Source organism: Aulonocara stuartgranti, assembly GCF_965226115.1.
Source record: "Aulonocara stuartgranti genome assembly, chromosome: 13".
NCBI classification, from domain to species: Eukaryota; Metazoa; Chordata; class Actinopteri; order Cichliformes; family Cichlidae; genus Aulonocara; species Aulonocara stuartgranti.
The window spans coordinates 34684187-34811809 of NC_138949.1; the positions used below are offsets into that span (position 1 = coordinate 34684187).

Sequence of the window (127623 nt, forward strand, 5' to 3'; positions counted from 1 at the left end):
AAAACTGCCTGCAGCGCACAGCTGAAAACATCTGGAGCTGCTTAATTCAAACATGTTGCTGCCTCCATCCACCGACCCATCATCCACCCATCACTCATCATCCTTTATCCTCCGCTGATGTTGGTGGCAGCAGGTTGAGCAGGGACTCCAGATGTTCTCCTCCTCAGCGACACCTCCGGGCCCTCCTGTGGAATCTGAGGCGCTCCCAGACCAGATGAAGGGGTTTGAGGTCTCCCCTGAGGTCTTCCCCCGGTTAGGCACGTTGCTGCAACAAATTCATGTTGAAGAATCAGAAGTATGATTTCAGGTGCTGAGATGGGTTCTGATTCTGTGAGTGGGTGCAGCTGGAACTTTGAGCTTCGGGCTCCTGTCTGTGTGATTATAACATGTTGCTGCCGCTGCTCCGGGGACAGACGGGGGACTCGGGTGGTTTTGGCGATTCTCTGGCTCTCTCCGGTCCTCGGAGCTCAGTATCATCAGGTTGAAGGTGTTTTGTTGCTGGGGAAGAATCCAGTTCTTCCTCACCTCCCTGCAGCCTCACCCCCACCGTTATACTCAAACTCAGCCAATCAAAAAAAATCACTCCATATATCACTAGGCAGACGTCCACGCTGGCAGCCAATCGGATTGGGCGGCTCGGGAAAGGGCGCAGGGAGCTGAGACAGACCGAGTGACAGCGTCTGAGTCCCGGGGAGGAACATCAGGGAATCTCCGTGGAAAAGCCCCGCAACGCGGTCAAGATGCCTAACAAAACCAAGAAGGAAAAGGTAATATCCGCGTCACTGGCGTGCCCGGGGCATTTTTCCACTGAGATCCGGTGTGGCGGGTGTTTTTTTTTCTGCTGCTGGAGACTTCAGCCGTTTTATTTCACCGAGCTAATGGCTAGCTCACCTGCTAGCTGTTAGCTGGGGCCCAGCTAGGAGAGGACCGCTAAGCTAACGGCTAGCCGCGAGTCTGTGCTCGGCGCCCGCCGCGGACACGCTTCGTTTAACCGCACACCTGCTGAGTGTTTGAGCGGACACTTAGCAGGGATATTAGCGTGGAGCTGGCCGCCGTGATTAGCCGTGTTCTGTTGCCGGAGCTCCGGGAAGAGTCGCTGGCTGTGCCTGAATTATTGATGCAGGGCTCGGCTGAAGAAGAGCGTCTGAGGCGCTAACAGCGGTTAGCCGTTAACTGAGACCACACGATGACCGGTAGATGTCCCGCTGGATGCTGCGATTCCTTGGCTCACAGCGCAGTCTGAGTCCACCTCACACACCCATATAAATACCGGATTAAAGCGATTTGTTTAATGATGCAGCGCTCAGGGCTGATCAGTCATTGATCGTAATGTTTTTTTGTTGCATATACTATTATATATTGTACATATATTTATTAGTTTCAGATTTAGCCATTTGTATATTTTTCCTGTTTATGTTATTGTATTTTGCACAACTCTGTTGCTTGTGAAGCTCGCACACAAGAATTTCACTCGCATGTGCTGTACCAATGTACCTGCACATGTGATGTGACAATAAAAGTGATTTGATTTGATTTGATGTTTATAAGCCAGCACTTGTGTTCGGTTCAGCGGATTGTTATCGATTATTTGTTTAGTCTGTAAACTTGAATGGAGCAGCAAGAAAACCAAAAACTGCTGATAAGTAACGGCCACAGTTATTGATTATTGATGATCTTCTCTCTGTGACTCACTGATTAATCGGCTGCTTCTGATGTCCGAATTTTTATTCTTTATTTAAACTGAAAATAATTTTTAAAAAAGGAGGTTCGAAGTCACATCTATGTAATGTAAACGACTCGCTCTATAAATCATACAAAAAACTTAAAACGTAAATTATCATTTAAATTAAAAAGAAAGAAAGATGAAAACAGAAAAGTGTACATATATACGTATAAAAATATAAATATATTTAGAGGGAAAAAAACATCATAAAACAATTGGAAACATAGAAAATCAGAATTTGACATCCAAAACATAAATATACAGCTTTAAAATCAGAATCATGTAAATATATAAAACCAAATAAAAACTCTAAGATGCACAAAACCTAATGAAAAATAATGACTTTCTAAAAAGTAAATATTAGAAGACTAAAAAATGGAAAATCATTTAAAAAGATGATGATGATAATAAATCAAACTTAGGCAGAGATCAGCTACTTTTAAGCTGAAAGGGTTTGGCTCGGTGCTGATTTCCTGTCTTCGGGTGACATGCCTGCAGACGTCCTCACGCTGTGGTGACGCGCACATGGCTGTTGTGACAAACACGGCTGAGATCGCGTGTTAAATATGTGCAATGAGAATGAAGGATCGCTCTGCAGGTGAGAGGGTTCACCTGTGGGAGCACACCTGCAGCAGGTAAGCACATGGTCCCTCCTGCTAGCCCTCAATGTCTACGTGTATTTAAAATTGAGAGGTGGGCAACGACGCTAGGGGTGGGGTGTACACCCTGATGGTAATTTGGATGCCGTGTAGCGTGCCCACCCCCAAGATCCTATATGTATGTGTAATGAGAGTGTGAGTAATGTGAATGTCTAAGTTGTGGGATAACATTGAGGCAGAGGCAGCCAGAAGGGGACAGAGGGAGGGGGGATGCCTCCCCTGCACCCTGGTGACACACCCCTACTCCAAGGCCCTGCATTTGTGGGTGATTGTGGTGGAGCGGGAAGAGGGAGGCAGCTGGAGATGGGGAGGGAAGGAAGGAAGCTCCCCCACTGACCCCAGTAGGCACCCCCATACTCCGCGACCCGCCAGGGAAAGGGGGCCCAGGCCCATCCGGACCGGGGCCCAGTTCAGCAGCACCACCCGGCCCCACAGAGCCCGGGGCAGTCCACCCAACCCGTCTCCTTTCTTCAGGAACTCACTCTGCAGGAGGGGGAGATACAGGAGAGGTGGAGGGAGAACTCAGCCTGGGCATCTGTTGTCTTGTGTAGTCTGGGAGATGAGTGGATGACAGGGTGGGTGCAGTTTTCTCTGTGGTGAGAAAAGGAGGAGACCCCAGACCCCAGTCGGAAGGCGCATGTGGGAGGGACTTCTGCTCGAGTCCCAACCAATCACAGCCACGTCCTCTTTATTGGACGCTCTGTGTGTGTCACGCTCAGCCGGGATGTTAAAAATAATAAATGCTTTCTTCCAGGCAGCAGTCACGTGACCCATCCTAAAGAAATGCTGGCCAATCAGAGTTTCCGACGTGTACGCTAAGACTCGATAAACGCCAACCAGCGCTTCTCCTCCGAGTGAACCAGAGCAGCAGCACAGGCTTCACGCTTTCGGAGTGCTTATTTTGACCTTTTGATCCTACTTCAGGTTCCAGGGCGAGTTACTCGGCTCACTGTGCCGTGTTTGATTTGTTTTTATGACTTTCAGTCTTTTTACGTATTACTGTACGAAGCGCATGTGTCACAGGCAAGGTTTATCATCAGGGAGGTGGGAACTTTAGCGCACTGACAGTGAAATCACAACAGCTCCTCCATATTTTTACTTTAGTTTTCCAACTTCACAAAATCATTCCAGATAGACTTTCACAATAAGGTCTGTGTGAGCCGCTCAAAGCTCCCTCTGCTCTCTCGGCCAACTCCTCCTCCTAGCCCCCCCCCGCTCCAGCAGGTCGCAGAGAATGGGGGTGAGAGAAGACTCCAAACCTCCCTCCGCCTGCTCATTGTAGTGTTGATGCATATGTGTTCTAAGGTGCATTTAAAACCCAGGAGGGCATGGAGCTACCTGCCAGAGAGCGGGTTACATCATCACGCCATAACCCCCGCCGGGCTGACACTGATGCAGAATAGAAACAAAAATGTTGGGCTGTGACGCTTCCTCCTCTTCCTCGGTGCTCAGTAAACGTTTCATGTTTCAGCTCAGCTGATTTTCCTCGGCTCTGGTGTGAGTTTGTTCTCACAAAAATCAAAACAAGATCAGCTGATTTATGTTTTTCTCTGTGTGGGAACAGGAAACGACCAAATCTGCCAAAAGCAGCACGAAGAACAGCAGCAGCAACGGTGGCGGCGGGAAGGATGTGACCCTGGAGAACTCGGATGAGGTGAGTGCCGATTTGGTCACATGGCAGCGAGGAGCTGATATGAAAGGTTCCACTTTAAAAAGTCGAGCTGAAGCTCTGCCTGTAGTGATTATATGCAGAGTAATAAAGGTGAAAGTAAATATACTCAAGTACTCCCCCTGCAGGCTGCAGGTATCCCTGCTAGAAATGGTAAATGGCCTGCATTTGTATAGCGCTTTTCTAGTCCCTAAGGACCCCAAAGCGCTTCACACTACATTCAGTCATTCACCCATTCACACACACATTCACACACTGGCGATGGCAAGCTACATTGTAGCCACAGCTGCCCTGGGGCGCACTGACAGAGGCGAGGCTGCCGGACACTGGGCGCTCTGACCACCACCAGTAGGCAAACATGGGGTTGGTATCTTGCCCAAGGATATTTGGCATGCAGCCAGGAGGCAGCCTGGGATCGAACCAGCGACCTTCTGATTAGTGGCTGACCTGCTCTGCCACCTGAGCTACAGCCACCCCAGAAACAGACAGAGGGTTAAAATACAGCAGCTTCATCAGGTTGTGTGAAGTCAAAGCCTGCCTTCAGTTTTCAGGCCCCTATTCTGTGGAAGCAGCTGCCAGTTTGGATTCAGGAGACAGACACTGCAGCTGTGTCCAAATTCAGGGGCCGCATCCTCCTGAGGACCTGGCCTTCTCGGTCTACGTGGGCCGCAGGGCCGTGCAGAGGTTTAAAGGGGCGGGTGCTCAAGCCCCTCTAGCCCCCCCTCTGCACGTGCCTGGTGGGCCGGGTCCTCCGAAGGCCGGAAGTGCGAGGCTGTGAAATGTGACTTCAGATTAACGTCCCGGCTGTCTCGGTGGAGTTTAATAAACTCGTCCGTCTGCTCCTTGCTGGCGTAAACTCTCGGCTGTCTCACACTTCTGTTTAATCAGTTTTCTGTTTGACGTTTTTTCAGCTGTGTGAAAACTATAACTTTAATCTCAGCCAAACCGATTTACTCAGGAACAAATCAAACACTGAAAAAAGCCAAACAACAACATTTTTAAGTTATCCGAGTGACTCATAAATCATGGTTAACCTGAGTAGTGAAGACCACGGAGGGTTTGAAAATGATGTGCACTGAATCATTAGTCATTATTAATCTCTGTCTCTCTTCCACATCATGTCTTTATCTTGTCTTCCTCCCCTCACCCTAACCGGTTTCTCAGATGGCCCCGCCCCTCCCTGAGCCTGGAGGTTTCTTCCTGTTAAAAGTTTTTTCTTTCCACTGGCACCAAAGCGCTCGCTTACAGAGGGTCACATAATCGTTGGGTTTTCTCTGTTATTAACACAACAGCATCAACTTCCGGCAATTTCCATGCCGTAAAGAACCAACTTTCCGTCTCCGTGTACATCCCTAACTGTGATGGGTGGAAACACTGTCTCAATAAGCCATTGGTTATGCAAAACCCAGGCTGTGGCTTTGGGCGTGGCTACTACAACATCTTCCTGCTATCAGGGTCTTCACTGTACCATCACAAAGAGGTTTTGTTGCCTCGTGAAGGAAACAGTTTTTAATGTGAGTCCTTGTTGACACAAAACGTCATCAGAGGCTGAGCAGTTTTGGGTTCTTTTTCTAACTTGAATGCTCTTTTCGTTGTTGTTTTTTGCTGTCTACTTGGTATATTTGTATCCTTTTCCTAATTTTTGTTTCCAACACTTCGACATGACCCCAAGGCCCGCTTCCACGGACTACTTCCCCGAGGAAATACTCCGTGGACACGGAAATCGAAAAACTCACAATAACAAGGTAACCAGGAGGGGATAAAAGAAGAGTGGGGTGAGAGCCAGACTAAAGAGGGAGACACACAAACAACGAGCGCTCCCGTCCATTATCCTCGCTAATGTGCGGTCTCGCCGCTCCAAGCTGGACGAGCTGCAAGCCTGCGTCAATCACCTGCATGGGTACAGAACTGCCTCCGTTCCGGCATTCACAGAATCGTGGTTAAACAACAGCGACGACAACAGCGCGCTGCACATTGATGGCTTTTCACCACCTCTTCGTCTGGACAGAGACCGCGAAGCAACATTGTGGCGGCGTGCGTCTGTATGTAAACAACAGCTGGTGCTCTACAGTCACTGAGGGAGAAGCTGTGCACGACAGACATCGAGCTCTGGCTGTTTCCCTGCGCCCCTACCACCTCCCCAGAGAATTCCCACAGCTTTTCATCATCCTGGTTTACATCCACCCCTAAGCTGATGCAGCCAAAGCCACAGAGTACTTCACCAACACTCTGTACAAACTGGAGCAGTTATCAACGGACTCTCCCAAGTTCATCCTGGGTGATTTCAACCACTGCTCCCCTGACAAGTCGCTTAAAGGATACCAACAGTATGTTTCATGCAGCACACGTCAGGGGAAGACTCTGGATAAATGCTACGGCTCTGTACCAGATTCATTTAAAGCTCCACTCCTCCGCCCTCTCGGCTCAGCAGACCACCACACCATCCTGCTGGCCCCTGCTCACACCCCAGTCATCAAGAGGATTAGAAAGGTCACCAAAACATCAAGCAGCGGACAGAGGAAAGTATCCTCACCCTACAAGGATGTTTCGAAGCCACTGACTGGGGCAGCCTTCTGTCTCCCTCTGATGACATCGACAATCAAGTCAACACGGTGACATCATACATCTCCTTCTGTGTCCTCAAAAACAGTCTCCATCTACCCCAACAACAAACCCTGCATCACCAACGAGCTCAAGGAAATCCTTTCATTAAAAAAAAGAGGATTTTCTTCACCGGCTCTGCTCTGGATTAAAAATGGTAAATGGCCTGTATTTATATAGCGCTTTTACTAGTCCCTAAGGACCCCAAAGCGCTTTACATATCCAGTCACACTGGTGATGGCAGCTACATTGTAGCCACAGCCACCCTGGGGCGCACTGATAGAGGCGAGGCGGCCGGACACTGGCACCACCGAGCCCTCTGATCACCACCAGTAGGCTACGGGTGAAGTGTCTTGCCCAAGGACACAACGACAACGACTGTCCGAGCCGGGGCTCAGACCGGCAACCTTCCGATTACAAGGCGAACTCCTAACTCTTGAGCCACGATCGCCCCGGAGGTCGACGGGGAGGTCAAGAGGCCATAAAAACTGTAACTGGAGTATAAAAACACAGTTGAAACCAAATTCACCACAGGGGACCTCCGCTCAGCCTGGCAGGGCCTCAAAACCATGGCCTCTGTGAACGCTGCGGTCACCACCCCCAGAACCATCCAGGTGGAGGGCAGCAACCCCTCCTCCCTCCCTGACGACCTCAACGCTTTCTACACCAGGTTTGAGACGGACAACATCACCCAGCTTGAGGAGTCCAGATCCTCAGTCAAACCTGGCAGCTCTGCACTCACCTTCAGGACTGAGGACGTGGTGAGAGCCCTCAGGAGGACGAGGGAGAGGAGCTCAAGCGGCCCTGACAACATCAGCAGTCGAGTTGTGAGGCACTGTGCAGGGCAACTAGGAACTGTGTTCTGGACTCTATTTCAACCCTCAGTCGACAGTCACACCGTCCCCCAGCTGTGGAAACACTCCAGTCATCCTCATCCCCAAAAGAAACAACACAAAGTCTCTGAATGATCTTCATCCTGTGGCCCTCACCTCCCTGGTGATGAAGGCCATGGAGAAGATCATAAAACAGCACATCGTAAGAGCAACTGGTTAAATATGCTGACGACACAGTTCTCCTGTCACTGCTGTCAGGCCCTCACAGCACCACGGGCCTGCTCTGCAGGAGTTTGTAGAGTGGTGTGACAGCTCCAAACTTGAACTGAAGGTGAGCAAAACCAAAGAGATGGTGGTGACCTTCTCCAGTAGGCAGAGGGATCTGGCTGCTTCAGTCACCACCACCATCCACAGGAAACCAGTGGCGGTAGTTGAGGAGTACAAATACCTGGGAACCATCTTTGACAACCTCCTGAAATTCTCTGCCAACACAGAGGAGATGCCACCAACAGCTATACCTCCTTAGGAAACTCAACTCCTTTGGAGTCAGCACCCCCATCATGTTGACTTTTTACGATGCCTTCCTGGAAAGCATCATGACCTCCATCAGCTGCTGGTTCCCCTCCCTCAGCCTTCATACAGGAACAGACTGCAGCACACTGCATCAGTGTGCTCTACAGTCATTGGCCTGTCATTGGAACTCTGGCAGGTTTTCAGCCAACAGGTCCTTAGACAGGCAGCCAAAATCATCAACGACCCCTCTCACATTCTTCACCCCGCATTTCAATGGCTCCCCTCTGGGCGACGCCTCCGCTGCATTTCCTGCAGGACTGAGAGGAGGAGGAGCGCCACCTTTGTCCCCACAGCCACTCTGCTTTTTAACTCCAGCAGATAAGAACATTTCCCACAACAGAAACTACACTCTTCTTATTCTACCGACACTTCATTCACTTTTAGTCACTTTAATTTTAAAACTGTGTAATTGTAAAACTGTATATACTGTATATTCTATGTATTTATTATTTCACTCTTATTGCCTGTTCTTATTGTCCTTATCTTCAACGTTATGCTGCACTGTTGTTGGTTAATTGCCCCTTGGGGATAAGTAAAGTCTTCTGATTCTGAGACATTCCTCGCCACCACACGCCACCCATCAGTACCATGATGTAGACACGTGGTATCAAACGGCCCTCAGAGGCTCATTCAGGGGAGCAGGTACAGCAGGTCATCTGATAATCAGAAGGTTGGTGGTTTGATCCCTGGCTGCACCAGTCTGTGCCACAGTGGCCTTGAGCAGGATGCTGAACTCGGAGCTGCATTGTGAGTGTTATATAGAAACCGCACACTCAGGGAGTGTTTAAGAACCAGTCTGTTCAGAGCAACACAACTCTTCTGATTCTGTCTCCATGAAGCCTCTGTGACTCTCACCTGTGTGCACCTTTTCATCACTCTGATTTAGTGAGCGGCTGCTGCAGGTTCTTACTCCACTGCAGCTAACCTGAAAATAACTGGTATTGATAGTTGATCAATACAGCACAGAGGTCCAGAACGGGAAGTGCCATAGATTCAAGTCAGATATTGAATGGCTGGTGTTTGTTCATTAACATCAGCGACACAAACGGATAATTAAATATCGGCTCGCTGTTTCCTCTGAAACCTGTTTTATAACCTGTGCGTGTGTTATCAGTCCCAGCAGCAGAGCGGCAGTAAGCGTCCCAGTAACAGCACGCCGCCTCCCACCCAACTCAACAAGATCAAATACTCCGGAGGTCCTCAGCTGGTGAAGAAAGAGCGCCGCCAGAGCTCGTCCCGCTTCAGCCTGACCAAAAATAGAGAGTTACAGAAGCTGCCCGCCCTCAAAGGTAACACAGTTCCAGCTTAAACATAATGCAAACCCAAGTTAAACTCATCTTGAACCAGAACTAAACCTGGTAGTGTCACTCAAACCTGCTGCAGGAGGGGTCTCAGCTGACTGCAGCAGTGGAATCTGCTGACTGCAGCAGTGGAATCAGCTGACAGCGGCAGTGGAACCATTTACAGTAGAATCAGCCGACAGTAGAATCAGCCGACAGTAGAATCAGCTGACTGCAGCAGTAGAATCGGCTGACAGTAGAATCAACTGACAGTAGAATCAGCTGACTGCAGCAGTAGAATTCTCTGGCTGTAAATAGAACCAGGTGATTGGCTGTAAAGCATGTCAATGGTAGCGCATGTGCTTCATCAGTCGGTGGTTCTGGTTGGCTGGACCTTCATCACATTTGGTGAGATCACTGATGATGTCACCACCACTGTGTGTTGTGTGGTTGTTTTTGACTCCTCCCCTCTCAGACGCACCACCGATAGAGCGAGAGGATCTATTCGTGCAGAAGCTGCGTCAGTGCTGCGTGCTCTTCGACTTCATCAGCGACCCCCTCAGCGACCTCAAGTATAAGGAGGTGAAAAGGGCGGGGCTTAATGAGATGGTGGAGTACATCACGCACAACAGTGAAGTGGTGACTGAGTGCATCTACCCCGAGGCCGTCATCATGGTGAGAGAATGGTCTCCACCACAGAAGAACTACTTCTGGTTTGTTACTCTGTAATTAAAAAAAATAATTTTCTTTTCTTTTTTTGTTCAGTTTTCAGTCAACGTGTTCCGGACTCTTCCTCCGTCCTCCAACCCGACCGGAGCAGAGTTTGACCCTGAGGAGGACGAGCCCACGTTGGAGGCGGCGTGGCCTCACCTGCAGGTACTTCCTGTCTGTTAAAAGATGCAGTGTTTGTGGCATTTGTGAGCTAATGCTAAAAACTAGAACCATCAGCAGACACTTAGAAACCTCAGAAAACGAGAGCCAGGCATCACATGGAACCACAGAAGAAGAGAAGGAGAGGGAACCATAGACACATGAGCTTGGTAAACATTACTTCCTCTCTGGACGCTGCTCTGATTTCTTAAGCTAATCCACGCAGGAAGCAGTGAGCAGACCATAAACACAGTCAGTGACACTGCACAGTGTTCCAGCTCAGACCCAGACACACACTCAACAACATAGCTGTGCAGAGAGGACCTCTACACTGGAGACACCAGACAGTTCATAAACACGGTCACTCTGAGGACACCAATGTCCACATGTAGGACAGAGAAGACAGATGGTTTGAAAGAGGAGTGAAAGAAGCATCTATGTTCACTGTGAATGTCCATCTTTGAAAAGAGGGCGGGGCTTACGACACCAACTTTCTGCCATCTATAATCCAGTTTTGAGATCCTTCCCAGATAACTTAATGCCCACTCACATCCTGGGCCATCTGACCTCAGGAAATCACATGATAGGGTGGGGCCAGGTTTCACAGTGGGTTCACCTAGAGCAGGGTGATATGACCAAAAATATTTATCACAATATACATTTGAAAATTTGCGTAACGATATAACTGACGCTCCTCCTTGAATCGCTACCTTAACGTGGTGGAGGGGTTTGTGTGTCCCAGGGATTCAGGGGCTATGTTTTCTGGGGGCTTTTGCGCCCTGGTAGGGTCTCCCATGGCAAATTGGTCCTGGGTGAGGGACCAGACAAAGAGCGATTCAGAAGACCCTTATGAAAAGAATATCGAGGGAACAGTTTACCCTGCCCGGGATAGGGTTACCGGGGCCCTGCCCTGGAGCCAGGCCCGGGGAGGGTGCCCGAGGGCGAGCGTCTGGTGGCCGGGCCTTAGTCCATGGGGCCCGGCCGGGCACAGCCCGAAGAGGAGACATGGGCCAATCCTCCCGCAGGCCCACCACCCGCAGGAGGCGCCATAGGGGTCGGGTGCATTGTGTGACCCCCGACTGGCAATAGGGACATGGAATGTCACCTCTCTGGTGGGGAAGGAGCCTGAGTTAGTGCGTGAGGTTGAGAGGTACCGGCTAGATATAGTCGGGCTCACCTCTACGCATGGCTTGGGCTCTGGAACCAGTCTCCTGGAGAGGGGCTGGACTCTGTCTCAGTCTGGAGTTGCCCCTGGTGAGAGGCGGCGGGCTGGAGTGGGTATTCTAATATCCCCTCGGCTTGCTGCCGGTACGTTGGGGTTTTTCCCGGTGGACGAGAGGGTTTGTTCCCTGCACCTTAGGGTCGGGGAACGGGTCCTGACTTTCATCTGTGCTTATGAGCCGAGTGGCAGTTCGGAGTACCCAGCCTTCTTAGAGTCCCTGGGGAGGTGCTGGAAGGTGCTCCACCTGGAGACTCTGTTGTCCTGCTGGGAGACTTCAATGCTCACATGGGTAACGACAACGAGACCTGGAGGGGCGTGATTGAGAGGAACGGCCTCCCTGATCTGAACCCAAGCGGTGCTTTGTTATTGGACTTCTGTGCTAATCACAGTTTGGCCATAACGAACACCCTGTTCGAACATAAGAGTGTCCATAAGTGCACGTGGCACCAGGACGCTCTAGGCCGTAGGTCGATGATCGATTTTTGTAATCGTATCACCAGACCTACGACCATATGTTCTGGACACTCGGGTAAAGAGAGGGGCTGAGCTGTCAACTGATCACCACCTGGTGGTGAGTTGGATCAGGTGGCGGGGGAGGATGCTGGACAGACCTGGTGCACCTAAACGCGTAGTGAGGGTGTGCTGGGAACGTCTAGCAGAGGCCCCGGTCCGCGAGATCTTCAACGCACACCTCCGGCAGAGCTTCAACAGCATTCCGAGGGAGACTGGGGACATTGAGTCCGAATGGACCATGTTCAGCGTCTCCATTGCCGAAGCTGCTGCATTGAGCTGCGGCCGCAAGGTGGTTGGTGCCTGCTGTGGTGGTAATCCCCGAACCAAATGGTGGACACCAGAGGTGTAGGGAGCCACCAGGCTGAAGAAGGAGTCCTATCGGGCTTGGTTAGCCTGTGGGACTCCGGAGGCAGCCGACAGGTATCGACAGGCCAAGCGGAATGCGGCTCAGGCAGTGGCTGAAGCAAAAACTCGGGTGTGGCCTCTCGGTTCGGAGAGGCCATGGAAAAAGACTTTCGGACTGCCTCAAAGAGATTCTGGCAAACCGTCAGGCGTCTCAGGAGGGGAAAGCGGTGCTCTCTACCTGCACTGTGTATAGTGCTGGCGGAGCGCTGCCGACGTCAACTGAGAAAATTGTCAGGCGGTGGAAGGAATACTTCGAGGACCTCCTTAATCCCACTGACACGTCTTCCGAGGAGGAAGCAGAGTCTGGGGATGAGGGGAATGACCCGCCAATTTCCGGGGGCGAGGTCACTGAGGCAGTTAAACAACTCCTTGGTGGCAGAGCCCCTGGTGTTGATGAGGTCCGCCCCGAGTTCCTGAAGGCTCTGGACGTTGTAGGGCTTTCCTGGTTGACACGCCTCTGCAATGTTGCGTGGAGATCAGGGGCAGTACATGTGGACTGGCAGACCGGGGTGGTGGTCCCCATCTTTAAGAAGGGGGACCGGAGGGTGTGTTCCAACTACAGGAGGATCACACTCCTCAGCCTCCGTGGGAAAGTCTATGCCAGGGTGCTGGAAAGGAGAGTTCGTCCGCTAGTCGAACCTCGGATACAGGAGGAACAATGCGGTTTTCGTCCTGGTCGCGGAACACTGGACCAGCTCTTTATCCTCTCCAGGATACTTGAGGGTGCATGGGAGTTTGCCCAACCAGTCTACATGTGTTTTGTGGATTTGGAGAAGGCATTCGACCGTGTCCCTCGGGGTTTCCTGTGGGAGGTGTTGCGGGAGTATGGGGTGTCTGGCCCATTGCTACGGGCCATTCGATCCCTATACAACCGTTGCAAGAGCTTTGTTCGCATTGCCGGCAATAAGTCGGACTCGTTCCCGGTGGGTGATGGGCTCCGCCAGGGCTGCCCTTTGTCTCAGGTTCTGTTCATAATTTTTATGGACAGGATTTCTAGGCGCAGCCAAGTGGCGGAGGGCTTTCGCTTTGGTGGCCTCAGAATCTCATCTCTGATTTTTGCGGATGATGTGGTTCTGTTGGCTTCATCGGGTGAGGGCCTCCAGCTCGCACTGGAACGGTTCGCAGCCGAGTGTGAAGCAGCGGGAATGAGGATCAGCACCTCCAAATCTGAGGCCATGGTTCTCAGCCGGAAAAGGGTGGAGTGCCCACTCCGGGTTGGGGATGAGTTCCTGCCCCAAGTGGAGGAGTTCAAGTATCTCGGGGTCTTGTTCGCGAGTGATGGGAGAAGGGAGCCGGAGATCGACAGACGGATTGGGGCTGCAGCTGCAGTAATGCGGACGCTGCACCGGTCCGTCGTGGTGAAGAGGGAGCTGAGTGTAAAAGTGAAGCTCTCAATTTACCGGTCGATCTACTTCCCTACCCTCACCTATGGCCATCACTGTGGGTAGTGACCGAAAGAACGAGATCGCGGATACAAGCGGCAGAAATGAGCTTCCTCCGAAGGGTGGCTGGCCTCTCCCTTAGAGATAGGGTGAGAAGTTCGGCCATCCGGGAGGGGCTCAGAGTAGAGCAGCTGCTGCTCCACATCAAAAGGAGTCAGCTGAGGTGGTTCGGGCATCTGACAAGGATGCCCCCTGGGCGCCTCCTGGGTGAGGTGTTCCAGGCATGTCCCACCGGGAGGAGGCCCCGGGGCAGACCCAGGACACGCTGGAGAGATTATATCTCTCGGCTGGCCTGGGAACGCCTTGGTGTTCCCCCGGATAAGCTGGAGGAGGTGGCTGGGGAGAGGGAGGTCTGGGCCTCTTTGCTTAGGCTGCTGCCCCCGCGACCCAGTCTCAGATAAAGCGGATGAAGATGGATGGATGGATATAACTGACGATATAATTGACACTAGACAAAATACTTTACAATTCCACAACTTTATTAGTGCAAAAAACCCATCAGTGTATTTTCACTTAACCCTTTAAGACCTACCATAGAACCAAGTCCACCAGGATTGATTTTAAGTGCGCCATATTTTCCAAACAACACGGTAATAACGACGGCCCGCTAGCATGCTCTACCAAAAATAGTGCTTTGTTGTATATATGTGACGGATGAAAGCTAAACCAGTTCCACACCACTGAAGTTGCAGCATTTTTACAAACCAGTTCTGGTTCATCCGTTTCATTCAACGATCCGCTCTCGCTCTTCTCATTCTGCGTCACTGCCATGTGCGTATGTAAACAAAGGCACTGCGCATGTGCGTTTTACCCATATTCTATCGCCATATTTGATTTTCCTATCGTTGCCCAAAATTACACCGGTATTACCATGAACGGTATGATATAGCCCAGCCCAAGGTTCACCTGAAAATGTGGCTGATTGTGACCCACACCTGTTCACACCTTGGCTCGTGTGATTAGGCACAGGATTCATAGGGGGTCAGCGACCCTCTTGGGGGGGACACTCCCACAGGGCTTTAACCTGTGACCCTCCACCATTTGACCAAAGAACTGAAGAAGTTTCTCAGATGAAACTTAAAGAAGTCAAGATGCTTTTCCCCCCAAGCTCCTTGGACTACGATGACCTGGATGACTGAGAACCTTCACAGATGGCTAAGGAGCTACAGCCTCCTGTGTCCCCATCCACCCAAAAGCCCCCCCCCCCCCAAAAAAAAGAGTGGTGAAATGATCAGTTTTTACATTAGCTGTGATCATGTTTATTCCTGCTGTAAGGCTGAACATCCTGGTCTTTGCCAAAGCTGCACCTGTCAGAACATGACCTGTTTTTGTCCAAAGACCAACACGTGTGTGTGTGTGTGTGTGTGTGTGTGTGTGTGTGTGTGTGTGTGTGTGTGTGTGTGTTCACAGCTTGTGTATGAGTTCTTCCTTCGCTTCCTGGAGTCTCCGGACTTCCAGCCGAACATCGCCAAAAAATACATCGACCAAAAGTTTGTACTGTTGGTAAGACGTCAGCTGTTAGTGTTGGTGTCAGAGTTCAGGTGTGGCAGGTGTGACCTGTGGACCTCTGACTCGTTGAATTGTGTTGAAGCTGCTGGAGCTGTTTGACAGCGAGGATCCCCGAGAGAGAGACTTCCTGAAGACCATCCTGCACCGGATCTACGGCAAGTTCCTTGGCCTCCGCGCCTACATCCGTCGCCAGATCAACAACATCTTCTACAGGTTAGAGTCCACACACTCGGACAGAGCCACGGGCTGTTTGTCAATACTGAAGTACGCAGGTCCGTACTTTGTAATTTCACACCGGAGTCCAGACTTCCTGTGAACACGGTGCAATTGTTCGACAATATTTGCAATACAGAATGACACGAGACATAAAACAATTCCACATGATGTAGTAGATTTCTTTAAGAAACAAAAAATATACTTTTTTAAAGTACTTAGGCAAAATTCACTTTTACGTGTTATCTGTTTCATAATGTCTAATAAGCTTCATACAGTTAAACACAATCACTACATGACAGAAACACAAGCTTCATCTCTCTTAATAAACATAGTACACATGTATGCCTGAATAAAAACAAACAGGAGGGATGTTAGAACACTTTTATTTTTATTTTAGTAAACACTCAAAACCTACAACAGAGAGCTGCTAGTGTTTGGAAGAGAACTGAACAAATGTTTAAACTATAATCTGATCATTGTTGGAGCAGCCTTCAAGATCTCCACGTATTAACATCTGTTTTTGTTCCCGGGCAAAATGTTCCCAGATATCCGAAGGTTACAGCTACATTCTCGCTTAAAATATCTTAAAGGTTTACTTTGTGTCACAGAAACAGTCATGTTTCGAACCTTTTAGCCACTCTCCTCCGCCTTTGCCGCTTTTTTCTTTTGGACAAAATGCATTCTGGGATATTTGGCTGCACCAAGTCCACACTTTCATACATTACTGGGTTTTTCCTGTGAGCCAGAGCCAAAGGAGCATGGCTGTCACTGAGATTAAAACTTTATCCCAGGTTCATGTGTTTGTGATATACAGACACAGCTGGAGGACCGAGCTTTGGGCTGTTTGATTGAATGTGATCCTCGGAGAAGAGATTAGAGCAAAGTGAGCTGCAGCTGCTCTGTGTGCTGTGCAGTTGTCCTGTTTTTGGTTGTCTTCGGTCCAGATGCTGTAACCACCTATGATCACAAAACATGTCTAAATCCCAGTTTGACAGTGACCAAGATGATCCAACAACTTACCAATCAACGCAGCCGTATGTACGTGGGAATCTACCCTGGTTACTCAGCGTTCCTCTCCCCAGAAGATGCCAGACGAGGAGCAGGGAGGTGTGCCCGTGCGGGTCAGAACTCACCTGAAACGTCTGATCATCGCTCTCGGGGTGATGGGTTTTCGACACTTGGAAACTGTTGGACTGTCTGTGGAATTAAGGCCAATTGCTTCACCAGCCGTCACGGAGCATCCCACACATGGCGGGGGATGTGCGATTGTGGAGGTGGCCTGCTGGAACGGGACGCGGCCTCAGCGTGCAAAGATCCGAATGGCTCTGTTGAATGCTAGATCGCTGGCTAACAAAACTTTCCTTCTCAGGGACTTTTTTGCCATCCCGGACTTGGATTTTCTGCGTTTAACTGCAACGCGGCTTCATGCTGGTGAGTCTGCTCATTTTTCCGAGCTTCTTCCACCCAGCTGTTCTGTTTGTAGGTCCCTGCAGACGTCTGTGCTGGAATAGCTTCCATATTTAAATCCAGTTCTCAGTGTTGTCAGGTCTCGGCAGATCTTTCGAGCTGCAGCAGGTTGGAGTTAAACTCTTCCTCCCCTGTGCTTTGTACGGTTGTTTACTGACTACTAAAGAGGGTAGCTTATCAGTGACTTTGGTGACTGGTCTCATACTAAAATACAACTGTTTTTTAAGATTCGTGTTTGTTGTGAGAGTGGACTGCTGGTTAAAGACTTTGTGTTCCTACACAAGAAAACCCTGGATGTGACACGGCTATATCAGGCTGTTTCCTGTTTTCAGCCCCGGCTCTGCAATAAAGCTAGCATCCTCTGTGAGACGTGTGCACATAGTTAGTCCTTCAAGTGTTGCAGATTTTATCACTGCTTTTAAAAACTATGACTTTTGGACTTCCACGCAAGCTTGACTACCGAGGACCGTATTTCCGTGCACTGCTGTATTGGCTGTATTTTTTTGCCCCTTTTCTAACCAAATGGACTAAACCGTCCTGTCAGGGACCGGCCGGCGCTCTAAGACCTACAATCCCTGGAGAGCAAGCTCGATAACCTAAGAGCAATAGTCACCTTCCAACGTGACATGAGGGACTGCAGCATTCTGTGCTTCACGGAGACATGGCTGACCCTCACCGTGCCGGACCATGCCGTAACTCCGTCGGATTCATTCTTTGTGCTCCGCGCGGACAGAACGGCAGAGTCGAACAAAACCAAAGGTGGAGGAGTGTGAAAGTGGTGTGATGCCAGGAGCATTTCTACTCTTTCCAGCGGCTGCTCCCCACATCTGGAATTCCTGAGCATTAAGTGCCGCCCTTTCTATCTGCCCCGTGAGTTCACCTCGATCATCGCCACGGTGGTCTACATCCCACCGCAAGCGGACAAAGGTATGGCTTTGTCCGAATTACATGACATGCTGAGTTCGCTTCAAAACAAGGACCCCTCATTGTAGCAGGAGACTTTAATAAAGCAAACCTCAGACAAGTCATGCCGAACGTTTACCAGCATGTCTCGTGTCCGACGAGGGGGGATCGAATTTTGGACCACTGCTACGCGCCATACAAGCAGGGCTACAAAGCTGTCTCACACCCGGCTTTTGGGAAGTCTGACCACAATGCCATCTTTCTCATTCCGCAGTATAAACAAAACATACGGAGGGAAGAAGTAACCACAAGGGAGGTGAAATATTGGTCTGCCCAATCAGAAGCTACGCTACAGGACGCACTCAACGACGTAGACTGGGACGTGTTTAGAGCACGTGCAGTCGACATCAATGAGTTTCAGGAAGTAGCAGTTAGCGCAGGGCTATATGGCCAAATATATTTATCACAATATATATTTGAAAATTTGCGATAATGATATAATTGATGCGAGACAAAATACAACTCCACAACTTTACTAGCGCAAAGAAAACCCATCCATTTATTTTCACTTAAACAAGCAGCTGTTTTTATGTGCATTAAATAGGGCTGAACGATTATGGAAAATAATCTAATTGCGATTTTTTTTTTGCCCCAATATTGCGATTGCGATGCGATATGCGATTATTTTTTAAGGTCTTTGTCTTCTGTATTATTAAACAAAGACAAGCAATACATCATATAGTATGGCCAATACTATATTACATTAATTTTAAACTGTTCTTTCCTGGAAGACAGACCTCTGTTATGATGACATGAGGTGATGCATGAATTGATGACTGACATTTTTATTTAACTTCTTCAATCACAACAGTATATTTGAACATACACAATAGTTTATTTTTAGCTTACAAACATCTGAGCATAAAGTGCTGACAAGGAACCCTGGTGTAAACATTAAAATGAAAGTCAGTACAATGTGCAGATTGCAGAAATATACATAAACAAAATCAGTGGCTTTACCACACTCAGTTTTTCGACATCTGTGAACTACTAGACAGTCATTCAATTAAAAAATAATATTAAATAAATAAAACTAATAAATAAAAAATACACACAGCTTACTGATCTTTGCAGTCAGTAACATTACACATAAAGTGCAAACATAATAGCAATTGTATAAACACACACACACACACACAAACACGCCTTTAAAAATTAAAGGCGTGAAATTGGACGGTCTAGTTCTGATTAGCGTCACCGCTGTCTCGGTGGAGTTTAATAAACTCGGCCGTCTGCTTCTTGCTATCTAAAATATAACCAGACACTGGTGTAAATTCTCGACTGTCTCATACTTCTGTTTAATAAGTTTTCTGTTTGACGTTTAGTCAGCTGTGTGAAAACCAAGGAGGAACCCACCCGGGGGATTAATAAAGTTTTATTTTATCTAATCTAATAACTTTAATCTCAGCCAAACCGATTTACTCACGAACAAACAAAACACTGAAAAAAGCCCAACAATAACATTTTTAGGTTGTCTAAGTGACTTATATATTACGTTTAACCCGAGCAGCGAAACTCCGCGGTGATCTGAAAATGATGTGCCGGGAGTTGTGCCGTTCTCGGCCGCATCAGTAACCCTCGAGCTCCCGGCTAGCTGTCGAGCTGGTGGGTAGCAGACGCCTCTGAAAACGTCGAAGCACTTTTGCAAATATGGGATATCTTGATAAACCGAGCAGATATTTGATGTTTACACAACTACTTTCTCGCCTGAAAATATTTTAAAAGTTTATTTTGTGACCCAGAAAGATTAGTATGAGTAATTTTAAAACTTAGTAGCGGCCGCCATTGTTGGAAACTGGAGTTTGGCTGGGCCGCGCTATGAATTCTGGGATATGGTAGTAATTTGGACAGCCTTCGGCGCGTCGCTGTGACGTAATCGGTCTACAAATGCGGCCTCAGGAGGATGCAGCCCATGAATTTGGACATGTCCAGAGTATAATCGCAGCCTTTGCGGTTAGAAAATTGCACTTGATCATGTCGCGATATTATCGCAAATGCGATATATCGTTCAGCCCTAGCATTAAAGCTATATAAACATTTAACAGTGCAAATGCAAATTCCTTGCTGAAAGTTTAACCAAAAGGCATTTCCAGTAGAAATGGGCTGACATATCCTGAGCATAACCATGTATAATATCCACCGAAGTTAAAAAGAGGTGCTTTGCAACATTAAACTGCAGTGTGCCAAATAAAAAAAGTCAAATACGTATTTTTTGGACCATAAGGTGCACGGGATTATAAGGCACATTAAGCGAAACAAAGCAGTCAGATAAATCAAACTCACACTTCTTGCTTCCTCCACTTCTGTACCATTGATTCATTAATGCTGTATTCTATCACCGCTGCTCTATTCCCATGTTGTTGCAGTATATGAATGACTAACCTCGTATTGTGGATGGATTATCTCAGTTGTTCTCCTGACTGAAGTTTGGTCCGTTTACAGCATCCTGCCATGCGATTGCATTTGTCTCTAACCATGAGGAACCTTCACGTTAACTTTTATAAGTGAAAAAGTGTTAGTGTTCGTCCTCCAGCTTCACTGTTTATATTATGCTAACATAGCTGTGTCGCTAGCGATCACGTAGCACATCATTACATACCAGCTAGCCCAACATTATATACCAGCTAGCCCAACTTCAGTAACCCTACAGACGTCACTGCTGTTTAGTTTCCTTTCTTCATTTATGTTGGAAGTGATAGCAGAGCTGTACGTTTAAATTTTTTCAGAAAGCTCTCAGTCAGAACATGCAATATCATGCTTAGGTAACTAGCGAAAATAGCGAGCTAACTTCCGCTAGCTGTAATAAATTCTGTTTTCAAGGATGCCTGGATGTTAAACTTCATAGATAGCCTGGTTAATAAAATGATCAGCATTGCTGATCATTTTATTAACCCTTTAAGACCTACCATAGAACCAAGTCCACCAGAGCTTATATTATATTTTTACATGTCGTAGTGCCATTTTTGGGAGCATTTCAAGTTGATATACATCAATACAACCATCATAGCCCAAATTTTAATAATATGTCTGCATTAAGTGCATAGTAATTACATAAATTGCAAAAAACTGCAATAAACTACAAAAAATTAAAAATCGTTTTTGTTTTTTTTTTAAACATATATTTCTAGTTAGAGAAATTTAAGAGGCTTATCCCTCAAAACTGTAAATACAAAAAAGTTGCACAAAATAGTTTCCCACCACAGGAAATTTATTTTAAGTGTCTTCGTAGTTTGTTTTTTTTTTTTTTTAAATACACCAAATTTTTATATACTGCAGGAAAAACGAAAATTAATATTATAATGCAAATTTGCAAAAAAACAGCATGTGCATCAAAATAAACTATTTCCAGCAGTGCAATATGAGTCCTAAGCATCCCAGAAACGACACAGAAAGTCATAAAGTCAAACATAACTTTTAAAAACACCAGTATAGGCTCATAAGGCCCTGATGAGTAAAAAAACTACATTTCCGCAAAATGACGTCACTTCCGGTTTTAGGCAGGTCATGGCGGACATGCGATAGTTCGCGCTGATGGACATAGGAAGTGTTACAAACAGCTGATCGGATCGGCAAAGCGTGTTTCTGGAATATTATGTTTTTGTTGCTGCAAGCGCTTTTTATGCAGTTTTTGCAAAGCTATATGTGGAAGGAAACTGTGACCTAGGACAAGCTGATGGCATAAGATGTAAGTACAACTCCTCCGGTTTCATATGCAGAAGAAATTATTGTGTTAGCTTACGTGGTTGCAGTGCTACCGGGATTTAAAAATAGTTAAGCAAAACGGAGCGTGTCCGCTCCGACCGGCTTTAAAGGGTTAAAGATGAAATAATTTAGACAGTTTTTAACTCTCAGTGATGCTGCAGTGTTCGTTTGACTTTGGGACCTGAAGCGGACGGAGTTTAGGACCCAGATTACTCCCAGATTTACGAGCACCTTAGTCCGACAAATAAGGCAATAACGACGGCCCGCTTGCATGTTCTACAAAAAGAAATGTGCTTTAGCGGGTATCTGACGGACAAACCCCAAACCAGTTTCACATCACTGAAGTGGCACCATTTTTACAAACCAGTTCTGGTTTATCCGTTTCACTCAATGATCCGCTTTCTCCCTTCTCGTTCTCCGTTGCCGCCATGCTTTTTTGGCCATGTGCGTATGAAAACAAAGGCATCGTTGCCTAACACTGTACCGGTATTACCGTGAACTGTATAATATGGCCCAGCCCTAGTAGCAGTATGCTTCATCAACATGCTAGCGGAGGAGATTATCCCCACTGCGAGAGTCACCACATTCCCGAACCAGAAACCATGGGTGGACAGATCGATCCGCCCTCCAGTGAACGCCAAGACTGCTACCTACAATGCAGGTCTCGCCACTGGCGATATGAGTGCCTACAAAGCGGCCTCATACGGCGTGTGGAGTCTCACTTCCACCAGGGCGACACACGGAGTATGTGGCACGGACTACAAAACCAGGGTCACTGCGCCGATCAATGCCGACTCTGCATTCACCAACAAGCTGAACCAGTTCTACAACCAGTTCTGACTACTGAGGACAGTGACGTCATCAGCGAGAGACCGGTGATCAGCATCATGGAACATGACGTCCGAGCGGCAATGAGGAGAGTGAACACACAAGGAAAGCGGCGGGGCCAGACAGCATCACTGACTGTCTGCTGTGCTGACCAGCTAGCAGGTGTGTTCACTTCCATCTTCAACGAGTCCCTGGCAAAGTCTGTGGTCCCCACATGCTTCAAAAAATCCACCATCATCCCTGTGCCCAAGAACAGCAAACCCTCATCCCTGAACGATTACCGGCCAGTTGCACTGACCTCAGTAGTAATGAAGGTGTTCGAGAGGCCGCTGAAGAACATCATCTCCTCCTCAATCCCAGACACCACAGATCCGCTGCAGTTCGCCTACCGACCCAACAGATCCACAGAGGACGCCATCGTGGGCAAGAAACAGGGTAACTACTGTATGTGAGACTGCTGTTTGTTGATTACAGTTCAGTGCTTAACACAATAGTGCCCCAGGACGTCGGGATAGCGATTTTGCGAGCCCTGGACTTCAGAAGGAGTCAGCACAGAGACTACAAGCCCATTATCATCAATGGAGCTCCAGTGGAGAGGGTGCAGTCCTTCAAGTATCTTGGTGTCCACATCTCCTCAGACCTGACATGGGCTGCCCACATTCAGGTCCAGACCAAAAAGGCTAGGCAGCGCCTGTATCACCTACGACAACTGAGGAAGTTCAGGGTCTCTCCAGAGATCCTCAGGATTTTCTATACAGGCGCTGTGGAGAGCATCCTCACACAGAACATGACATCGTGGTTTGGGAACAGCTGTGTGAAGGACCAAAAAGCTCTCCAGAGAGTGATCCGTACAGCAGAACGCTGCTGCAGGATTGCTCCCCCCCCGCTTCAGGACACCTACACCAGGAGATGCCGGACTAGAGCAGATACTGAAGGACCCGTCCCATCCTGGCAACAACCTGTTCCAACTTCTGCAATCTGGTAGAAGGTTCCGCATCTTCCGGGCAAGGATAGAAAGACTCAGGAGGAGCTTCTATCCCCAAGCCATCCGGGTCCTAAACCGACAACCAACTATTCTTGCTCTGATAAACAGTTCTTTTGAACATGGTTGTGTTCCAGCTGCCTATAAACACGCTGGTGTGCAGCGTCTTATGAAAAGGAGTCAAAGGAGCTTGCAAAGAAAAGCGTCTGGACTTCTTTAAGTTACTTGAAGACGTTTCACCTCTCATCCGAGAAGCTTCTTCAGTTCTAAGGTCGAATGGTGGAGAGTCCCAGATATAAACCTAGTGGGAGTTTCCCCCCACAGAGGGACAAAAGGACCCCCTGATGATCCTCTAATCGCCTGAGCCAAGGTGTGAAACTGGGTGTGGGTCCCAATCAGCCAGAGTTTCGGGTGAGCTCATTGTGAAACCTGGCCCCACCTTATCACCTTATCATTCACCATTTGACCTTAGAACTGAAGAAGCTTCTCGGATGAGAGGTGAAACGTCTTCAAGTAACTTAAAGAAGTCCAGACGCTTTTCTTTGCAAGCTCCTTTGACTACGATGACCTGGATGACTGAGAACCTTCACAGACTTATGAAAAGGAGCTGTTCTTTCTAATTACCAGTGATGGGAATAACGGCGTTACTTTTTTTTCAGTAACGAGTAATCTAACTAATGACTGCTGTTTGACTGAGGAACACTAAAGTAGTCGTGATAAGCCAATCACATGACCACTTCAAGATGATAAAGCAACAAGGTTATATATACCAGTCTCGGTCGTTGTGTCCTTGGGCAAGACACTTCACCCTTTGCCTACTGGTGGTGGTCAGAGGGCCCGGTGGCGCCAGTGTCTGGCAGCCTCGCCTCTGTCAGTGCGCCCCAGGGTGGCTGTGGCTACAATGTAGCTGCCATCACCAGTGTGTGAAAGTGTGCGTGAATGGGTGAATGACTGAATGTGTAAAGCGCTTCGGGGTCCTTAGTGACTAGTGAAGCGCTATACAAATACAGACCATTTATCATTTTACACGGTGTTTTTCCTCAATAGTTTCGTCACGTTTAACGTCTAAGGACAGCGCTAGCAAGCACACTCTGCTTATGACCAAAACATAAAAAAACAAAACCAAAAACAACTCGTTCATGTTGGTGAAAAATGCACCATGTCCACCAATCCAAAAAATGATATGGCAACATGACATTTGGTTGTTTGGGAAGAGGGAAAAGTTTTAGGAGTGACAGTGAGAGAGAGAGAGAGACAGCAGAAAAAGAGAGAGCGAGTTTTGAGAGATTTGTGGTGTTTGGAGTGTGTAGTTAGTGTGTTGTCTTGTGTAGTTAGTGTGTAGTGTTGTGGATAGTTTTGTGTTGTGTGTCAGAACAATGAGGCAACTGCTGCCTCCAGGTAGAAACAGGAGTGATACAGCTGCTGCTGTCAGACCTGCAGGTATCAGGCTGTGATGTTCTCCTTTATGGTGGACAGAAATTATTTTTTTTGGAGTGGCACAAATAATTTGTGTGGCATCTTATTGAAGAACAGCTGATTGTTCTGTAAATAGTTTGAAATGGTTATTTTAAAAAAAGGGGGTCAAAGGTAAATGGCTGCAAATAACTTTGTTGTTTGCAAAACTTGTGCATATGATTTTTAAATTGACCATTTGTTTGCATTTAAAGTTATGAAATATGATTCATTAAATATGTTTGGTTGTCACAGTAAAAATATAACTTTTTCTACTCGAATTTTGTTTTTTGTCTGATTTTTAGATCAATTGTGTTAATACAGTTTGTCAAAATGAAAACACAACTGTAAATTCAGACATGTGAGGTTGTGCTGAAAACAAGGCAAAGTAAACAGTTTTTAAAGGTGGAATGTAGAGGAAACATCAAAAGTAGTTAAAAATGGCCAATTATAACCTGGACCCCAGAAGGTTAAACTTTTTTTTCTTTTTAAGTAACGCAATGATTGCAGGGCTCTAGAGTGCGACCAAATTTTTCAATGGTGTGACTAAAAAAAAATCTTAGGTTGCACCGGTGTGACCACCTGTTCGAATAACAAAAAAAAAAAAGTCTTTGCAACTCTGAAAGTCTCCGTGTGGTCAACAACAGACACATATTATGCCCCTATCGTGGTCTAAACCAATCAGAGATAGTCAGGGGCGGGACCGCTCTGATTGGTCGTGGTCCAGATATTCATGTAGTCCTTCGTGTGTACGTTTGAAAGTGCAGGCGGATAGACAGAGGTGAGTAGCTTGAATAAAGCGATATCAATTCATTAAATCCTGAATCGACTTTTAAATATAAATGTTTTTTGCCAGAAACGCGAGAATCTCAGGTTAAAGCTCACAAAACTATTTCAACAACCACCAAACAGTAAATGAGAGCAGGTACACGGATTCTGCACAGAGACGTAAACGCAGAGTGGACCCGACGCATCAGTCAGCTTTCTCTTTCTCGGCTTTCAGCCCGCACACGGACACGGCGTCGGGGCTGAAAGCCCACAGCTCGCTGACTCTGATGCATCGGGTCCGCGCTGTGTTTACATCTTTTTTTGCACTCGATTCTGAGCTGCAGGTTTTGTCTCTCTCCAACCAAAATTCACTGAACCAGCAGCAAAAGAAGATGCAAACTACGCTTCACATTTGATAAACATCGTCATGAATTCCCACTAACTTTTGCTGTTTTGCTTCCCCCACGATAAAATCACACTTCATGCACAGCTCTCGCTCTCTCAAGGACAGTTTCCCGTCTCAAATCTCTGTTTTTGGCATTATTCATTCTCTTATTACCCGTCAGTCTACCGTTGTTTACAGCGCTGTCGGCCGCTGTTTTTTGTTTTGTTTTGTTTTTTACTTAAATGACCTCGGACGAGAAAGCCTAATTTCTTACCTTGTCTAACCGAGAGAGAGTTTTTTATAAGATTTGGCAACCAGTCATTAGCCTGATGGATAAACTTAAGTGAAATGTACTCTGTTGTAACATTTATGTATGCTGTATTACCACCTTGTTGACTTGCTGTCCACCTTCTATTGTGTTCTCTTGAAGGTGATTGTTGTATACTGTTCAATTATAAAATCAATAAAAATATGTTGAAAGAAAAAGAGCCTCATTTCTGCTGTTCAATTTGAAGAAATTTAAACTTTTTAAAACTATGCAAAATTGCAGAATATTGCAGAATATTTTTAAGGTTCTCTGCTATAAAAATCCAGGCCAGGAAAATCTCCTTCATGTTTTTCTGAGTTTTATTCTCAGTTACTTTGACACTAAGGCCTCTGCTGTGATGCTCACACCTCTGATGAAGGCTCACATGTATCAGTACTGATAAATGATCAGAATTATATTTCTGACTGTCTGAGGCAAAACTGAATTGAATTGGGATCTCTTGAATCAGAATCAAATGGATTATAGAAATCAGTGATGATACGCAGCCCTAGTGAGCAGCCTAGGCCCCACAGAGTGGATGTAGCTGTGGGTAATGAGAAAAGATGAAAAGAATTATTGATAACTTTTTGTTAAGTTAAGGCCTGATCCGTCTGAAATTCATAGCCAGCTCTGACACAGAGCCATCAATCTCTGAACGCTGAAAAAGCAGCAGTGTATCCAGAAAACACAATATATGCTGCGATAAATGCCCAAGTGTCCCCTCTGCCCATGGCCTTTCAGCAGCAAACAGCTCGTCAGAGGAGCCGAGATGATTATTAAGTTTAACATTGTCTACAATATCACCAAAGAGTGCCAAAGCACTTTAAGCACAAGCACAAGATTGTTAGTTAATCATTTACAAATCAATATTGTCTGTGTGGACAGCAATCCCCCCCCAAAAAAAGTGCACATGTAAAACTGCGGTGTTCAGCGATGAAAAATTTAGGTGTGCCTAACGTTTGTGCAACCGTGGCAAAAAGTTAGTCTAGAGCCCTGAATTACTTTTCAAGTAATTAATTACTTTTAGAATCTTGTAACTCAATTACTAACTCAGTTACTTTTTTGAAGAAGTAACTAGTAACTATAATTAATTACTTTTTCAAAGTAGCTTGGCCAACACTGCTAATTCCAGACCTGTATCTAAATGACTGCGTCACAGACACAGTCGTTTATATTGTGTGTGGAAGAGTTTGAGTCAGGTTCTAGATCAGAGACCGCTCGTTGCTTCTAGACTCGTCTGCTGCCTTTGGCGTCCTTCTGTCTCGTCTAGAACACCAAGCTCCAATCAAAACCACTTCTGACGAGGTTCATGCCTCACCAGCAGAGGTTTCTCTGTACTTGTGGGAGACTGTTCTTCTACAACATCACCTCTCGCTTTAAGAGTACCTCAAGGTATATTCTGAGCCCACTTCTTTTTTCACTGTGTATATTACCTTTTTGCTAATGTGTGTGTGCTCATTCGGCTGAACAGCAGAGATCCATGGGAGCCTGAGCTAAACTGTCTTAGCGATTAAGCCCTGGATGAGGATACATTTGTTAAATCTTAATGACAGAAAGACAGATGTCACAGGCTTTAAGTTTGACCCCTTAAGGGAGTCTTCTGACACTCGAGTCATTTGGCTCCTTATGGTTGTGTTGCTGTAAAAAGTCTGGACTGGTTTCATCAGAGCCAAACTGAAGCCTTATCGTGCTGGGCTTCACAGGTATCGAACATGCATGCATGACCACACCCCTTTATCTTCACCTTAGAATTGATTTTACGGTTTTATTGCTACTTTTTCACAGACTGGCACCTGTGCACCTGTCTGAGCTGCTCCACATTCACACACCTGTGAGAGCTCTGAGCTCACCTGAGGTGACGGAGCTTTTGCAGCAGTAACAGCAGATCTATGGAAGAAGCTACCTTTCCATACCTGCACACATTTAAGTCTTTATTAAAAACACATTGGTACATATTTGACATCCTCACAGACGATTGGATTTTCTGATTTTATTTTAATGTTGATCGTTGTGTTAGGCTACGTCCACACGTACACGGGTATTTTTGAAAACTGAGATTTTCCGTTTTCGTTTTAAAAAACAATCCCATCCACACGTAAACGCTGCTAGGAACATGCCAAATAAACAGCTGGCGATATATTCCTAACAGTGTAGAAATGTCGGCCAATCAGAAGTGTAGAAGCCTCGGTGGGAAATAGTAAACAAAGCTGGGGCATAGAAGCAGAACCGAGTCGTATGTGTGGAGGGACAGTAACTGTGTGTATGTAAGCATTTAAACACTGCAGAGAGTAGAATTAACAGTAACAGTATTGTAGAAATTCATTTCACCGAAACAATAACGCGGCGCACATCTTTGACGCTGCGTTTTCTGCGTTTTCCTTGTCCACATGTAAATGCAAAAACTGAGTTTTCGAAAATCTCCACCCTGACCGGCGTTTTTAGAAATCTCCATTTTCAGTGACCGAAAACGCCGTTTACATGTGGACGAAAGGTGCAAACGCATAGACAAATCTGTGTTTTCAAAAACAGCCGTGTACGTGTGGACGTAGCCTTAATCAGCTCTGTTGTTTTAAATGTGTGACGTGAATAAAGTCGAGGTTCTGACATTATCCACCTGCAGGTTCATCTATGAGACGGAACATCACAACGGGATCGCTGAGCTGCTGGAGATCCTGGGCAGGTAACACGCACACACACGCACACGCACACACCCTGTGACCTCTGACCTCAGTGACCCCCCCCCCCCCCCCCCGTGTGTCTCAGCATCATTAACGGCTTCGCGCTGCCTCTCAAAGAAGAACACAAGATGTTCCTGATCCGGGTTCTGCTGCCTCTGCACAAAGTGAAGTCTCTGAGCGTGTACCACCCACAGGTCAGAGGTCGCCCTGTCCGTCAGTTCGTCTGTAGCGTCCGTGTGTCTCTGCTGACTGCGTCTGTCTGTTCGTCTTCAGCTGGCCTACTGCGTGGTCCAGTTCCTGGAGAAGGACAGCAGCCTGACCGAACCTGTGAGTACCTCCCTGCTGAGCCTGTTTCCATGACAACCCTGGGTTTCTGCAGCGCCGCACACAAAAAATACGCGGTCATGCGCTGAAGTGCGTACCAAAACACGTCAGAGCGCCTTCACCCTGCAGGGCATTCAACTCTGCACTGGCCTCACTGGTCGCTATTGCGCCTGAGCCTGCCGAAACAGGAAGTTCACACTGTCAGCATAAACTCACGCTGACGCAGAAATTTCACAAACATTTAAAAAACTGTGCATGTGGACGCCATGTGCACGTTTGATCGGCCAATCAGACATCAGAGTTTAAGGCGGAGCAGATTTAACCCAGAAACCAAGCAAACAAGCTTGATCCATGTGGCACGATTCGGCCCTGCTGACCTGATGATGTCATAATTATGGGCAGAGCAGGTCAGCTACTAATCGAAAGGTTGGCGGTTCGATTCCTGGCTGCACGCCGGGCTCCATTTACACTTAGTTTAGTCAGAGCTGCTCTTCATCACATCGAAGCTCAGCGACTGAATCGTCATGCTTGTTTGGAGAGCTGCAGTTATGATCGCTGTAACTAAACTTTTGTAACACGCTGACCTTTGACCCTTGCAGGTGATCATGGGTCTGCTGAAGTTCTGGCCAAAAACTCACAGTCCGAAGGAGGTGATGTTCCTGAACGAGCTGGAGGAGATTCTGGACGTCATCGAGCCGTCAGAGTTCGTCAAAGTCCAGGAGCCGCTCTTTAGACAGCTCGCCAAGTGTGTCTCCAGCCCACACTTCCAGGTACCAGGACCAGGGCTTCTGTTAGCTGTTTGCCACGGTGCCGGTTGTGTGTCTGGGCTCTTCCAGCTCACTGAGGGTGGAAGCATGTCGGCCAGGGCCGTGCAGAGAGGTTTAAAGGGGCGGGTGCCCAAAGTTAAAAAGGGGCACATTGAACCAGGCTGAATAACAACAACACACATTCATCAAGAGTCTAATATGGGAAGGGCAGGGCTGTGTTGATCTGAGACTGTAGACATTAAAAAGTCCACAGGAGAGATGGTAGCAGATTAAACAAGTGTCATGAGATAATAACAAAATGCAAAGATTGGTGACAGCGCTTGGAACCATAAGGACACAAAAAACTGTGAGAAATAAATTAGGCTCTGCCTGTGAATCACTCTTTGCTTCTCTTCTTCCTTCCATCCCATCATCTCATATATCACTCTCCACTTGCTGTCTATCTGAGAACAAGGCACAACTTGCTATTGCAATAAACTATAATCTAATTATCCACACCTAACAACTCTTGCACTTAATCTATAATAAAATGATGACAGAAAAATGTTATAGCCCTGCCTTTAGTAGCCTCACACAGCTCCTGCTGTTTCCTCCTCATGTCCTTACCAGCCATGTCTGCACAATGTTATATCATGAGTAATACTTTTAAAAAAAAATCCATCTAAATAAAACACACACATGCACACACACACAGTGACATTTTAGACCTTCTTCAGAATACTGTATATACTATGGGCATCACAGTGCTGATCCAGAATCCTTACATATTTATTACTAGAGCTACAATAATAAAGCAATGAGGAGGGGGAAGTAATAAATATGAAATAATGTCATTATGATGATTCCATTTGTTTCACTATCCACTCTGTGCAGGGCAAAGCTTATTACATGTTTAAACTGTAGAGATACAATCAATTTACTGCTGTAAAATCCAAATTTTGTCTTATTTAAAATATAAATCTAATATAATCTGCTTCTTAATGTATGTTCTTTAAAATACAGTGTGTGTTTTTTAAAATATTATAATAATGCATAATTATGTGGACATGCATATTAGATCATTTTTTAGTGAAATATAATCCCTCCAGAAAGGCAGGAAAAGCCCGGAAACTTACTTTAAAACTAAATATGTTCCCTAAATATGTGACAGAGCTACAGACCCATGACAGCCTTACACAGGTAGCCAGCAGCTGTGACCAGCACTACCTGTGCAGTTAATAAAAGGACAGGTAATGTTTGTCGCGCTGTTGCACACACAGCACGCTCGTTTGTTTCAGTTCGTCAGTCCAACGTGTACGTAATAAGCTGATACTCCTGTGTGCTACACACTACAGTGTGCGCTGTACACCTACTTACTGGTTGTGTCGCATCAGTCTGTGTCTCTGAGTTAACTTGTGTTTCTCCTGCAGCTCCAGACCGGAAAAAATGCGCGTGCTCTTTGTGAGCTCGTTCCCGGCTCGTAACCAGCGCGTTCTGCCGTCAAGGGCGATCATTGGTTAAATGTGGTCATGTGACTGATGCAAGCCAGATCCTTTTATTTAGCAAAACTGTGATTAATAGTTAAATATTATTGTTGAGGAGCACAGACAGGACTCCGCACGCACACATTAAAAATTATTATTTTTTTAAAAGTTGCCTCAACAAAAGGGCACTTTGGGCACCCATCAGGAAAGGGGCGGGTGCTCAAGCCCCTCTAGCCCCCCCCTGCACGTGCCTGATGTCGGCGTGGCGGCGCAGTGGTTAGCCTCGCAGCAGCAAGGCTGCTTGTGGTTGTGGCTGTGAGTCTTCCTCCGCAGTCCAAACACATGCATGTTGGCTTTACCCGTGACTCTGAGATGTGGGCCGGATAAAGTGCTCAGTGACGCTGGGTCTGAACCGGGCACGGAGAGCACAGCCTTCAGTGGGAAGTCGGATCCAGTGAACGATGTTGTGTCTGAGCGCGCTCAGTTGCGGCTGTTTGTTTCTGTGAAACACGACCGCTTCCTGTCCCCGCCGCCTGGTGACGGACTCATGGGATCAGGGAATGAATGTGATTGGTTGAAAAGGTGTTCAGTTGTGTCTAGAGCAGGGCGATATGGCCAAAAATATTTATCACGATATATATTTGAAAATTTGCGATAACGATATAACTGACGATATAATTGATGCGAGACAAAATACAACTCCACAACATTACTAGCGCAAAAAGACAACCTTCCATTTATTTTCACTTAAACAAGAAGCTGGTTTTTATGTACATTAAAGCTTAATAAAAATGTAACAGTGCAAATGCAAATTCCTTGCTGAAAGTTTAACCAAAAGGCATTTCCAGTAGAAATGGGCTGACATATCCTGAGCATAACCATGTATAATATCCACTGAAGTTAAAAGTGTGTGAATGGGTGGATGACTGGTTGTGTAAAGCACTTTGGGGTCCTTAGGGACTAGTAAAGCGCTATACAAATACAGGCCATTTACCATTTACCAAAAAGAGGAGCTTTGCAACATTAAACTGCAGTGTGCAGTACGTATTTTTCGGACCATAAGGTGCACGGGATTATAAGGCACATTAAGCGAAACAAAGCAGTCAGATAAATCAAACTTTATTAAACTCATTCTTCTTGCTTCCTCCACTTCTGTACCATTGATTCATTAATGTTGAATTCTCTGGCAGCTGCTCTATTCCCATGTTGTTGCAGTATATTAATGACTAACCTCGTATTGTGGATGGATTATCTCAGTTGTTCTCCTGACTGAAGTTTGGTCCGTTTACAGCATCCTGCCATGCGATTGCATTTGTCTCTAACCATGAGGAACCTTCACGTTAACTTTTATAAGTGGAAAAGTGTTAGTGTTCGTCCTCCAGCTTCACTGTTTATATTATGCTAACATAGCTGTGTCGCTAGCGATCACGTAGCACATCATTATAGACCAGCTAGCCCAACTTCAGTAACCCTACAAACGTCACTGCTGTTTAGTTTCCTGTCTTCATTTATGTTGGAAGTGAGAGCAGAGCTGTACGTTTGATTTTTTTCAGAAATCTCTCAGTCAGAACATGCTATATCATGCTTAGGTAACTAGCGAAACTAGCGAGCTAACTTCCGCTAGCTTCCTGCTAACTTCTAACTCCGTTAAATGTAATCAGCAACGCTGATCGTTTTATTAAAGATGAAAGAATTTAGACAGTTTTTAACTCTCAGTGATGCTGCAGTGTTCGTTTGACCCGAAGAATACGGAGTTTAGGACCCAGATTACTCCCAGATTTAAGAGCATCTTAGTCCGACAAATATGACAATAACGACGGCCGCTTGCATGTTCTGCAAAAAAATGTGCTTTGTTGTGTATCTGATGGACAAACATCAAACCAGTTCCACATCACGGAAGTTGCACCATTTTTACAAACCAATTCTGGTTCATCTGTTTCACTCAACAATCGGCCATGTGCGTATGAAAACAAAGGCACTGCGCATGCGCGTTTTACTCATATTCTATCGCGATAATTCATTTTCCTATCGTTGCCTAACATCATACCGGTATTACCGTGAACGGTATAATATGGCCCAGCCCTAGTTGTGTCCATGCAAACCTGAACGTGTCATTTCCTCTGAATGTCAGCTTTTGTAAAAATGTGTGACATCACAGTGGGCTTCTAACCCGAGTCCTCCAGATCAGACCAGAGCTCCCAGTTACTGCAGCTCAGCTTTTACCTACACAGGTGTGTGTGTGTGTGTGTGTGTGTGTGTGTGTGTGTGTGTGTGTGTGTGTATGTGTGCGCGCGCGCAGGTGGCAGAGAGAGCGCTGTATTACTGGAACAACGAGTACATCATGAGTCTGATCAGCGACAACGCCGCCAAGATCCTCCCCATCATGTTCCCTGCACTCTACAAGAACTCCAAGAGCCACTGGAACAAGTAACGCGCACACACAAACCACTGATCAGCTCCGCCCACATCTTTGTTAGCCAGTCAGCGGTGTCCTGACAAAGACAGCAGGAGCGCTGATGTAACGAGTGTTCAGATCAATACTGAGCCAATGAGAGCTGAGCTTTGGAGGGTTAGGGTGAGGATGTGAGCGCAGGAAGCTGCTTGAGGCGCCCACGCTCGTTTTCTGTCCTGTGAGATCAATGATCCCCGCCCACAGAGTTCAGTGTGACGATGAGGCCATCACAGTCCCGCCTCCGTCACAGACGTTACAAATGAATAAAACATAAATGAAACAAAGAGTCTTGGCTCCTGTTTGTTCTCGCTGCAGCTCACACTGTTTCCACACTGATCTTCCTCCTCCTCCTCCTCAGGACGATCCACGGCCTGATCTACAACGCCCTGAAGCTCTTCATGGAGATGAACCAGAAGCTGTTTGACGACTGCACGCAGCAGTACAAGGCCGAGAAACAAAAGTACGACTGGGATTCACACAGCTTTCTGCCCCTCTTCCTCTGCTCCTCTTTCTCACTGTGTGCGTCTCCTGCAGAGAGAAGTACAAGCTGAAGGAGCGGGAGGAGGTTTGGCACAGGATCGAGGAGCTGGCTCGGCAGAACCCTCAGGTACAGCAAGTACGGGGACGTGAAACGCTGCACACTGAGCCCTGCAGATGTGACTGACGCTGGCTTTAAGAAACAACTGCTAACGTTTCTGTCAGCGTGACGTCATGTGATTGGTTAGCTAACTATTTACAGGACGATACCGGGGAGAAAACTACCCGTCAGTGTGAGGGGAGCACTTTGTGCTGCAGCAGTGAGTTCATGTTAAACCAGGACACACTGTGTGTCTGTAGCAGGAGGTGGCTGTTCACTGATTTCACTCTGTGGGCGATTTCTGTTTGATCGATCTGCAGATTAATCAGCTCTGTCCCCCGAGTCTCTAGAAGAAATGTGGGTCAGAGGTCATCGGGATTCCTCCCCTATTAACGTTTTGTGTCTCTCTTTACTTTCAGAGCAGTAAGCTCCACCCCCTACGCCCAGGACTCCACCCACAAGAAGAGGTCAGCTCCCAGTGTCTAATTAATGTGTGTATGTGACGATCCATGAGGATCAGGGCAACCTGTAACGTGTGTGTGTGTGTGTGTGTGTGTGTGTGTGTGTGTGTGTGTGTGTGTGTGTGTGTGCGCAGTACATGGTGTACAGTAACAGCAGCGTTGCTGTGTACTCAATGGAGACAGAGACGCCAACAGCTGAAGACATCCAGCTGCTGAAGAAGACTGTGGAGAGCGAGGCATCACAGGTAGCACGCACACACACAAAGACAGAGTGATCTCACTCACGTCCTCGCAGACAAAATGCTTTAATATTCTGGTGTGACAATTTCTCTGTGACTTCCTGTTTGATGTGACGACAGTTTGATTCCGAACTCTTAGTTATAATTGCATCAATAAGTATTGTTAATTAAAAAATTAGATGAATATGAATATTATGAAACTTATTGTTAAAGATTTCCTGTAATTTTACATTTTAATGTTTGAATCAGTGCAAAAAAATCATCTTTAGAATTCGTTTCTCAGCGATTGTCTGACATTTTACTTTAAATATGAGAAGAAAAACATTTAAATCCCAGAGAATATTTTTATTGGTACATTTGTTTTTATTTAGAAACACATTTAAATTTACTTGAATTTTATTTTGAAAAATTCAAAAAATTAGTAATTTCTAAATTTAACGCCGACCAAGATTAATATTGGTTCAGTTTCAGAGAGTGAGTGAAATATTTTTAATCACTGAATCTTTGTGTGTGTGTGTGCGCGTGTGTGTGTGTGTGTGTGTGTGCATGTGCGTGCATGCAGGGTCTGAAGGATCTAAAGAAGGATAAGGTCCTGATGAGGAGGAAGTCGGAGCTGCCGCAGGACGTCTACACCATCAAAGCTCTGGAGGCTCACAAGCGAGCTGAAGAGTACCTGACGGCCAATCAGGAGGCTCTCTGACCAGAGGAGGCGGCCCCTCCTAATCCAGACTTCGCCCCCTTGCGTCCGTCTCCGTGGGGAGGAAGTTGATGCCGTCGTGGAGAGCCTGGTCCCGGGTCAGACTAGGGCGGAGCTGACACCGCCGCGTTCACCCAAAAAATAAAATAAAAATAAATAAAAAAATAAGAACGGCTCAGCTCTGCCCCCCGGTGGCCGACCACACGTAGGACACTGTAGAAGCTCCGTCCGTCCACCTGCTGTTTAAACTGTGTCAGCGGTCCACCGTGATTGGACATCAGCTTCATGTTGCACTAACACTCCCACGCCTCCACCCACGCTTTAACTCCTGCTGCTGTTTGTTCTGAACCCACATCAGGCACACCAACACATTGCCGGCAGCCCGTCCTGCCCCAGGACGCCACGCTGCGTGATCTGCAGCTGCTGTCTCTGCATTTGCTTTCTGCCCACACGCCTCACCGTTACTTTTACAATCGTCTTTGAATGCTTCATCCAGTGAGCCAGCAGCAGGTCAGCTGGTTCCTGTTTTTAGTGATCAGAACCATAGCAGGTTCAGGACAGCAGGACAGCGATGATCACAAACGCGCTAACAGATAAAAGTCGGCCGAAACGATCAACTAAAGTTTTTCAGAATAAGAGCATTAGCTGTAGCATCTGTACGCTTCAAACTAAATGCTTTTCATTTTCTATTTTTCAGAATAAAAGCATCAGCTGTATCATCTTCACAGTTCAACAAAAAGGCATCAGCTACAGCATTCTGACATTTCAGAATAAAAGCATGAACCGTGACAAGGCGGAGTTTTTTGTGTAGAGCCCCTTCCTCAAAAGGGGGGATTTTTGACCTAGTGTTTCCGTGGAAACGAGAAGTAGACGCAGAGTGGTCTGGGCTTCGCAGTGCTGCTGCAGCTCCTCACTTCTGTCCCGTTGCACCTGAACGCAGCGCTGATGCGTTCACTGACCCGCTTGGTTCTCCAACAGCGGATTCACAGCTCCGCCCCTGAACCCTAGCTCTGCCAATTGACTGCTAGTCTGTACGTCCGGCAGACTGAAGCGGGCCGATGATGATGATGTGGAAGACGCAGTGAATGTAAACATCCTATCAGGACCCCCCCAACACACACACACTGTGTATCTTTTATTTAGTCCAGCTGAGGGCGCCTCGCCTCAAGTGTTAGCCAGCAGCTCTTCGGGTTAAAGGTCAAACGCTTCTGATTATTGATCAGTTATTGATTGACTGCACTGGTGCCAGATGGGAGGGCCCTTAAAGAGGACACAGGAGGAAAGGTTAACGATGCCGTCATCATGTAAAAGAACAGCAACTTCATTTTGATTTTTTTTTTTTCACATTTTAGTTTTAAATTTGTAACTTTTTAAAATCTAATTTTCACCTTTTTTTTTTTTTAAACTTTTTTTTTTTATTACGTTTTGCTTCTTTATAGAATTTTTTTTTGTGTGTGTTTTTTCTGTCAGCGGAGTCGGAACCTTATTGGCTGCTGAGGTCACACGATCCATCCTTTATTCTTCACAGCGTAAACTTAATTCGTTTCAGTTTTGATGCTCGTAATAAAAGCAGATTTGGAACAATGCGATTGGCTCGTTTTCAGCTTCCTGTTTGGCGTCGCTGACATGAAGTCAGTTGTATGAATTTAGCACCTCATTGGCCAAACATTTTGCACGCTGTGACATGTCCACCTCGCCGTTCGTGTGTTTTTGTTTAACAGTTTGAAACATGAGGAACAAAAGAAAAAAGGCCTCCGTGGAGATGGGCGGTTCTGTCTTTTCTGTAACTATCCCACGTACGGACTTGTGGCCACGCCGACATACTTTCTAGTCTTTGTTCTTGTGGGCCTGTTTCATTTGTTGTCGCTCGTGCACTTCTTCCTGCTGCCGTGTTGGCATGTCCTCTACAGATCCAGCTGTCAGTCAGAATCGGAGACCCCTCCGCCTATCAGTCATTCACTGCTGGAGTTAACGTTTCTGTTTCCAGGCTGAACCAAACTTTCCCGCACTCAGTCTAAGTTATATTTTTGTTTTTTGTGAGAGCTGAAAAAATGTTTTTGAATCCGCTGCTGAACCAAACCTTTAGCACAAACAGCTGTTTGTTTTTCCCTCCAGCAGTGACTGACAGGTGGAGCGGGGTTGTGTGACGGCGTGCTGTCCACTCGGGCCGTGACAGTGAGACATTGCTTCCTGTCATCGTGTACAGATGTTTAATGAGGTCGAGCATCACATGGTATGAAAGTCTGATTTTGTACAGATGTTCATGTATGTACAGCAGAAATAAACTGAAGTACAGTCAACCTGCCCACTGCGTGTTTCTTTCAAACGCGCACACACACAAGTGAACTACAAAAAACTACAAAGATGGCGGTCTCACCTGTCTCACAGCAACACTCAAACATCTCAGTGAAGACACAACTGATTTTCTCTCAGCAGCGTCCCTGAACTAAACTCAAGCTGTGTCCCAATTCAGGGTCTGCACGCTTGAAGTACGCATTTCAAGTGCAGTTACGTCACCGCCACGCGACGACGGCTGTCCCAATTCAAAGTGTGCTTCAAATGCGTACTCCAAATGCGCCGTCGATTTCCCCACGCTTCGTGGTCCCATATATCCCACAATTCATAGCGCGGCGGTGGGTGTGGATAATTTTGCCGCAAAATACGGCAGAAGGGAGCGGCCGAAGAGGTTTTTTTTTTTTTCCAAACTTTATTGAAATTATAAAGTGAACAGTCAGTCATTCCAGTTCAGTTTGTACAGTAGACATACAAGGTAGGGGTGCAACGATACACAAAATTCACGGTTCGGTTCGATACTTTGGTGTCACGGTTCGATATTTTTTCGATACAAAAAAATGTTCATGCATTTTTAATTTGTCATTTATTAAAATTATAAATATATATTTTAACTCAAAAGTACAGTTTTTAAATTTAACCCTAACCCTTGTGCGTGTTTTTTATTTTGACAGCGAATGCGCACCTGCGGACCACTTATGTGCAGCCCTGGTTATTTAGCTCGTCATATTGCAGCCACAGAAATTCTTTTGTCCATGAAACCATAAAGCTGCACTTTCTTTTTGCCTTATAGTCTGATTTGTCATAACTTCTCCGTTTTGTGGTAAGCTTTTCTTTGGCTGTCACTTCTTCACCCTGACCTGTCTTATTTGGCTCAGCAGAACTAAAATATAAATCCTGCTGCTTTTACACACACTCACATAAGCTCAGCGATTCTCTGCGCGATCAACCTCTCACATGTTTAAGCTGCGGGAGATTTCACTTGTCATGTTTGCATAGTAAGCTAACGATTAATAAGACGATGTCAGAGGAATTGGTGCACAAATTATCATCACTCACAGATCAGTGCTGTCGCTCTCTATACACAGTTCGCACGATTGCAAAGTGAAAGCAAAAAACAAGCGCAAATTCAAACGCGACTTCAATATGTCACATATTGACAGTGGCTCACCGATGCCAATGACATAATTACCCAGCTACATTTCCGAAAGAATGCAAAAGCATTGACATATATTTTTCCTTCCTACAATAGCCCGACGGGCAGGGTAGCCCGACTGAAAAAATCGCTAGCTCCGGGACGTCGGGCTAGCGATTTTGCGAGCCCTGTATCTGATTGAGGAATCACTCATCTTTGGAAAAGAGAGTTTATTACAGAGAAATGGCTCTTTCCAAAATAAAAGCTATACTATCCGCTTCTTCTGGGCTATATTCTCAGCAGCATAAGGAGAATCATGTGCTAACAGCTGTCTAAATGACTCGGCTAAAGTTAGTAGCATGCTTGTTGTTTTTGTCTTTGCACTAGGATGATGTCGGCGTAAATGTGCAGTCATATTCGTTGTGTTCCCACTAGTGCTTTCAGGTTAATCTCGTTGAAATGACCTTAACGCCACAACACGGCAAATCTCCGTTAACGAGCTACCGCCGATCGCTCCGTGCATGGGGCTAGACGGCCAACACATTAACGAGCTAACTGCGCTAACACACTAGTTCACACCAATGTAATTGAGCATTGCATGGCACATTCAACATACTGTTTTACTTTAGTCCATGACTGCTTACCTTCAGGGTCATACGTCACATGAAAACCAAAATAATTCCAAACGCCAGATCTGAATGAGGTTCAATTTGCAAGTAGAGCTTAACTTCTGTCTCGCTAGCTTGCCCTGCGCTCTTCCTTCTGACTATGCTGTCTGTGTTGAGCGCTCAGTGGATCTGCGCTCGACAGTGCAGCCTAGGCGGAGTAGTCGAACACAGATTCACTGAGCGCTCAACACAGACAGCATCGTCAGAAGGAAAATTGATAAAATAAATTACAAATGTTGTATTGTTCGATACATATGCGTACCGAACCGAAAGCACTGTATCGAACGGTTCAATATCGATACGAATATCGTTGCACCCCTAATACAAGGCAAATAAGAGTAACAATATACAGTACAATGAAATAAGAAGGATAAATAAAGGATAAAAAAAGAAAAAAAAAAGGGGAATGTGACAGACTTCATAACAACTTTGTACTTGAAAGTTGTGACAGCTCATTCGTTAGACATTTCTGAATGAATTTCAATCAATGATAAACCTTTTTCATTGGAAGTTAATTTAAGAGAGTTTAAGTAATATTCAATTTCAATCAGAAACAAATTAAATTAAAGCTGCAAGCAGCGTTATGAGGGCCCTCGCACCCCCGGCACGTCGAGCCACTGCCAACACCTCAAACCGGCACGTCCGATGTGATGTCACATTGATGGATTTCATGCTTTTAATCACCAGCTAACATTTCATCTTATTCAACCAGGATTATAGTCATGCCACTAGGTGGCGCTCTAACCATTATTGACAAATAGCATAACAAACATTTCCAAGCTCGAGTCTCATCACACCTGCGACCTTTGGGAGAGATTGGACATTGTGTTTTTTAGTGACAGCAGATTACTGCTTTTTGCGAGTGATTGAAACTCTACGTGCCGCCATGACAACCCCGTTTCCCTGAACGGAAAAAGCTTCGCAATTTAACATCACAAAGGTCTTTAGATTCTACACACTGAAGAATGCTTCAATATGATGAAATCCCTTGGAGGAGTTCGTCAAAGTATGAAGCCTGAAAAGAGGGGAAAATGTCATCAAAATTACACATTAATTTTAAAATGGCTGACTTCCTGTTGGATTTGGGATATTGCTCCAAGAGACTTTTTTGTACATCTTGATATCTTACACAAGCTTACCAAGTGTCAGACTCATAGATGAAACACAGAGCAGGGGCTGATGTTTTGAAATATTGTAGGGGGCGCTGTGGAGCCATTTTGCGCTATTCAAGGAAAATGGTTACATAACAACAATGCTTTCATCCATTTGGAGGTGTGCGCCAAATTTCAAGCCTCTATAAACTTTCCAAGCCCCTCAAAAGCCACTTCATCTTTCATGATGAACTGCGTTGCCACCAGGGTGCGCCGTTCAGTTTAAAGTCACAATTTTTGCACTGAAGCATCACGAGGGACTGATGGTGATATTCACCGCTTTTGAGGTGGCCACGATCAACCTGTGAAAATCAGTACAACAAAGTTAAAGCCATGACATTTCCTGTTGCCACTAGGTGGCGCTGTCCGTATTTCCGACAATGGGCATATCAATTTGTTCAGGGCGGGTCTGACATCATGCCTGTAAAGTCTGGTACTGATCAGACTGGATTTCATTGAGTTATACTAATTTGTTTCTTCATGGCGTGACATCAAAGTTCGCCATGCTGCTGGGGTCACACCCTTTCGTGAAAAGTCACAGTTTTCACTGTAACCCAAGACCAACTCCTTAAGGCTTTCCTGGAGAAATTTGAGGCTGCAGATGTCACCCATCACAATACTGTACCCCAAAGTGTAAAACATGACATTTCCTGTTCCCACTAGGTGGCGCTGTCCCTGGTGTCAAATATGGCAGTTGAAATATGTTCAGGGGTGGAGCCTTATCATATGTGTTCACTTTGGTCAAGGTCAGAAAATGTATGACAAAATGAGAGGCAATAAGATTTTCATGGCGAGTCATCGAAATTCGCCATGGCGCCACGGCCTCACCGTATTGTGAAAACTCAAAAGCTCCGCAATTTAACATGGCACAAGGGTGTAGTTGACACTGACCAAATATGAAGGTTATGAAATCAAACCCCAAGGAGGAGTTCGCAAAAGTTCGAGGCATGGAAATGGCAAAATTAGAGCCAAAATGTCACCTTCTCTTCCAAATGGCGGACTTCCTGTTGGGTTTGCGTCAATGGGCCCACTGACTTTTTTGTTCGTCTTGGCATGATACACATGTGTGCCAAATTTCATACATGTAGCTCAAACGATGTGGTCGTAGGGCTGCATTTAACAAGGCATAGGTGGCGCTGTAGAGCCATTTCCCAGTGCTCATATGTAAAACCATTAAAATACAAAATTTTTCACCAGACCTGGCATGTGTGCAAAATTTCATGAGTTTTTGAGCATGTTTAGGCCCTCAAAAAGGCCCTTGTTTCGCCTGAATAATAATAATAATAATAATTAAAGCTGCAAGCAGCGTTATGAGGGCCCTCGCACCCCATCGCGTCGAGCCACGCCCAACACCTACAACCAGCACCTCCGATCTGATGTCACATTGATGGAATTCATGCATTTAACCACCAGCTAACATTTCATCTCATTCAATCATCATTATAGTCGTCCCACTAGGTGGCGCTCTAACCATTACTGACAAATGGCATAACAAACATTTCCGAGCTCGAGTCTCATCACGCCTATGAGCTTTGGGAGAGATTGGACATTGTGTTTTTGAGTGACAGCAGATTACTGCTTTTTGGCGAGTGATTGAAACTCCACGTGCCGCCATGACAACCCCGTTTCCCTGAACGTAAAAAGCTTCGCAATTTAACATCGCAAAGGTCTTTAGATTCCACACACTGGAGATTGGTTCAATATGATGAAATCCCTTGGAGGAGTTCGTCAAAGAACGGTGCCTGGAAAGAGGGTAAAATGTTGCCAAAATTGCACATTAATTTTAAAATGGCTGACTTCCTGTTGTATTTGGGATATTGCTCCAAGAGACTTTTTTGTACATCTTGATATCTCCTATAAGCTTACCAGGTTTCAGACTCATACATAAAACACAGAGCTGGGGCTGTGGTTTTGAAATTTTGTAGGGGGCGCTGTGAAGCCATTTTGGGATATTCAATGAAAATGATCACATAACAACAAAGCCTTAAGCACATTGGAGGTGTGGGCCAAATTTCAAGACTTTTTAAACTTTCCAAGCCCCTGAAAAACCACTTCATTTTTCATGGTGAACAGCGTTGCCACCAGGGTGCACCGTTCAGTATAAAGTCACAATTTTCGCACTGCAGCATCATGAAGGACTGACGGTGACATTCACCGCTTTTGAGGTATCCACAATGAACCTGTGAAAATCAGTACAACAAAGTGTAAGACATGACATTTCCTGTTCCCACTAGGTGGCGCTCTTCATATTCCTGACAATGGGCACATCAATTTGTTCAGGGCGGGTCTGATATCATGCCTGTAAAGTCTGGTACTAATCAGACTGGATTTCATGGAGTTATACTAATTTGTTTCTTCATGGCGAGATATCAAAGTTCGCCATGCTGCTGAGGTCACACCCTTTCGCGAAAAGTCACAGTTTTCACTGTAACCCAAGACCAACTCCTTACGCCTTTCCTGGAGAAATTTGAGGCTGCAGATGTCACCCATCACAATACTGTACCCCAAAGTGTAAAACATGACATTTCCTGTTCCCACTAGGTGGCGCTGTCGCTGACGTCAAATATGGCAGTTGAAATATGTTCAGGGCTGGAGCCTTATCATATGTGTTCTCTTTGGTCCAGATCGGACAATGTATGACAGAATGAGAGGCAATAAGATTTTCATGGCGAGTCATCGAAATTCGCCGTGGCGCCACGGCCTCATGGTATTGTGAAAACTCAAAAGCTCCGCAATTTAACATGGCACAAGGGTGTAGTTGGCACTGACCAAATATGAAGCTTATACGACCAATTTCCAAGGAGGAGTTCGTTAAAGTTCGAGGCATGGAAACGACAAAATTAGAGCCAAAATGTCACCTTCACTTCTAAATTGCGGACTTCCTGTTGGGTTTGCATCAATGGGCCCACTGACTTTTTTGTTCGGCTCGTCATGATACACATGTGTGCCAAATTTCATACATGTAGCTCAAACTATGTGGTCGTAGGGCTGCATTTAACAAGGCATAGGTGGCGCTCTAGAGCCATTTCCCAGTGCTCATAAGTAAAACCATTAAAATACAAAATTTTTCACCAGACCTGGCATGTCTGCAAAATTTCATGAGTTTTTGAGCATGTTTAGGCCCTCAAAAAGGCCCTTGTTTTGCCTGAATAATAATAATAATAATAATAATAATAATAATAATAATAATAATAATAATAATAAGAAACGGAGCAGATACAATAGGGCCTTCGCACTCTCGGTGCTCGGGCCCTAATTAAAGCTGCAAGCAGCGTTATGAGGGCCCTCGCACCCTGGCGTGTCGAGCCACGCCCAACACCTAAAACCAGCACGTCCAATGTGATGTCACATTGATGGAAATCATGCATTTAACCACCAGCTAACATTTCATCTCATTGAACCATGATTATAGTCGTCCCACTAGGTGGCGCTCTAACTATTACTGACAAATGGCATAACAAACATTTCCGAGCTCGAGTCTCATCACACCTGCGACGTTTGGGAGAGATTGGATATTGTGTTTTTGAGTGACAGCAGATTACTGCTTTTTGGCGAGTGATTGAAACTCTAAGTGCCGCCATGACCACCCCGTTTCCCTGAACGTAAAAAGCTTCGCAATTTAACATCACAAAGGTCTTTAGATTCCACAAACTTCAGATCGGTCCAATCTGATGAAATCCCTTGGAGGAGTTCGTCAAAGTATGAAGCCTGAAAAGAGGGGAAAATGTCGCCAAAATTACACATTAATTTTAAAATGGCTGACTTCCTGTTGGATTTGGGATATTGCTCCAAGAGACTTTTTTGTACATCTTAATATCTTCCATGAGCTTACCAAGTTTCAGACTCATAGATAAAACACAGAGCAGGGGCTGATATTTTGAAACTTTGTAGGGGGCGCTGTGGAGCAATTTCGCGCTATTCAATGAAAATGATCACATGACAACAAAGCCTTCATCCATTTGGGGGTGTGTGCCAAATTTAAAGCCTCTATAAACTTTCCAAGCCCCTCAAAAGCCACTTCATCTTTCATGTTGAACCGCGTTGCCACCAGGGTGCGCCGTTCAGTGTAAAGTCACAATTTTTGCACTGAAGCATCACGAGGGACTGATGGTGATATTCACCGCTTTTGAGGTGGCCACGATGAACCTGGGAAAATCAGTACAACAAAATTAAAGCCATGACATTTCCTGTGGCCACTAGGTGGCGCTGTCCGTATTTCCGACAATGGGCACGTCAATCTGTTCAGGGCGGGTCTGACATCATGCCTGTAAAGTCTGGTACTGATCAGACTGGATTTCATTGAGTTATACTAATTTGTTTCTTCATGGCGTGACATCAAAGTTCGCCATGCTGCTGGGGTCACACCCTTTTGCGAAAAGTCACAGTTTTCACTGTAACCCAAGACCAACTCCTTAAGGCTTTCCTGGAGAAATTTGAGGCTGCAGGTGTCACCCATCACTATACTGTACCCCAAAGTGTAAAACATGACATTTCCTGTTCCCACTAGGTGGCGCTGTCCCTGGTGTCAAATATGGCAGTTGAAATATGTTCAGGGGTGGAGCCTTATCATATGTGTTCACTTTGGTCAAGGTCAGAAAATGTATGACAAAATGAGAGGCAATAAGATTTTCATGGCGAGTCATCGAAATTCGCCATGGCGCCACGGCCTCATAGTATTGTGAAAACTCAAAAGCTCCGCAATTTAACATGGCACAAGGGTGTAGTTGACACTGTCCAAATTTGAAGGTTATGAAATGAAACCCCAAGGAGGAGTTCGCAAAAGTTCGAGGCATGGAAATGGCAAAATTAGAGCCAAAATGTCACCTTCTCTTCCAAATGGCGGACTTCCTGTTGGGTTTGCGTCAATGGGCCCACAGACTTTTTTGTTCGTCTTGGCATGATACACATGTGTGCCAAATTTCATACATGTAGCTCAAACGATGTGGTCGTAGGGCTGCATTTAACAAGGCATAGGTGGCGCTGTAGAGCCATTTCCCAGTGCTCATATGTAAAACCATTAAAATACAAAATTTTTCACCAGACCTGGCATGTGTGCAAAATTTCATGAGTTTTTGAGCATGTTTAGGCCCTCAAAAAGGCCCTTGTTTGGGGTGAATAATAATAATAATAATAATAATAATAATAATAATAATAATAATAATTAAAGCTGCAAGCAGCGTTATGAGGGCCCTCGCACCCTGGCGTGTCGAGCCACGCCCAACACCTAAAACCAGCACGTCCGATGTGATGTCACATTGATGGAATTCATGCATTTAACCACCAGCTAACATTTCATTTGGTTCAACCATGAGTATAGTCGTCCCACTAGGTGGCGCTCTAACCATTATGTACAAATGGCATAACAAACACTTCCAAGCTCGAGTCTCATCACACCTGAGACGTTTGGGAGAGATTGGACATTGTGTTTTTGAGTGACAGCAGATTCCTGCTTTTTGGCGAGTGATTGAAACTCTAAGTGCCGCCATAACCACCCCGTTTCCCTGGACGTAAAAAGCTTCGCAATTTAACAACACAAAGGTCTTTGGATTCCACACACTGAAGAATGCTTCAATATGATGAAATCCCTTGGAGGAGTTCGTCAAAGTATGAGGCCTGAAAAGAGGGGAAAATGTCATCAAAATTGCACATTAATTTTAAAATGGCTGACTTCCTGTTGGATTTGGGATATTGCTCCAAGAGACTTTTTTGTACATCTTGATATCTTACACAAGCTTACCAAGTGTCAGACTCATAGATGAAACACAGAGCAGGGGCTGATGTTTTGAAATATTGTAGGGGGCGCTGTGGAGCCATTTTGCGCTATTCAAGGAAAATGGTTACATAACAACAATGCCTTCATCCATTTAGAGGTGTGTGCCAAATTTCAAGCCTCTATAAACTTTCCAAGCCCCTCAAAAGCCACTTCATCTTTCATGATGAACCGCGTTGCCACCAGGGTGCGCCGTTCAGTTTAAAGTCACAATTTTTGCACTGAAGCATCACGAGGGACTGATGGTGATATTCACCGCTTTTGAGGTGGCCACGATCAACCTGTGAAAATCAGTACAACAAAGTTAAAGCCATGACATTTCCTGTTGCCACTAGGTGGCGCTGTCCGTATTTCCGACAATGGGCACATCAATCTGTTCAGGGCGGGTCTGACATCATGCCTGTAAAGTCTGGTACTGATCAGACTGGATTTCATTGAGTTATACTAATTTGTTTCTTCATGGCGTGACATCAAAGTTCGCCATGCTGCTGGGGTCACACCCTTTCGCGAAAACTCACAGTTTTCACTGTAACCCAAGACCAACTCCTTAAGGCTTTCCTGGAGAAATTTGAGGCTGCAGATGTCACCCATCACTATACTGTACCCCAAAGTGTAAAACATGACATTTCCTGTTCCCACTAGGTGGCGCTGTCCCTGGTGTCAAATATGGCAGTTGAAATATGTTCAGGGGTGGAGCCTTATCATATGTGTTCACTTTGGTCAAGGTCAGAACTTCTATGACAAAATGAGAGGCAATAAGATTTTCATGGCGAGTCATCGAAATTCGCCATGGCGCCACGGCCTCATAGTATTGTGAAAACTCAAAAGCTCCGCAATTTAACATGGCACAAGGGTGTAGTTGACACTGTCCAAATTTGAAGGTTATGAAATGAAACCCCAAGGAGGAGTTCGCAAAAGTTCGAGGCATGGAAATGGCAAAATTAGAGCCAAAATGTCACCTTCTCTTCCAAATGGCGGACTTCCTGTTGGGTTTGCGTCAATGGGCCCACAGACTTTTTTGTTCGTCTTGGCATGATACACATGTGTGCCAAATTTCATACATGTAGCTCAAACGATGTGGTCGTAGGGCTGCATTTAACAAGGCATAGGTGGCGCTGTAGAGCCATTTCCCAGTGCTCATATGTAAAACCATTAAAATACAAAATTTTTCACCAGACCTGGCATGTGTGCAAAATTTCATGAGTTTTTGAGCATGTTTAGGCCCTCAAAAAGGCCCTTGTTTCGCCTGAATAATAATAATAATAATAATAATAATTAAAGCTGCAAGCAGCGTTATGAGGGCCCTCGCACCCCCGGCGCGTCGAGTCACGCCCAACACCTAAAACCAGCACCTCCGATCTGATGTCACATTGATGGAATTCATGCATTTAACCACCAGCTAACATTTCAACTCATTCATTCATGATTAGTTAGTCCTTCCACTAGGTGGCGCTCTAACCATTATGTACAAATGGCATAACAAACACTTCCGAGCTCGAGTCTCATCACACCTGAGACGTTTGGGAGAGATTGGACATTGTGTTTTTGAGTGACAGCAGATTACTGCTTTTTGGCGAGTGATTCAAACTCTAAGTGCCACCATAACCACCCCGTTTCACTGAACGTAAAAAGCTTCGCAATTTAACATCACAAAGGTCTTTAGATTCCACACACTGGAGATTAGTTCAATATGATGAAATCCCTTGGAGGAGTTCGTCAAAGAACGGTGCCTGGAAAGAGGGGAAAATGTCGCCAAAATTACACATTAATATTAAAATGGCTGACTTCCTGTTGGATTTGGGATATTGCACCAAGAGACTTTTTTGTACATCTTTATATATCCTATAAGCTTACCAGGTTTCAGAATCATACATAGAACACAGAGCAGGGGCTGTGGTTTTGAAATTTTGTAGGGGGCGCTGTGGAGCCATTTCGCGCTATTCAATGAAAATGATCACATGACAACAAAGCCTACATCCATTTGGAGGTGTGTGCCAAATTTCAAGCCTCTATAAACTTTCCAAGACCCTCAAAAGCCACTTCATCTTTCATGGTGAAAAGCGTTGCCACCAGGGTGCGCCGTTCAGTTTAAAGTCACAATTTTTGCACTGAAGCATCACAAGGGACTGATGGTGATATTCACCGCTTTTGAGGTGGCCACGATGAACCTGTGAAAATCAGTACAACAAAATTAAAGCCATGACATTTCCTGTTCCCACTAGGTGGCGCTGTCCGTATTTCCAACAATGGGCACATCAATCTGTTCAGGGCGGGTCTGACATCATGCCTGTAAAGTCTGGTACTGATCAGACTGGATTTCATTGAGTTATACTAATTTGTTTCTTCATGGCGTGACATCAAAGTTCGCCACGCCGCTGGGGTCACACCCTTTTGCGAAAAGTCACAGTTTTCACTGTAACCCAAGACCAACTCCTTAAGGCTTTCCTGGAGAAATTTGAGGCTGCAGATGTCACCCATCACTATACTGTACCCCAAAGTGTAAAACATGACATTTCCTGTTCCCACTAGGTGGCGCTGTCCTTGATGTCAAATATGGTAGTTGAAATATGTTCAGGGGTGGAGCCTTATCATATGTGTGTTGTTTGGTCCATATCGGAACATGTATGACAGAATGAGAGGCAATAAGATTTTCATGGCGAGTCATCGAAATTCGCCATGGCGCCACGGCCTCATAGTATTGTGAAAACTCAAAAGCTCCGCAATTTAACATGGCACAAGGGTGTAGTTGACACTGTCCAAATTTGAAGTTTATAGGACCAAATCCCAAGGAGGAGTTCGTTAAAGTACAAGGCATGGAAACGGTAAAATCAGACCCAAAATGTCACCTTCAATCCAAAATGGCGGACTTCCTGTTGGGTTTAGGACATTGCCATAATAGACTTTTTTGTTCGACTCTGAACGTTATATAGGTGTACCAACTTTCAAACATGTAGGTCATACCCATACCGGGGGCTCGCGTTTTTCATTTTTCTAGGTGGCGCTACTGAGCTAATTTTCCCTGGCCATGTCTGAGAACATTAAAATACGTAAATTTTCACCAGACCTGACGCGTGTGCAAAATTTCATGAGTTTTCGAGCATGTTTAGGCCCTCAAACGGCCAATTCATTTGCCGAAATAATAATAATAATAATAATAATAATAATAATAAACAGAGCAATTACAATAGGGCCTTCGCACTGTCAGTGCTCGGGCCCTAATAATAATTAAAGCTGCAAGCAGCGTTATGAGGGCCCTCGCACCCCCGGCACGTCGAGCCACTGCCAACACCTCAAACCGGCACGTCCGATGTGATGTCACATTGATGGATTTCATGCTTTTAATCACCAGCTAACATTTCATCTTATTCAACCAGGATTATAGTCATGCCACTAGGTGGCGCTCTAACCATTATTGACAAATAGCATAACAAACATTTCCAAGCTCGAGTCTCATCACACCTGCGACCTTTGGGAGAGATTGGACATTGTGTTTTTTAGTGACAGCAGATTACTGCTTTTTGCGAGTGATTGAAACTCTACGTGCCGCCATGACCACCCCGTTTCCCTGAACGGAAAAAGCTTCGCAATTTAACATCACAAAGGTCTTTAGATTCTACACACTGAAGAATGCTTCAATATGATGAAATCCCTTGGAGGAGTTCGTCAAAGTATGAAGCCTGAAAACAGGGGAAAATGTCATCAAAATTACACATTAATTTTAAAATGGCTGACTTCCTGTTGGATTTGGGATATTGCTCCAAGAGACTTTTTTGTACATCTTGATATCTTACACAAGCTTACCAAGTGTCAGACTCATAGATGAAACACAGAGCAGGGGCTGATGTTTTGAAATATTGTAGGGGGCGCTGTGGAGCCATTTTGCGCTATTCAAGGAAAATGGTTACATAACAACAATGCTTTCATCCATTTGGAGGTGTGTGCCAAATTTCAAGCCTCTATAAACTTTCCAAGCCCCTCAAAAGCCACTTCATCTTTCATGATGAACTGCGTTGCCACCAGGGTGCGCCGTTCAGTTTAAAGTCACAATTTTTGCACTGAAGCATCACGAGGGACTGATGGTGATATTCACCGCTTTTGAGGTGGCCACGATCAACCTGTGAAAATCAGTACAACAAAGTTAAAGCCATGACATTTCCTGTTGCCACTAGGTGGCGCTGTCCGTATTTCCGACAATGGGCATATCAATCTGTTCAGGGCGGGTCTGACATCATGCCTGTAAAGTCTGGTACTGATCAGACTGGATTTCATTGAGTTATACTAATTTGTTTCTTCATGGCGTGACATCAAAGTTCGCCATGCTGCTGGGGTCACACCCTTTCGTGAAAAGTCACAGTTTTCACTGTAACCCAAGACCAACTCCTTAAGGCTTTCCTGGAGAAATTTGAGGCTGCAGATGTCACCCATCACTATACTGTACCCCAAAGTGTAAAACATGACATTTCCTGTTCCCACTAGGTGGCGCTGTCCCTGGTGTCAAATATGGCAGTTGAAATATGTTCAGGGGTAGAGCCTTATCATATGTGTTCACTTTGGTCAAGGTCAGAAAATGTATGACAAAATGAGAGGCAATAAGATTTTCATGGCGAGTCATCGAAATTCGCCATGGCGCCACGGCCTCATAGTATTGTGAAAACTCAAAAGCTCCGCAATTTAACATGGCACAAGGGTGTAGTTGACACTGTCCAAATTTGAAGGTTATGAAATGAAACCCCAAGGAGGAGTTCGCAAAAGTTCGAGGCATGGAAATGGCAAAATTAGAGCCAAAATGTCACCTTCTCTTCCAAATGGCGGACTTCCTGTTGGGTTTGCGTCAATGGGCCCACAGACTTTTTTGTTCGTCTTGGCATGATACACATGTGTGCCAAATTTCATACATGTAGCTCAAACGATGTGGTCGTAGGGCTGCATTTAACAAGGCATAGGTGGCGCTCTAGAGCCATTTCCTAGTGCTCATATGTAAAACCATTAAAATACAAAATTTTTCACCAGACCTGGCATGTGTGCAAAATTTCATGAGTTTTTGAGCATGTTTAGGCCCTCAAAAAGGCCCTTGTTTGGGGTGAATAATAATAATAATAATAATAATAATAATTAAAGCTGCAAGCAGCGTTATGAGGGCCCTCGCACCCCCGGCGCGTCGAGCCACGCCCAACACCTAAAACCAGCACGTCCGATCTGATGTCACATTGATGGAATTCATGCATTTAACCACCAGCTAACATTTCAACTCATTCATTCGTGATTAGTTAGTCGTTCCACTAGGTGGCGCTCTAACCATTATGTACAAATGGCATAACAAACATTTCCGAGCTCGAGTCTCATCACGCCTATGAGCTTTGGGAGAGATTGGACATTGTGTTTTTGAGTGACAGCAGATTAGTGCTTTTTGGCGAGTGACTGAAACTCTACGTGCCGCCATGACCACCCCGTTTCCCTGAATGTAAAAAGCTTCGCAATTTAACATCACAAAGGTCTTTAGATTCCACAAACTTCAGATCGGACCAATCTGATGAAATCCCTTGGAGGAGTTCGTCAAAGTATGAAGCCTGAAAAGAGGGGAAAATGTCGCCAAAATTACACATTAATTTTAAAATGGCTGACTTCCTGTTGGATTTGGGATATTGCTCCAAGAGACTTTTTTGTACATCTTGATATCTCCTATAAGCTTACCAGGTTTAAGACTCATACATAAAACACAGAGCTGGGGCTGATGTTTTGAAATTTCGTAGGGGGCGCTGTGGAGCCATTTCGCGCTATTCAATGAAAATGATCACATAACAACAAAGCCTTATGCACATTGGAGGTGTGCGCCAAATTTCAAGACTTTTTAAACTTTCCAAGCCCCTCAAAAGCCACTTCATCTTTCATGGTGAACAGCGTTGCCACCAGGGTGCGCCGTTCAGTTTAAAGTCACAATTTTTGCACTGAAGCATCACGAGGGACTGATGGTGATATTCACCGCTTTTGAGGTGGCCACGATGAACCTGTGAAAATCAGTACAACAAAGTGTAAGACATGACATGTCCTGTTGCCACTAGGTGGCGCTGTCCGTATTCCCGACAATGGGCACATCAATCTGTTCAGGGCGGGTCTGACATCATGCCTTTAAAGTCTGGTACTGATCAGACTGGATTTCATTGAGTTATACTAATTTGTTTCTTCATGGCGAGACATCAAAGTTCGCCATGCTGCTGGGGTCACACCCTTTCGCGAAAACTCACAGTTTTCACTGTACCCCAAGACCAACTCCTTAAGGCTTTCCTGGAGAAATATGAGGCTGCAGATGTCACCCATCACAATACTGTACCCCAAAGTGTAAAACATGACATTTCCTGTTCCCACTAGGTGGCGCTGGCCCTTATGTCAAATATGGCAGTTGAAATATGTTCAGGGGTGGAGCCTTATCATATGTGTTCACTTTGGTCAAGGTCAGAAAATGTATGACAAAATGAGAGGCAATAAGATTTTCATGGCGAGTCATCGAAATTCGCCATGGCGCCACGGCCTCATAGTATTGTGAAAACTCAAAAGCTCCGCAATTTAACATGGCACAAGGGTGTAGTTGACACTGTCCAAATTTGAAGCTTATACGCCCAAATCCCAAGGAGGAGTTCGCAAAAGTTCGAGGCATGGAAATGGCAAAATTAGAGCCAAAATGTCACCTTCTCTTCCAAATGGCGGACTTCCTGTTGGGTTTGCGTCAATGGGCCCACTGACTTTTTTGTTCGTCTTGGCATGATACACATGTGTGCCAAATTTCATACATGTAGCTCAAACGATGTGGTCGTAGGGCTGCATTTAACAAGGCATAGGTGGCGCTCTAGAGCCATTTCCCAGTGCTCATATGTAAAACCATTAAAATACAAAATTTTTCACCAGACCTGGCATGTGTGCAAAATTTCATGAGTTTTTGAGCATGTTTAGGCCCTCAAAAAGGCCCTTGTTTCGCCTGAATAATAATAATAATAATAATAATAATTAAAGCTGCAAGCAGCGTTATGAGGGCCCTCGCACCCCCGGCGTGTCGAGCCATGCCCAACACCTGAAACCAGCACGTCCGATCTGATGTCACATTGATGGAATTCATGCATTTAACCACCAGTTAACATTTCATTTGGTTCAACCATGAGTATAGTCGTCCCACTAGGTGGCGCTCTAACCATTATAGACAAAGGGCATAACAAACATTTCCGAGCTCGAGTCTCATCACGCCTGCGACCTTTGGGAGAGATTGGACTTTGTGTCTTTGAGTGACAGCATATTACTGCTTTTTGGCGAGTGATTGAAACTCCACGTGCCGCCATGACCACCCCGTTTCCTTGGACGTAAAAAGCTTCGCAATTTAACATCACAAAGGTCTTTAGATTCCACACACTGGAGAATGGTTCAATATGATGAAATCCCTTGGAGGAGTTCGTCAAAGTATGAAGCCTGAAAAGAGGGGAAAATGCCGCCAAAATTACACATTAATTTTAAAATGGCTGACTTCCTGTTGGATTTGGGATATTGCTCCAAGAGACTTTTTTGTACATCTTGATATCTCCTATAAGCCTACCAGGTTTCAGACTCATAGATGAAACACAGAGCTGGGGCTGATGTTTTGAAATTTTGTAGGGGGCGCTGTGGAGCCATTTCGCGCTATTCAATGAAAATGATCACATGACAACAACGCCTTCATCCGTTTGGAGGTGTGTGCTAAATTTAAGGCCTCTATATACTTTCCAAGCCCCTCAAAAGCCACTTCATCTTTCATGGTGGACCGCGTTGCCACCAGGGTGCGCCGTTCAGTTTAAAGTCACAATTTTTGCACTGAAACATCACGAGGGACTGATGTTGATATTCACCGCTTTTGAGGTGGCCACGATGAACCTGTGAAAATCAGTACAACAAAGTGTAAGACATGACATTTCCTGTTCCCACTAGGTGGCGCTCTTCATATTCCTGACAATGGGCACATCAATCTGTTCAGGGCGGGTCTGACATCACGCCTGTAAAGTCTGGTACTGATCAGACTGGATTTCATTGAGTTATACTAATTTGTTTCTTCATGGCGAGACATCAAAGTTCGCCATGCTGCTGGGGTCACACCCTTTCGCGAAAACTCACAGTTTTCACTGTACCCCAAGACCAACTCCTTAAGGCTTTCCTGGAGAAATATGAGGCTGCAGATGTCACCCATCACAATACTGTACCCCAAAGTGTAAAACATGACATTTCCTGTTCCCACTAGGTGGCGCTGGCCCTTATGTCAAATATGGCACTTGAAATATGTTCAGGGGTGGAGCCTTATCATATGTGTGCTCTTTGGTCAAGGTCAGAAAATGTATGACAAAATGAGAGGCAATAAGATTTTCTTGGCGAGTCATCGAAATTCGCCATGGCGCCACGGCCTCATGGTATTGTGAAAACTCAAAAGCTCCGCAATTTAACATGGCACAAGGGTGTAGTTGACACTGTCCAAATTTGAAGTTTATAGGACCAAATCCCAAGGAGGAGTTCGTTAAAGTTCGAGGCATGGAAATGGCAAAATTCGAGCCAAAATGTCACCTTCTCTTCCAAATGGCGGACTTCCTGTTGGGTTTGCGTCAATGGGCCCACTGACTTTTTTGTTCGTCTTGGAATGATACACATGTGTGCCAAATTTCATACATGTAGCTCAAACCATGTGGTCGTAGGGCTGCATTTAACAAGGCATAGGTGGCGCTCTAGAGCCATTTCCCAGTGCTCATAAGTAAAACCATTAAAATACAAAATTTTTCACCAGACCTGGCATGTGTGCAAAATTTCATGAGTTTTTGAGCATGTTTAGGCCCTCAAAAAGGCCCTTGTTTTGCCTGAATAATAATAATAATAATAATAATAATAATAATAATAATAATAATAATAATAATAATAATAATAAGAAACGGAGCAGATACAATAGGGCCTTCGCACTCTCAGTGCTCGGGCCCTAATAATAATAATAATTAAAGCTGCAAGCAGCGTTATGAGGGCCCTCGCACCCCCGGCGCATCGAGCCACGCCGAAAACGTAAAACCAGCATCTCCGATCTGATGTCACATTGATGGAATTCATGCATTTAACCACCAGCTAACATTTCAACTCATTCATTCATGATTAGTTAGTCGTTCCACCAGGTGGCGCTCTAACCATTATGTACAAATGGCATAACAAACATTTCCAAGCTTGAGTCTCATCACTCCTATGAGCTTTGGGAGAGATTGGACATTGTGAGTTTGAGTGACAGCAGATTACTGCTTTTTGGCGAGTGATTGAAACTCCACGTGCCGCCATGACAACCCCGTTTCCCTGAACGTAAAAACCTTCGCAATTTAACATCACAAAGGTCTTTAGATTCCTCACACTGGAGATTGGTTCAATCTGATGAAATCCCTTGGAGGAGTTCGTCAAAGAACGGTGCCTGGAAAGAGGGCAAAATGTTGCCAAAATTGCACATTAATTTTAAAATGGCTGACTTCCTGTTGGATTTGGGATATTGCTCCAAGAGACTTTTTTGTACATCTTGATATCTCCTATAAACTTACCAGGTTTCAGACTCATACATAAAACACAGAGCAGGGGCTGTGGTTTTGAAAGTTTGTAGGGGGCGCTGCAGAGCCATTTTGCCCTATTCAATGAAAATGATCACATGACAACAAAGCCTTCATCCATTTGGAGGTGTGTGCTAAATTTAAAGCCTCTATAAACTTTGCAAGCCCCTCAAAAGCCACTTCATCTTTCATGGTGGACCACGTTGCCACCAGGGTGCGCCGTTCAGTTTAAAGTCACAATTTTTGCACTGAAGCATCACAAGGGACTGATGGTGATATTCACCGCTTTTGAGGTGGCCACGATCAACCTGTGAAAATCAGTACAACAAAATTAAAGCCATGACATTTCCTGTTGCCACTAGGTGGCGCTGTACGTATTCCCGACAATGGGCACATCAATCTGTTCAGGGCGGGTCTGACATCATGCCTGTAAAGTCTGGTACTGAACAGACTGGATTTCATTGAGTTATACTAATTTGTTTCTTCATGGCGTGACATCAAAGTTCGCCATGCTGCTGGGGTCACACCCTTTTGCAAAAAGTCACAGTTTTCACTGTAACCCAAGACCAACTCCTTAAGGCTTTCCTGGAGAAATTTGAGGCTGCAGGTGTCACCCATCACTATACTGTACCCCAAAGTGTAAAACATGACATTTCCTGTTCCCACTAGGTGGCGCTGTCCCTGGTGTCAAATATGGCAGTTGAAATATGTTCAGGGGTGGAGCCTTATCATATGTGTTCACTTTGGTCAAGGTCAGAAAATGTATGACAAAATGAGAGGCAATAAGATTTTCATGGCGAGTCATCGAAATTCGCCATGGCGCCACGGCCTCATAGTATTGTGAAAACTCAAAAGCTCCGCAATTTAACATGGCACAAGGGTGTAGTTGACACTGTCCAAATTTGAAGGTTATGAAATGAAACCCCAAGGAGGAGTTCGCAAAAGTTCGAGGCATGGAAATGGCAAAATTAGAGCCAAAATGTCACCTTCTCTTCCAAATGGCGGACTTCCTGTTGGGTTTGCGTCAATGGGCCCACAGACTTTTTTGTTCGTCTTGGCATGATACACATGTGTGCCAAATTTCATACATGTAGCTCAAACGATGTGGTCGTAGGGCTGCATTTAACAAGGCATAGGTGGCGCTGTAGAGCCATTTCCCAGTGCTCATATGTAAAACCATTAAAATACAAAATTTTTCACCAGACCTGGCATGTGTGCAAAATTTCATGAGTTTTTGAGCATGTTTAGGCCCTCAAAAAGGCCCTTGTTTTGCCTGAATAATAATAATAATAATTAAAGCTGCAAGCAGCGTTATGAGGGCCCTCGCACCCCCGGCGCGTCGAGCCACGCCCAACACCTAAAACCAGCACGTCCGATCTGATGTCACATTGATGGAATTCATGCATTTAACCACCAGCTAACATTTCAACTCATTCATTCATGATTAGTTAGTCGTTCCACTAGGTGGCGCTCTAACCATTATGTACAAATGGCATAACAAACACTTCCAAGCTCGAGTCTCATCACACCTGAGACGTTTGGGAGAGATTGGACATTGTGTTTTTGAGTGACAGCAGATTACTGCTTTTTGGCGAGTGATTCAAACTCTAAGTGCCGCCATAACCACCCCGTTTCCCTGGACGTAAAAAGCTTCGCAATTTAACATCACAAAGGTCTTTAGATTCCACACACTGGAGAATGGTTCAATATGATGAAATCCCTTGGAGGAGTTCGTCAAAGAACGATGCCTGAAAAGAGGGGAAAATGTCGCCAAAATTACACATTAATTTTAAAATGGCTGACTTCCTGTTGGATTTGGGATATTGCTCCAAGAGACTTTTTTGTACATCTTGATATCTCATATAAGCTTACCAGGTTTCAGACTCATACATAAAACACTGAGCAGGGGCTGTGATTTTGAAATTTTGTAGGGGGCGCTGTGGAGCCATTTTGGGATATTCAATGAAAATGATCACATAACAACAAAGCCTTAACCACATTGGAGGTGTGTGCCAAATTTCAAGACTTTTTAAACTTTCCAAGCCCCTCAAAAGCCACTTCATCTTTCATGGTGAACCGCGTTGCCACCAGGGTACGGCGTTCAGTTTAAAGTCACAATTTTTGCACTGAAGCATCACAAGGGACTGATGGTGATATTCACCGCTTTTGAGGTGGCCACGATGAACCTGTGAAAATCAGTACAACAAAATTAAAGCCATGACATTTCCTGTTCCCACTAGGTGGCGCTGTCCGTATTCCCGACAATGGGCACATCAATCTGTTCAGGGCGGGTCTGTCATCATGCCTGTAAAGTCTGGTACTGAGCAGACTGGATTTCATTGAGTTATACTAATTTGTTTCTTCATGGCGTGACATCAAAGTTCGCCATGCTGCTGGGGTCACACCCTTTTGCGAAAAGTCACAGTTTACACTGTAACCCAAGACCAACTCCTTAAGGCTTTTCTGGAGAAATTTGAGGCTGCAGATGTCACCCATCACTATACTGTACCCCAAAGTGTAAAACATGACATTTCCTGTTCCCACTAGGTGGCGCTGTCCTTGATGTCAAATATGGCAGTTGAAATATGTTTAGGGGTGGAGCCTTATCATATGTGTTCACTTTGGTCAAGGTCAGAAAATGTATGACAAAATGAGAGGCAATAAGATTTTCATGGCGAGTCATCGAAATTCGCCATGGCGCCACGGCCTCATAGTATTGTGAAAACTCAAAAGCTCCGCAATTTAACATGGCACAAGGGTGTAGTTGACACTGACCAAATATGAAGGTTATGAAATCAAACCCCAAGGAGGAGTTCGCAAAAGTTCGAGGCATGGAAATGGCAAAATTAGAGCCAAAATGTCACCTTCTCTTCCAAATGGCGGACTTCCTGTTGGGTTTGCGTCAATGGGCCCACTGACTTTTTTGTTCGTCTTGGCATGATACACATGTGTGCCAAATTTCATACATGTAGCTCAAACAATGTGGTCGTAGGGCTGCATTTAACAAGGCATAGGTGGCGCTCTAGAGCCATTTCCCAGTGCTCATATGTAAAACCATTAAAATACAAAATTTTTCACCAGACCTGGCATGTGTGCAAAATTTCATGAGTTTTTGAGCATGTTTAGGCCCTCAAAAAGGCCCTTGTTTCGCCTGAATAATAATAATAATAATAATAATAATAATTAAAGCTGCAAGCAGCGTTATGAGGGCCCTCGCACCCCCGGCACGTCGAGCCACTGCCAACACCTCAAACCGGCACGTCCGATGTGATGTCACATTGATGGATTTCATGCTTTTAATCACCAGCTAACATTTCATCTTATTCAACCAGGATTATAGTCATGCCACTAGGTGGCGCTCTAACTATTATTGACAAATAGCATAACAAACATTTCCAAGCTCGAGTCTCATCACACCTGCGACCTTTGGGAGAGATTGGACATTGTGTTTTTTAGTGACAGCAGATTACTGCTTTTTGCGAGTGATTGAAACTCTACGTGCCGCCATGACCACCCCGTTTCCCTGAACGGAAAAAGCTTCGCAATTTAACATCACAAAGGTCTTTAGATTCTACACACTGAAGAATGCTTCAATATGATGAAATCCCTTGGAGGAGTTCGTCAAAGTATGAGGCCTGAAAAGGGGGGAAAATGTCATCAAAATTACACATTAATTTTAAAATGGCTGACTTCCTGTTGGATTTGGGATATTGCTCCAAGAGACTTTTTTGTACATCTTGATATCTTACACAAGCTTACCAAGTGTCAGACTCATAGATGAAACACAGAGCAGGGGCTGATGTTTTGAAATATTGTAGGGGGCGCTGTGGAGCCATTTCGCGCTATTCAATGAAAATGATCACATGCCAACAAAGCGTTCATCCATTTGGAGGTGTGTGCCAAATTTCAAGCCTCTATAAACTTTCCAAGCCCCTCAAAAGCCACTTCATCTTTCATGGTGAACCGCGTTACCACCAGGGTGCGCCGTTCAGTTTAAAGTCACAATTTTTGCACTGAAGCATCACGAGGGACTGATGTTGATATTCACCGCTTTTGAGGTGGCCACGATGAACCTGTGAAAATCAGTACAACAAAATTAAAGCCATGACATTTCCTGTTGCCACTAGGTGGCGCTGTCCGTATTTCCGACAATGGGCACATCAATCTGTTCAGGGCGGGTCTGACATCATGCCTGTAAAGTCTGGTACTGATCAGACTGGATTTCATTGAGTTATACTAATTTGTTTCTTCATGGCGTGACATCAAAGTTCGCCATGCTGCTGGGGTCACACCCTTTCGTGAAAAGTCACAGTTTTCACTGTAACCCAAGACCAACTCCTTAAGGCTTTCCTGGAGAAATTTGAGGCTGCAGATGTCACCCATCACAATACTGTACCCCAAAGTGTAAAACATGACATTTCCTGTTCCCACTAGGTGGCGCTGTACCTGGTGTCAAATATGGCAGTTGAAATATGTTCAGGGGTGGAGCCTTATCATATGTGTTCACTTTGGTCAAGGTCAGAAAATGTATGACAAAATGAGAGGCAATAAGATTTTCATGGCGAGTCATCGAAATTCGCCATGGCGCCACGGCCTCATAGTATTGTGAAAACTCAAAAGCTCCGCAATTTAACATGGCACAAGGGTGTAGTTGACACTGACCAAATATGAAGGTTATGAAATCAAACCCCAAGGAGGAGTTCGCAAAAGTTCGAGGCATGGAAATGGCAAAATTAGAGCCAAAATGTCACCTTCTCTTCCAAATGGCGGACTTCCTGTTGGGTTTGCGTCAATGGGCCCACAGACTTTTTTGTTCGTCTTGGCATGATACATATGTGTGCCAAATTTCATACATGTAGCTCAAACGATGTGGTCGTAGGGCTGCATTTAACAAGGCATAGGTGGCGCTCTAGAGCCATTTCCCAGTGCTCATATGTAAAACCATTAAAATACAAAATTTTTCACCAGACCTGGCATGTGTGCAAAATTTCATGAGTTTTTGAGCATGTTTAGGCCCTCAAAAAGGCCCTTGTTTCGCCTGAATAATAATAATAATAATAATAATAATAATTAAAGCTGCAAGCAGCGTTATGAGGGCCCTCGCACCCCCGGCACGTCGAGCCACTGCCAACACCTCAAACCGGCACGTCCGATGTGATGTCACATTGATGGATTTCATGCTTTTAATCACCAGCTAACATTTCATCTTATTCAACCAGGATTATAGTCATGCCACTAGGTGGCGCTCTAACCATTATTGACAAATAGCATAACAAACATTTCCAAGCTCGAGTCTCATCACACCTGCGACCTTTGGGAGAGATTGGACATTGTGTTTTTTAGTGACAGCAGATTACTGCTTTTTGCGAGTGATTGAAACTCTACGTGCCGCCATGACCACCCCGTTTCCCTGAATGGAAAAAGCTTCGCAATTTAACATCACAAAGGTCTTTAGATTCTACACACTGAAGAATGCTTCAATATGATGAAATCCCTTGGAGGAGTTCGTCAAAGTATGAGGCCTGAAAAGGGGGGAAAATGTCATCAAAATTACACATTAATTTTAAAATGGCTGACTTCCTGTTGGATTTGGGATATTGCTCCAAGAGACTTTTTTGTACATCTTGATATCTTACACAAGCTTACCAAGTGTCAGACTCATAGATGAAACACAGAGCAGGGGCTGATGTTTTGAAATATTGTAGGGGGCGCTGTGGAGCCATTTTGCGCTATTCAAGGAAAATGGTTACATAACAACAATGCCTTCATCCATTTGGAGGTGTGTGCCAAATTTCAAGCCTCTATAAACTTTCCAAGCCCCTCAAAAGCCACTTCATCTTTCATGATGAACCGCGTTGCCACCAGGGTGCGCCGTTCAGTTTAAAGTCACAATTTTTGCACTGAAGCATCACGAGGGACTGATGGTGATATTCACCGCTTTTGAGGTGGCCACGATCAACCTGTGAAAATCAGTACAACAAAGTTAAAGCCATGACATTTCCTGTTGCCACTAGGTGGCGCTGTCCGTATTTCCGACAATGGGCACATCAATCTGTTCAGGGCGGGTCTGACATCATGCCTGTAAAGTCTGGTACTGATCAGACTGGATTTCATTGAGTTATACTAATTTGTTTCTTCATGGCGTGACATCAAAGTTCGCCATGCTGCTGGGGTCACACCCTTTCGCGAAAACTCACAGTTTTCACTGTAACCCAAGACCAACTCCTTAAGGCTTTCCTGGAGAAATTTGAGGCTGCAGATGTCACCCATCACTATACTGTACCCCAAAGTGTAAAACATGACATTTCCTGTTCCCACTAGGTGGCGCTGTCCCTGGTGTCAAATATGGCAGTTGAAATATGTTCAGGGGTGGAGCCTTATCATATGTGTTCACTTTGGTCAAGGTCAGAAAATGTATGACAAAATGAGAGGCAATAAGATTTTGATGGCGAGTCATCAAAATTCGCCATGGCGCCACGGCCTCATAGTATTGTGAAAACTCAAAAGCTCCGCAATTTAACATGGCACAAGGGTGTAGTTGACACTGTCCAAATTTGAAGGTTATGAAATGAAACCCCAAGGAGGAGTTCGCAAAAGTTCGAGGCATGGAAATGGCAAAATTAGAGCCAAAATGTCACCTTCTCTTCCAAATGGCGGACTTCCTGTTGGGTTTGCGTCAATGGGCCCACAGACTTTTTTGTTCGTCTTGGCATGATACACATGTGTGCCAAATTTCATACATGTAGCTCAAACGATGTGGTCGTAGGGCTGCATTTAACAAGGCATAGGTGGCGCTGTAGAGCCATTTCCCAGTGCTCATATGTAAAACCATTAAAATACAAAATTTTTCACCAGACCTGGCATGTGTGCAAAATTTCATGAGTTTTTGAGCATGTTTAGGCCCTCAAAAAGGCCCTTGTTTGGGGTGAATAATAATAATAATTAAAGCTGCAAGCAGCGTTATGAGGGCCCTCGCACCCCCGGCACGTCGAGCCACACCCAACACCTAAAACCAGCACGTCCGATCTGATGTCACATTGATGGAATTCATGCATTTAACCACCAGCTAACATTTCAACTCATTCATTCATGATTAGTTAGTCGTTCCACTAGGTGGCGCTCTAACCATTATGTACAAATGGCATAACAAACACTTCCAAGCTCGAGTCTCATCACACCTGAGACGTTTGGGAGAGATTGGACATTGTGTTTTTGAGTGACAGCAGATTACTGCTTTTTGGCGAGTGATTCAAACTCTAAGTGCCGCCATAACCACCCCGTTTCCCTGGACGTAAAAAGCTTCGCAATTTAACAACACAAAGGTCTTTGGATTCCACACACTGAAGAATGCTTCAATATGATGAAATCCCTTGGAGGAGTTCGTCAAAGTATGAGGCCTGAAAAGAGGGGAAAATGTCATCAAAATTGCACATTAATTTTAAAATGGCTGACTTCCTGTTGGATTTGGGATATTGCTCCAAGAGACTTTTTTGTACATCTTGATATCTTACACAAGCTTACCAAGTGTCAGACTCATAGATGAAACACAGAGCAGGGGCTGATGTTTTGAAATATTGTAGGGGGCGCTGTGGAGCCATTTTGCGCTATTCAAGGAAAATGGTTACATAACAACAATGCCTTCATCCATCTAGAGGTGTGTGCCAAATTTCAAGCCTCTATAAACTTTCCAAGCCCCTCAAAAGCCACTTCATCTTTCATGATGAACCGCGTTGCCACCAGGGTGCGCCGTTCAGTTTAAAGTCACAATTTTTGCACTGAAGCATCACGAGGGACTGATGGTGATATTCACCGCTTTTGAGGTGGCCACGATCAACCTGTGAAAATCAGTACAACAAAGTTAAAGCCATGACATTACCTGTTGCCACTAGGTGGCGCTGTCCGTATTTCCGACAATGGGCACATCAATCTGTTCAGGGCGGGTCTGACATCATGCCTGTAAAGTCTGGTACTGATCAGACTGGATTTCATTGAGTTATACTAATTTGTTTCTTCATGGCGTGACATCAAAGTTCGCCATGCTGCTGGGGTCACACCCTTTCGCGAAAACTCACAGTTTTCACTGTAACCCAAGACCAACTCCTTAAGGCTTTCCTGGAGAAATTTGAGGCTGCAGATGTCACCCATCACTATACTGTACCCCAAAGTGTAAAACATGACATTTCCTGTTCCCACTAGGTGGCGCTGTCCCTGGTGTCAAATATGGCAGTTGAAATATGTTCAGGGGTGGAGCCTTATCATATGTGTTCACTTTGGTCAAGGTCAGAAAATGTATGACAAAATGAGAGGCAATAAGATTTTCATGGTGAGTCATCGAAATTCGCCGTGGCGCCACGGCCTCATAGTATTGTGAAAACTCAAAAGCTCCGCAATTTAACATGGCCCAGGTGTGTAGTTGAAACTGACCAAAGATGAAGCTTATACGACCAAATCCCAAGGAGGAGTTCGAAAAAGTTCGAGGCATGGAAACGGCAAAATTAGAGCCAAAATGTCACCTTCACGTCCAAATGGCGGACTTCCTGTTGGGTTTGCGTCAATGGGCCCACTGACTTTTTTGTTCGTCTTGGCATGATACACATGTGTGCCAAATTTCATACATGTAGCCCAAACGATGTGGTCGTAGGGCTGCATTTTACAAGGCATAGGTGGCGCTGTAGAGCCATTTCCCAGTGCTCATATGTAAAACCATTAAAATACAAAATTTTTCACCAGACCTGGCATGTGTGCAAAATTTCATGAGTTTTTGAGCATGTTTAGGCCCTCAAAAAGGCCCTTGTTTTGCCTGAATAATAATAATAATAAGAAACAGAGCAGATACAATAGGGCCTTCGCACAGTCAGTGCTCGGGCCCTAATAATAATAATAATAATAATTAAAGCTGCAAGCAGCGTTATGAGGTCCCTCGCACCCCATCGCGTCGAGCTACGCCCAACACCTACAACCAGCACCTCCGATCTCATGTCACATTGATGGAATTCATGCATTCAACCACCAGCTAACATTTCATCTCATTCAATCATGATTATAGTCGTTCCACTAGGTGGCACTCTAACCATTACTGACAAATGGCATAACAAACATTTCCGAGCTCGAGTCTCATCACGCCTGCGACCTTTGGGACATATTGGACATTTTGATTTTGAGTGACAGCAGATTACTGCTTTTTGGCGAGTGATTGAAACTCCACGTGCCACCATGACAACCCCGTTTCCCTGAACGGGGGGGGGCAAGTGACACTGTTGAAAAGGTTAGACTGAGACAAAAGATCATTTGAAGTTTTTTGAATGTCCCTCATGATTTCAATAAATACCTGTGCCACTGGTTTGTAAGCCACTTTGCTTTTAGCAAACGAGAAGAGGAGAGCTTTGGATTTTAACATTCTGAGGATTCGAGGACATTATTTTAGACCACTATAACAAACATCACAAGATATTATTTTTGAAAAACCCTGCCCTTGTGCAATTCTTGGTAAGTTTTATTTGTTGTAAATTGAATTTTATTTTTGGTGTAAAACCACATTTTAAATTTCAGTAACAGAATTTACTTTGTATTTAAGTTATTTTTTTATTGTTTGTGGGAGGGGTACCGGTGAAAAGTCTTTGGTTTGGTTTTCTGTTTTAGTGAATTTGGGCCATTAAGCCATTTTGTGGTCTTTTTTGAAAGACTGAAATCTGTGAAAGCTAGGCCGGGTAATTAGCCACTGATTTCTTATTACAAGTAAAGCACAACATGAATATAATGAAATACATGAAGTGTGGAACATTTTTGGCTGGTTTATGTGTGTTTAGCAGATTTTAAGCAGTTTAGTAACTGCTATTTCAATCATGCTTGTTTCTGCTGTCTTTGGTAGTTTTAGAAATGGTTTATATGACCATTTAGCTAAAATTATAAGGCTTCTGTGGATACTACGTGATATTTGCATGGAGGTTTTTGCATAACTCTTGAGCCACAGTACTGGTGGCTATAGAGCGTAAGAGGATAATTGTAATTTTTCACATAGCTGTGATTTGTTGTGCGTTCAATCCTTTTCTTTAAGCAAATTTGAGCAGCAGACAGCAAGAGTTGGTGAGCATTATCTTAATGTCATACATTGACTAATTTACACCTTCATTCTGGATGTGTAAAGCGCTTTGGGGTCCTTAGGGACTAGTAAAGCGATATAGAAATACAGGCCATTTACCATTTATATATATGTTTTGTGTTTTTTGAATGAATGTAATTGCATTACTGATCATTATTGTGAACTAACTACATGTTTATGTGTAAGTAAAGTCTCTTTGATGCTCTCATGTTTGTATATTGTTTGAATGTTGTGTAAAATGTAACTAATTAACCTCATACTTTATCATAAATAGAGAATGGCATATGCTTCCCCAACGAAGTTTGCTGGGATTAATGATCCTGAAGTTGAATCATTGCGTCAAGAATTTCAACTATCAACTGTAAGTAACAAATATTTCTTAAATTTTATTTATAGTGTAGAAAAATTTGTTTTTACGCTACATTACCTGTTACAGAGCTGGGCAGGATGCTGTGTTTAGTGTTTCTTGTGTTTGTTTGTTTGTTTGTTTGCTCTTTCATATAAGTCACTGTTAACCCTTGTGCCATACTGGGGCCTTTTTGGGTCCCCAGGGTGATCAACGTAAGTTTTTTAAAGGATGGCACAAGGTTAAGCTGAGACTTTTATACAGCTGTTGTTGTGATCTGGCACTACAAACATTACATTGTAGCGGCAGCATAGATTGAAGCGAATAACTGTTTTCTAATTTTGTTATGATCCAAAATATTTTGTAATTTCAGTATGCCTGCTTGGACCCAGGGGTCAGCAGAGAGGATCTATATACAAGGTGCTTGCAACTTCATGCCAAGGCAATGGACCTCTTGGTTCGGCAGGTGCGGCTCAGGCGTGCAGCCGAAAGAAAGATTTCTGTTTTAAAAGAACAGCTGGATGCTGAAAAAGAAATGCTGAATAACACTGCCCAGGAGCTGGATGCATTGCAAGCTTCGATTACATTCGCACGTGATGGTAAGTCTTAATGTATTGTTTGGATGGTATAAACAGTGAATGTTGGCTTCAGTGTCTTATTTTAAGAAATGGGACTTAGAAAAAATACTCTATGAATTACTATTGAACGACTGTCTACATACAAATAAACATGAATGCGAATTATTTATTTTAGTTTATGATAAATCATTTGGAGAAAATATTAAATCCATGATTAGTATCATGTTTTGTTTTCTTCATTTGTGATTTTATAAGGATTAGATATATGCAAATGTCTGTTTTACCCATGTATATTTGTTAAAGTTGTTTATAAATACTAACTGTCAAAAAATATTATTTGTTTTTGTTTTGTTCAGATGTGACAGAGGCCACCACTCAGACAGACGAAGACTTGTGACAGATGTTTTATAATAATGCTAAGTTTTCTTAGATTAATATATTTTTTCACATTTGACCCAAAGTGGCATGTTTTAGGTCACTTTGGGTAATTTTTAATTCAGAAATAGGTGTGGTGAGACAGTTAGTGGTAAAGACTATCAATGGCTGTCTTTTGTTTTCATGTGTGAAGGGGAAGCGGGGGGGGGGCAAACTTGAGGTCACACTGTTGAATGAATAAGTTGTAAGGCTGTGAAACCAAGGTGAGACTGAGTCTCACCTTGGTTTCTTTTGGCAAGGCCATCTTTTGGCAAGGCCAAGGGTGTGGACAACAGCTATGGAAATTAGTGTACTGCTGAATAAAGATTTTAACTACTCAATTCTTTTACAATTGCTTTATAAATACTGTGAATACTCAACTGTGAAAAATATTGTTTTGGTTTGTTTTGTACATATGTGACAGAGGACTCCAGTCAGACAGACAAAGAGTTGTGACAGATGTGTAAATATTTTATAATAAATGTTCCTGTTTTAAATTTTGGTTTTCTTTGACTGTTTATTCATCCTTATGGTATATGTGTTATTAGTTTAAATTCTACAACTCTACAAGTTTAAAAAAAAGAGATGTATGAAGACTAAGAGGAGGATGAAACTTTTTCACATTAAATGTTTAATAATAACAAGTATTGTGAATAGGAAATAAGTTTCTAACATAATTGTTTATGAATCAAGATTTATAAAACACTAGTGGTGTCACTGGTGTCATTTTGGCTTTAAAATAAAAAAAAGCGAACTTATGTTTTATGAACAATTTGATGTTTTGATAATAACTAATAACTCCTTTCAATGTCACTGATAGTTTTAAAGACATTACTATTAAAATGTATAAATTACACTTGAAAGCTGTACACTAGTTGATTGTCAGTGTTTGTAAGTTTTTCAAGCTTTCTCTTTCTTGAAAGCTACTTCATTTTCCATGTCGAATGGCTATGTTGCAACACAACAGAGAGGAGAAGCTGAAATATATTTTTTCATATTTATGTATTCTTCTCATTCTCTAGTTGTTCTATTAAGATTCCTGTATTTTGTTGATATAAACCTAAACACTATGCTATTGCACTGCCAATGTATTAAACAGAAGCTCAATATGAACAGTAAGGAACAAGACTTGCCGTTAATCCTTAGAGCTATGGAAGATTTGTGTAGATAACTCGTGCTGGTTTTTCACCAGAATGAACTATTCTTCTTTGTTTGTCATTGACATCAATGAAGATGCTAAATAACAGTCTTTTGCTACCAAATTGATTTAACCTTCGTTGTGTCTATTCGTTGTGGGCCTTTCAATGATCTAGCAGTTTGGCAGATTCAGCCTGATTAACTGACAGAAAAACACAGAGACCACACGATAAAATCCACTGCCAATTATTCCAACAGTCTTTCACCATTCTCTGATACTGTACTTCTGAAGGAACTTTGGCTTATGCTGCTTTTTCATTTGACTGTTTTGGTTTTACGATATTTCTGCTAATTTCTTATGATTTGACAGCATCAGGTACTTGCTAAGCTTTCTTACTTTTATATGCTGTCACCCACTGGGACTGTGACCTAAAGTGACCCAAAAGTTTTAGGTCACTTTGGGTAATTGTTAATTCAGAATTAGGTGTGGTGAGACAGTTGGTGGCAGAGACTATCAATGGCTGTCTTTTGTTTTCATGTGTGAAGGGCAAGCAAGGGGGGGGGGGGGCAAGTGACACTGTTGAAAAGGTTAGACTGAGACAAAAGATCATTTGAAGTTTTTTGAATGTCCCTCATGATTTCAATAAATACCTGTGCCACTGGTTTGTAAGCCACTTTGCTTTTAGCAAACGAGAAGAGGAGAGCTTTGGATTTTAACATTCTGAGGATTCGAGGACATTATTTTAGACCACTATAACAAACATCACAAGATATTATTTTTGAAAAACCCTGCCCTTGTGCAATTCTTGGTAAGTTTTATTTGTTGTAAATTGAATTTTATTTTTGGTGTAAAACCACATTTTAAATTTCAGTAACAGAATTTACTTTGTATTTAAGTTATTTTTTTATTGTTTGTGGGAGGGGTACCGGTGAAAAGTCTTTGGTTTGGTTTTCTGTTTTAGTGAATTTGGGCCATTAAGCCATTTTGTGGTCTTTTTTGAAAGACTGAAATCTGTGAAAGCTAGGCCGGGTAATTAGCCACTGATTTCTTATTACAAGTAAAGCACAACATGAATATAATGAAATACATGAAGTGTGGAACATTTTTGGCTGGTTTATGTGTGTTTAGCAGATTTTAAGCAGTTTAGTAACTGCTATTTCAATCATGCTTGTTTCTGCTGTCTTTGGTAGTTTTAGAAATGGTTTATATGACCATTTAGCTAAAATTATAAGGCTTCTGTGGATACTACGTGATATTTGCATGGAGGTTTTTGCATAACTCTTGAGCCACAGTACTGGTGGCTATAGAGCGTAAGAGGATAATTGTAATTTTTCACATAGCTGTGATTTGTTGTGCGTTCAATCCTTTTCTTTAAGCAAATTTGAGCAGCAGACAGCAAGAGTTGGTGAGCATTATCTTAATGTCATACATTGACTAATTTACACCTTCATTCTGGATGTGTAAAGCGCTTTGGGGTCCTTAGGGACTAGTAAAGCGATATAGAAATACAGGCCATTTACCATTTATATATATGTTTTGTGTTTTTTGAATGAATGTAATTGCATTACTGATCATTATTGTGAACTAACTACATGTTTATGTGTAAGTAAAGTCTCTTTGATGCTCTCATGTTTGTATATTGTTTGAATGTTGTGTAAAATGTAACTAATTAACCTCATACTTTATCATAAATAGAGAATGGCATATGCTTCCCCAACGAAGTTTGCTGGGATTAATGATCCTGAAGTTGAATCATTGCGTCAAGAATTTCAACTATCAACTGTAAGTAACAAATATTTCTTAAATTTTATTTATAGTGTAGAAAAATTTGTTTTTACGCTACATTACCTGTTACAGAGCTGGGCAGGATGCTGTGTTTAGTGTTTCTTGTGTTTGTTTGTTTGTTTGTTTGCTCTTTCATATAAGTCACTGTTAACCCTTGTGCCATACTGGGGCCTTTTTGGGTCCCCAGGGTGATCAACGTAAGTTTTTTAAAGGATGGCACAAGGTTAAGCTGAGACTTTTATACAGCTGTTGTTGTGATCTGGCACTACAAACATTACATTGTAGCGGCAGCATAGATTGAAGCGAATAACTGTTTTCTAATTTTGTTATGATCCAAAATATTTTGTAATTTCAGTATGCCTGCTTGGACCCAGGGGTCAGCAGAGAGGATCTATATACAAGGTGCTTGCAACTTCATGCCAAGGCAATGGACCTCTTGGTTCGGCAGGTGCGGCTCAGGCGTGCAGCCGAAAGAAAGATTTCTGTTTTAAAAGAACAGCTGGATGCTGAAAAAGAAATGCTGAATAACACTGCCCAGGAGCTGGATGCATTGCAAGCTTCGATTACATTCGCACGTGATGGTAAGTCTTAATGTATTGTTTGGATGGTATAAACAGTGAATGTTGGCTTCAGTGTCTTATTTTAAGAAATGGGACTTAGAAAAAATACTCTATGAATTACTATTGAACGACTGTCTACATACAAATAAACATGAATGCGAATTATTTATTTTAGTTTATGATAAATCATTTGGAGAAAATATTAAATCCATGATTAGTATCATGTTTTGTTTTCTTCATTTGTGATTTTATAAGGATTAGATATATGCAAATGTCTGTTTTACCCATGTATATTTGTTAAAGTTGTTTATAAATACTAACTGTCAAAAAATATTATTTGTTTTTGTTTTGTTCAGATGTGACAGAGGCCACCACTCAGACAGACGAAGACTTGTGACAGATGTTTTATAATAATGCTAAGTTTTCTTAGATTAATATATTTTTTCACATTTGACCCAAAGTGGCATGTTTTAGGTCACTTTGGGTAATTTTTAATTCAGAAATAGGTGTGGTGAGACAGTTAGTGGTAAAGACTATCAATGGCTGTCTTTTGTTTTCATGTGTGAAGGGGAAGCGGGGGGGGGCAAACTTGAGGTCACACTGTTGAATGAATAAGTTGTAAGGCTGTGAAACCAAGGTGAGACTGAGTCTCACCTTGGTTTCTTTTGGCAAGGCCATCTTTTGGCAAGGCCAAGGGTGTGGACAACAGCTATGGAAATTAGTGTACTGCTGAATAAAGATTTTAACTACTCAATTCTTTTACAATTGCTTTATAAATACTGTGAATACTCAACTGTGAAAAATATTGTTTTGGTTTGTTTTGTACATATGTGACAGAGGACTCCAGTCAGACAGACAAAGAGTTGTGACAGATGTGTAAATATTTTATAATAAATGTTCCTGTTTTAAATTTTGGTTTTCTTTGACTGTTTATTCATCCTTATGGTATATGTGTTATTAGTTTAAATTCTACAACTCTACAAGTTTAAAAAAAAGAGATGTATGAAGACTAAGAGGAGGATGAAACTTTTTCACATTAAATGTTTAATAATAACAAGTATTGTGAATAGGAAATAAGTTTCTAACATAATTGTTTATGAATCAAGATTTATAAAACACTAGTGGTGTCACTGGTGTCATTTTGGCTTTAAAATAAAAAAAAAGCGAACTTATGTTTTATGAACAATTTGATGTTTTGATAATAACTAATAACTCCTTTCAATGTCACTGATAGTTTTAAAGACATTACTATTAAAATGTATAAATTACACTTGAAAGCTGTACACTAGTTGATTGTCAGTGTTTGTAAGTTTTTCAAGCTTTCTCTTTCTTGAAAGCTACTTCATTTTCCATGTCGAATGGCTATGTTGCAACACAACAGAGAGGAGAAGCTGAAATATATTTTTTCATATTTATGTATTCTTCTCATTCTCTAGTTGTTCTATTAAGATTCCTGTATTTTGTTGATATAAACCTAAACACTATGCTATTGCACTGCCAATGTATTAAACAGAAGCTCAATATGAACAGTAAGGAACAAGACTTGCCGTTAATCCTTAGAGCTATGGAAGATTTGTGTAGATAACTCGTGCTGGTTTTTCACCAGAATGAACTATTCTTCTTTGTTTGTCATTGACATCAATGAAGATGCTAAATAACAGTCTTTTGCTACCAAATTGATTTAACCTTCGTTGTGTCTATTCGTTGTGGGCCTTTCAATGATCTAGCAGTTTGGCAGATTCAGCCTGATTAACTGACAGAAAAACACAGAGACCACACGATAAAATCCACTGCCAATTATTCCAACAGTCTTTCACCATTCTCTGATACTGTACTTCTGAAGGAACTTTGGCTTATGCTGCTTTTTCATTTGACTGTTTTGGTTTTACGATATTTCTGCTAATTTCTTATGATTTGACAGCATCAGGTACTTGCTAAGCTTTCTTACTTTTATATGCTGTCACCCACTGGGACTGTGACCTAAAGTGACCCAAAAGTTTTAGGTCACTTTGGGTAATTGTTAATTCAGAATTAGGTGTGGTGAGACAGTTGGTGGCAGAGACTATCAATGGCTGTCTTTTGTTTTCATGTGTGAAGGGCAAGCAAGGGGGGGGGGGGGGGGGGGCAAGTGACACTGTTGAAAAGGTTAGACTGAGACAAAAGATCATTTGAAGTTTTTTGAATGTCCCTCATGATTTCAATAAATACCTGTGCCACTGGTTTGTAAGCCACTTTGCTTTTAGCAAACGAGAAGAGGAGAGCTTTGGATTTTAACATTCTGAGGATTCGAGGACATTATTTTAGACCACTATAACAAACATCACAAGATATTATTTTTGAAAAACCCTGCCCTTGTGCAATTCTTGGTAAGTTTTATTTGTTGTAAATTGAATTTTATTTTTGGTGTAAAACCACATTTTAAATTTCAGTAACAGAATTTACTTTGTATTTAAGTTATTTTTTTATTGTTTGTGGGAGGGGTACCGGTGAAAAGTCTTTGGTTTGGTTTTCTGTTTTAGTGAATTTGGGCCATTAAGCCATTTTGTGGTCTTTTTTGAAAGACTGAAATCTGTGAAAGCTAGGCCGGGTAATTAGCCACTGATTTCTTATTACAAGTAAAGCACAACATGAATATAATGAAATACATGAAGTGTGGAACATTTTTGGCTGGTTTATGTGTGTTTAGCAGATTTTAAGCAGTTTAGTAACTGCTATTTCAATCATGCTTGTTTCTGCTGTCTTTGGTAGTTTTAGAAATGGTTTATATGACCATTTAGCTAAAATTATAAGGCTTCTGTGGATACTACGTGATATTTGCATGGAGGTTTTTGCATAACTCTTGAGCCACAGTACTGGTGGCTATAGAGCGTAAGAGGATAATTGTAATTTTTCACATAGCTGTGATTTGTTGTGCGTTCAATCCTTTTCTTTAAGCAAATTTGAGCAGCAGACAGCAAGAGTTGGTGAGCATTATCTTAATGTCATACATTGACTAATTTACACCTTCATTCTGGATGTGTAAAGCGCTTTGGGGTCCTTAGGGACTAGTAAAGCGATATAGAAATACAGGCCATTTACCATTTATATATATGTTTTGTGTTTTTTGAATGAATGTAACTGCATTACTGATCATTATTGTGAACTAACTACATGTTTATGTGTAAGTAAAGTCTCTTTGATGCTCTCATGTTTGTATATTGTTTGAATGTTGTGTAAAATGTAACTAATTAACCTCATACTTTATCATAAATAGAGAATGGCATATGCTTCCCCAACGAAGTTTGCTGGGATTAATGATCCTGAAGTTGAATCATTGCGTCAAGAATTTCAACTATCAACTGTAAGTAACAAATATTTCTTAAATTTTATTTATAGTGTAGAAAAATTTGTTTTTACGCTACATTACCTGTTACAGAGCTGGGCAGGATGCTGTGTTTAGTGTTTCTTGTGTTTGTTTGTTTGTTTGTTTGCTCTTTCATATAAGTCACTGTTAACCCTTGTGCCATACTGGGGCCTTTTTGGGTCCCCAGGGTGATCAACGTAAGTTTTTTAAAGGATGGCACAAGGTTAAGCTGAGACTTTTATACAGCTGTTGTTGTGATCTGGCACTACAAACATTACATTGTAGCGGCAGCATAGATTGAAGCGAATAACTGTTTTCTAATTTTGTTATGATCCAAAATATTTTGTAATTTCAGTATGCCTGCTTGGACCCAGGGGTCAGCAGAGAGGATCTATATACAAGGTGCTTGCAACTTCATGCCAAGGCAATGGACCTCTTGGTTCGGCAGGTGCGGCTCAGGCGTGCAGCCGAAAGAAAGATTTCTGTTTTAAAAGAACAGCTGGATGCTGAAAAAGAAATGCTGAATAACACTGCCCAGGAGCTGGATGCATTGCAAGCTTCGATTACATTCGCACGTGATGGTAAGTCTTAATGTATTGTTTGGATGGTATAAACAGTGAATGTTGGCTTCAGTGTCTTATTTTAAGAAATGGGACTTAGAAAAAATACTCTATGAATTACTATTGAACGACTGTCTACATACAAATAAACATGAATGCGAATTATTTATTTTAGTTTATGATAAATCATTTGGAGAAAATATTAAATCCATGATTAGTATCATGTTTTGTTTTCTTCATTTGTGATTTTATAAGGATTAGATATATGCAAATGTCTGTTTTACCCATGTATATTTGTTAAAGTTGTTTATAAATACTAACTGTCAAAAAATATTATTTGTTTTTGTTTTGTTCAGATGTGACAGAGGCCACCACTCAGACAGACGAAGACTTGTGACAGATGTTTTATAATAATGCTAAGTTTTCTTAGATTAATATATTTTTTCACATTTGACCCAAAGTGGCATGTTTTAGGTCACTTTGGGTAATTTTTAATTCAGAAATAGGTGTGGTGAGACAGTTAGTGGTAAAGACTATCAATGGCTGTCTTTTGTTTTCATGTGTGAAGGGGAAGCGGGGGGGGGCAAACTTGAGGTCACACTGTTGAATGAATAAGTTGTAAGGCTGTGAAACCAAGGTGAGACTGAGTCTCACCTTGGTTTCTTTTGGCAAGGCCATCTTTTGGCAAGGCCAAGGGTGTGGACAACAGCTATGGAAATTAGTGTACTGCTGAATAAAGATTTTAACTACTCAATTCTTTTACAATTGCTTTATAAATACTGTGAATACTCAACTGTGAAAAATATTGTTTTGGTTTGTTTTGTACATATGTGACAGAGGACTCCAGTCAGACAGACAAAGAGTTGTGACAGATGTGTAAATATTTTATAATAAATGTTCCTGTTTTAAATTTTGGTTTTCTTTGACTGTTTATTCATCCTTATGGTATATGTGTTATTAGTTTAAATTCTACAACTCTACAAGTTTAAAAAAAAGAGATGTATGAAGACTAAGAGGAGGATGAAACTTTTTCACATTAAATGTTTAATAATAACAAGTATTGTGAATAGGAAATAAGTTTCTAACATAATTGTTTATGAATCAAGATTTATAAAACACTAGTGGTGTCACTGGTGTCATTTTGGCTTTAAAATAAAAAAAAAGCGAACTTATGTTTTATGAACAATTTGATGTTTTGATAATAACTAATAACTCCTTTCAATGTCACTGATAGTTTTAAAGACATTACTATTAAAATGTATAAATTACACTTGAAAGCTGTACACTAGTTGATTGTCAGTGTTTGTAAGTTTTTCAAGCTTTCTCTTTCTTGAAAGCTACTTCATTTTCCATGTCGAATGGCTATGTTGCAACACAACAGAGAGGAGAAGCTGAAATATATTTTTTCATATTTATGTATTCTTCTCATTCTCTAGTTGTTCTATTAAGATTCCTGTATTTTGTTGATATAAACCTAAACACTATGCTATTGCACTGCCAATGTATTAAACAGAAGCTCAATATGAACAGTAAGGAACAAGACTTGCCGTTAATCCTTAGAGCTATGGAAGATTTGTGTAGATAACTCGTGCTGGTTTTTCACCAGAATGAACTATTCTTCTTTGTTTGTCATTGACATCAATGAAGATGCTAAATAACAGTCTTTTGCTACCAAATTGATTTAACCTTCGTTGTGTCTATTCGTTGTGGGCCTTTCAATGATCTAGCAGTTTGGCAGATTCAGCCTGATTAACTGACAGAAAAACACAGAGACCACACGATAAAATCCACTGCCAATTATTCCAACAGTCTTTCACCATTCTCTGATACTGTACTTCTGAAGGAACTTTGGCTTATGCTGCTTTTTCATTTGACTGTTTTGGTTTTACGATATTTCTGCTAATTTCTTATGATTTGACAGCATCAGGTACTTGCTAAGCTTTCTTACTTTTATATGCTGTCACCCACTGGGACTGTGACCTAAAGTGACCCAAAAGTTTTAGGTCACTTTGAGTAATTGTTAATTCAGAATTAGGTGTGGTGAGACAGTTGGTGGCAGAGACTATCAATGGCTGTCTTTTGTTTTCATGTGTGAAGGGCAAGCAAGGGGGGGCAAGTGACACTGTTGAAAAGGTTAGACTGAGACAAAAGATTGAATTGTGTCTTTTGGCAAAGCCAAGGGTGTGGACAACAGCTATGAAAATTAGTGTACTGCTGAATAAAGGTTTTAACTACTCAAGGGAAAAAAGGTGTTGAGTACTGTTTATTGCATTGTAACTTCACTGGTTACTTTGTGACAGTCCCTCCCCTGTTGGCTTCTGTGATTGGATCATTTGAAGTTTTTTGAATGTCCCTCATGATTTCAATAAATACCTGTGCCACTGGTTTGTAAGCCACTTTGCTTTTAGCAAACGAGAAGAGGAGAGCTTTGGATTTTAACATTCTGAGGATTCGAGGACATCATTTTAGACCACTATAACAAACATCACAAGAGATTATTTTTGAAAAACCCTGCCCTTGTGCAATTCTTGGTAAGTTTTATTTGTTGTAAATTGAATTTTATTTTTGGTGTAAAACCACATTTTAAATTTCAGTAACAGAATTTACTTTGTATTTAAGTTATTTTTTTATTGTTTGTGGGAGGGGTACCGGTGAAAAGTCTTTGGTTTGGTTTTCTGTTTTAGTGAATTTGGGCCATTAAGCCATTTTGTGGTCTTTTTTGAAAGACTGAAATCTGTGAAAGCTAGGCCGGGTAATTAGCCACTGATTTCTTATTACAAGTAAAGCACAACATGAATATAATGAAATACATGAAGTGTGGAACATTTTTGGCTGGTTTATGTGTGTTTAGCAGATTTTAAGCAGTTTAGTAACTGCTATTTCAATCATGCTTGTTTCTGCTGTCTTTGGTAGTTTTAGAAATGGTTTATATGACCATTTAGCTAAAATTATAAGGCTTCTGTGGATACTACGTGATATTTGCATGGAGGTTTTTGCATAACTCTTGAGCCACAGTACTGGTGGCTATAGAGCGTAAGAGGATAATTGTAATTTTTCACATAGCTGTGATTTGTTGTGCGTTCATTGTGAGTTGTTAAATTTGCATCATGCTAATTATGCAGGTATTGAGAAAATTTTGTTATTGTCTCACATTTATTTTAGCCTTGTGAATCTGATGTTTAATTATTTTTGGTAGGTGCACAGGTATAGATTTTAACCTGAGCATAACTGGTCATTAAAAAAACCATGCCATTTATGGGTGGGGTTTTGTCTTTGTCACAATTTTAATTGCTAGGGTTAAGGTTTCTTTATTTCTGTTTCAGTCTGAAAATGACCTTTTTCTGATCTTATGTCAATAATGTTTAATTGTACAATATCTTTTTTGTATTAGGAGATCAAACTTCCTAAGGGACATCACGTACAGATACTTCAGAAGGCTTGCTGTGAACTTTCAGCAGAACAGCTGGATTTGGTGTGAACCAAGGTAAGTTATTAAAAATGCTGACTATAGCCTTACATGCTTGAGGTTTTAACAAGGGTTTTTTGACGTTTTTTGATGCTTCCTGTTAAGAGCAAAAAGTGGAAAGAGAAGGTTTAAAAAATGTTCTCCAGTATTGTTCAGTGGGTCGTTAAGTAGTCGTTCAGTGGGCTATTCAGTCGTTTGTTCAGTCAATGGCAGGGGGGGTGAGATTCTAATCTCAATGCACTCACCCCCCCCCCCCCCCCCCCCCCCCACATCACTTGTATAAGTTAATAGTGTGGAGAATCTCATAAAGCCTTTAGGCAATCAAATGTAAATGACAATATTTACGAGTGTCTTAAGTTTTAAAATGGTCAGGTTTGATTTGAACATGACTGGAAGGTCATGTTCCACCCCCTTACTTTAGTGTTCGTAGTCATAATAGAGATTGACAGACCACATGACTTTCATGCATTGCATGCCGGGCACTAGTGGCAAAACAATTAAAGCAATGCATCAAATGCAAGCATTTGCAGCACCGCAAAACGTTCATTCTCCGGTTCTAATACCTTCTTGCTTTTACTTTGCCCCCCAAAAGAGGTATGTACAAAAACGAAGGAGAACAATACCGCTCCGTACAAAGACAAACTTGATGAAAAGTCAAAGAAAAGATACGAGGAAAAAAATCAAAAGAGTGAAAGGGTTAGACCCTTACGAGCACACAGAGTGGACAAAAGAGTTAGCGAGAGCCCAACTTTCACCACGCTCAAATTGATAATCATACGGTTCTTGGAGTGAGTGCATACACTCATGAAGTTTTTAGTAACTTCAGGTCACTTTAACAAGCCCAGGTCTAGTTTACCGACAGATGGGTACAGGACCTTGAAATGCACCGTGTAGAATGAAAGACCATCGTACCTATCATAAGTTTACCAGTCTCACAAATTGTTGTCATAAATACACATTCGTTAACCATTTATTAATAGGACCTTTAAGCTCAACGGTAATTAATTAGTAGTGGAAATATTTTCTGGTTCATTACAGAAATGTAGCAGTGACAATAATATTGTATGCTGTAATCGTACTGGGCAATTAGTGATACAAAAAAAAAGTTTTATCCTGTGAATAAAAGTATATGTTTTTGTTAATGTACCATGGTAATAAAAGAAACGAAACGCAATATTGTGTCAGGACAATTCAGTATTTATGCACAATAAACACAGGCGCATAGCGCGACAATTTCTGTTCAGCGCCAGACTTGCTTGTAACCTATATCAACAATTCTGTTATGAAGAATGACATATTAGCTACTACAAAACACTGACCTTTGTGTAAATGCTTGGAGCAAACTAACATGTGAGCTGGAGTGTGGATGTTTGTTTAATATATTTTTTTTCTCTTTTTATTGTAGATGCCAAGAAAAAAGGGTTTTCGCATGCGGCGCACACCAAGAATCCCCTCTGGTAAGTCCAATGCTAACCCAAATGTTTGCATTTGTGCAGAGAAGTTGCAAGCATCCATTGTTGCTGGGACTGCTGTTCAATGTGCACCATCCACTTCAGATGTGAATGCCTTAATTGCCTGCAGTGTTGTGGCTGCAATCAAGCATATGATAGCTCCAGTGTGTACATGGAAACCGGAGGATGTTGATGATATATGTGTAGAGGGGTGCCAATTAGTTAGGTATATAGCTAAGGCAAGACAGGACATTGGCAGCAAGCATAGCGTTTGCAGGCTGATTGGACAGCACACTGTGTTTGGCCAAAAATGGAAAGTTGATATTGGCCCGCCAGTTTACATAGATTTTGGGCTGTCGGAAGGGGAGGCTGTGTTGTATGAAAAGCTGCAGGAACATCTGTTGAGGGATGGCATGTGTCTGTTGGATCTTCACACTGCAGTTAGTGTCATCATTCATCACAAGAATTATTTTGTTGTTGTTGATTGTGGCACACGTAATGCAGCTGGGCTGGCATCTGAGATTGGCACAGCTGTGGCTGTTTTTAACACATGCCTTGACGACCTGATGCTTCACATCAGAAATTTACAGACGTCTTTAGATGCACAATGGTATGCTGTTAGCAGCATTTCTGTGCAGGCAGGTCAAGTTGATGTTGACGTGGAGAGCAGTGCAGTGTTTGTGGACAGGGATGTTGACACGAATCTTACAGCTAAAGTTGATAACACTTCTGTCAACCTTGAAACTGTTAATGCTGTCACAGGAGTTGGAGCAGAGGATAGCTGTTGCATTATAAAGAGTGTGAGAGGATCATTTCACCAGGCTGATGATCGATTTAAATATGGAGGAGTTCAGTGTATGGCTATAGGTCTGGTTAGCCTGGCAAAACATAAAGTTGATAGCGTCTTTTCATGGGAGACAAAAGTTCTTGACAGAGTTGTAGTTTTAGGTGACCTTTTGTACACCAATTTGAGAGACTGCAACATGATAAGCAACTCATCCAGTGTGTTGTGTGTCCCTGATTTGCCTAAAAAGTATTGTATTGATGGGCAAAACTTTGAGTTTGAGTATGGAGATTTTGTCAGTGGGGATATTGATGTGCTTGAAGGGGAACTCATTGAGAGTGGTGTCTACACTACCCTGCAGACTGGGCTGCAAAAGATCTGTGCCATGTATAATACATGTCTTCTGACATTGTGTGGCAGTACATGTGCAGTCATTTCTGAGAATGGACAATATGCACTAGTTGATTCTCATGCACGCAGTGCTGTGGGTTTGGTCAGTGAGCAGGGAAGAAGTGTTGTTTTGTGCTTCAGGTCACTTGAAGATGTGGTCAGACACATCTGCCAGCTGGCAACGGGCCTGAGTCAGAAGCAAAAGCCTTTTGAAGTAGCTGGTGTTTGTGTTAGGTACCTTATGGTGTCTGATAGTGCCACACCCAAAGACAGTTGTGAAAAAACGTGCAAAACCTTTACACCAGAATCAAGTTGTGATTCAATCCAGAATGAACCAAACATCAGAGATGTTATCATCGTGGAGTCTTTAATAGAGGCAGAGAGTTGCAAAACGTCTGGAAAGACCTTGAGTTGTTCTGAGTATAATTTGGGGTTATTATGTAATGATGCAACAAGAAAGCGCAAGATTTCAGTGGGTCACAGTGAAGCTAAGAAGTTAAAACAGTATGATGTGTCTCAGGTGAATTCAGATGTTGAATTTGTTAGTGAAGTGACAAACAACAAGCTGGTGTTTAGTCCCATTTCTGAGTGGGTTTGTCAGGCTTTGTGCACACAGTTAAATGTGGAGTTTGAAAAAATTAGTGTACCAGCGTCTACATGTGTTGGTTTGTTAGGTGTTCCATGCAAAAATGAAAGTATAGTGGCTGATGGGAACTGTTTCTTCAGAGCTATTTCTCAGGTTGTGACTGGCACACAAAAGCACCATCGCAAGATAAGACTTGCCATTGTGAAAGAGTTGGAGAGGAATGCTGCAATATATAGAAATATTTTAAGATCAGAGTATTCAACAGTTGCAGACTACATTCAGAAATCTAAAATGAGAAATGTTAACAGCTGGGCTACAGAAGTTGAAATCCAAGCAACTGCTAATTGTTTAGGAGTTGATGTATTTACATTTCATGATGAGCGTTGGCTAAAATACGGCTGTAATGGCAAGCTTTTGTCAGAAAAGGGAATCTATTTAGAAAATCGTCATGGGAATCATTATGAGACGGTGGTTTGTGTTCTTAAGCCTGAAGAGCAGACCTGTTATGGCTACTGCAAAACCAGTCCATCTGTTATCGGAAGATACAGCACTAGGTCTCATAGTAAGGATAAAAGTACTTTTGAGAAAACACAGGATCACACATTTTGTGCAGATGCAGTAGTACTAGATACAGATGCTGATGTTGAGGTTTTGAATGATGAAGGTCAGAAAAAGATTAGCTTTAGTCCTCTTTCTAATGGAGTTGCACATACTTTATGCTGCAAATTTAATGTTGAATTTGAGAAGCAGGATAAAAACGTTCATTCTGTGTATGGTCCTTTAGGTGTTGTTTGTGAAACAGATAAGGTTGTAGAGGATGGAAATAGTTTCTTCAGGGCTTTGTCTCATATAATCAGTGGTTCTCAGAAGAGTCACAGGAAGATAAGGCTTGCTGTTGTAAAGTATATAGAGAATAATGGTGAAAAGTACATGAAGTTTGTGGGAAAAGATTATGCTTCAATATCAGAGTATATTTTAAAGTCAAAGATAAAGTATGTTGGACATTCTGCTACTGACACAGAATTTCAGGCTGCAGCAAATGCTTGTGGATTGGACATATTAATATATAATGGTGACAAATGGAAAAAGTACAGCTGCACGACTCCTGTTGTCATAAATGAAGGGATATATTTAACGTGTCAAAATGGTCATTTTGAGCCAGTAATTTGTGTGCAAGATGTTCATAAGGCTGTTTGTTTTGGTTTATGTAGCAAGACTAATTCATCTGCACAACAGAATATGTGTAGAATAAAAACAAAAGAACAAGCAAAGGATAATTCAGATACCTTTAGTTCAAATACTAACTATTGTTTTTCAAAGTATTTAAAAACTAAACGATGTTTACACAGTCAAATGACCTATAATGAACATGTCATGCGTAAAGCAAGATTAAAACAAATAAGCATTAGTAAATATAAACAAAACATGTCGCATAAAGAAAAGGTCAAACAAATGAGCATTAGTAAATATCAACAAAACATGTCGCATAAAGAAAAGGTAAGGCAAATGAGCATTAGTAAATATCAACAAAATGTGTCGCATAAAGAAAAGGTAAGGCAAATGAGCATTAGTAAATATCAACAAAATGTGTCGCATAAAGAAAAGGTCAAACAAATGAGCATTAGTAAATATCAACAAAACATGTCGCATAAAGAAAAGGTAAGGCAAATGAGCATTAGTAAATATCAACAAAATGTGTCGCATAAAGAAAAGGTAAGGCAAATGAGCATTAGTAAATATCAACAAAATGTGTCGCATAAAGAAAAGGTAAGGCAAATGAGCATTAGTAAATATCAACAAAATGTGTCGCATAAAGAAAAGGTCAAACAAATGAGCATTAGTAAATATCAACAAAACATGTCGCATAAAGAAAAGGTAAGGCAAATGAGCATTAGTAAATATCAACAAAATGTGTCGCATAAAGAAAAGGTCAAACAAATGAGCATTAGTAAATATCAACAAAACATGTCGCATAAAGAAAAGGTAAGGCAAATGAGCATTAGTAAATATCAACAAAATGTGTCGCATAAAGAAAAGGTAAAACAAATGAGCATTAGTAAATACAGATCAAATGAGTTGCACAGGAAAAAAATAAATGCAATGGCAGCTAGAAAGTATCATGGAAATCCAGAACATAAGATGCGTGTTATTGCTGGTGTCAAATTAAAAAGGCAGCAAATGAAAGAAAAGGCAGAGCAGTCTGATTTTGTGATGGAATTTTTTTTAGATAAAGTAAAAGATGGACCAGATTTTGTTTGCTGTGTCTGCCATAGGTTGTTATTTAGACATCAGGTGTTACATTGTCAAAAAAACTATTATAACAAAACTAAAACTGCAGTAATGATTGCAGAAAAATGTATAACTGAAGACTATTTACACAAATGTAATAAAGATTGTATAAATCCATGTCACTGGTTGGACACAGCTAAAGCTAAACTGTGGATCTGTTATACATGCCATTATAAAATTAATAAAAATGAAGTGCCTCCAGAGTCTGTAAAAAATAATTTAGAATTGCATCCAATTCCACCTGAATTGGCATGTTTAAATAGCTTAGAACAACATTTAATAGCTTTACACATACCATTTATGAAAATGCTAGCCTTACCTAAGGGTGGACAAAATGGAGTACATGGACCCGTGACATGTGTTCCAGCAAACATTGTAGAAACCACCAATGTCTTACCCCGTTCTAGCATGGAAGGCTCTTTATTACCAGTAAAACTAAAGCGCAAGTTAACTTATAAAGGCCATTATCAATACCAGTTTGTTGACTCTATCCACATAAGACAGGCTTTGCAATATTTAAAAGGGTCAAATGTGCATTATAAAGATGTAGAGTTCAATGAAAGTTGGCAAAATCAGTTTTGTATGCAGCAAGAGGAAGCTGTGGAAGAGGAGAGTGATAAAAATGCAGTAAGCGGTGTTGCATCTTCAAATGTTGATGATGAGCTTTTGCATGACAGACAGCAGCACTGTATGTTTCAGGACACATGTCTCATGCCTGTTGATATTGGACAGGAAGCACTAGATCAATATTTTACTAACATATTAAATCTAGCTCCAGCAGAAGGGAATAATCCTGTAAAATTACTTTCAGATCATGCAAATGAAGCCAAATGTTTCCCAGTGTTGTTTCCAAATGGGTTGAATGCGTATCATGAAAACAGAGAGAAGCGTTTGACATTGTCCCGTTATTTTAATAACCGGATTTTACATGCTGATGGTAGGTTTGCACAAAATGTCGAATATATCTTTTTTGCTCAGTATATGTCTGAGATTGAACAGGTTATCTCAAATGTTTCAATAGCATTGCGAAAAGGAAAAGGTGATTGTACATATCAGAATGTTAGCCATGAGTTGTTGAAAGATGAAGAGTCTTTGAAGAAGTTGTTGGAGTTTGATGATGGGTACCGTTTTCTTAAGCCTATTAGAGGTACTCCAGCTTTTTGGCAGGCAGCACAGCGTGACCTCTTAGCTTGTGTTCGTCAGCTTGGTATCCCCACATGGTTTTGTTCATTTTCGTCAGCTGACATGCGATGGACAAATCTTCTTTATAGTATTTTGAATCAGCAAGGTAGAACAGAAACAGTTGAACAGTTAGAGTGGGCAGACAGGTGTGATTTGCTGCGTCGAAATCCTGTGACTGCAGCAAGGATGTTTGACTTTCGGTGGCATTGTTTTCTGAAGGAGGTACTCATGTCTCCATTGCATCCGATTGGTAAGATTAAGGATTACTTTTACAGAGTGGAATTTCAACAGCGAGGTTCACCACATGTGCACTGTCTGTTTTGGATAGAGAATGCTCCGCAGATTGATAAAAATACAGATGAAGAGGTGATTCAGTTTATAGATGAATATGTAACATGTGAATTGCCTTCACAAGATGAGACTTTATTGGACATTGTCTCATCTGTACAACAGCATTCAAAGCGGCATTCTAAAACTTGCAAAAAAAAGAACACAGTTTGCCGGTTTAATTTTCCCAGGCCACCATCTAGTCGAACATTTATATGTCGTAGGAAAAGTGATGTTTCCGAGCAAAAATGCAAGTGTCAAGTCGATAAGAGAGAAGATGATTTACAACAATGTGCCTGTGAAAGTCAGCGTCAGCAAGACTCTATTAAGATGAGAAGAAAGCAGGCAAGTGATATCTTAACAACAATCAAGAAGGCTCTTTCAGATGAGAGTAGGAGTTTTGAAAGTGTGGAGCATTTGTTTCAGAGTTTAGGTATGAATCAGGCAACTTTTGAGGAGGCATACAAATGCTTTAGTCGAAATACACATGTTGTGTTGAAAAGGAAGTTAAACGAGGTTTGGATAAATCAATATAATAAGCCACTGTTGAAATGTTACAATGCTAATTTGGATATTCAATTTGTAATTGATGCTTATGCCTGCTGTGTTTATATAATTTCTTACATGTCAAAATCTGAAAAAGAGATGGGTTTGTTGTTAAGTAATACTCAGAAGGAAGCATATAAAGATGGAAATGTTAGTGCAAGGGAGGCTTTGAAGTCATTAGGCAGTGTATACCTTCATAACAGAGATGTTAGTGCTCAGGAGGCTGTGTATAGGCTAACAAATATGCATCTAAAAGAATGTTCTAGGAAAGTTGTGTTTGTGCCAACAGGGGACAGTGTAGTTAAAATGAGTTTGCCCTTAAAAGTGTTAAGACAAAAAGCAACATCACAGGATTTAACAGCAGAGGACATGTGGATGACTAGTATTGTAGACCGGTATAAGAATAGACCAAAAAACATTGATTTTAATGATATGTGCTTGGCCACATTTGCCTCCGAATATCGTGTTTTGAGTAAAAGTGAAAAATCCACTAAGCCAATACAGTTGAACAATAGATGTGGTTTTGTTACTAAGAGAACACGGTCACAACCTGCAGTTGTTCGTTATGCACGATTTTCAGAGACTAAAAATACTGAATTGTTTTATCAGAGTATTATGCAGTTGTTTTTGCCATATCGTGTAGATCAGGAACTAAAGCCTTCAAACTATACAACATTTGAACAGTTTTACAAGAATGGCGTTGTGAAGTTTAGCGATGGATTTCTGCATTCAGTGAAATCAGTTGTTGATGCAAATAGACATAAGTTTGAAATAAACGCAGATAAACTGGATAACATTCAAAATACAATTGATTTGGATGGTGTAACAGAAGATGCCTGGTGTGAGCTTTGTCCAGAACAGGAGTTGGAGCGTTTAGAGTGTGAGCAGGAATGGAAAGATAAAGAGCAAATAGGGGAAGAAGACAATGAGAATATTCCAGATTTAGCTGTGTGCAGCCAACAGGTTTCACATTTAGAAAAGAGAAATGACATTATGCCCAGAAGAGACGGTTTGGCTTTAATTAGATCTCTAAATGAGACACAGCTTTCAGTCTTTTATCAGATTAGGCAGTGGTGCTTGGATAAGACAGTAGGCAAAAACCCAGATCCATTGCATGTATTTATTACTGGAGGTGCAGGAACAGGGAAAAGCCATTTGATTAAAGCAATTCACTATGAAGCAGCAAGGTTATTGTCACCAATGTGTCGTCATCCTGAAAATGTTTGTGTTTTATTAACTGCGCCTACTGGGATTGCTGCATATAACTTACATGCAACAACAATCCACAACACATTTAGCATTGGTAAAGATGTCCGCTTACCTTACACCCCTCTGGGTGAAGAAAAGTTAAATTGCCTACGTGCTAAATATTGTGATCTGCAGATCCTGATAATTGATGAAATCTCCATGGTTGATCAGAGACTAATGGCTTACATCCATGGTAGATTAAGACAGATTAAACAAATTGGAGATTTTTCGCCTTTTGGAAATGTTAGTGTTATTACTGTTGGAGACTTTTTTCAGTTGCCTCCAGTAAAAGGAAAACCCCTGTATGTTGAGGATGTTGGTATGAACTTGTGGTCTAGTCTATTTAGGGTTGTTGAACTAAATAAAATAGTAAGGCAGAGCGATGTTGGGTTTGCAGAATTATTAAACAGGTTAAGAACTCACATTAAAGGGGCTCCATTATTAGAAAAGGACATTAAAAGCTTGAAGCATTGTGAAACTGGTGAAGTTAGCTCAGCTTTACACATTTTTCCAACAAACAAACAAGTAAATGAGCATAATATGCAGCAGTTGTTTAAGTTGTGTCCTGATTATGTTGAGATACCTGCTCAGGATTTTGTCAATAGTAAGAAAACAGGGAAACTGGAGTTAAAAACTGGACATCATGCCAAAACATATAACACGTGTTTGAATGAAAAGCTTCTCTTGGGGAAAGGTGCCCGCGTAATGTTGTGTAAAAATGTAGATGTAATGGATGGTCTTGTTAATGGTGTATGTGGTACGGTAACACACATAGTTTATGTTACTGAGGACAAGAAGCTTCCCAAAACCATTTATGTAAAATTTGATGACAATCATATAGGTGCACAAAGGAGGAAAAACTGTGTGTATTACCCAGCAGTTGAAATAGGCTCTACAGGTATTGAAGCAGAAGAAGAAAAGGTAACTGAGAAAGGTGGATTGCGACGGCAGTTTCCACTGAAACTTGCATGGGCTTGTACAGTACATAAGGTACAAGGAGTTACTGTTGATGATGCAGTAGTGTCTCTTAAAAATGTGTTTGCTCCAGGACAGGCATATGTTGCCTTAAGTCGTGTTAGGAGTCTGTCAGGTTTAATAATTCAAGATTTCAATGAAAAAGCTATTTACTCTAAAGGTGGTGTAAAGGATGTAATCGAAAGAATGCCCCAATTTTTGTCTGAAAATACAGCATGTACTAAGACACGTGATTTCACAGTAGTGTTAATGAATGTGCAGAATTTAACTCTACATGTAGCTGATCTGGTATTGTGCACACAGCATTTGCAGCCTAACTGTATTGCTGTTACAGAGACATGGATGTCTGCCGATTCTTCATTAGACACTGTAAAAATTGACGGTTATGGGTTTCAGCATAATCCACGAAGTGCATCTTACACTAGAAGTAACCCAACATTTATTGAAATACAAAGCCAACAGCATGGTGGCGTTGGCATGTATACTGCAGACAGTTTGACATCTGAAATTATAGCTATACCAGATGCCAATTTAGAATGTTTACTTTGCAACTATTGTACATTGAACATTTTAATAGCAGTTATTTATCGGCCTCCTTCTTATACCATGGCACTGTTTAAACAAAACCTAGGAAAGTTACTTGATTGGCTAGATAAAAAAAGTAATACAGTAGTAGTAATGGGAGATTTTAATGACAATGTTCTAAAATCTTCAAGTATTTGCAAGTTTGTCACAGACAAAGGATTCATTCAACATGTAACACAGCCCACCACAGAGAAGGGCACATTAATTGATCATGTGTATGTTAAAACAACACATTATAATGTAAAAGCTGTAGTCTTTCCAACATATTTTAGTGACCATGAAGGGATTTTTTGTACGTTTAAATCCAAGACTCCTACATGACAAAAGGGCAGTGAGCAGCAGTGTGTGTGTGTGTGTGTGTGTGTGTAAATTTATGTAAATAATGACCTAAAAGTACAAAAAGCACAGCTAACCATGAGAGAAAAGAAATATTCCGCTCTTCTCCTCTCTTCTCTTCTTCCCTTTTCTGGAACGCAGTGGGGAGGTAGAGCGTACAGCCTAAACCGGCGGGGAGGTGTGGGAAGCCAGACCAGGCGCCCCCCTTCTAGCTCTCCTCTCTGCTCTCTCCTATCTTGTCCCTTTTGTCTTACTTCTCTCTATCACCTATTCTATCCCGTTGAAGAAGTTATCCTCCGTAAATGCTAAAGAGAAAAGAAATATTCCGCTCTTCTCCCCTCTACTCTTCTTCCCTTTTCTGGAACGCAGTGGGGAGGTAGAGCGTACAGCCTAAACCGGCGGGGAGGTGTGGGAAGCCAGACCAGGCGCCCCCCTTCTAGCTCTCCTCTCTGCTCTCTCCTATCTTGTCCCTTTTGTCTTACTTCTCTCTATCACCTATTCTATCCCGTTGAAGAAGTTATCCTCCGTAAATCCTCCGTAAATCATGAAGCAGATGTGAGGAAGCAGTTTAAGAGTCTGAATGCTCGGAAAGCTCCCGGCCCAGACGGTGTGTCTCCTGCCACCCTCAGACACTGTGCAAACGAGCTGGCCCCAGTGTTTTCTGGCATCTTCAACTCCTCACTGCAGGCATGTCATGTGCCTGCCTGCTTCAAGTCCTCTACCATAATCCCTGTCCCCAAGAAACCTAGGATCACTGGACTAAATGACTACAGACCCGTGGCTCTGACATCTGTGGTCATGAAGTCATTTGAGCGCCTAGTTCTCTCCCATCTCAAGACCCTCACGGCCCCCCTCCTGGACCCCCTGCAGTTTGCATATAGAGCCAACAGGTCTGTAGACGACGCCATCAACATGGCCCTACACTTCATCCTGCAGCATCTGGACTCCCCAGGAACCTACGCCAGGATCCTGTTTGTGGACTTCAGCTCTGCCTTCAACACCATCCTTCCAGACCATCTCCGAGACAAGCTTTCCCAGATGAATGTGCCTGATCCCATCTGCCGGTGGATCACTGACTTCCTGACGGACAGGAAGCAGCATGTGAGGCTGGGAAAGAATGTCTCGGACTCCCGGACCATCAGCACCGGCTCCCCTCAGGGCTGTGTTCTTTCTCCTCTGCTCTTCTCCCTGTACACCAACTGCTGCACCTCCACCCACCAGTCTGTCAAGCTAATCAAGTTTGCAGATGACACCACCACCCACCAGTCTGTCAAGCTAATCAAGTTTGCAGATGACACCACCGTTATTGGACTCATCTCGGACGGGGACGAGTCTGCCTACAGGAGGGAGGTTGAACGTCTGGTGTCTTGGTGCAGCCACAACAACCTGGTGCTGAATGCCCAGAAGACAGTGGAGATTATTGTGGACTTCAGGAAGCACACAGCCCCACTCCCCCCCATCATCCTGACTGACACCCCCATCACCTCTGTGGACTCATGGCATCTTCAACTCCTCACTGCAGGCATGTCATGTGCCTGCCTGCTTCAAGTCCTCTACCATAATCCCTGTCCCCAAGAAACCTAGGATCACTGGACTAAATGACTACAGACCCGTGGCTCTGACATCTGTGGTCATGAAGTCATTTGAGCGCCTAGTTCTCTCCCATCTCAAGACCCTCACGGCCCCCCTCCTGGACCCCCTGCAGTTTGCATATAGAGCCAACAGGTCTGTAGACGACGCCATCAACATGGCCCTACACTTCATCCTGCAGCATCTGGACTCCCCAGGAACCTACGCCAGGATCCTGTTTGTGGACTTCAGCTCTGCCTTCAACACCATCCTTCCAGACCATCTCCGAGACAAGCTTTCCCAGATGAATGTGCCTGATCCCATCTGCCGGTGGATCACTGACTTCCTGACGGACAGGAAGCAGCATGTGAGGCTGGGAAAGAATGTCTCGGACTCCCGGACCATCAGCACCGGCTCCCCTCAGGGCTGTGTTCTTTCTCCTCTGCTCTTCTCCCTGTACACCAACTGCTGCACCTCCACCCACCAGTCTGTCAAGCTAATCAAGTTTGCAGATGACACCACCACCCACCAGTCTGTCAAGCTAATCAAGTTTGCAGATGACACCACCGTTATTGGACTCATCTCGGACGGGGACGAGTCTGCCTACAGGAGGGAGGTTGAACGTCTGGTGTCTTGGTGCAGCCACAACAACCTGGTGCTGAATGCCCAGAAGACAGTGGAGATTATTGTGGACTTCAGGAAGCACACAGCCCCACTCCCCCCCATCATCCTGACTGACACCCCCATCACCTCTGTGGACTCATGGCATCTTCAACTCCTCACTGCAGGCATGTCATGTGCCTGCCTGCTTCAAGTCCTCTACCATAATCCCTGTCCCCAAGAAACCTAGGATCACTGGACTAAATGACTACAGACCCGTGGCTCTGACATCTGTGGTCATGAAGTCATTTGAGCGCCTAGTTCTCTCCCATCTCAAGACCCTCACGGCCCCCCTCCTGGACCCCCTGCAGTTTGCATATAGAGCCAACAGGTCTGTAGACGACGCCATCAACATGGCCCTACACTTCATCCTGCAGCATCTGGACTCCCCAGGAACCTACGCCAGGATCCTGTTTGTGGACTTCAGCTCTGCCTTCAACACCATCCTTCCAGACCATCTCCGAGACAAGCTTTCCCAGATGAATGTGCCTGATCCCATCTGCCGGTGGATCACTGACTTCCTGACGGACAGGAAGCAGCATGTGAGGCTGGGAAAGAATGTCTCGGACTTCCGGACCATCAGCACCGGCTCCCCTCAGGGCTGTGTTCTTTCTCCTCTGCTCTTCTCCCTGTACACCAACTGCTGCACCTCCACCCACCAGTCTGTCAAGCTAATCAAGTTTGCAGATGACACCACCACCCACCAGTCTGTCAAGCTAATCAAGTTTGCAGATGACACCACCGTTATTGGACTCATCTCAGACGGGGACGAGTCTGCCTACAGGAGGGAGGTTGAACGTCTGGTGTCTTGGTGCAGCCCCCCTTCTAGCTCTCCTCTCTCCTATCCTAAAGCAATGCATTATCAGGGACTGTAATATCTAGTCCTTTAACTGAATCACAATGGCTGAGTAAGGGAGGGAAGTGGAAAGGTTACACCTCACTTCTAGCTATGCTTTATATGTTAGTCAGCCCAATTCTGTGCACACTCATTCTTAATGACTAACCTCAGCCAATTGCTATTACAGTGGTTTTTTTTTCCTGCATTAAGTGACTTTACCATTAATTAATAAACGCAATATTTTAAAGTTTTTTGTAGATATCTTTGGGTATTTCACAATAATTTACTGGGTTCTTGTGCACATGAGGAAATTCTGTCCATAGACTTCTAAATAACTGTAACTGTTTTTTCATTCATCTTTCAGATACAATGTATGCATCACACATAGAAAAATAAAATGTACAATTTGCTAAAGATAGCAGTAAGTATTCACTTTTAAATAGCACATAGTACAGTTGTGCTATCAAACAGAGTAGTCATGCTCACATGTTGTTAATGCAGGTTTTGCTTTATCCACTTAGCCTTAAAAAGCAAAAAGACACTGGTAATGGTACTCCTGGTTTACTGGGATAGGGTTCGACTCCCTGTGGTGTCCTTGCTTATGGCTATAACGGACTAATACATGCTATTGACCATTACATTTACATTAAAGTAATAAACAACCATGTCGATCCAGTTACATCTATATCGAGGGTGCTTCTGATTGATGATTAGTGCTTCGAGTTTGGTTTGTAGCTTGTAATTAGCTTTCTGGTCTGGGCAAATAAAGTCTAATAGCAAAGTGTAAAGTAGGGTTAAGTGATATGTAAAAATTTGCCAACCAACAATTTTAAGTCCAACAATCAACAATATAAGATATATATACATGCATGTGCATACTTTTTGATGGGCGGGGCAATGTAATCATGCACAGACTGATTTGAACGTTTACAACAAAGAAGTCCAAACTAATTGCCATAAAAAATAAAGTCACCAATTTAGGATTTTATTTGACTACCAAAACAGTGTGCTACTTGTGCAGATGTATAATGCAAGCAAAGGAATCAAACACGACTAACTTGCATGAGCATGTATGTGTCCACCATCCAAACATTTTTTCTAACATAGGCTCGTGCCTTTCTTTGTGTCTGTTTTGAATTTCAGTAATTGAATCACTGCACTTCGGCACACTCTGAGGAGAGTGCAAAAAAGGTGGTGTTCAAACAGTGCTGTAATTTCTATCCTCTTAACTGCTTCTATTAGCTCCATCATTATTAGCAAACTTACTTATGGGCAAATAAATAAATCGCCCATATCATCGAATTGAGAACCTTAGCAGACAGATGGAGAGGGATGACGTAAGAATGCACCAGCAGAACTTTATTCCTCTGGAGGCAGTGAACACAATATACAGCTGAACACTAATATTTCACCCAAAACGGGCTCTTGAGAAACTCTACAGTACCTTTTCTTTTTGTCACTCTCTGTAAACTTTAACTGCAAACTCTCACTCGCTAATGTGCAAACACCACACAAAGAGAGGTTGTCCTTGTCTTCTCTACCACATTGAACCTGTGGCACAGATTATATTATGTTTCAAGGCTATTAATTAATTTGTTTTTTATTTGTTTTTATGTTTTTCACCCAATTCTTGTAGAAGCCACAGCTGAAAGGGAAAGGAATTCCATGTGACTCGCAGACCTCTACAATGAGTACAAAAGTATACAACCTGGAAATTGCAAAAATGTGTCATAATGACCAAAATAATTCCAAATGGAACACTAAATTCTGGTTGAGGGCACATTTCTAACACAATTTTGTATATGTGTTAGGATGTTACATGAGGGAAATTACAAGGCCTAAAATGTGAAACAGAATGCTGCAAGAATCACAATTTAAAGTCAAAAACATGCAAAAATGTTTGCATTGATCCATGACATTGACCATAAAACATGAATAAAATAGGAAAACAGATAATTTTTATGGCAATATATCAAAACTCACTGTGGCACCATGGCCAAACCACTAGCTAACATTTAATCTCATTCAACAATCATTATTTTTGTCCCACTAGGTGGCGCTCTAACATTACTGACAAATGGCATATCAAATATTTCTGAGCTTGACTCTCGACTCATGCCTGCGATGTTTGGGAGAGATTGGACATTGTGTCTTTGAGTGACAGCACATTAATTTTAAAATGACTGACTTCCTGTTGGATTTGGGATATTGCTCCAAGAGACTTTTTTGTACATCTTGATATCTCCTATAAGCTTACCAGGTTTCAGACTCATACATAAAACACAGAGCAGGGGCTGATATTTTGAAATATTGTAGGGGGCGCTGTGGAGCCATTTCGCGCTATTCAATGAAAATGATCACATGACAACAAAGCCTTCATCACATTGAAGGTGTGTGCCAAATTTCAAGCCTCTATAAACTTTCCAAGCCCCTCAAAAGCCACTTCATCTTTCATGGTGGACCGCGTTGCCACCAGGGTGCGCCGTTCAGTTTAAAGTCACAATTTTTGCACTGAAGCATCACGAGGGACTGATGGTGATATTCACCGCTTTTGAGGTGGCCACGATGAACCTGTGAAAATCAGTACAACAAAATTAAAGCCATGACATTTCCTGTTGCCACTAGGTGGCGCTGTGGGTATTCCCGACAATGGGCACATCAATCTGTTCAGGGCGGGTCTGACATCATGCCTGTAAAGGCTGGTACTAATCAGACTGGATTTCATTGAGTTATACTAATTTGTTTCTTCATGGCGTGACATCAAAGTTCGCCATGCCGCTGGGGTCACACCCTTTTGCGAAAAGTCACAGTTTTCACTGTAACCCAAGACCAACTCCTTAAGGCTTTCCTGGAGAAATTTGAGGCTGCAGATGTCACTCATCACAATACTGTAACCTAAAGTGTAAAACATGACATTTTGAAATATTGTAGGGGGCGCTGTGGAGCCATTTCGCGCTATTCAATGAAAATGATCACATGACAACAAAGCCTTCATCACATTGAAGGTGTGTGCCAAATTTCAAGCCTCTATAAACTTTCCAAGCCCCTCAAAAGCCACTTCATCTTTCATGGTGGACCGCGTTGCCACCAGGGTGCGCCGTTCAGTTTAAAGTCACAATTTTTGCACTGAAGCATCACGAGGGACTGATGGTGATATTCACCGCTTTTGAGGTGGCCACGATGAACCTGTGAAAATCAGTACAACAAAATTAAAGCCATGACATTTCCTGTTGCCACTAGGTGGCGCTGTGGGTATTCCCGACAATGGGCACATCAATCTGTTCAGGGCGGGTCTGACATCATGCCTGTAAAGGCTGGTACTAATCAGACTGGATTTCATTGAGTTATACTAATTTGTTTCTTCATGGCGTGACATCAAAGTTCGCCATGCTGCTGGGGTCACACCCTTTTGCGAAAAGTCACAGTTTTCACTGTAACCCAAGACCAACTCCTTAAGGCTTTTCTGGAGAAATTTGAGGCTGCAGATGTCACTCATCACAATACTGTAACCCAAAGTGTAAAACATGACATTTCCTGTTCCCACTAGGTGGCGCTGTCCTTGATGTCAAATATGGCAGTTGAAATATGTTCAGGAGTGGAGCCTTATCATATGTGTTCACTTTGGTCAAGGTCAGAAAATGTATGACAAAATGAGAGGCAATAAGATTTTGATGGCGAGTCATCGAAATTCGCCATGGCGCCACGGCCTCATAGTATTGTGAAAACTCAAAAGCTCCGCAATTTAACATGGCACAAGGGTGTAGTTGACACTGTCCAAATTTGAAGTTTATAGGACCAAATCCCAAGGAGGAGTTCGTTAAAGTACAAGGCATGGAAACGGTAAAATCAGAGCCAAAATGTCACCTTCAATCCAAAATGGCGGACTTCCTGTTGGGTTTAGGACATTGCCATAATAGACTTTTTTGTTCGACTCTGAACATTATATAGGTGTACCGACTTTCAAACATGTAAGTCATACCCATACCGGGGGCTCGCGTTTTTCATTTTTCTAGGTGGCGCTACTGAGCTAATTTTCCCTGGCCATGTCTGAGAACATTAAAATACGTAAATTTTCACCAGACCTGACGCGTGTGTAAAATTTCATGAGTTTTCGAGCATGTTTAGGCCCTCAAACGGCCAATTCATTTGCCGAAATAATAATAATAATAATAATAATAATAATAATAATAATAATAAACAGAGCAATTACAATAGGGCCTTCGCACTGTCAGTGCTCGGGCCCTAATAATAATAATAATAATAATAATAATAATAATAATAAGAAACGGAGCAGATACAATAGGGCCTTCGCACTCTCAGTGCTCGGGCCCTAATAATTAAAGCTGCAAGCAGCGTTATGAGGGCCCTCGCACCCCCGGCACGTCGAGCCACTGCCAACACCTCAAACCGGCACGTCCGATGTGATGTCACATTGATGGATTTCATGCTTTTAATCACCAGCTAACATTTCATCTTATTCAACCAGGATTATAGTCATGCCACTAGGTGGCGCTCTAACCATTATTGACAAATAGCATAACAAACATTTCCAAGCTCGAGTCTCATCACACCTGCGACCTTTGGGAGAGATTGGACATTGTGTTTTTTAGTGACAGCAGATTACTGCTTTTTGCGAGTGATTGAAACTCTACGTGCCGCCATGACCACCCCGTTTCCCTGAACGGAAAAAGCTTCGCAATTTAACATCACAAAGGTCTTTAGATTCTACACACTGAAGAATGCTTCAATATGATGAAATCCCTTGGAGGAGTTCGTCAAAGTATGAGGCCTGAAAAGGGGGGAAAATGTCATCAAAATTACACATTAATTTTAAAATGGCTGACTTCCTGTTGGATTTGGGATATTGCTCCAAGAGACTTTTTTGTACACCTTGATATCTTACACAAGCTTACCAAGTGTCAGACTCATAGATGAAACACAGAGCAGGGGCTGATGTTTTGAAATATTGTAGGGGGCGCTGTGGAGCCATTTTGCGCTATTCAAGGAAAATGGTTACATAACAACAATGCCTTCATCCATTTGGAGGTGTGTGCCAAATTTCAAGCCTCTATAAACTTTCCAAGCCCCTCAAAAGCCACTTCATCTTTCATGATGAACCGCGTTGCCACCAGGGTGCGCCGTTCAGTTTAAAGTCACAATTTTTGCACTGAAGCATCACGAGGGACTGATGGTGATATTCACCGCTTTTGAGGTGGCCACGATCAACCTGTGAAAATCAGTACAACAAAGTGTAAGACATGACATTTCCTGTTGCCACTAGGTGGCGCTGTCCGTATTTCCGACAATGGGCATATCAATCTGTTCAGGGCGGGTCTGACATCATGCCTGTAAAGTCTGGTACTGATCAGACTGGATTTCATTGAGTTATACTAATTTGTTTCTTCATGGCGTGACATCAAAGTTCGCCATGCTGCTGGGGTCACACCCTTTCGTGAAAAGTCACAGTTTTCACTGTAACCCAAGACCAACTCCTTAAGGCTTTCCTGGAGAAATTTGAGGCTGCAGATGTCACCCATCACAATACTGTACCCCAAAGTGTAAAACATGACATTTCCTGTTCCCACTAGGTGGCGCTGTCCTTGATGTCAAATATGGCAGTTGAAATATGTTCAGGGGTGGAGCCTTATCATATGTGTGCTCTTTGGTCCAGATCGGAACATGTATGACAGAATGAGAGGCAATAAGATTTTCATGGCGAGTCATCAAAATTCGCCATGGCGCCACGGCCTCATACTATTGTGAAAACTCAAAAGCTCCGCAATTTAACATGGCACAAGGGTGTAGTTGACACTGTCCAAATTTGAAGCTTATAGGACCAAATCCCAAGGAGGAGTTCGTTAAAGTTCGAGGCATGGAAATGGCAAAATTAGAGCCAAAATGTCACCTTCTCTTCCAAATGGCGGACTTCCTGTTGGGTTTGCGTCAATGGGCCCACAGACTTTTTTGTTCGTCTTGGCATGATACACATGTGTGCCAAATTTCATACATGTAGCTCAAACGATGTGGTCGTAGGGCTGCATTTAACAAGGCATAGGTGGCGCTGTAGAGCCATTTCCCAGTGCTCATATGTAAAACCATTAAAATACAAAATTTTTCACCAAACCTGGCATGTGTGCAAAATTTCATGAGTTTTTGAGCATGTTTAGGCCCTCAAAAAGGCCCTTGTTTGGGGTGAATAATAATAATAATAATAATTAAAGCTGCAAGCAGCGTTATGAGGGCCCTCGCACCCCCGGCACGTCGAGCCACGCCCAACACCTAAAACCAGCACGTCCGATCTGATGTCACATTGATGGAATTCATGCATTTAACCACCAGCTAACATTTCAACTCATTCATTCATGATTAGTTAGTCGTCCCACTAGGTGGCGCTCTAACTATTACTGACAAATGGCATAACAAACATTTCCGAGCTCGAGTCTCATCACACCTGCGACGTTTGGGAGAGATTGGACATTGTGTTTTTGAGTGACAGCAGATTACTGCTTTTTGGCGAGTGATTGAAACTCTAAGTGCCGCCATGACCACCCCGTTTCCCTGAACGTAAAAAGCTTCGCAATTTAACATCACAAAGGTCTTTAGATTCCACAAACTTCAGATCGGTCCAATCTGATGAAATCCCTTGGAGGAGTTCGTCAAAGTATGAAGCCTGAAAAGAGGGGAAAATGTCGCCAAAATTACACATGAATTTTAAAATGGCTGACTTCCTGTTGGATTTGGGATATTGCTCCAAGAGACTTTTTTGTACATCTTAATATCTTCCATGAGCTTACCAAGTTTCAGACTCATAGATAAAACACAGAGCAGGGGCTGATATTTTGAAACTTTGTAGGGGGCGCTGTGGAGCAATTTCGCGCTATTCAATGAAAATGATCATATGACAACAAAGCCTTCATCCATTTGGGGGTGTGTGCCAAATTTCAAGCCTCTATAAACTTTCCAAGCCCCTCAAAAGCCACTTCATCTTTCATGTTGAACCGCGTTGCCACCAGGGTGCGCCGTTCAGTGTAAAGTCACAATTTTTGCACTGAAGCATCACGAGGGACTGATGGTGATATTCACCGCTTTTGAGGTGGCCACGATGAACCTGTGAAAATCAGTACAACAAAATTAAAGCCATGACATTTCCTGTGGCCACTAGGTGGCGCTGTCCGTATTTCCGACAATGGGCACGTCAATCTGTTCAGGGCGGGTCTGACATCATGCCTGTAAAGTTTGGTACTGATCAGACTGGATTTCATTGAGTTATACTAATTTGTTTCTTCATGGCGTGACATCAAAGTTCGCCATGCTGCTGGGGTCACACCCTTTTGCGAAAAGTCACAGTTTTCACTGTAACCCAAGACCAACTCCTTAAGGCTTTCCTGGAGAAATTTGAGGCTGCAGGTGTCACCCATCACTATACTGTACCCCAAAGTGTAAAACATGACATTTCCTGTTCCCACTAGGTGGCGCTGTCCCTGGTGTCAAATATGGCAGTTGAAATATGTTCAGGGGTGGAGCCTTATCATATGTGTTCACTTTGGTCAAGGTCAGAAAATGTATGACAAAATGAGAGGCAATAAGATTTTCATGGCGAGTCATCGAAATTCGCCATGGCGCCACGGCCTCATAGTATTGTGAAAACTCAAAAGCTCCGCAATTTAACATGGCCCAGGTGTGTAGTTGACACTGACCAAAGATGAAGCTTATACAACCAAATCCCAAGGAGGAGTTCGCAAAAGTTCGAGGCATGGAAATGGCAAAATTAGAGCCAAAATGTCACCTTCTCTTCCAAATGGCGGACTTCCTGTTGGGTTTGCATCAATGGGCCCACAGACTTTTTTGTTCGACTCGGCATGATACACATGTGTGCCAAATTTCATACATGTAGCTGAAACGATGTGGTCGTAGGGCTGCATTTAACAAGGCATAGGTGGCGCTGTAGAGCCATTTCCCAGTGCTCATATGTAAAACCATTAAAATACAAAATTTTTCACCAGACCTGGCATGTGTGCAAAATTTCATGAGTTTTTGAGCATGTTTAGGCCCTCAAAAAGGCCCTTGTTTGGGGTGAATAATAATAATAATAATAATAATAATTAAAGCTGCAAGCAGCGTTATGAGGGCCCTCGCACCCCCGGCACGTCGAGCCACACCCAACACCTAAAACCAGCACGTCCGATCTGATGTCACATTGATGGAATTCATGCATTTAACCACCAGCTAACATTTCAACTCATTCATTCATGATTAGTTAGTCGTTCCACTAGGTGGCGCTCTAACCATTATGTACAAATGGCATAACAAACACTTCCAAGCTCGAGTCTCATCACACCTGAGACGTTTGGGAGAGATTGGACATTGTGTTTTTGAGTGACAGCAGATTACTGCTTTTTGGCGAGTGATTCAAACTCTAAGTGCCGCCATAACCACCCCGTTTCCCTGGACGTAAAAAGCTTCGCAATTTAACAACACAAAGGTCTTTGGATTCCACACACTGAAGAATGCTTCAATATGATGAAATCCCTTGGAGGAGTTCGTCAAAGTATGAGGCCTGAAAAGAGGGGAAAATGTCATCAAAATTGCACATTAATTTTAAAATGGCTGACTTCCTGTTGGATTTGGGATATTGCTCCAAGAGACTTTTTTGTACATCTTGATATCTTACACAAGCTTACCAAGTGTCAGACTCATAGATGAAACACAGAGCAGGGGCTGATGTTTTGAAATATTGTAGGGGGCGCTGTGGAGCCATTTTGCGCTATTCAAGGAAAATGGTTACATAACAACAATGCCTTCATCCATCTAGAGGTGTGTGCCAAATTTCAAGCCTCTATAAACTTTCCAAGCCCCTCAAAAGCCACTTCATCTTTCATGATGAACCGCGTTGCCACCAGGGTGCGCCGTTCAGTTTAAAGTCACAATTTTTGCACTGAAGCATCACGAGGGACTGATGGTGATATTCACCGCTTTTGAGGTGGCCACGATCAACCTGTGAAAATCAGTACAACAAAGTTAAAGCCATGACATTACCTGTTGCCACTAGGTGGCGCTGTCCGTATTTCCGACAATGGGCACATCAATCTGTTCAGGGCGGGTCTGACATCATGCCTGTAAAGTCTGGTACTGATCAGACTGGATTTCATTGAGTTATACTAATTTGTTTCTTCATGGCGTGACATCAAAGTTCGCCATGCTGCTGGGGTCACACCCTTTCGCGAAAACTCACAGTTTTCACTGTAACCCAAGACCAACTCCTTAAGGCTTTCCTGGAGAAATTTGAGGCTGCAGATGTCACCCATCACTATACTGTACCCCAAAGTGTAAAACATGACATTTCCTGTTCCCACTAGGTGGCGCTGTCCCTGGTGTCAAATATGGCAGTTGAAATATGTTCAGGGGTGGAGCCTTATCATATGTGTTCACTTTGGTCAAGGTCAGAAAATGTATGACAAAATGAGAGGCAATAAGATTTTCATGGTGAGTCATCGAAATTCGCCGTGGCGCCACGGCCTCATAGTATTGTGAAAACTCAAAAGCTCCGCAATTTAACATGGCCCAGGTGTGTAGTTGAAACTGACCAAAGATGAAGCTTATACGACCAAATCCCAAGGAGGAGTTCGAAAAAGTTCGAGGCATGGAAACGGCAAAATTAGAGCCAAAATGTCACCTTCACGTCCAAATGGCGGACTTCCTGTTGGGTTTGCGTCAATGGGCCCACTGACTTTTTTGTTCGTCTTGGCATGATACACATGTGTGCCAAATTTCATACATGTAGCCCAAACGATGTGGTCGTAGGGCTGCATTTTACAAGGCATAGGTGGCGCTGTAGAGCCATTTCCCAGTGCTCATATGTAAAACCATTAAAATACAAAATTTTTCACCAGACCTGGCATGTGTGCAAAATTTCATGAGTTTTTGAGCATGTTTAGGCCCTCAAAAAGGCCCTTGTTTTGCCTGAATAATAATAATAATAAGAAACAGAGCAGATACAATAGGGCCTTCGCACAGTCAGTGCTCGGGCCCTAATTAAAGCTGCAAGCAGCGTTATGAGGGCCCTCGCACCCCGGCGTGTCGAGCCACGCCAAACACCTAAAACCAGCACGTCCGATCTGATGTTACATTGATGGAATTCATGCATTTAACCACCAGCTAACATTTCAACTCATTCATTCATGATTAGTTAGTCGTTCCACTAGGTGGCGCTCTAACCATTATGTACAAATGGCATAACAAACATTTCCGAGATCGAGTCTCATCACGCCTATGAGCTTTGGGAGAGATTGGACATTGTGTCTTTGAGTGACAGCAGATTACTGCTTTTTGGCGAGTGATTGAAACTCTACGTGCCGCCATGACCACCCCGTTTCCCTGAACGTAAAAAGCTTCGCAATTTAACATCACAAAGGTCTTTAGATTCCACACACTGAAGAATAGTTCAATCTGATGAAATCCCTTGGAGGAGTTCGTCAAAGTACGGTGCCTGAAAAGATAGGAAAATGTCGCCAAAATTACACATTAATTTTAAAATGGCTGACTTCCTGTTGGAGTTGGGATATTGCTCCAAGAGACTTTTTTGTACATCTTGATATCTACCATGAGCTTACCAAGTTTCAGACTCATAGATTAAACACAGAGCTGGGGCTCTGGTTTTGAAATTTGGTAGGGGGCGCCGTGGAGCCATTTTGCGCTATTCAATGAAAATGGTCACATGACAACAAAGCCTTCATCCATTTGGAGGAGTGTGCTAAATTTAAAGCCTCTATAAACTTTCCAAGCCCCTCATAAGCCTTGTCATCTTTCATTGTGAGCCGCGTTGCCACCAGGGTGCGCCATTCAGTTTAAAGTCACAATTTTCGCACTAAACCATCATGAAGGACTGATGGTGATATTCACCGGTTTTGAGGTGGCCACGATGAACCTGTGAAAATCAGTACAACAAAATTAAAGCCATGACATTTCCTGTTGCCACTAGGTGGCGCTGTCCGTATTTCCGACAATGGGCACATCAATCTGTTCAGGGCGGGTCTGACATCATGCCTGTAAAGTCTGGTACTGATCAGACTGGATTTCATTGAGTTATACTAGTTTGTTTCTTCATGGCGTGACATCAAAGTTCGCCATGCCGCTGGTGTCACACCCTTTTGCGAAAACTCACAGTTTTCACTGTAACCCAAGACCAACTCCTTAAGGCTTTTCTGGAGAAATTTGAGGCTGCAGATGTCACCCATCACTATACTGTACCCCAAAGTGTAAAACATGACATTTCCTGTTCCCACTAGGTGGCGCTGTCCTTCATGTCAAATATGGCAGTAGAAATACGTTCAGGGGTGGAGCCTGATCATATGTGTTCACTTTGGTCAAGGTCAGAAAATGTATGACAAAATGAGAGGCAATAAGATTTTCATGGCGAGTCATCGAAACTCGCCATGGCGCCACGGCCTCATAGTATTGTGAAAACTCAAAAGCTCCGCAATTTAACATGGCACAAGGGTGTAGTTGACACTGTCCAAATTTGAAGTTTATAGAACCAAATCCCAAGGAGGAGTTCGTTAAAGTACAAGGCATGGAAATGGTAAAATCAGACCCAAAATGTCACCTTCAATCCAAAATGGCGGACTTCCTGTTGGGTTTAGGACATTGCCATAATAGACTTTTTTGTTCGACTCTGAACGTTATATAGGTGTACCGACTTTCAAACTTGTAGGCCATACCCATACCGGGGGCTCGTCTTTTTCATTTTTCTAGGTGGCGCTACTGAGCTAATTTTCCCTGGCCATGTCTGAGAACATTAAAATACGTAAATTTTCACCAGACCTGACGCGTGTGCAAAATTTCATGAGTTTTCGAGCATGTTTAGGCCCTCAAAAGGCCGATTCATTTGCCGGAATAATAATAATAATAATAATAATAATAATTAAAGCTGCAAGCAGCGTTATGAGGGCCCTCGCACCCCCAGCACGTCGAGCCACTGCCAACACCTAAAACCAGCACGTCCAATCTGATGTCACATTGATGGAATTCATGCATTTAACCACCAGCTAACATTTCAACTCATTCATTCATGATTAGCTAGTCGTTCCACTAGGTGGCACTCTAACCATTATGTACAAATGGCATAACAAACATTTCCGAACTCGAGTCTCATTATGCCTGCGACCTTTGGGTAAGATTGGACATTGTGTTTTTGAGTAACAGCAGATTACTGCTTTTTGGCGAGTGATTCAAACTCTAAGTGCCACCATAACCACCCCGTTTCACTGAACGTAAAAAGCTTCGCAATTTAACATCACAAAGGTCTTTAGATTCCACACACTGGAGATTGGTTCAATATGATGAAATCCCTTTGAGGAGTTCGTCAAAGAACGGTGCCTGGAAAGAGGGGAAAATGTTGCCAAAATTACACATTAATTTTAAAATGGCTGACTTCCTGTTGGATTTGGGATATTGCACCAAGAGACTTTTTTGTACATCTTGATATCTCCTATAAGCTTACCAGGTTTCAGAATCATACATAGAACACAGAGCAGGGGCTGTGGTTTTGAAATTTTGTAGGGGGCGCTGTGGAGCCACTTCGCGCTATTCAATGAAAATGATCACATGCCAACAAAGCGTTCATCCATTTGGAGGTGTGTGCCAAATTTCAAGCCTCTATAAACTTGCCAAGACCCTCAAAAGCCACTTCATCTTTCATGTTGAACAGCGTTGCCACCAGGGTGCGCCGTTCAGTTTAAAGTCACAATTTTTGCACTGAAGCATCACGAGGGACTGATGGTGATATTCACCGCTTTTGAGGTGGCCACGATGAACCTGTGAAAATCAGTACAACAAAATTAAAGCCATGACATTTCCTGTTGCCACTAGGTGGCGCTGTCCGTATTTCCGACAATGGGCACATCAATCTGTTCAGGGCGGGTCTGAGATCATGCCTGTAAAGTCTGGTACTGATCAGACTGGATTTCATTGAGTTATACTAATTTGTTTCTTCATGGCGTGACATCAAAGTTCGCCATGCTGCTGGGGTCACACCCTTTTGCGAAAAGTCACAGTTTTCACTGTAACCCAAGACCAACTCCTTAAGGCTTTCCTGGAGAAATTTGAGGCTGCAGATGTCACCCATCACTATACTGTACCCCAAAGTGTAAAACATAACATTTCCTGTTCCCACTAGGTGGCGCTGTCCTTGAGGTCAAATATGGCAGTTGAAATATGTTCAGGGGTGGAGCCTTATCATATGTGTGCTCTTTGGTCCAGATCGGAACATGTATGACAGAATGAGAGGCAATAAGATTTTCATGGCGAGTCATCAAAATTCGCCATGGCGCCACGGCCTCATACTATTGTGAAAACTCAAAAGCTCCGCAATTTAACATGGCACAAGGGTGTAGTTGACACTGTCCAAATTTGAAGTTTATAGGACCAAATCCCAAGGAGGAGTTCGTTAAAGTTCGAGGCATGGAAACGGTAAAATCATAGCCAAAATGTCACATTCAATCCAAAATGGCGGACTTCCTGTTGGGTTTAGGACATTGCCATAATAGACTTTTTTGTTCGACTCTGAACATTATATAGGTGTACCGACTTTCAAACATGTAGGTTATACCCATACCGGGGGCTCGCGTTTTTCATTTTTCTAGGTGGCGCTACTGAGCTAATTTTCCCTGGCCATGTCTGAGAACATTAAAATACGTAAATTTTCACCAGACCTGACGCGTGTGCAAAATTTCATGAGTTTTCGAGCATGTTTAGGCCCTCAAACGGCCAATTCATTTGCCGAAATAATAATAATAATAATAATTAAAGCTGCAAGCAGCGTTATGAGGGCCCTCGCACCCCCGACGTGTCGAGCCATGCCCAACACCTGAAACCAGCACGTCCGATCTGATGTCACATTGATGGAATTCATGCATTTAACCACCAGTTAACATTTCATTTGGTTCAACCATGAGTATAGTCGTCCCACTAGGTGGCGCTCTAACCATTATAGACAAAGGGCATAACAAACATTTCCGAGCTCGAGTCTCATCACGCCTGCGACCTTTGGGAAAGATTGGACTTTGTGTCTTTGAGTGACAGCATATTACTGCTTTTTGGCGAGTGATTGAAACTCCACGTGCCGCCATGACCACCCCGTTTCCTTGAACGTAAAAAGCTTCGCAATTTAACATCACAAAGGTCTTTAGATTCCACACACTGGAGAATGGTTCAATATGATGAAATCCCTTGGAGGAGTTCGTCAAAGTATGAAGCCTGAAAAGAGGGGAAAATGTCGCCAAAATTACACATGAATTTTAAAATGGCTGACTTCCTGTTGGATTTGGGATATTGCTCCAAGAGACTTTTTTGTACATCTTGATATTTTCCATAAGCTTACCAGGTTTCAGACTCATAGATGAAACACAGAGCTGGGGCTGATGTTTTGAAATATTGTAGGGGGCGCTGTGGAGCCATTTTGCGCTATTCAATGAAAATGATCACATAACAACAAAGCCTTCATACATTTGGAGGTGTGTGCCAACTTTCAAGCCTCTATACACTTTCCAAGCCCCTCAAAAGCCACTTCATCTTTCATGGTGGACCGCGTTGCCACCAGGGTGCGCCGTTCAGTTTAAAGTCACAATTTTTGCACTGAAGCATCACGAGGGACTGATGGTGATATTCACCGCTTTTGAGGTGGCCACGATGAACCTGTGAAAATCAGTACAACAAAATTAAAGCCATGACATTTCCTGTTGCCACTAGGTGGCGCTGTCCGTATTTCCGACAATGGGCACATCAATCTGTTCAGGGCGGGTCTGACATCATGCCTGTAAAGTCTGGTACTGATCAGACTGGATTTCATTGAGTTATACTAATTTGTTTCTTCATGGCGTGACATCAAAGTTCGCCATGCCGCTGGGGTCACACCCTTTCGCGAAAACTCACAGTTTTCACTGTAACCCAAGACCAACTCCTTAAGGCTTTTCTGGAGAAATTTGAGGCTGCAGATGTCACCCATCACAATACTGTACCCCAAAGTGTAAAACATGACATTTCCTGTTCCCACTAGGTGGCGCTGTCCCTGGTGTCAAATATGGCAGTTGAAATATGTTCAGGGGTGGAGCCTTATCATATGTGTTCACTTTGGTCAAGGTCAGAAAATGTATCACAAAATGAGAGGCAATAAGATTTTCATGGCGAGTCATCGAAATTCGCCGTGGCGCCACGGCCTCATGGTATTGTGAAAACTCAAAAGCTCCGCAATTTAACATGGCCCAGGTGTGTAGTTGAAACTGACCAAAGATGAAGCTTATACGACCAAATCCCAAGGAGGAGTTCGTAAAAGTTCGAGGCATGGAAACGGCAAAATTAGAGCCAAAATGTCACCTTCACGTCCAAATGGCGGACTTCCTGTTGGGTTTGCGTCAATGGGCCCACTGACTTTTTTGTTCGTCTTGGCATGATACACATGTGTGCCAAATTTCATACATGTAGCCCAAACGATGTGGTCGTAGGGCTGCATTTTACAAGGCATAGGTGGCGCTGTAGAGCCATTTCCCAGTGCTCATATGTAAAACCATTAAAATACAAAATTTTTCACCAGACCTGGCATGTGTGCAAAATTTCATGAGTTTTTGAGCATGTTTAGGCCCTCAAAAAGGCCCTTGTTTGGGGTGAATAATAATAATAATAATAATAATAAGAAACGGAGCAGATACAATAGGGCCTTCGCACTCTCAGTGCTCGGGCCCTAATAATAATAAACAGAGCAATTACAATAGGGCCTTCGCACTGTCAGTGCTCGGGCCCTAATAAGAAACGGAGCAGATACAATAGGGCCTTCGCACTCTCAGTGCTCGGGCCCTAATAATAATAATTAAAGCTGCAAGCAGCGTTATGAGGGCCCTCGCACCCTGGCGTGTCGAGCCACTGCCAACACCTCAAACCGGCACGTCCGATGTGATGTCACATTGATGGATTTCATGCTTTTAATCACCAGCTAACATTTCATCTTATTCAACCAGGATTATAGTCATGCCACTAGGTGGCGCTCTAACCATTATTGACAAATAGCATAACAAACATTTCCAAGCTCGAGTCTCATCACACCTGCGACCTTTGGGAGAGATTGGACATTGTGTTTTTTAGTGACAGCAGATTACTGCTTTTTGCGAGTGATTGAAACTCTACGTGCCGCCATGACCACCCCGTTTCCCTGAACGGAAAAAGCTTCGCAATTTAACATCACAAAGGTCTTTAGATTCTACACACTGAAGAATGCTTCAATATGATGAAATCCCTTGGAGGAGTTCGTCAAAGTATGAGGCCTGAAAAGGGGGGAAAATGTCATCAAAATTACACATTAATTTTAAAATGGCTGACTTCCTGTTGGATTTGGGATATTGCTCCAAGAGACTTTTTTGTACATCTTGATATCTCCTATAAGCTTACCAGGTTTCAGAATCATACATAGAACACAGAGCAGGGGCTGTGGTTTTGAAATATTGTAGGGGGCGCTGTGGAGCCATTTTGCGCTATTCAAGGAAAATGGTTACATAACAACAATGCCTTCATCCATTTGGAGGTGTGTGCCAAATTTCAAGCCTCTATAAACTTTCCAAGCCCCTCAAAAGCCACTTCATCTTTCATGATGAACCGCGGTGCCACCAGGGTGCGCCGTTCAGTTTAAAGTCACAATTTTTGCACTGAAGCATCACGAGGGACTGATGGTGATATTCACCGCTTTTGAGGTGGCCACGATCAACCTGTGAAAATCAGTACAACAAAGTTAAAGCCATGACATTTCCTGTTGCCACTAGGTGGCGCTGTCCGTATTTCCGACAATGGGCACATCAATCTGTTCAGGGCGGGTCTGACATCATGCCTGTAAAGTCTGGTACTGATCAGACTGGATTTCATTGAGTTATACTAATTTGTTTCTTCATGGCGTGACATCAAAGTTCGCCATGCTGCTGGGGTCACACCCTTTTGCGAAAACTCATAGTTTTCACTGTAACCCAAGACCAACTCCTTAAGGCTTTCCTGGAGAAATTTGAGGCTGCAGATGTCACCCATCACTATACTGTACCCCAAAGTGTAAAACATGACATTTCCTGTTCCCACTAGGTGGCGCTGTCCTTGATGTCAAATATGGCAGTTGAAATATGTTCAGGGGTGGAGCCTTATCATATGTGTTCACTTTGGTCAAGGTCAGAAAATGTATGACAAAATGAGAGGCAATAAGATTTTCATGGCGAGTCATCGAAATTCGCCATGGCGCCACGGCCTCATAGTATTGTGAAAACTCAAAAGCTCCGCAATTTAACATGGCACAAGGGTGTAGTTGACACTGTCCAAATTTGAAGGTTATGAAATGAAACCCCAAGGAGGAGTTCGCAAAAGTTCGAGGCATGGAAATGGCAAAATTAGAGCCAAAATGTCACCTTCTCTTCCAAATGGCGGACTTCCTGTTGGGTTTGCGTCAATGGGCCCACAGACTTTTTTGTTCGTCTTGGCATGATACACATGTGTGCCAAATTTCATACATGTAGCTGAAACGATGTGGTCGTAGGGCTGCATTTAACAAGGCATAGGTGGCGCTGTAGAGCCATTTCCCAGTGCTCATATGTAAAACCATTAAAATACAAAATTTTTCACCAGACCTGGCATGTGTGCAAAATTTCATGAGTTTTTGAGCATGTTTAGGCCCTCAAAAAGGCCCTTGTTTTGCCTGAATAATAATAATAATAATTAAAGCTGCAAGCAGCGTTATGAGGGCCCTCGCACCCCCGGCGCGTCGAGCCACGCCCAACACCTAAAACCAGCACCTCCGATCTGATGTCACATTGATGGAATTCATGCATTTAACCACCAGCTAACATTTCAACTCATTCATTCATGATTAGTTAGTCGTTCCACTAGGTGGCGCTCTAACCATTATGTACAAATGGCATAACAAACACTTCCAAGCTCGAGTCTCATCACACCTGAGACGTTTGGGAGAGATTGGACATTGTGTTTTTGAGTGACAGCAGATTACTGCTTTTTGGCGAGTGATTCAAACTCTAAGTGCCGCCATAACCACCCCGTTTCCCTGGACGTAAAAAGCTTCGCAATTTAACAACACAAAGGTCTTTGGATTCCACACACTGAAGAATGCTTCAATATGATGAAATCCCTTGGAGGAGTTCGTCAAAGTATGAGGCCTGAAAAGAGGGGAAAATGTTGCCAAAATTGCACATTAATTTTAAAATGGCTGACTTCCTGTTGGATTTGGGATATTGCTCCAAGAGACTTTTTTGTACATCTTGATATCTTACACAAGCTTACCAAGTGTCAGACTCATAGATGAAACACAGAGCAGGGGCTGATGTTTTGAAATATTGTAGGGGGCGCTGTGGAGCCATTTTGCGCTATTCAAGGAAAATGGTTACATAACAACAATGCCTTCATCCATTTGGAGGTGTGTGCCAAATTTCAAGCCTCTATAAACTTTCCAAGCCCCTCAAAAGCCACTTCATCTTTCATGATGAACCGCGTTGCCACCAGGGTGCGCCGTTCATTTTAAAGTCACAATTTTTGCACTGAAGCATCACGAGGGACTGATGGTGATATTCACCGCTTTTGAGGTGGCCACGATGAACCTGTGAAAATCAGTACAACAAAGTTAAAGCCATGACATTTCCTGTTGCCACTAGGTGGCGCTGTCCATATTTCCGACAATGGGCACATCAATCTGTTCAGGGCGGGTCTGACATCATGCCTGTAAAGTCTGGTACTGATCAGACTGGATTTCATTGAGTTATACTAATTTGTTTCTTCATGGCGTGACATCAAAGTTCGCCATGCTGCTGGGGTCACACCCTTTCGTGAAAAGTCACAGTCTTCACTGTAACCCAAGACCAACTCCTTAAGGCTTTCCTGGAGAAATTTGAGGCTGCAGATGTCACCCATCACAATACTGTACCCCAAAGTGTAAAACATGACATTTCCTGTTCCCACTAGGTGGCGCTGTACCTGGTGTCAAATATGGCAGTTGAAATATGTTCAGGGGTGGAGCCTTATCATATGTGTTCACTTTGGTCAAGGTCAGAAAATGTATGACAAAATGAGAGGCAATAAGATTTTCATGGCGAGTCATCGAAATTCGCCATGGCGCCACGGCGTCACCGTATTGTGAAAACTCAAAAGCTCCGCAATTTAACATGGCACAAGGGTGTAGTTGACACTGTCCAAATTTGAAGGTTATGAAATGAAACCCCAAGGAGGAGTTCGCAAAAGTTCGAGGCATGGAAATGGCAAAATTAGAGCCAAAATGTCACCTTCTCTTCCAAATGGCGGACTTCCTGTTGGGTTTGCGTCAATGGGCCCACAGACTTTTTTGTTCGTCTTGGCATGATACACATGTGTGCCAAATTTCATACATGTAGCTCAAACGATGTGGTCGTAGGGCTGCATTTAACAAGGCATAGGTGGCGCTGTAGAGCCATTTCCCAGTGCTCATATGTAAAACCATTAAAATACAAAATTTTTCACCAGACCTGGCATGTGTGCAAAATTTCATGAGTTTTTGAGCATGTTTAGGCCCTCAAAAAGGCCCTTGTTTTGCCTGAATAATAATAATAATAATAATAATAATTAAAGCTGCAAGCAGCGTTATGAGGGCCCTCGCACCCCCGGCGCGTCGAGCCACGCCCAACACCTAAAACCAGCACCTCCGATCTGATGTCACATTGATGGAATTCATGCATTTAACCACCAGCTAACATTTCAACTCATTCATTCATGATTAGTTAGTCGTTCCACTAGGTGGCGCTCTAACCATTATGTACAAATGGCATAACAAACACTTCCAAGCTCGAGTCTCATCACACCTGAGACGTTTGGGAGAGATTGGACATTGTGTTTTTGAGTGACAGCAGATTACTGCTTTTTGGCGAGTGATTCAAACTCTAAGTGCCGCCATAACCACCCCGTTTCCCTGGACGTAAAAAGCTTCGCAATTTAACAACACAAAGGTCTTTGGATTCCACACACTGAAGAATGCTTCAATATGATGAAATCCCTTGGAGGAGTTCGTCAAAGTATGAGGCCTGAAAAGAGGGGAAAATGTTGCCAAAATTGCACATTAATTTTAAAATGGCTGACTTCCTGTTGGATTTGGGATATTGCTCCAAGAGACTTTTTTGTACATCTTGATATTTTACACAAGCTTACCAAGTGTCAGACTCATAGATGAAACACAGAGCAGGGGCTGATGTTTTGAAATATTGTAGGGGGCGCTGTGGAGCCATTTTGCGCTATTCAAGGAAAATGGTTACATAACAACAATGCCTTCATCCATTTGGAGGTGTGTGCCAAATTTCAAGCCTCTATAAACTTTCCAAGCCCCTCAAAAGCCACTTCATCTTTCATGATGAACCGCGTTGCCACCAGGGTGCGCCGTTCATTTTAAAGTCACAATTTTTGCACTGAAGCATCACGAGGGACTGATGGTGATATTCACCGCTTTTGAGGTGGCCACGATCAACCTGTGAAAATCAGTACAACAAAGTTAAAGCCATGACATTTCCTGTTGCCACTAGGTGGCGCTGTCCATATTTCCGACAATGGGCACATCAATCTGTTCAGGGCGGGTCTGACATCATGCCTGTAAAGTCTGGTACTGATCAGACTGGATTTCATTGAGTTATACTAATTTGTTTCTTCATGGCGTGACATCAAAGTTCGCCATGCTGCTGGGGTCACACCCTTTCGTGAAAAGTCACAGTCTTCACTGTAACCCAAGACCAACTCCTTAAGGCTTTCCTGGAGAAATTTGAGGCTGCAGATGTCACCCATCACAATACTGTACCCCAAAGTGTAAAACATGACATTTCCTGTTCCCACTAGGTGGCGCTGTACCTGGTGTCAAATATGGCAGTTGAAATATGTTCAGGGGTGGAGCCTTATCATATGTGTTCACTTTGGTCAAGGTCAGAAAATGTATGACAAAATGAGAGGCAATAAGATTTTCATGGCGAGTCATCGAAATTCGCCATGGCGCCACGGCGTCACCGTATTGTGAAAACTCAAAAGCTCCGCAATTTAACATGGCACAAGGGTGTAGTTGACACTGTCCAAATTTGAAGGTTATGAAATGAAACCCCAAGGAGGAGTTCGCAAAAGTTCGAGGCATGGAAATGGCAAAATTAGAGCCAAAATGTCACCTTCTCTTCCAAATGGCGGACTTCCTGTTGGGTTTGCGTCAATGGGCCCACAGACTTTTTTGTTCGTCTTGGCATGATACACATGTGTGCCAAATTTCATACATGTAGCTCAAACGATGTGGTCGTAGGGCTGCATTTAACAAGGCATAGGTGGCGCTGTAGAGCCATTTCCCAGTGCTCATATGTAAAACCATTAAAATACAAAATTTTTCACCAGACCTGGCATGTGTGCAAAATTTCATGAGTTTTTGAGCATGTTTAGGCCCTCAAAAAGGCCCTTGTTTTGCCTGAATAATAATAATAATAATAATAATAATTAAAGCTGCAAGCAGCGTTATGAGGGCCCTCGCACCCCCGGCGCGTCGAGCCACGCCCAACACCTAAAACCAGCACCTCCGATCTGATGTCACATTGATGGAATTCATGCATTTAACCACCAGCTAACATTTCAACTCATTCATTCATGATTAGTTAGTCGTTCCACTAGGTGGCGCTCTAACCATTATGTACAAATGGCATAACAAACACTTCCAAGCTCGAGTCTCATCACACCTGAGACGTTTGGGAGAGATTGGACATTGTGTTTTTGAGTGACAGCAGATTACTGCTTTTTGGCGAGTGATTCAAACTCTAAGTGCCGCCATAACCACCCCGTTTCCCTGGACGTAAAAAGCTTCGCAATTTAACAACACAAAGGTCTTTGGATTCCACACACTGAAGAATGCTTCAATATGATGAAATCCCTTGGAGGAGTTCGTCAAAGTATGAGGCCTGAAAAGAGGGGAAAATGTTGCCAAAATTGCACATTAATTTTAAAATGGCTGACTTCCTGTTGGATTTGGGATATTGCTCCAAGAGACTTTTTTGTACATCTTGATATTTTACACAAGCTTACCAAGTGTCAGACTCATAGATGAAACACAGAGCAGGGGCTGATGTTTTGAAATATTGTAGGGGGCGCTGTGGAGCCATTTTGCGCTATTCAAGGAAAATGGTTACATAACAACAATGCCTTCATCCATTTGGAGGTGTGTGCCAAATTTCAAGCCTCTATAAACTTTCCAAGCCCCTCAAAAGCCACTTCATCTTTCATGATGAACCGCGTTGCCACCAGGGTGCGCCGTTCATTTTAAAGTCACAATTTTTGCACTGAAGCATCACGAGGGACTGATGGTGATATTCACCGCTTTTGAGGTGGCCACGATCAACCTGTGAAAATCAGTACAACAAAGTTAAAGCCATGACATTTCCTGTTGCCACTAGGTGGCGCTGTCCATATTTCCGACAATGGGCACATCAATCTGTTCAGGGCGGGTCTGACATCATGCCTGTAAAGTCTGGTACTGATCAGACTGGATTTCATTGAGTTATACTAATTTGTTTCTTCATGGCGTGACATCAAAGTTCGCCATGCTGCTGGGGTCACACCCTTTCGTGAAAAGTCACAGTCTTCACTGTAACCCAAGACCAACTCCTTAAGGCTTTCCTGGAGAAATTTGAGGCTGCAGATGTCACCCATCACAATACTGTACCCCAAAGTGTAAAACATGACATTTCCTGTTCCCACTAGGTGGCGCTGTACCTGGTGTCAAATATGGCAGTTGAAATATGTTCAGGGGTGGAGCCTTATCATATGTGTTCACTTTGGTCAAGGTCAGAAAATGTATGACAAAATGAGAGGCAATAAGATTTTCATGGCGAGTCATCGAAATTCGCCATGGCGCCACGGCGTCACCGTATTGTGAAAACTCAAAAGCTCCGCAATTTAACATGGCACAAGGGTGTAGTTGACACTGTCCAAATTTGAAGGTTATGAAATGAAACCCCAAGGAGGAGTTCGCAAAAGTTCGAGGCATGGAAATGGCAAAATTTGAGCCAAAATGTCACCTTCTCTTCCAAATGGCGGACTTCCTGTTGGGTTTGCGTCAATGGGCCCACAGACTTTTTTGTTCGTCTTGGCATGATACATATGTGTGCCAAATTTCATACATGTAGCTCAAACGATGTGGTCGTAGGGCTGCATTTAACAAGGCATAGGTGGCGCTCTAGAGCCATTTCCCAGTGCTCATATGTAAAACCATTAAAATACAAAATTTTTCACCAGACCTGGCATGTGTGCAAAATTTCATGAGTTTTTGAGCATGTTTAGGCCCTCAAAAAGGCCCTTGTTTCGCCTGAATAATAATAATAATAATAATAATAATAATAATAAGAAACGGAGCAGATACAATAGGGCCTTCGCACTCTCAGTGCTCGGGCCCTAATAATAATAATAATAATAATAATAATAATAATAATAATAAGAAACGGAGCAGATACAATAGGGCCTTCGCACTCTCGGTGCTCGGGCCCTAATAATAATAATAATAATAATAATAATAATAATAAGAAACGGAGCAGATACAATAGGGCCTTCGCACTCTCAGTGCTCGGGCCCTAATTAAAGCTGCAAGCAGCGTTATGAGGGCCCTCGCACCCCCGGCGCGTCGAGCCACGCCCAACACCTAAAACCAGCACGTCCGATCGATGTCACATTGATGGAATTCATGCATTTAACCACCAGCTAACATTTCAACTCATTCATTCATGATTAGCTAGTCGTTCCACTAGGTGGCACTCTAACCATTATGTACAAATGGCATAACAAACATTTCCGAACTCGAGTCTCATTATGCCTGCGACCTTTGGGTGAGATTGGACATTGTGTTTTTGAGTAACAGCAGATTACTGCGTTTTGGCGAGTGATTGAGAGTCTACGTGCCGCCATAACCACCCCGTTTCCCTGAACGTAAAAAGCTTCGCAATTTAACAACACAAAGGTCTTTGGATTCCACACACTGAAGAATAGTGCAATATGATGAAATCCCTTGGAGGAGTTCGTCAAAGAACGATGCCTGAAAAGAGGGGAAAATGTTGCCAAAATTGCACATTAATTTTAAAATGGCTGACTTCCTGTTGGATTTGGGATATTGCTCCAAGAGACTTTTTTGTACATCTTGATATCTCCTATAAGCTTACCAGGTTTCAGAATCATACATAAAACACAGAGCAGGGGCTGTGATTTTGAAATTTTGTAGGGGGCGCTGAGGAGCCATTTTGGGATATTCAATGAAAATGATCACATAACAACAAAGCCTTAACCACATTGGAGGTGTGCGCCAAATTTCAAGACTTTTTAAACTTTCCAAGCCCCTCAAAAGCCACTTCATCTTTCATGGTGAACTGCGTTGCCACCAGGGTGCGGCGTTCAGTTTAAAGTCACAATTTTTGCACTGAAGCATCACAAGGGACTGATGGTGATATTCACCGCTTTTGAGGTGGCCACGATGAACCTGTGAAAATCAGTACAACAAAATTAAAGCCATGACATTTCCTGTTCCCACTAGGTGGCGCTGTCCGTATTCCCGACAATGGGCACATCAATCTGTTCAGGGCGGGTCTGACTTCATGCCTGTAAAGTCTGGTACTGATCAGACTGGATTTCATGGAGTTATACTAATTTGTTTCTTCATGGCGTGACATCAAAGTTCGCCATGCTGCTGGGGTCACACCCTTTTGCGAAAAGTCACAGTTTTCACTGTAACCCAAGACCAACTCCTTAAGGGTTTTCTGGAGAAATTTGAGGCTGCAGATGTCACCCATCACTATACTGTACCCCAAAGTGTAAAACATGACATTTCCTGTTCCCACTAGGTGGCGCTGTCCTTCATGTCAAATATGGCAGTTGAAATATGTTTAGGGGTGGAGCCTTATCATATGTGTTCACTTTGGTCAAGGTCAGAAAATGTATGACAAAATGAGAGGCAATAAGATTTTCATGGCGAGTCATCGAAATTCGCCATGGCGCCACGGCCTCATAGTATTGTGAAAACTCAAAAGCTCCGCAATTTAACATGGCACAAGGGTGTAGTTGACACTGTCCAAATTTGAAGGTTATGGAATGAAACCCCAAGGAGGAGTTCGCAAAAGTTCGAGGCATGGAAATGGCAAAATTAGAGCCAAAATGTCACCTTCTCTTCCAAATGGCGGACTTCCTGTTGGGTTTGCGTCAATGGGCCCACAGACTTTGTTGTTCGTCTTGGCATGATACACATGTGTGCCAAATTTCATACATGTAGCTGAAACGATGTGGTCGTAGGGCTGCATTTAACAAGGCATAGGTGGCGCTGTAGAGCCATTTCCCAGTGCTCATATGTAAAACCATTAAAATACAAAATTTTTCACCAGACCTGGCATGTGTGCAAAATTTCATGAGTTTTTGAGCATGTTTAGGCCCTCAAAAAGGCCCTTGTTTTGCCTGAATAATAATAATAATAATAATAATAATAATAATAATAATAATAAGAAACGGAGCAGATACAATAGGGCCTTCGCACTCTCAGTGCTCGGGCCCTAATAATAATAATAATAATAATAATAAGAAACGGAGCAGATACAATAGGGCCTTCGCACTCTCAGTGCTCGGGCCCTAATTAAAGCTGCAAGCAGCGTTATGAGGGCCCTCGCACCCCCGGCGCGTCGAGCCACGCCCAACACCTAAAACCAGCACCTCCGATCTGATGTCACATTGATGGAATTCATGCATTTAACCACCAGCTAACATTTCAACTCATTCATTCATGATTAGTTAGTCGTTCCACTAGGTGGCGCTCTAACCATTATGTACAAATGGCATAACAAACACTTCCAAGCTCGAGTCTCATCACACCTGAGACGTTTGGGAGAGATTGGACATTGTGTTTTTGAGTGACAGCAGATTACTGCTTTTTGGCGAGTGATTCAAACTCTAAGTGCCGCCATAACCACCCCGTTTCCCTGGACGTAAAAAGCTTCGCAATTTAACAACACAAAGGTCTTTGGATTCCACACACTGAAGAATGCTTCAATATGATGAAATCCCTTGGAGGAGTTCGTCAAAGTATGAGGCCTGAAAAGAGGGGAAAATGTTGCCAAAATTGCACATTAATTTTAAAATGGCTGACTTCCTGTTGGATTTGGGATATTGCTCCAAGAGACTTTTTTGTACATCTTGATATCTTACACAAGCTTACCAAGTGTCAGACTCATAGATGAAACACAGAGCAGGGGCTGATGTTTTGAAATATTGTAGGGGGCGCTGTGGAGCCATTTTGCGCTATTCAAGGAAAATGGTTACATAACAACAATGCCTTCATCCATTTGGAGGTGTGTGCCAAATTTCAAGCCTCTATAAACTTTCCAAGCCCCTCAAAAGCCACTTCATCTTTCATGATGAACCGCGTTGCCACCAGGGTGCGCCGTTCATTTTAAAGTCACAATTTTTGCACTGAAGCATCACGAGGGACTGATGGTGATATTCACCGCTTTTGAGGTGGCCACGATGAACCTGTGAAAATCAGTACAACAAAGTTAAAGCCATGACATTTCCTGTTGCCACTAGGTGGCGCTGTCCATATTTCCGACAATGGGCACATCAATCTGTTCAGGGCGGGTCTGACATCATGCCTGTAAAGTCTGGTACTGATCAGACTGGATTTCATTGAGTTATACTAATTTGTTTCTTCATGGCGTGACATCAAAGTTCGCCATGCTGCTGGGGTCACACCCTTTCGTGAAAAGTCACAGTTTTCACTGTAACCCAAGACCAACTCCTTAAGGCTTTCCTGGAGAAATTTGAGGCTGCAGATGTCACCCATCACAATACTGTACCCCAAAGTGTAAAACATGACATTTCCTGTTCCCACTAGGTGGCGCTGTACCTGGTGTCAAATATGGCAGTTGAAATATGTTCAGGGGTGGAGCCTTATCATATGTGTTCACTTTGGTCAAGGTCAGAAAATGTATGACAAAATGAGAGGCAATAAGATTTTCATGGCGAGTCATCGAAATTCGCCATGGCGCCACGGCGTCACCGTATTGTGAAAACTCAAAAGCTCCGCAATTTAACATGGCACAAGGGTGTAGTTGACACTGTCCAAATTTGAAGGTTATGAAATGAAACCCCAAGGAGGAGTTCGCAAAAGTTCGAGGCATGGAAATGGCAAAATTTGAGCCAAAATGTCACCTTCTCTTCCAAATGGCGGACTTCCTGTTGGGTTTGCGTCAATGGGCCCACAGACTTTTTTGTTCGTCTTGGCATGATACATATGTGTGCCATATTTCATACATGTAGCTCAAACGATGTGGTCGTAGGGCTGCATTTAACAAGGCATAGGTGGCGCTCTAGAGCCATTTCCCAGTGCTCATATGTAAAACCATTAAAATACAAAATTTTTCACCAGACCTGGCATGTGTGCAAAATTTCATGAGTTTTTGAGCATGTTTAGGCCCTCAAAAAGGCCCTTGTTTCGCCTGAATAATAATAATAATAATAATAATAATAATAATAATAATAATAATAATAATAATAATAATAATAAGAAACGGAGCAGATACAATAGGGCCTTCGCACTCTCGGTGCTCGGGCCCTAATAATAATAATAATAATTAAAGCTGCAAGCAGCGTTATGAGGGCCCTCGCACCCAATCGCGTCGAGCCACGCCCAACACCTACAACCAGCACCTCCGATCTGATGTCACATTGATGGAATTCATGCATTTAACCACCAGCTAACATTTCATCTCATTCAATCATCATTATAGTCGTCCCACTAGGTGGCACTCTAACCATTACTGACAAATGGCATAACAAACACTTCCAAGCTCGAGTCTCATCACACCTGAGACGTTTGGGAGAGATTGGACATTGTGTTTTTGAGTGACAGCAGATTACTGCTTTTTGGCGAGTGATTCAAACTCTAAGTGCCGCCATAACCACCCCGTTTCCCTGGACGTAAAAAGCTTCGCAATTTAAAATCACAAAGGTCTTTAGATTCCACACACTGGAGAATGGTTCAATATGATGAAATCCCTTGGAGGAGTTCGTCAAAGTATGAAGCCTGAAAAGAGGAGAAAATGTCGCCAAAATTGCACATTAATTTTAAAATGGCTGACTTCCTGTTGGATTTGGGATATTGCTCCAAGAGACTTTTTTGTACATCTTGATATCTCCTATAAGCCTACCAGGTTTCAGATTCATACATAAAACACAGAGCTGGGGCTGTGGTTTTGAAATTTTGTAGGGGGCGCTGTGGAGCCATTTTGGGATATTCAATGAAAATGATCACATAACAACAAAGCCTTCGTGACATTGGAGGTGTGTGCCAAATTTCAAGCCTCTATAAACTTGCCAAGACCCTCAAAAGCCACTTCATCTTTCATCGTGAACAGCGTTGCCACCAGGGTGCGCCGTTCAGTTTAAAGTCACAATTTTTGCACTGAAGCATCACGAGGGACTGATGGTGATATTCACCGCTTTTGAGGTGGCCACGATGAACCTGTGAAAATCAGTACAACAAAATTAAAGCCATGACATTTCCTGTTGCCACTAGGTGGCGCTGTCCGTATTCCCGACAATGGGCACATCAATCTGTTCAGGGCGGGTCTGACATCATGCCTGTAAAGTCAGGTACTGATCAGACTGGATTTCATTGAGTTATACTAATTTGTTTCTTCATGGCGTGACATCAAAGTTCGCCATGCTGCTGGGGTCACACCCTTTCGCGAAAACTCACAGTTTTCACTGTAACCCAAGACCAACTCCTTAAGGCTTTCCTGGAGAAATTTGAGGCTGCAGATGTCACCCATTACTATACTGTACCCCAAAGTGTAAAACATGACATTTCCTGTTCCCACTAGGTGGCGCTGTCCTTGAGGTCAAATATGGCAGTTGAAATATGTTCAGGGGTGGAGCCTTATCATATGTGTTCACTTTGGTCAAGGTCAGAAAATGTATGACAAAATGAGAGGCAATAAGATTTTCATGGCGAGTCATCGAAATTCGCCATGGCGCCACGGCCTCATAGTATTGTGAAAACTCAAAAGCTCCGCAATTTAACATGGCACAAGGGTGTAGTTGACACTGTCCAAATTTGAAGGTTATGAAATGAAACCCCAAGGAGGAGTTCGCAAAAGTTCGAGGCATGGAAATGGCAAAATTAGAGCCAAAATGTCACCTTCTCTTCCAAATGGCGGACTTCCTGTTGGGTTTGCGTCAATGGGCCCACAGACTTTTTTGTTCGTCTTGGCATGATACACATGTGTGCCAAATTTCATACATGTAGCTCAAACCATGTGGTCGTAGGGCTGCATTTAACAAGGCATAGGTGGCGCTGTAGAGCCATTTCCCAGTGCTCATATGTAAAACCATTAAAATACAAAATTTTTCACCAGACCTGGCATGTGTGCAAAATTTCATGAGTTTTTGAGCATGTTTAGGCCCTCAAAAAGGCCCTTGTTTTGCCTGAATAATAATAATAATAATTAAAGCTGCAAGCAGCGTTATGAGGGCCCTCGCACCCTGGCGTGTCGAGCCACGCCCAACACCTAAAACCAGCACGTCCAATGTGATGTCACATTGATGGAATTCATGCATTTAACCACCAGCTAACATTTCATCTCATTGAACCATGATTATAGTCGTCCCACTAGGTGGCGCTCTAACTATTACTGACAAATGGCATAACAAACATTTCCGAGCTCGAGTCTCATCACACCTGCGACGTTTGGGAGAGATTGGATATTGTGTTTTTGAGTGACAGCAGATTACTGCTTTTTGGCGAGTGATTCAAACTCTAAGTGCCGCCATGACCACCCCGTTTCCCTGAACGTAAAAAGCTTCGCAATTTAACATCACAAAGGTCTTTAGATTCCACAAACTGCAGATCGGTCCAATCTGATGAAATCCCTTGGAGGAGTTCGTCAAAGTATGAAGCCTGAAAAGAGGGGAAAATGTCGCCAAAATTACACATTAATTTTAAAATGGCTGACTTCCTGTTGGATTTGGGATATTGCTCCAAGAGACTTTTTTGTACATCTTAATATCTTCCATGAGCTTACCAAGTTTCAGACTCATAGATAAAACACAGAGCAGGGGCTGATATTTTGAAACTTTGTAGGGGGCGCTGTGGAGCAATTTCGCGCTATTCAATGAAAATGATCACATGACAACAAAGCCTTCATCCATTTGGGGGTGTGTGCCAAATTTAAAGCCTCTATAAACTTTCCAAGCCCCTCAAAAGCCACTTCATCTTTCATGTTGAACCGCGTTGCCACCAGGGTGCGCCGTTCAGTGTAAAGTCACAATTTTTGCACTGAAGCATCACGAGGGACTGATGGTGATATTCACCGCTTTTGAGGTGGCCACGATGAACCTGTGAAAATCAGTACAACAAAATTAAAGCCATGACATTTCCTGTGGCCACTAGGTGGCGCTGTCCGTATTTCCGACAATGGGCACGTCAATCTGTTCAGGGCGGGTCTGACATCATGCCTGTAAAGTCTGGTACTGATCAGACTGGATTTCATTGAGTTATACTAATTTGTTTCTTCATGGCGTGACATCAAAGTTCGCCATGCTGCTGGGGTCACACCCTTTTGCGAAAACTCACAGTTTTCACTGTAACCCAAGACCAACTCCTTAAGGCTTTCCTGGAGAAATTTGAGGCTGCAGGTGTCACCCATCACTATACTGTACCCCAAAGTGTAAAACATGACATTTCCTGTTCCCACTAGGTGGCGCTGTCCCTGGTGTCAAATATGGCAGTTGAAATATGTTCAGGGGTGGAGCCTTATCATATGTGTTCACTTTGGTCAAGGTCAGAAAATGTATGACAAAATGAGAGGCAATAAGATTTTCATGGCGAGTCATCGAAATTCGCCATGGCGCCACGGCCTCATAGTATTGTGAAAACTCAAAAGCTCCGCAATTTAACATGGCACAAGGGTGTAGTTGACACTGTCCAAATTTGAAGGTTATGAAATGAAACCCCAAGGAGGAGTTCGCAAAAGTTCGAGGCATGGAAATGGCAAAATTAGAGCCAAAATGTCACCTTCTCTTCCAAATGGCGGACTTCCTGTTGGGTTTGCGTCAATGGGCCCACAGACTTTTTTGTTCGTCTTGGCATGATACACATGTGTGCCAAATTTCATACATGTAGCTCAAACCATGTGGTCGTAGGGCTGCATTTAACAAGGCATAGGTGGCGCTGTAGAGCCATTTCCCAGTGCTCATATGTAAAACCATTAAAATACAAAATTTTTCACCAGACCTGGCATGTGTGCAAAATTTCATGAGTTTTTGAGCATGTTTAGGCCCTCAAAAAGGCCCTTGTTTGGGGTGAATAATAATAATAATAATAATAATAATTAAAGCTGCAAGCAGCGTTATGAGGGCCCTCGCACCCCATCGCGTCGAGCCACGCCCAACACCTACAACCAGCACCTCCGATCTGATGTCACATTGATGGAATTCATGCATTTAACCACCAGCTAACATTTCATCTCATTCAATCATCATTATAGTCGTCCCACTAGGTGGCGCTCTAACCATTACTGACAAATGGCATAACAAACATTTCCTAGCTCGAGTCTCATCACGCCTTCGACCTTTGGGAGAGTTTGGACATTTTGATTTTGAGTGACAGCAGATTACTGCTTTTTGGCGAGTGATTGAAACTCTAAGTGCCGCCATGACCACCCCGTTTCCCTGAATGTAAAAAGCTTCGCAATTTAACATCACAAAGGTCTTTAGATTCCACACACTGGAGATTGGTTCAATCTGATGAAATCCCTTGGAGGAGTTCGTCAAAGAACGGTGCCTGGAAAGAGGGGAAAATGTTGCCAAAATTGCACATTAATTTTAAAATGGCTGACTTCCTGTTGTATTTGGGATATTGCTCCAAGAGACTTTTTTGTACATCTTGATATCTCCTATAAGCTTACCAGGTTTCAGACTCATACATAAAACACAGAGCTGGGGCTGTGGTTTTGAAATTTTGTAGGGGGCGCTGTGGAGCCATTTTGGGATATTCAATGAAAATGATCACATAACAACAAAGCCTTAAGCACATTGGAGGTGTGGGCCAAATTTCAAGACTTTTTAAACTTTCCAAGCCCCTCAAAAACCACTTCATTTTTCATGGTGAACAGCATTGCCACCAGGGTACACCGTTCAGTATAAAGTCACAATTTTCGCACTGCAGCATCATGAAGGACTGACGGTGACATTCACCGCTTTTGAGGTATCCACAATGAACCTGTGAAAATCAGTACAACAAAGTGTAAGACATGACATTTCCTGTTCCCACTAGGTGGCGCTCTTCATATTCCTGACAATGGGCACATCAATTTGTTCAGGGCGGGTCTGATATCATGCCTGTAAAGTCTGGTACTGATCAGACTGGATTTCATTGAGTTATACTAATTTGTTTCTTCATGGCGTGACATCAAAGTTCGCCACGCCGCTGGGGTCACACCCTTTCACGAAAAGTCACAGTTTTCACTGTAACCCAAGACCAACTCCTTAAGGCTTTCCTGGAGAAATTTGAGGCTGCAGATGTCACCCATCACTATACTGTACCCCAAAGTGTAAAACATGACATTTCCTGTTCCCACTAGGTGGCGCTGTCCTTGATGTCAAATATGGCAGTTGAAATATGTTCAGGGGTGGAACCTTATCATATGTGTGCTCTTTGGTCCAGATCGGAACATGTATGACAAAATGAGAGGCAATAAGATTTTCATGGCGAGTCATCGAAATTCGCCATGGCGCCACGGCCTCATAGTATTGTGAAAACTCAAAAGCTCCGCAATTTCACATGGCACAAGGGTGTAGTTGACACTGTCCAAATTTGAAGTTTATAGGACCAAATCCCAAGGAGGAGTTCGTTAAAGTACAAGGCATGGAAACGGTAAAATTAGAGCCAAAATGTCACCTTCAATCCAAAATGGCGGACTTCCTGTTGGGTTTAGGACATTGCCATAATAGACTTTTTTGTTCGACTCTGAACGTTATATAGGTGTACCGACTTTCAAACGTGTAGGTCATACCCATACCGGGGGCTCGCGTTTTTCATTTTTCTAGGTGGCGCTACTGAGCTAATTTTCCCTGGCCATGTCTGGGAACATTAAAATACGTAAATTTTCACCAGACCTGACGCGTGTGCAAAATTTCATGAGTTTTCGAGCATGTTTAGGCCCTCAAACGGCCAATTCATTTGCCGAAATAATAATAATAATAATAATAATAATAATAATAATAATAATAAACAGAGCAATTACAATAGGGCCTTCGCACTGTCAGTGCTCGGGCCCTAATTAAAGCTGCAAGCAGCGTTATGAGGGCCCTCGCACCCCCGGCACGTCGAGCCACTGCCAACACCTCAAACCGGCACGTCCGATGTGATGTCACATTGATGGATTTCATGCTTTTAATCACCAGCTAACATTTCATCTTATTCAACCAGGATTATAGTCATGCCACTAGGTGGCGCTCTAACCATTATTGACAAATAGCATAACAAACATTTCCAAGCTCGAGTCTCATCACACCTGCGACCTTTGGGAGAGATTGGACATTGTGTTTTTTAGTGACAGCAGATTACTGCTTTTTGCGAGTGATTGAAACTCTACGTGCCGCCATGACCACCCCGTTTCCCTGAACGGAAAAAGCTTCGCAATTTAACATCACAAAGGTCTTTAGATTCTACACACTGAAGAATGCTTCAATATGATGAAATCCCTTGGAGGAGTTCGTCAAAGTATGAGGCCTGAAAAGGGGGGAAAATGTCATCAAAATTACACATTAATTTTAAAATGGCTGACTTCCTGTTGGATTTGGGATATTGCTCCAAGAGACTTTTTTGTACATCTTGATATCTTACACAAGCTTACCAAGTGTCAGACTCATAGATGAAACACAGAGCAGGGGCTGATGTTTTGAAATATTGTAGGGGGCGCTGTGGAGCCATTTTGCGCTATTCAAGGAAAATGGTTACATAACAACAATGCCTTCATCCATTTGGAGGTGTGTGCCAAATTTAAAGCCTCTATAAACTTTCCAAGCCCCTCAAAAGCCACTTCATCTTTCATGATGAACCGCGTTGCCACCAGGGTGCGCCGTTCAGTTTAAAGTCACAATTTTTGCACTGAAGCATCACGAGGGACTGCTGGTGATATTCACCGCTTTTGAGGTGGCCACGATCAACCTGTGAAAATCAGTACAACAAAGTTAAAGCCATGACATTTCCTGTTGCCACTAGGTGGCGCTGTCCGTATTTCCGACAATGGGCATATCAATCTGTTCAGGGCGGGTCTGACATCATGCCTGTAAAGTCTGGTACTGATCAGACTGGATTTTATTGAGTTATACTAATTTGTTTCTTCATGGCGTGACATCAAAGTTCGCCATGCTGCTGGGGTCACACCCTTTCGTGAAAAGTCACAGTTTTCACTGTAACCCAAGACCAACTCCTTAAGGCTTTCCTGGAGAAATTTGAGGCTGCAGATATCACCCATCACAATACTGTACCCCAAAGTGTAAAACATGACATTTCCTGTTCCCACTAGGTGGCGCTGTCCCTGGTGTCAAATATGGCAGTTGAAATATGTTCAGGGGTGGAGCCTTATCATATGTGTTCACTTTGGTCAAGGTCAGAAAATGTATGACAAAATGAGAGGCAATAAGATTTTCATGGCGAGTCATCGAAATTCGCCATGGCGCCACGGCCTCATAGTATTGTGAAAACTCAAAAGCTCCGCAATTTAACATGGCACAAGGGTGTAGTTGACACTGTCCAAATTTGAAGGTTATGAAATGAAACCCCAAGGAGGAGTTCGCAAAAGTTCGAGGCATGGAAATGGCAAAATTAGAGCCAAAATGTCACCTTCTCTTCCAAATGGCGGA

At 43.1% G+C, this 127623-nt stretch overlaps 1 protein-coding gene across 1 annotated transcript; it reads left to right on the top strand.

Moving 5' to 3' along the window:
- The first annotated feature begins 622 nt into the window (after window positions 1-622).
- On the top strand, window positions 623-38327 carry ppp2r5d (protein phosphatase 2, regulatory subunit B', delta). Its single transcript, XM_082556558.1, has 17 exons — window positions 623-767; window positions 3947-4036; window positions 9173-9347; window positions 9814-10013; window positions 10104-10214; window positions 15201-15293; window positions 15382-15512; window positions 28990-29049; window positions 29133-29241; window positions 29321-29374; window positions 29971-30141; window positions 33901-34028; window positions 34412-34513; window positions 34588-34660; window positions 35050-35097; window positions 35226-35336; window positions 35893-38327. The coding sequence occupies exons 1-17, from the start codon at window positions 741-743 to the stop codon at window positions 36028-36030; spliced, it is 1821 nt and encodes a 606-aa protein (XP_082412684.1). The 5' UTR covers window positions 623-740; the 3' UTR covers window positions 36031-38327.
- The last annotated feature ends 89296 nt before the right edge of the window (window positions 38328-127623 follow it).

Excerpts from the sequence above, each read along its gene's own strand:
- ppp2r5d (XM_082556558.1), top strand. The coding sequence starts at position 741 with ATGCCTAACAAAACCAAGAAGGAAAAG. Across the intron at positions 10,014-10,103 it reads ACCCCGAGGCCGTCATCATG|TTTTCAGTCAACGTGTTCCG; the intron begins GTGAGAGAATGG and ends TTTTTTGTTCAG. Across the intron at positions 15,294-15,381 it reads ACCAAAAGTTTGTACTGTTG|CTGCTGGAGCTGTTTGACAG; the intron begins GTAAGACGTCAG and ends ATTGTGTTGAAG.